The sequence below is a fragment of the Anopheles marshallii genome, chromosome X, assembly GCF_943734725.1.
Source record: "Anopheles marshallii chromosome X, idAnoMarsDA_429_01, whole genome shotgun sequence".
Lineage (NCBI taxonomy): Eukaryota > Metazoa > Arthropoda > Insecta > Diptera > Culicidae > Anopheles > Anopheles marshallii.
The window spans coordinates 14,418,139-14,552,370 of NC_071325.1; the positions used below are offsets into that span (position 1 = coordinate 14,418,139).

The 134,232-nt window shown below is 44.6% G+C and overlaps 9 protein-coding genes across 9 annotated transcripts in view; 6 read left to right on the forward strand and 3 right to left on the reverse strand.

Annotated features, from left to right (window-relative positions):
* LOC128710414 (uncharacterized) overlaps nt 1–10,131 on the reverse strand; it is a 14,804-nt gene extending 4,673 nt beyond the window's left edge. Inside the window, exon 1 of the mRNA XM_053805471.1 lies at nt 8,649–10,131. Coding sequence (XP_053661446.1) covers nt 8,649–10,131 — 1,483 coding nt within the window. The remainder of the gene's footprint in view (nt 1–8,648) is intronic.
* A 26,667-nt stretch (nt 10,132–36,798) lies between these two features.
* LOC128707516 (CKLF-like MARVEL transmembrane domain-containing protein 4) lies at nt 36,799–45,599 on the forward strand. The gene is made up of 4 exons (XM_053802475.1): nt 36,799–36,972; nt 45,086–45,253; nt 45,324–45,437; nt 45,519–45,599. The coding sequence occupies exons 1-4, from the start codon at nt 36,799–36,801 to the stop codon at nt 45,597–45,599; spliced, it is 537 nt and encodes a 178-aa protein (XP_053658450.1).
* Nucleotides 45,600–53,464: 7,865 nt separating this feature from the next.
* On the forward strand, nt 53,465–54,129 carry LOC128710425 (uncharacterized). Its single transcript, XM_053805482.1, has 2 exons — nt 53,465–53,680; nt 53,752–54,129. Exons 1-2 carry the CDS (start codon nt 53,465–53,467, stop codon nt 54,127–54,129), a joined length of 594 nt encoding a protein of 197 aa, XP_053661457.1.
* Nucleotides 54,130–58,074: 3,945 nt separating this feature from the next.
* LOC128709921 (uncharacterized) lies at nt 58,075–58,852 on the forward strand. Its single transcript, XM_053804961.1, has 3 exons — nt 58,075–58,191; nt 58,384–58,692; nt 58,778–58,852. The coding sequence occupies exons 1-3, from the start codon at nt 58,075–58,077 to the stop codon at nt 58,850–58,852; spliced, it is 501 nt and encodes a 166-aa protein (XP_053660936.1).
* A 2,427-nt stretch (nt 58,853–61,279) lies between these two features.
* On the forward strand, nt 61,280–62,184 carry LOC128709219 (protein singles bar). Its single transcript, XM_053804205.1, has 3 exons — nt 61,280–61,630; nt 61,700–61,852; nt 62,107–62,184. Exons 1-3 carry the CDS (start codon nt 61,280–61,282, stop codon nt 62,182–62,184), a joined length of 582 nt encoding a protein of 193 aa, XP_053660180.1.
* Nucleotides 62,185–63,820: 1,636 nt separating this feature from the next.
* On the forward strand, nt 63,821–72,870 carry LOC128713647 (uncharacterized). Its single transcript, XM_053808513.1, has 3 exons — nt 63,821–63,923; nt 72,509–72,635; nt 72,711–72,870. Exons 1-3 carry the CDS (start codon nt 63,821–63,823, stop codon nt 72,868–72,870), a joined length of 390 nt encoding a protein of 129 aa, XP_053664488.1.
* Nucleotides 72,871–73,399: 529 nt separating this feature from the next.
* LOC128713626 (CAD protein) lies at nt 73,400–91,783 on the reverse strand. The gene is made up of 6 exons (XM_053808491.1): nt 91,291–91,783; nt 87,645–91,213; nt 87,472–87,576; nt 74,118–76,172; nt 73,662–74,045; nt 73,400–73,597 (listed from the first exon to the last, which is right to left on the reverse strand). The coding sequence occupies exons 1-6, from the start codon at nt 91,775–91,777 to the stop codon at nt 73,400–73,402; spliced, it is 6,798 nt and encodes a 2,265-aa protein (XP_053664466.1). The 5' UTR covers nt 91,778–91,783.
* LOC128713637 (uncharacterized) lies at nt 80,884–87,038 on the forward strand. The gene is made up of 4 exons (XM_053808502.1): nt 80,884–81,308; nt 83,953–84,090; nt 84,176–86,201; nt 86,292–87,038. The coding sequence occupies exons 1-4, from the start codon at nt 80,884–80,886 to the stop codon at nt 87,036–87,038; spliced, it is 3,336 nt and encodes a 1,111-aa protein (XP_053664477.1).
* Nucleotides 91,784–97,872: 6,089 nt separating the features above from the next.
* On the reverse strand, nt 97,873–110,739 carry LOC128710436 (uncharacterized). The gene is made up of 7 exons (XM_053805492.1): nt 110,416–110,739; nt 102,588–103,257; nt 100,796–101,009; nt 99,887–100,722; nt 99,050–99,519; nt 98,860–98,985; nt 97,873–98,784 (listed from the first exon to the last, which is right to left on the reverse strand). The coding sequence occupies exons 1-7, from the start codon at nt 110,737–110,739 to the stop codon at nt 97,873–97,875; spliced, it is 3,552 nt and encodes a 1,183-aa protein (XP_053661467.1).
* Nucleotides 110,740–134,232: the final 23,493 nt, after the last annotated feature.

The following is a 134,232-nucleotide window of genomic DNA, read 5'->3' on the forward strand; positions in this document are numbered from 1 at the left end:
GCAGCGTGCTGGTGAGTAGCTGAGTTTATTTTGAACGGTCACACAAATTTCGCTGATTTCTTTGGATTTGCGAATTTTTGTGGCTAGCAAACGAAGAACAAACGAATCCAATTTTAAGAATTAAGGGCGTGGGATGAAACTAAGACCACAATTAGGGTGTGCAGGGTTGCTATGGTGTGATATTTGAACGATTTGTAATGTTCAAACGACTTTAAGCCATACTGCCACTGCATCAGAGGTTCCGATTCCACAGCAGAGTGTTTCATTTGAAAGTAACAAAAAAACGAAACAAACCAAACAAAAAAACCACTCATTACAACTTGCAACTGCACAAATGCATACAGATGAAGTATTCTTTACATTGGAACGTTTTCAAGTGTTGGGTGGTACAACCACTCTAAAAAAACACAGAATTGAAAAGGTGACATTAATGAAATTATGACAATTCTGTCATTAAAAACAACAGAGCTCATTAAAATACAATCCCTAGAAATAGCATAAAACGTATGGGGGTAAAAAATAAAATGGAGGGCAAAATCGTGACAAAATGTATCGTATTCACCAGGAGGAGGTTTTAACTTTCAATTACAGTATACGGAAAAATAAGATCCATTTGGAAGTGTAAAAATAACTCTACGTTTTTGTATAACTGTGTGTAAACTATGAGACTACGGGCTATGGGAAACATCTGAAATAATGTGGCAATTCATTTTTTTAAGACAAATCATTCATATGAATCTTTAATGAGGAGTCACCCAAATCGGGAATTAACTCTCAAAAGATACATGAATTCATAGAGCATGGTGAATCATATTCAGTTCAAAAATTCATTTAGATTTATGAATCTGAATCAGATTCACACAATAGAAATCTGAACAATTTATTCCAAGTATTTTTTTTTTTCTTGACGGAACGACCTACTAGGTCATGCCTGCCATATCTGGTTTTCTGGGTTTATTTTAACACGTAGCCGGATAATCGGTCCTAGATGCTATATTAAGTGTATGAAGAAGGTTTCAGCGGTGAGGCACTTCGTTTCCATCACATATAACCTATTTGGCGTCAATAATATCATTTTCCCATCTGGAGTGCCAAATAAAAGTGATGTGCTGGAGTTCTACGAGCAACTCGTAAAGAGTAACAGAACCTAAAGATTAAGATCGAGGAAAAAGTGGTCTCTTCGTTCCTTCTGAACTCAGAAACATTGAAGAAGTACCTGGATAAGATGTATTAAATTAGTGCCGAGTCTAGTATCTTTCGAGCAGCAAAAAAATGTTCAAGAAGAAGTTGCTGTAGATCATGATGCAATTGTTTAACGAAAAATTGAGAATAACGATGTATTTACTAAGCGTTTTCGAGAAATGCTCAAAAGAAGGATTCACACGGAAAAGCTAAAACACGTGCTAAAATGTTTAATTTGTGTGGTATTTACTAAGGTTCTGACCAACTGGCGTAAGTCATTGTGATTTAGTGATGATGCATTTTTACTGAAAGTTTATTACATTTATTTAAGTGATGAGCTTCTTTGCTTCATGCGTTAGTCTTTTTTTTTACCTTTTTTTTATCTTTATTTTCCAATAACTGAAATGTTAGATATGACTTGTAGGCAGTGGTGTTGCAACTCAAAGATTCTTTGGAATCGATTACGGATCAAATTCAAATTTGAAACTACCAAACCGGCGTCGAACATACCTACTGCCGGTTAACGCTTTGCGACGCTCAACTAACGACCGGTACATAGTTCATGGGCAATGGAGTACATCAGATCAGATCGGTACCGTCTGGAGCACTGGAGTTGCCTCCAGAATTTCATTAATAGCCCAGCTCTAGAATTCAATACTGTAGAACTGCAGGAAGTGACTGCACTATTGTTTTTAAAACACTTTTTTCTACAATATCTGACTTTGAAGAAAACTACACAAATATACTGAAAACTAAATTCGGTCTGTTCGTAGAGCTTGCCAATAGATATGGATATGTTACTTGCAACAATATATTTGACTTATCAAAAAAAATGTGCAAAGGTATATTAACCCATTACAGCTCAGGAGTACGAAATTTTAATCCAAACGGTATGTAACTTTCTATTCCTTCTAGAAATGACCCGTAATTGGGGGCATAGGACATTATTTTCTTTTGGCCTTCTCGAACTTGATATATTATATTATTTATTTATTTCATATAATTATAACGACACTTCGCCGTATTATCAGTCCTATATTGACTGCGGAGAGTACAAATTCCTCAAGACATTTCCTCCTTGTCTATTCCCTTATCACAAAATGCAGTCAAAAAAAATATCTTTAATTTTTCAAAGACAATTTTAACTTGTTCTTTCTTTTCTTCGAATATTGTTTTGAATTAAATTCTAAAGCTTGTCTATTATTATTTCATCACAAATTTAATCAATTCATAATATGTTGAATCACAAATTATTGATATTTCAGATGATTATTTCTTCGACTGCATTCTTCCCTAATTTTGGACACAACAATACACTACTTGATGATTCAAAAATAATTTAAGAGACTCTAAAATTAACATCTGATACCATTTTAAAATAAAATTGGGCTATTCATTTTGATTAACACAGCTGTTAAAAAAGAATATTTTTGCGTATGAAAATTCATACACTAGGACATAGTGGTTACTGACGTAATTTTCCAATCTTTCAATATTCGCAAAGCGAAACTGTTTCATTCATTCTTAACAAAACATGTCACTGTTTATTCTCACGTTTCAGTTGTTGTGCTCACTTACTGCACCAGTTGCACTTGTTTATTCCGCTACTGTAAATAACAGTTGCCATATTCAATGGCATATTTTTCAACGATTTTTGTTGTGCATTCTCCACCCGCAAGTTGTGTTTGAAAAAATGACTCAACCCGGGACAGAAAAAATTGCGTTCCAATAAACAAAAATTATATAATGCAAAACTGGCGAATGGAGGGCGGAAAAAAACAACCTACCGCACAGAAGCTTCATTTACTCTACAGATTAGCCCGGTGTGTAGTGGCTGCGAGCGGAAGTGATGATGACAAATCGGTCACACAGGTGTGTATGAGCGCGCGCGCGCGTGTGTTTGTATTAAGTTGCAAGGTTTTGCGGGAAAATTATGGCAAAATAGTATCAAATTTCGCTGCGTCAAACTCGTCTATAGGGTGCGTGGGGCGATTGACGGTAAGCTGGAAGGTGGAATGGTGGTGGGCAACCGAATAGGTGGGAGTAATTTCGAAATTAGCTATTTCGATTGCATCAAACGTCCCACCCAGTAGGTGCATGCGAGATGGATGGGTGCTGACAGTGCAAAGCGACACGGGTGGATAACATGACAAAAAAAGGCCCACCCCGTGAAGGTTTTATGCGGTTGATTATAAACTGAACTCAGTGGATAGTTTTGCATGATACGGTTTCGTACGAGTTGATCCACCAACAACGGTAAGCAAACATTAAATGAGGGAAGGTGTTTCCACCAGGGAACGGACAAAACCCTTTATTTTCTCTCTAGTCGTCTCTAGAACATGGAAAAAATATTTTACAACCGTTTGAAATCGTTTTGTGGAATACAAACAAAGCCGGTTAGAATTCGTTACCACCCAATGATGGAAAGATTTTTAATTACTGCTTTGCTGTTTGTAGCTTACTGTTACTGACATTAAATCGTTTTATTTAATTTGAATCAACATGATCATCATACAATCAACGGTTAAAATAACTTATTTGTATTATTTTAGGTCTCAATATTATTATTTCGTGATGAAATAGTTTTTAAACAAATAATGACTTTGAACAAACCATCGCCAATACAATATTTGATGACGTGTCTGAAACATTCAAAGTTCACACCACCCCGGCAAGAGGAAGAATGTAACACTAACACAAATTACATCTTCCCGCACGGTAGGTACTGGTGCAGAGTGGGTGAGGAATGTAATTGATATTTAAATTACATGTCATTTTTGCAGCGCCACATCCAATCAGCACTGTTGTTCGGCTACGTTCTTCGGCAGGCAGAACGTATTTTACCTCCCGCACACAGTAGCAGAGTGAATAGCCTACAGGTATTGGCAATTCTGCAATGATTTTATTTAAAAACTGTCAAACTAAAGCTAAAGCCGATTAAAAGGTTCTTACTTGGCTGACAGCTGAGATGGAAAGTCCCCCAAACCCACCAATCATCAAGCGGGAAAGGAATGTTCAAGTACAATTCGAGCGTATTGATAAGTGTAATTTAAATCGATTAAAATGTAAATAAGGTACATAATTCGCAATTGGAAAACCGTAGCAACGACACTACCCAGTGACGATAAGGTTGCCCAAGCTGAGGAAATGTCACGGATGCAGTAAATTTAAAACATACGGATAGCTACCTCACTTATCTTGAGATGACACCCGCAGCTGTTTAATGCAGCGCAAGTTTGATGGTCGCTCCGGGACAGATAGCACAACGATGCGTATGTGTTTGCTAGATGCTGTTTGATGGACGAGTGGCAACGTTCTACATGCGGCCCAGAGTCTGTGGTTGATGACTGTGTGTTTTCATTTCTTTCGAACGCGTACCCATTAATTAATGCTCAATAGCAAGTCACACGCACTTTTGGAGATTTGCAATTAGCGCTTCTTCATTAGCGGCAGACCCGCACTCTGTTTAGAGAACGACACGCAAACAAACAAACAAACAAATCGAATCGCCAAGCGGCACGACACGGCGATCACACATTAGCGAGCGGGTGCGCTCTGGCAGAATCCGATCAGATCAACCTGAGGTGATAGCCTGCGGATGATAACCGCATGCGTGACAGATAACGCACACCTGACCGGCAGATGACTCTAAGACGCATACACGGCTAACAATAATCATTTATTTGCATGCATCGATGTATTTGCCTGCTGGACGTTACTAAAGATACACTCTTTATCACTCACTCACCCACACACAACATACGCAGAATCGCTCAGAAACACCTTTGGACACAGAAATGCGTCTACCCCACGTACACGTCGCCACTTCACAGTTGTCGGCGGCACAAAATGGCACACGCAATTTTTTTTTTTCACTCGTTCTCTTGCTTTCCCACTAGAAAGTCGTCTAGAACGCGTACGATTCGGAACGCCCGTACCGGAAGCCCTGCCCGACGGGAGCGACCGGAACAGCCCGAAAATGCGGCACCTAACGCTAGAAACAAACTGACGCTTCACGCCGTCTGCTGAGCCCAATCGAGCGGTTGTCTGGCTCGTGCGTTGTTAACACATTCGTACACACACAGCCACAAACGGCCAAAGCGAACGATGAGCCGAACCGTCTCGTCCACGACGACCACGAGGCTACCCGTACAGCGTTCCAGTCTGTGTGCGCGCGAGCGAGACAGGTAGATGCTATCCCTCTGTAGCATGTGGGTGACACAGAACCGTTTCCCCGCTTTTGCGCACCTTTCCGCACACCGCGCGGTTCCTGATGCACTGGCTTTAGATCACATTCAGGCCGATTTTAGACGCATTTCGCAGCAGTCACGGTGGAGGAAACCTTTCCTGCCAGTGCGCCGGCGTCCGAATACCCGGTCGGCGTTACCCGTTTGAACCGTGACCGAGCCCAACGAATGGTAGAATCAAAACAAAACGGCTCGATAAACAATCGCTACCGTTTTACTGCAGGGTGTTATGCGCTAGCGGTTCTACGCCCCACCGGCAATATCCAACCTTCGCCGCTACATTGTTTTGTACTGAACAGGTTCCCGGCTGCCAATGAACCACACGCAAATGTTGGAATTTACCACTACTCACGTCATTGCATTTATGGCGTTTTCATTTAAAAAAAAACGTTACTCTTGCCTTCCCTGTTGCTGCCACCTGTTCCGGAAATGGGAATGACTCGTACATCAGCACGATGAAGACCGGACGCACCTTATTCCTTGACTAGTGTTTTGTCATGGGTTGCTGAGCACACTCAGCTCGTCCGAAGTGAGAAAGTGAACGAAAGGTATAAACCTTCAAATGCCATAATTCACAAGATCTACCAGAGAGCTAGATCACTTATTGCGGGTTGCTATTTCAGGGATTTATATTAACCCCTAACAACATTAAGAATACATTCCTGTATGCATACAAGTTATGTAATGTTTGGTATATAACCAAATATACATGATATATAGATAAATTGTGTTCCATTTTGACAACACCAGGACATACACGTCTAAAAACCGAGTTCGGAAGTTTTAATTTATTTTTTTAATGCATCCACCATATAGTCCAGACCTGCAATCTTTCGATTACTATCCTTTTCTTGCGTTAATTAACTTTATGTAAAATAAAATTTGAAATCAAGAAAAACAAAGATTAGGAGAAAGAAAAGAATACTCGGGAAAACTCAATCACTAAAATTTTTCTCAGTAACGATCAAAACTTCTACGGAGAGGCGTTATGAATCTACTTTTAAATTATACATCAAACCCTATGACTATTCGTCCCAAATCGGACAATCTGTAGCACTTGAGATAGGGCGACAAATTATGTCCTAATATTAGATGTATTTTCCTCAATTCGCTTCTTTCTTCACTCTTTAAAATCTCCACCATATTCCACCATACCTCCATATTAAGTAACGCTTTTGCGTTGACAATTTTTGACCCGTTTTCTCTCTATTGTCACAAAACGATACACTGGAAGCAAACTCCATCTATTGGTAAACATTTGATAACTTTTACATTAAATGGTACTGATGACACGTATAATTTATCAATATAGAACCAATGTAGAATTTAATTTTATAAGAAAATTGTTGTAAGGGGAGATCAATTCTCTGAAACTACTGAGTCAATTTCAATGTACCTGTTCGAACTCTAAGATGCCTGATAAGCCTGAAAAGCTGATCAAAACAGAAGTGCGTATAGTGACAATGATCCTATGACGGCAATGGCTTCTAGGTTAAATAAAAAGTATGACTGCTTCGATTGGGACTAGTGTTAAATTAAGTAATTGGTACTGCGTTGTTCTTGTTTCTGTTCTGTTTTTTCAAGCCTCTTAAGTTCGTTCTATAAGTGACAAGGCCGTCTGTTGACCATTCACGACGGTTTAAATATACAAATTTGATTGTCGTAGTACGGACCAGGTTAACTAAACCCAGGTCAAGTTCTTGTTTTTGAGAGTAAAGTTCGTCTTCTTAAGGAAGACACTTCGTACTCATGTCCGCAAAGACCAGAGGCCCTAATCGAAATTGAGGAATTGAAGTAAAGGACTGATAAAGGATTGAAGTAATATACTTGATATATCCACTTGATACATCCAAAGGTCCTGTAACATGCCTAGTACCAGCAGGGATTCCTCATTGGTATTTCTTGATGTTCTTTGAGCGCGATTCGCGCCACTATTTATTTCACGACTATTCTTTCAGAGAACGAGGCATAGCAACCACACACACTGCGGGCTGAAGGCAGAAGATTGTTCCTTCGGTCACCGACCGAAGAAGCCACCTTAACGTCAGGTCGTTAAGAGGCAGCTTAAACTCCAGGCGCTAAAGATACGTTGTGGCTGGAAACAGCCGGACGATATCTGACTAGGCAGATAGACTAAAGTGGACTTTAGTAGGCAACTCTAAAGGGTTACCTAACTGGGTCTACACACCCGATGGCTAAATCCTTCACAAGTAAGGCCCTCAGAGAGGAGAGCAAGCCTAATGGTTGAAGCGATTCTATGTAAACAGAGGAGATGTCTTAAATACTCTACACAGTGGTGATAAAAAAAACAAACGCGTAGATGATTTTCAGCAATGTTTGGAGTTGTTACAAGCACAATATCTTTTGCGTTGGTTGTACCTGAACACACCTGAATCTAAAAAATCATCATCTTAGTAGGCGGCAGCAGTTGTCTGTATCTGGTATCTTTGAGATTAATATCAAGAAGTAGATAGATAACAAGGAACTCATATCTAAATCCTTATCATTACTGAATTGTCCATGAACATCTTAATTCTGACACCAAAAGAGCATTCTAGATAACAAGTAGTACTCCTTCTCGTGGACTCATTCTCATGTAGTTTAATCGGAGTTTTTGTTCTATGTTGTAAATGGTGAATGTTAGCAGATAAAGGATACTTTTATACTAAAATACATTGCCAACTAATCTAACATCAAAGCAACAAACTCGTGAGTTCGTGAGCCTTCTTAGCACCGTGTAAAACTACGCTCGCTTAGCTCACCCCAGTGAGCTATTTGACAAAACACTTGCGATATGACGCTCAGCACAAACCGCACAATATGGCAACGCTTCCGCTATCATGCTGCTGTTTGTAACGGGAGGCCTTTCACGCTTGGGTGATCAACCGTACTGCATCAAGCGTCATTCTGAGAGGTGAACAAAATACCGATTTCCATTTCATCCGCTTGGCTGGATATACACTAGCACACGTATATCCAGCCCTTGTCATACATTTGCGCGATTGCCAGAAGTCTAACAATATATTCCCAATTCCCCTTCGGGTAGGATCCATCTGTTACAGTTTTAATTACCCTTTCCTCAATTTCCCAGAACACAGCGTATTCACATCCCACCAAAAAGCTTTATTACAGCGCACATTAGTCACGACACGAGCCATCCAAGAGGTATGCTACATATATGTACAATTGACAACTCAAGTCGTACGGCGGTACACTTACCGTTACTGATCGCTGCACGTGGGTTGTTTTCTGGAGTGTCGCCCGGCTGTCCACCACGATGCCGCGTCCGGCCACGGCGCTTCTGCGAGCCGGATCTAGATGAGCTTCCGGTGCGCTGTTCGTCCCTTCTAGGATCCGTCTCCGTGTCCGACGTGGAGGAACTGGATGCAGACCGTCGCCCATTACGTTGCGCGTATCGGTACGCATTTATCGGTGAATTGTTACGCCCGGAAGATAGCGATCGACGATGCGTTGAGTGAACGCTACCCCCAACGCTTGCACTGCGCCTTGAGCGTCGCTTTCGATGGGATGTTCCGTTCTGGTGTGGAGAGGATCCGTTCACCGTCGTACCTGCTTCCGGTGGTTCCGATATCCGTATGCCCGGTGCGTCCTGGCGATCCTCCTCCGTTTGCAGATCGTGCGAAAGCATAACCCTCGAAAGGAGTCCATCGATTCGGGTTATTTCACGCTCGTATTTAAAACGCTCCACTTCCCCGTTGTCCATCGGTCGTGGTCGATCCGTCTGTTCGTCTAACTCCACCAAACGATCCGTGTCCTGGACGGTTGACGGAAGCTCGCCGTTTTCTCGCTGCCGTCGCCTTAAACTGCGCTGGGTATGAAAGCTTTCTTCGCGTACCATCAGCGTACCGATGTTGCTGCGCACTAGCTTGTAGATTTTGGGACGCGGTTTGATTGGAGTGGTTGATGGATCGGGTGGAATCTCTTCGATGGTGACACCAGCTGTATCTGGCTGCGGCGGCGAGTTATCTCTTGCTGGGGGCAGTACGAGCTGTGGAAGGGGTGGTACTCCCAGCTGCAAGTCTTTTCCTTCTTCCTCCTCGGTGGAGCTACGACCGTAGAACTCGCTGATCCGCTCCAAAATTGAACTGGAGCGGCTTGCCAACGAGCGGCGGGATCTCCGCCGAACGATAAGTGGATCTTCCGGCATACCGATAGCATTAGCAGACTTGCTCTTCTGCAGAGATCCCCGTCCGTCTTCCGTGTTTCCGTTGATCAGTTTGTACTGTGACCCGCTTGTGGACAGCTTGTGTCCGAGCCCCTTGTTTTGCAACTGATTAAAGATGTCTACCAGCGAGTCACCGGACGTAGATAGCTTCTCCTTTACCAAAGACGTACGGGAACGTCGATATCGTCCTTGGCGCGAGTCGAGTTCTCTAGAGCTGCTACTACTCTGCAATAGCGCAGATTTCTCGGTGGGTACAGCATCGGGGCAGTCCGAACGGATGACACAATCCGGCCGATCAACTTCCACCATCAGCTCCCCGTTCACACCATCGTAGAGCTGTATTTTTGGAAAGTTTATGTTCGGGGAGGAGCTGGACGTGGTGAGTTCCCACTTCCAGTTCTTGGGCCTCTTGAGCGCTAACCTTAGCAAATTGTCTGCGCTTAGCAGATTGTTATTGTTTACATCGCAAGACCCCTCTTCACTAGCCGTGGTAGCAATGCTGTGTCGGTACGACATCATTGCGGCAGCAAATCTTTAATATCCACCGAATTAAAGTGTCTTCCGGTCGCGAAGTGTTCCATAAACCGCGTCACTGTGGTGGTAAATGCATCACCAGCACATCCTGCGCTAAAGGGCGAAAATAAAACGCTACGACATTACGCTCGGTTCCCGGACGCGGGCATAATGCATACGCTAGAGATACTGCCGTTCGGAATCTGTCTTCGTCTGTGTCGATCGTGTCAAGACCTAGGTGGCATCCACTGCATCGTGACTGCACTGAAGATACCACCCAGCGTGAGTTGTCTAATTGTTTATAGCAACGCTCAGCGAAGCCTGCGTGCAACATGATCCTCCGTTATAGGTCGTTATACTTTTACGAGCGCACCGATCACAATCAAATGCACCAGCTGGTTGCTACAGGTTGCTTTGTCTATTGCAAACATACCGTTCACGCTATTTGTGCGACCCGCTTGTGCGAAGACACTGCCTAAATATAGCATGACCGCGTGGCTTACGAATGTGGTGCGACGAAAGCGAGAGTGACGTACGACGGTCAGTGTGCCGCATGACGTCGTCACAAGATGGCAAGTATTGGTGAGGTAGGCGAAAAGCGTACGCATGGTGCGGTTGAAGATTCCACATCTCGTCTCGTTGCAAATCGGGAACATCAAAGCAAGCTCGCACGTGTATTCCTGTTCGTATGTCGTACGTATGTCTGTCGTACGTGTCGTACCTATGTCTAAACCTCTGGGCAAGGTCGAAAATCAGCCGGATGGTGATTATTGATTATTATTGTTAACACCACACATCCCATACCATAATGAAATGTAGCAATAATTCGAGGGTGCAAAAAATTGTGTGCGACCTGTTTGGACTAAACATGTCAACAGCCATCAATCGTAACAAATGCCACTCTGCAGACGTCAGTGAGGATGTGAAAGGTAGTATATATATCGATGTCAGATAAACGTCTAGAAGCGCCGTTACCGCTTAAAGTAAACAATACCAGCAGCGCGAGAAGGCCAACTCGGTACGCAACGCATATTCTAATCGGACAAAGCATACAAAAAAAACACACGCATACACACCTTCAAATGGCATGTCTGTATGTGGCAAAACGACACATCTCTCAAAAACTGACATCTTCCCAAGGTCGTTCATATTTCTACCAGGTCCTGTACCTATGCATTGGCATTCGCGAGGCCATCACCTTGCCGTACAGGGTCGTCACTACGTGTGTCAACCGTACCCATCGCCGGTTCCGTCACCTGGACCGGTGAGGACCAAAAATAAACTACCAAAATTATTATTTTAAAACCCATCTTCAAGCGGTGTTCGCGTTCTGACACAGTCGACGTACTTTATGTACTGTCGTCATTTGCTCAGGTAACGTTGGGACAGTATGGCGCAGGCATATCTTACGCCACGGTAATCCGTTAGCAACAGCAACTTCCTGCCACATTTCATTCATCTTCGGACGAGTGCGCCCCATACGGCGTGCTGTTGTTGCTGTTTGCATGTGCTGGCTGTGCATGTGCTGTGGGTAACAATTTAAATTTGTTATCGCGTCCTATTTCGTCAGCTCGCACGTCCCCTGTATCTGCCTGCAGACGCTGGTTGGGGGCAACTATTTTTACCCCCAAAACAACATTAAAAACTCAGACCACTGTACGCTTGACCGGATCACCGGACGCATCATTGGGCACATTTGCATTGCACGAGGTACCCTTCGCATGCGATGTTTTTCGATGTGTTGCTTAGTGTAGACTGCTCCAACTCGGTTTGCTTTCGATATGATCGCTGACATGGAAAGTAGACGAGGTCGTCTATCTCGGTCAGATGATGGTCACGTCAACACCGAGACGAAACAGATTCCGAACGTATCCACTCTAGGGTCTAGGGCCACACCGTTGCGACACCGTTTTGATTTGGTTCACGGTTCAGCAACACCACTATCAACAAACGTCTGGTTCGTACCAGGCACTGAGTCCACCGCGCCACCGAAAGCCTCACAGCACACCTGGATAGCGCGCAACCAACCGCGTCCGGGACCGTGCAGAACGGGACGGGCTTTTCACCGTACACGGCACGCTCGATTTTACGACTGAGCCCCCGATACCGACGACGCGCGGTACGCGAAAAAATCGCCCCAGGTCAGGTTGAAGCAAGATCGCGCGATCGATGTGAAGCGCTAGACAGGGACAGGCCATGCGGGATGCGCGAGCTGCGCAAGAGCTGCGTGACGTGCAAGCCGGGACATAACAATGTGGCCGGCTGCGGATAAATAAGCAAATTCCTTTTCGGAAACTCCCACACAAATACACACATGTGTGTCTGCAAAGGGCAATATAAGCGCGCAGGATCCAGAAAAGACAGTACGGTGGTGGAGGCGAACGTAAGGAGAAGGAGCACACCGAAGGACAAGGTAAGCGAAGGTACAGTGTGCATGTTCTGTCCTCATCCCATCCTTGACGGTCAATGTGAAGAGCATGCGGTATGTGGTTTCATGCAACGTACATTCGCGCATGGCGCGTGCATATTTATTATTATTGGACGACTACTCCTCCTCATTCCTCAACTCCCGACAACTCCAACGTGCATACAAACCATATCGGTGGGATGGTTTTGAAGTCAGACCTTACGCAGCAGCAAAGGAATGTCTGCAAATCTTTGTGACGTACGCGAATCTGACGAACAATGGGTTCTAGGCCACATGTTTGAGCGTTCTTCAGGTATTCTTCAAATTTTACAAGAATACATTAATCAAAGCATATTACGGCTAGAGGTACTATTTGGATCAATTGGGAAGAACGTGTATGAATTGCAATTTTTGGGGTAAAGATATCTCGCTTTTAGGCATAAAAGTGTCATTAAAGGAAGAGTTGCAATAAGACTAATATTTTCAAGTAGCGAACACTTTGACGATCTAAAGTGTCTAAACTAGAGTTGGATCACATGATCTAAACCTGTACAGTTCGATCAGTTATTTAAAATGATCGAGCTCGTCAAACTATGTTATTTGCAGGTCGTTTATATTCCCCAGGTTGAACTATCTACATAGAGGGGTTGGGTGAATTATGCGTTGAATCTAGATGTTATTAAACGAGCTGTGAGCAGGTTGAATGACGCACGCTGGTAACGCACGTTGAACTGACCGTAACGCAGGTTGAACGACTTATAACGTAGGTTGAACGGAATGTAACGTGGGTGGAGCGACCTGGAATGACAGGTTGAATAAACTATACGAATGAAATAAAGCATGATAGACATATTGTTTTATATGTTTTATAGACAAAAGAACGAAAGATCAATACAGTTCGTTCAATTCTTCACAAAAAGAACAAACCGGTTCACTCAAATTCATACAAAACTAACGATTGCGACGCCACAAGCTTAGTGCAAACGCTTTTCACCGCAGTTAACTTAGGCCCATTTTGAAGTTCGTTTGGTACCCTGAGGTCCAGACATCAGTGAATGGTTTAAAGACATTAAAAAAATGCTGTTGTCCAAACTACAGGATTACAGTCATTGGAACTAAAATTTGAGCCTTAGTCCATCGGAATATGACAAGATCAATTTCTCACCTTGAGGTACTGTATCACACAAAATCAAGGATTTCGTCATGAGACTAGACATACTCACGACACGATTCAACGAATGTATAAGTCACTTTGACTTCAATCTGAGTCATCTATAAGTCTCGAAATTCTTGGAAAAGTCTAGAGTTTTGGAACTTTTAGAATAAGATTAATTAACAATTATCAATGATATATGGTAAAAACAAAATAGAATATATGGTGCTATTGGTATAATAAATTGTTTTGGTAATCAAATATAAATGATAAGCTTCACACACTTATTTGCAACGGAGCACATAGTCGTAGTTAATAGGCTTCATTTTTTAATCCATGTCGTTTATTAAGGTTAGTTAGCTTCTGATGCTGCACCAACAGCAAATGTAGTCGTTTTTATGCACGGCATTCCACGCCGTAAAATCATTCTCTAATGTCTAATGGACGCAAACACACCTACACTTCCCAAATGAATATACACACACACACACAGCATCTCCATCCAAAAGCAAGCAGCAAAGCGAGAGTGATGGCGCAAGATCTGTTTAATTACGCCACTGTTCTGCCAACTGTTGTACTTGCACGCTCAGCTCAAACTCCACACCGTATCCGGTCCGGGGAGGGAATCTTGACAGCAAAATGTGTAACAGCTGTACCAAAGCAACTCTGGGATTACCCGCCATTCTCTGGATCTTTGGATGTGTGTGTAGTTGGCTGTATAAACCAAGGATAATGTAAGCCATCGCCAACGCATCGACATCCAACAATGGGCACAGGAAGTTTGTCGAACAGCAGCACAAGAATGCAAAGAATAGACATACACAGAGAAGTTAAACCAGACGAAAAAATAGCACATCCAGAGATAAGAGAAAAAAAAACTAGCAAACTTCCTTCTAACAAGTCTAATTAAAATCGCACAACTTGCTAGGGCGTTCCTAGGGCGGTGGTCGGGCATTCCTTCTGGATCTTGCCAACCAGTAACGCATTAGGGTTTGAAAAAAAAAACAGATGTGGAAAATACTCCACTGTCGCTACCTCCAATCCACGCGTTGCTCACATTCTCCGCAATGTCTAGCCGGGTTTCTTTACTATCAAAAGGAGAATCAGCAACGAATAGCGAAAGGGCTTAAGTAATCTGCTACTTTTCCTCCTTTTCTTTACGAGCTATCGCACCAGTCTTTTCTATTGTTTTGCTTCACATCCTGCTGCGTAAAGTAGTGAATGTGAGTGTTACCCACAGTAAAGCTGCCCGGAAGATAACCAGGGAACGAATCTCCGTCGCTTTTACTACTAGTTATCACCGCACACCATACAACGTACTAGGGTGGGTTACAAACAAACTTATTATGTTTACAAGATATCCGAGGGAAATATGGCGATCCCCACGGGCAATGAAAACAAATGGGTCTTTACTATTTAAAATAAATTCATATCCAATTAAAATGGGAAAGTTTCTTTCGCAAGTAAATCCAAACATTCATAGAAGAGGTGCCGTTACGACCTTTTCTGACGGGATCACACATTAAGACTTCCTGTAAACATCCGTGCCGGTTGTGATTAATCACATGTACGGTACCGAGTAAAAGATTGATACTGTTTGCTGCAAGGTAAGTCGTTACATCCAGTGCCTTGCCTGAGACACTTCCAACCGGAAGTGCACGTGCAAACAAACAGCACGGCCACGAACACCGTACCGAACGGGTAAAGTGGCACTTGTTCTTGCTTGATCCCGGTTGCAAGGCAACCATTCCTTCTTGGCACAACTGAACAAAAAGAAAGACGGAACTGCAAAACAAACCCAGGGAAGAAACAAAGCATCTCGTTACTTCCGGTTATCTAAACTTTCCTTTCTCTTTTTGCACCGGGAAACCGAGAAAACAAGATTTAAATGGGAAAAAAAATCCACCCAGTGGCAGAATGATGATAACACACACGACTCACTCGACGGTGGCGGTAGCAACAACATAGTGCGCTCAAGGTAAACAACTTCCCCGTGGCCAAGTTGCTCGTTTTCCGAGGCGCTAACTTTATCAAACGATTGCTAGTGCTACTTCCTGGTAGCGGATCGTCCATCTTGAAGTACCTTGCGTATGGTCATTTCTCATAGCCTACATTTAGGCGCTAGCGCGAATGGAAAGCAAAGCAGAAACGTCAAGCAAGATGTTTTCGAAACGATTTGTATCAAAAACAAACCCATCGTTGGGCTTGAAATTGAATTTAGGGCAAAGAATTCGTCAGAAGTAAACAAACTTTGCAATACCATCCGTACATTTCCTCCCAGTTTTGGGATTCCAATAAAAAAAAAAGAAAGGACAAGCCGAGTACGTCCAATGTGACTTCTCGGATCTTTTTTTCTTGTTGGAACCATTAAATGAAAACGTACATCGAGATTGTGCGATGGCACGTAGAAATTAATTAAATCCGCTTGCCTTGCACCCCCTTTCCTTCCTTGCCCCGTGAAACGTCGATAGACGACAATGGGTAAGCGCAAAACTTGACATTGGCGAACACTTTACCCGGCGTAATCGATGAAGACTTACGGTTCGGATTAGAAGCGTGCTTGTCTTGCGAGTATGTGGTACGATGAGCATACGCTTAAGGAAGGATACTGAGGGCAATAATGTGCGGGACTGTGTCGAATCGAGACTGACAAATGACGGCCTATACCCGCCGCTAAATCAATCAACGGAACGCGTAGGAGGTGAGATTCCAGCGGGTAATATGCTTAGGGTTGGCAAGTAGTCGGCATCCTGACATATCAACAACCAGCAACCCACTGGGGAGTCGGCGAATTACCAACGGTGTCCTCCGTGTGCGGCGTGCACCATGTACAACCAGTGCGCCGACTCGGCAAAAGCAGCTGATCGAATAAAACAGGACAATGGGACAACACGAAGTATGGGATGCGAAAGTGATCTAAAACCGGCACGATTCGGTCCGGATTTAGATACAAACGCTTAGGGCACTAAGCAGCAAATCCCGAGTTCCAATGAAAGATTACGTGAAGCAAATCACATCCGGATGTTGTGAGGTACCGCCAGTGACTTACCTGTTCCAAATTAAGTCCACTTCGCGTGACTGCTCCGCAGCAGTGTTCGATAGCTAATCCAGGTCAGATTATACCTAACTGCTGCCCCGTCTGCATTCGCCGATCTGTATTACCGAACCACCGGCACTTCTAATCCGCCCATTTTGGACCATTAACTTCATCACTGCATCTTCCCCACGCAGCAGCTTCCGTTGGGCAAACTTCGCCCAAGTTCATCAGCATCATCGACCTCCGAAATACCCCGGCGAGCTTGGCGTGTGGAACGCGCTACATCAGCTAATTGAAAGCAGCTTTTCGATGTTGCCAGCTCATTACCTGATCTGCCTCGCACACTAGCTCCAGTGGAGTGTACTCGTTGGTTTTTAGGGACGTGAGCGTTTACATCAGGGCGAGAGTTATTTCTGGTACCAATCGAGCAACAGGTGGGTTTTTGCATCTTTAACCAACCAACTCCAGGCACGTCTCGGAAGTCGTGACATAGTTGACGGATTGATTGGTAGAACGCCTAACGGATTTGGTAACCTTTTTTGGCCCACCATCGTAACATCCCTAATCGGGTAGTGTCGGTGGTTTCAATGAGTTACGGCGTGATTTCACCAACGGACGTCATAGGTTTGCGTCCTGCGGGAAAAGTACCCACATACCGCCGACCGTACACGAGGAACAAGGATGTGGCTGGAACGGTTGGCTGGGGAACGCGGGTTGCAAACTTTCACCAACAGGTCACCAAGTTTGTCGAAGAGGCCCACAAATCGCTCGCAGGATGGGAAAGCAGGGGGTTTGACAATGGAGGGCTGAATGATTTATCATCTGCGCCTTCTCCGATTGCTCAATCTGTGAAGTTTGGTGCGTGATGGGACGTGCGAATGCGGTAAGCGGTAAGATCCCATTTTAATGACACTTTGCAACCTCAGTTCTCAGAGGTCGTCACAAGGGACTTACGCTTTCCCGGGCAGTGAGAACAGCCGATGGACATTGAATTGGAGCACACAAATACACGCACGCACACCGACAGAATCACTCACAAAAAACTTACTCCATCCCATCAAAGCCATTTTCTGCAGTACGAATGATAAATTGGGACCGAACCACGACGCGCAGGCACTTTCACGGAGCAGCCGGGACATAAAGCACCGAATCGCTTGTGAGGCGGCTTGCAAAAGGGATCTCAGCAGCGAACATTGGAAGAAATACCCGATTCGACCACAAATGGGAAAATCGTTTGCCGTGGTGGGTGGGGTTGGGTTGAGGGCTAAACAGTAATCCAAACAATTGCCCACCCGCAATCACCGTGGTAGGATAATAGGCTATAAAGACCGGTTCGGCGCATGGGGCCATTGGTGGATTTATAAATACCCACCCTTTTTCTTCCTGGGATATGAAATATGTGCCACCCTCACAACCCTCGCACCATTCGACTGGGATTTTCACGCGTTGCGGCTATTCAAAAACTGCAACCAAATAGAAAATTGCGTGGGTCGAGAGGGAGGATTCTGGTGGGGATGAACCAAAAACAAAAAAAAATGAATGCGGATCCTGCGGAGGTGAAAATGAGCTTCCCAATTATGGCTTATTATTTCCACCCCGGTGGTTTTGCAGCTTTAGCTCTATATATATAATTTTTTTTTTTGCCTGGGTTTCCTTCGACCACCCATCGGCGAACCCTCCCCGTTTGGTGATTTTTCTTTCCGTGGAAATTGATACACAAAAGGGATGAACGGGAACGATCGAAGAGACGGGCTGAATACAATAAAACTCTTCGCTGGCAGTTCGAGTTGGGTGTGTGGCGAAATAAATTTGATTGAAGACCGTACTGGGACGGGAGGTTTTCCATTTTTTTTTGTGCTTTTTGGGCACGATGAGTGAAATGAGCCCAGCAGCGTTGGGAGATTGGGATGGTCCGATGGTCGTGTGATCAATGGACGAAGCAAAAGTACTTCTTTTTAATCATTTTATATACTGCAGCATGCTGTAGGTGGTTTCGATGGTCTTCGTGGACCACCGAAAACACACACACACACAATATTTCCTTCATCAGTACTGCAGCAATTCATTTCCATCCTTCCGCTCCTAGTTGGAGAGGGGGGGCTTTCTTTCTTCCATTTTGATGATTAGCTGTCAGCCGAATAAATGTTCGTCATCTAGAAAAAGTGACGCTCCTGGTGGTGTGCACAGCAATTGAAATGTGTCTTAGTAAAAATTTACTTCACTTTTAGAAACATTTTGCTCAACTTAAATCATCGCTTTTAATAATTAATCCACCCTGCAGAAGGTTTTCCATCGGTCGCGCTATTCTTATTTCCTTTCTTCATGCAATTCTTTTATGACCTTTCCGTTTTAATTAAAAGTGATTGAAACTGCGCTAAGGATGTGGCCCAAAAGTGAAATAATGACAAAATGATAGCGGCCCGGGCATACAAAAAAAACGTGGTGCACGAAGAAAAACATGAAGATACTCGCTGGGGGCACAGGACGCGTGATTAATGGTTCTGGCCGTTTCAGCTGCGTCCCGAGTGCCACGCATACCACTAACACTTACAACTTATCCACAAGCACGGGCCACTCTCTGCGACGTCACTGGACGCTCACTGGAGTCGGTGAAAAGTTGCGTTTCAGTGGCAAAAAAGCATTAAAGGGGCGTAAAATTTCAGCCAATGCACCACAAATGCCTGAATTCGGACAACGTTGTTAATCCATTCCCTTTTTTTTTTTTTGGCGGAACAGGGAAAAACGAGTTAGAGTAAAAGTTTCGCATCCCTTTCAAAGAAAACTCGTCCACCCAAGACAAGTATGTGTCTGGTGTTTTCTTTGCTAAATAGCTTTGACAGTTGAAGAATCCTTATTCCTTGCATGTGTTTTCGTTACAACTTCTGTGACACAGAGAGAAAAAGAAAGAGCGAGTGCGTGAGAGAGAGAAACAAAATAGAAAATGGTGCGGAACCCACCAGATAGTGGCGAATGCGATGATGACTAGCGACTTTTCCGTTTTCCGCCGGTAATCAATGATCTTATTTTTTAAAATCGACCAAAACAATTTTCGATTTCCGGTCGGTGTGGGAGGAGAGGACGATGACAAAAAAGAAAGGCAAGGAAAGGGACCCATTCCGGACTTTACAGGACCCCGGGGGAAAGGTACAACAAAATGAAACTTGAAGCACTGAGTACGTTTGACGTGCGATGGGTAAATAGAAACGATAAACTGTTACCAACAAACGGACGGCATGATGATGTCCAAACTCTAAACTCCAACTTGCTACGAACGAGGACGAAGAGGGAGGAAAAACCTGTAGAAGCCTTTCTCCCTTGGGGAGCTGCCTAAAATGTCGGAGATGAGTCGCAATTTTCGGTCGTCGCGCAATTTGCGGAACAAATGACTGTCACGCAGCGTAGCCACGGCAATGAATTGAACCATTTTTTTTTATTAAGACGAGTGGCAGATTGTGAAACAGTGATGCCGAGGTAGGGGATGGAGTGGCGTCGAGGAGGAAGATTAAGATAGGAAGCGAGGATGAGGAAAACTTTTCCGTTCAAACTTTGGCCGGAGGTTCGGGACCGGGTGTACGCAAGGAATATTGACGCCTTATCGCGCGTGGGACGTGATTATGATGAGATGAACAATTTTCAGCGCAAAAAACACACACCCTGAGCCTTGGTGAAAAACCTTTACGCCACTCCTTTGGGGATCGCTCAGCTTCCCCGCGGTCGGTAGCGCAAAACTTCCAAAACAGCTTACCAGCAAAGCCCTATCTATAATTTTATTTATGTCATTTTAATCGTCTCGTCACTGTTTGCTACCGTTTCCCGGTGCTGTTCTTCCTAATCTCTTTATACTGTCGTGCTTCCTGTCGCATGTCCACCCCCACCTTACGCCGTCCCTTCCCTAGCAAACGTATTCGATTATGTGCTTTATTTACCGTCATGTACCAGCAAACGTCCGGCCCTAAACATGGCCACTTACAGGGTAAATTAAATATCACCCCAAATCGGTTTTCGTCACCGTGCCTTTGCTTGTCAAAAGGGGAAAAATACCTTCTGAGTATCTACCTTGCATTCTATTTTTGGTTCCCAAAAGCAGAAGGAAGATTTGGAAACGAAGCAGAAGCAATCATTGTGTATCAGGATGGACACTTTTACTTTCTCCGCTGGAGACAAATTTAACGGGTAGCTTTAGCAGTTTCCGGCAGGTGAACAATTACAGTAAAGTTATGCGGGAGAGCGCCTTAACTTCCCACCTTACTATTTTGAAACAGTACATATCTATGGGTATTCTTCAATTCCCATGAGTGCAAAAACTTGATCAGGGACCTAGGAGTGCTCCTTGATGAAAAGTAGAGCTTCCATGACCAGTTTGAGCACATTGTGACAATCTGCTGAATGAACTGCTAAAGCGACTGGCTCGCGACCTTAATGATGCTTTGGCTGGTAAGATGTTATACTTGGTTTGATAGTACGATCAGTACTGCAATATGCTACTGTGGTGTGGTGGCCATCAGCGGAACGTTCCCTGACGCGACTGGAGACCATCCAGCGGAAGGTCACTCGCTTTGCTCTTCGTTCCTGGAGATGCCAGGAGAATTATGACGGACGCTGCGCGTTATTTGGCCTGGAATCGTTTAACCAACGTAATTGTAACGCGTAGAGGTAATTTATTGCTGGACTCTCTGACAATCGGATCAACTCGCCTCTGCTACTCTCTGGACTCAACCTGTATGTCCCGGCAGGATCACTACGTGCGAGAATGCTATTTGTCGTAAAGGAATGCCGAACTTGATTTGGTTCCTCTAACCCGTTTCTAAGGAATTCAATGTCGTTTGTGATCGTTATTAACCAAATCTATGGCGTTCCGCGAGTTTAAATTGTATACGTTCTGTGCGGCCGAACTACAAAATAAAAGGCTTATCTATATTAACTTTCTTACTCAGTTTTGCTTTGTTAACATAGAGGTGTTTTTTTTTTGCTAAAATTAACATTACAACTACACATTAAAAGTTGAACGATAAAATAAAAATACACAGATACCTTAATGCAGCACACCGGTCGGGAGCAGAGAGTCTGTTTCTAGCAACTCTGCCTTTGACGTAGAATGTCAAAAGGGAGAGCTTGACAGTTGCGCTTCGCAAAGCGTTATACCAACACTGCGTTATCAGGCACTACAACCGCTTCTTGGTCTCGGTCGTCGCTTTGTTTCGTCACTTCCTGTTGAATTTGTTTCGACACGTATAACTGCCCGCTTAACGACTTCGAAACCCCTTTTTCAACCTGGCAACAGGTTCCCTAAACGCTCGTCTGTCAATCTATTAAACCGACCTATTTGACGGATACGCCGTCACTCCTTCTCAATTTGGGTCTACCACATCCACATCTGTCCATGTGGATAACTTAGAAGTACTTCAAGGGCTGGGTCGTCCGGTGTCATTCTCGTGACGAGACTTGCCTCCCAGAGCTTGGTGATTCTAATCCCACTGTGCGACAGTGAGTCCAACGCACAACTCATAGAGTTCGTAACAGTTCCGCTATCGTCCTACCACGCAAACGGGGTCAAGTATCAATTTGAGCATCTTCCTCTCAAACGCGGTTAAATGAGTTTCGTCTGAAAAAGTATCTATCTGTGTATGTTCTAAAGGCGTAACTGGTACTGAATAAGTTCTTTAAATCCCAGTTTTATTGTCGTGACAGGTGTTTTGGAAAATAGAAGTTTCCTCAGACTGTAGAAAGATCGGTTCACAGCCAGTACCTTAGCGCATTTCTTAACATAAATATTGTTGTCGGTGCTGTTTTCTGACCCAAGGTAGATTAAATTTTCTATAAAATCGAATGTGCGCTCTATTATGTGTACGACATCCCTGCGTAACTCAGGATTTGTTCGAAGCACCGTTGATTTTGCCTCCATCAATTTGGTTTGTATCTCGTAAATCTCCATCCTGAAGTATTCCGCCGTCAGCTCAACCCTTTGGTAAGCATCTGCTACGTAGGAGAGCCGTAAACCAATGAATGACATATACATCAGCGTATCCCAAGATCTGGATTGACTTACAGAAGATGGTCCCCGAAGTTTCCACCTACGAGTAGCGGATGGCCCTCGGTAGCGCTAGGGTGAAGTGTAGACAAGTTAGCCCATCACCAAGGCGCCGACTCTTGGGGGTTTCAGAGAGCACTGAGAGTTTTCCACCCACCTTCAGCTTGGTGGTGGCTTTGGTAATTGTGATTCGTCGTATGTCCCAAAAGAGCTCATTGCGTCGAAAAGTTTTACCTTGACTATGCTATCATATACGACCTTGAAGGCAATGAAGAGATGGCAAGAGCGGAACTGCTGCTCCGCCATTTTCCCTAAGATATGCCGAATAATGTCGTCTGCTTGTGTATGTATTGTTTAGAGTGTATGAAAATTTAGAGAGATTTTGAAACGTTGGAGTTTCTATCATCTCTGGAGAAAAAATAATAATAAAAATATTAGTGAAAAATATGGAAGAGAAACAAATAAGAAACGTAAAAAAAAGAAATAAAAAATTCCAAAAAATTAAAAGAAACGGAGAAAGATGTAAAAAGGATACGGAGTGGGATGATGCAGCTGGCGCAATCCTGCTCCACCACTCATGAATATCAGAAATCTCGTGCGGACCGTGACGTTCTGTGCCACATGCCTTACTCTAGCGTAAGACCTGTGCCAACACCCGCCGGGTCCCACATAAAGATCCCGACCATTGGCGCGACAAAGCTGCATACAATAAAACCGCACCAACAGTTGTAAAAACAGGGATGGAGGGATAGAGTAGACCTTTGGGGAACAGATGGCTACACAAATGTCTACTTATTAAGTTGTAAGGTAACTCAGGCCTATTAACCTGTCTAAAGTAGACTACCGTGAGATTAGTCAAATCATGCACAAGATGTTTTTCTTTCCTCTGAAATTTATTATAAGAGTGTTAGAAAATTGTGATTATTTATATTTGCTTATCTAGTTTGGTTTTGCGTAGCAATTTTAGTAGTTTGTTTTGAGAATTTGGATCCGGAGAAAGTCTCAATACTTTCTTAATATTATTATCTAATTATCTAATAAGCATTGCGTTGTTTCAGCATTCAATGCTAATCAGTCGGTAAGAGCATGTCTCACTGTGTTTTTAACGCCACATATTTGACATGTTGGAGGAGGATCTTTGCCTAATCGTCAGCCATTTTCCATACCCATTATGCACGGAAACATGTTGCTACTCCTGTGATGAAATTGTTTGGAAAATATTATTTGTTTATTTGTTTATTTATTTATAACAGCGATACAGCAATTTTACGATAATTAGCTTCCTTTGTACAGGCAGTCTCCGAGATACGCTATTATAGCCGACCGCTATAACCCGGGAAAAATACGCGCGTCTCGGATTTCCGTGTAAGTCGAATCCAGGAGTAAAATCGTTTATATTTCAAAGTTGGATAGTTGACTTCCTTCTCTGCGCTTAATTTAATCAACAAACCAGGTTACTTTTTGATAGAATACATTGAAATAAACTAAACACATGTTTTTTTATAACACAGGAATCTATTTTAGAACAATTTTACACCTTTTTGCTTATATTTTGGTCTATAAACTAACTCAGCTGTCAAATATCCAAAAACCGCGTTCCTCCGAATCCACGTATAAGGGTAACCGCGTATCTCAGAGACTTTCTGTATACTAAAATACGTGGCTTTTTTTCGAGACCATCACAGATTTACTAGATACGTTTCTTTGTGTTTCAAAGAATATGTTATAGCCAGATAATTTTAAATTGAAATAATTAACTTTTTTTTTCGATTTTCTTTTCACTATCTCCGCAACTTTACTACACGTTCGTCGTCCTGGACGGTTCCAGATTGGGTCAACGCTCAACTGTCATTTGACGTTACCCGCTGTCTGTTCACCTACAATGTTTTGTCTGAAACTCTATATTTACTAAAAGATTGAGGAGAATATTAAGTTTCTGGTGGAACTGTCAAAAACTGTGATCGAATTACATTAGTATCTTCAAGTTATGAATAAAACACACTGAAACTTTGCTATACCAACATAACCTCATGGTTGGTAATTATACGTATTTCTTACTGCCAAAAAAGGTACTTATGTCACTTCTTATCAAAGCCATAATATTCAATAAGTATATTAAATAAGCAATTCAATTAAATAATAAGCCTTATTCAAGCTATAATAAAAATCCTTTGTGGAACGCATGGCATACCTTCTAGGCGCTAGGCCATAAAGATGACTCGACACAAGGCGTGTTAAGAAATTAAACCCCTGCACCGCAAATTGTCGACAGAAATCTTACTTAGAGCTTGTTTTATTCATACGCTCAATCCGATGGCAAGCGAGATGCGAAAGTGGATGGGAGGGTAAGGTGAAGAAGGGGGTTGTTTAACTTTCCCGTGCGCTGCACGCGAAGACAACACACTCGTGCAAGGCAGCACCGGCCGAACACCCACGACGAAAGCATCGATGTAAAAGATAAACTATGTTTGCGCCTCCCAAAACTAATAAAAAAAATACACACCGGAAACAATACCATATGCAAAACAAATTGCATGCGAAAAACAGCTGCAAGGCGGAAATTTCCCGCATTCTGGAACGGGCCGTCCGTCGTAAAGGGTTGCCATGCGGAAGCACGCGCAATAGTGTGGCATAATGGCGTTGGTTTCGTTTTCAACATCATCATCCTCATTATTGCTATTAGAACTACCCCCGGAAGAGTCGCTCGTTTTTATTTCTTCCCCCTCCCTCAATTCCCGCCCACTCCCTTCGTTGCTTCTCCTTCCTTTTACGCGTTCTGGATTGCAATTTTGAGCAGAAGTTTAAATAATCTTTCCCGCCCGGTATCCATGCTGGTTGGTGCTTCCGGGTGAGGCACACTGGCTGGTGATTCCCGCTCGTACATCAACCATCCTTTCGTTTGCGCATAATTTCATCGTCTGTTTTTTTCTTGCCCACCGTTGGCGTTCTTTTCATATTTTCCATCGAAGCGTAACGTCCCGGTGGTGAAAAGAAAAGCGAAGGCTTACTACGGGTTGGTTCCATTTGCTGCAAGCTGGAACGTTCGGTGATAGGAACGGGAAGAGAGGGAGCTGGCGGGGAAAAAATAGAGAAAACTCCCTAAGAATCCACATGCCGCATGTCGGCACCGGAAGAAAGGTATTCAATTAAAAGTTTTACTTTTCTTCCCCCATTCTCCTGGGACCGCTTGGCTGCAGCGCTGGGGTCCTAGTTAACTCGTTACTTACGGCGTGGTTCGCGGCCTGCGCCCGACTTACTGCAGCTCGATCTAGGCCAGCTACGGTCCCCCATCCTTACCGGCGCCCGCCTCACTGCTCGAGCCCGAGCTGGTACACTTTGGAGCAAATCGGTGGTTCGTGTCTAGTTAATCTTGGACGTTTTGGGCAAAACGGGCGGAAGCGCCACAGCAACAAACAAACACAAAAACCACAGACTTTGGACTTACGGTTTCATCAGTTTTGTAGTAAGCAGACAACAGCGAAACCGAAAGGCCGCCCGCGACATCGTCCGTCCGGTGGATGCGACGTAATGGAGATCTGGGATGTACGGCCCAAGCGCACAACTTCGAACGGCAGCATGAAAGTTTAAAAAGCCGCAAGTCGCACGGAAAGCGAATGGACACAACCACGGTCACTTGCAAGCCGCCAGTAATTGGATTGATCCAATATTCATATGCCCAAGAACCAGGCGAAGGCTGCGCCCGCCGAATGCAACTGGTCGACGTTTCTTCGTCCGTAGGTCGGCGAGCGTGGGGATGGGCAAGGTACAAGACACAGCAACAATGGTGGATGTTGCTCTCCACCATCCGACAACGATGGATTTGGCAAAAGCGTATAACTGAGACGGCAGCAACACCAACCGCCAGCATCGTATCAACATCGGGTAGAGTTTAAAAATCTTCATGCATAAACGATGAGGATTCGTCGAGATCGCTGATGTTGTGAGATACCTGCAAAGTTACGGCAAGTTACGGTCGGCCATGTTCGGGTCATGCCCTATTGACAACAGCAGGTGGTAATATGTTGCTCTTTTCACGCATCCCAGGCACATTGCCAGATGGATCGATCCGTTTGAGATGGAATTCAAGTTTAGGCTGTTTTGAAAGAATTTTAAGACACTTTTTTATGAAATTGCCTCCCTTGTGACACATTCCATGCGTATTGCATAACTGCTGGGCGAATGTGTTGAAATGCGTTAGGAGGGTCGCCTAAAAGCATGCAATTCACTTCACAAAACCGTCCTAGCAACGATTTTATCAGCCAAACATTTGCTGGCTGCTAATGGAAGTAACCGTATCAACCACCGCAACAATCCAGTTCGCAATTAATTCTATTAACTGCAGTAGTAATCGTTTCCATTACCCAGTAGCTGCTCGTATCACAAAATAATTGTCGCTACCCGGGACAACCATACAAATTGAGGTTGGGGATGGAAAAAATGAAGAACTGATTACTAACTGTGGGCTGTACCCCCACGCGGTATTGTTTCCACTCGTCCGGCTCTATCGCCCTTATTGGGACGAAATTTAATGACAGCAAAAAATACGCGCACGCACACACGCGTACACACTTCTAGCTTCAAGCGCGAAGGTGAAGAGGTGTCACGCTATCAGCTGCCGGGCGTTTGTATGTAAATTTCATACGCCATGTCGCTCCATCCCGGGCGTTTCGTGAAGCTTTTCAACTTGTTAGCTCGTTTCACCAGCCGCTTCAACGTCACAGCGCGCATCGGAATTCGATATTGGTCGGTGATGGAATTTAATTGAAATTTCCCTGTCAACCTTTATACACCCCTACCCGTCCAGCTCCCTACGAACCCCAAATTTCCACGGCACGGTGCCCCATTTTTCCAAACGGTTCTAGTGACGGGTTGGCCACGGTACACTTGTTTTGCACGACGATGCAATTCTAACAAGTGCGTTCTATCGCCGCTCACTTTGTAGCAAATAATATTCTCTCTTTCTCCCTCTCTCCCTCACATATACACACCCACACACACACTTCCATTTCTCTTTGTTTCGCTTACTCCCCACCTTCCTATCTCAACCACACCCCTTGGTGATGATTCGAACCACCCTCCAACTCCCGCTCCCAACCCATCCCCTCCATCTCCATCCCCTCTCCCCTCTCCACCCCCTATCATTTCAGATTTTCATTTTCATATGCATTTTCAACTACTCCTCACGCGCCCACTTCACACATTGGCGATAAATCGAAAATGAGCTACCGACCCCCAAAACACCTTTCGCTTCTCCTCCCTTCTCAGCCCCACTACCACCTTGCAATGGGTGGTAGCGGGAGTATGGGCGTGTTAGTAAGTGTGTGTGTGTGTGAATTGATATAGCAAGGATGTCGCCGATCCAGGTCAAAATTCGTGCTCGTGCCTATTTATTATGCCGGGCAGATATTTTCATCAAAATCGCATAATAAATTCATACTCAACCAAACGCCTGTACAGCGTTCCCGTTTTGCATGGCACACCCGCCATATTGCTACCTTCCATACCTGTGCCTGTGTGCCAGGACGTTCCGAGCGGGAAAGCAACATTATGCCACTTCACCTGGGTGTACCATATTTGAACTTTTTTTTCATACAACTTTTTTGTTGTATTACTTCTTTTCTCCAATTCCTTGAACCTCACCTTTGAGAAATAAAAAAAATAATCTCCCATCATTCTTTTTTTACACGTTTCAACATCATTTTCCACCAATACGTTCTGCGAATAATGTGAGTAGTAATTTTCAGTTTTCTAATACATGTTAAATAAGTCCATGTATTTCAACTATGCTTTATTGTAATTTACAAGTCATGTCACCAAGTCCAATCAAGTCATGACGCCATTCTTCACACGACAGGACCGGTCCAAAATCCCATCCGGACCAATCCCCCGTAGCAATGACTGACTATCCGGCTACGCGATTAAATTAAGTCCAGCAAGACAGCAATGGCAGACATGACCTTGAAGGTTGTTTCAACAGGAAGAGAGGGAGGGAGAGTTGTCAAAAATATTATTTCTGCTAATTCAAAAGGGAAGTGGAACAAAAATCCATGTTAGGTATGAGCTTAACTCAGGGCAGTGTATTAGCTAAAAACAAAGAAAGTTTTAACACTGAGTTTACTCTGAAACTCACACTTTTAAGATTCATAATACGCGAGTGAGTTGCTAATTACGGCGTTGAGATAAATCTCAATTCTATGTTGTTTAACTCACTCATGAAGGATTTATAACATGTATAACAGGTTTTATCACAGTTTAATAACATGAGAAGAACCTGAAGTCCTCAATGAAAACTACTCTGAGTGATGTGAATAGCCTCTTATAGGAAAACTCTTTGTTAAGATGCAAATTAACTCACTCACTTCCATACAACTTCCTCATTCATTTGATTAATTGTTCTCTTTTTTTTCTTGGGTCGTTTAGAGTTAAGCACATCATGATGAATGAGCCCGGACATCAAGAAAACTCGGACCATCACTAATATCCTCTTCCCCCAGCTCCTGTGGAGTTGAATTGATCCAACCCACGAACTCTTTGTGTCAAACAGGTCGCTGACGAACATTTTCCCGGTATGGCATGATTTCGGTATCTGTTACACGTGCCACATCCATCATATCCATCGATGTCTAGATGTCAGTTCCGATCAGATAACTCTTAATTCATTATCCTTCTCTACACGTCTACCACCAGTATCGTCCAACACTAATGAACTAGAAGAAGACTACCGAATCTTTGTGGGTCCGAGACCGAAGACTTTTGGAATGCACGAGTATGTGGAGATCGTAGCACCCCTACATTCCCCACAACAATGCATCTCAAAACTTCGCTGCTTAAGCTATTATTAGAAGCTACGATCGCACCAAGGTAGAAGAACAACTGAACTTCTCCGAGATCATCGGCGTTGACTGATACTCTGCTCCACAGCCGGACACTATTACGGTAGGTTCTTTGGTACGGTAGGTACGGAAAAAGGTACTTTGTCCTTGACGGCTTTGTCCTTGAAAGGCAACAAGACATTTAGCTCTTGCCACATTGATCCTTAATGCAAAACCTTAAGACCACGCGTTTTAGACGGGTGTACGTCCACCGATGTCGATGCCATTCCGGAAGCTAATGCACAGTGAATGCAGTCCATACAAAGGCCGGGATAAAAACATGATGTCATAAAATCTTCCTATTTCTCTTCCCAAAATGGTTTTATATCACCGTGTAACTAGACGGTAACTTTTTCGATGAAATGCGATGAAAAATCCATGTATAAAAAAGGGCTTCTCCTTTATATCGCGTAACTCTATTTTGGCTGCTGTCATTTGTTCATAAATACAAGTTATATCCACAAAAACAAGCCATTTCAACCTGAAAATAAAATTCATTTTAACTACATAAATAAAAAAATAAACACCCACAAGTGGCTTGTAAACAAACAAATGAGCGCAGAAATTTCTCGGAGAAACGTATTTTTTTGAGCTACTTCAGAAAGTCTCGGAGAAAAAGTCTCTGAGACAATTGTCACCGTCTAATTGCACAACAATCATTTTTTGGTGTTTGTTTTCATTACATCAGAGTTAAAACGATAATCCAATCATATATCACCCTGAATTTTTATGGTTTTTGTTTAAATTTTATTATTTTTCTCTGAACAATGTTATTTTCACTACATTGCTATGTTTTTACCTTTTTAATAAATTGAAACCGATTTTTTCCTATTTTCTTATTTATATTTTTCTTTATCTGATTATAGTCTGCCTTCAGAAAGATTGTTTTCTTTTTGGTTTAGCTAGCGCGTTACGTTATTCTTTGAACAAATATTAACAACGAAGAAAACTGTAACTTTTATAGTAGAAAACAGTATTACTTTATTTTTGAATAAATGATGCATAAGCAACTATTTTTAAACTTATATTACAAGAGACTATGCAAATGTACAAAAATCTTTCGATTTCCGCATGTCAAAGATTTTTCATTTGAAGTTTCTTTCATTTCATAAATTTCACGGGTCGGGTCTTGTTTTATTTTGATAATTCCGAAAGTACAGGGTTTGAAGACCTCAGTTTGTTGGCCTTCTTAATCTATAAGTATTTACTTTGCTTTAAAAAAACTGCAGGTACCGACATCTAAAAACTAATCACGGTTCGCGTCTACTGTGCAATGAATTGGAGAGAACGGGTGAAATGTTGCTTCAGTATGCACCATCACTAATCCTTGCGCGATAGCCATAGTGTACTAAAAAACCACACGTTCATACCTTTTCACTGGCCCTATTCAATTTTTTAAAAAATCACAACAACAAAACGTTCCCCAATCTAGAGCGGACAATCGTTGGGTAGAATCGATCGAAATGTATCCTTTTATTATTTATGGCAAACAATATATCAAGCCTATGATTTCTATCTATTTTTAATTTTTTTACGCGACTTTGAACCAATGTGTAATTTTTGGTTTTGTTCGGAAGATTATTATTGCTATTTCTACTAAGACTCATCTTTAATTCACTGTTTAGCCATGTTTAATTTTCTCTCATTTAATTGGAATGGTTTTTCCTCCCTTCGCACTTTCTTGTCCTTCGTTGCCATGGTTGAAATTATTTTTATTCAATCCACCATACTGTTGTCATTGCGGCAAGCAGAACTCTTCGTGGCCTTCAGTACTTTGTTGCATCGTTGCACCATGGTACTTAAATATTCAAAGCACTTATGCAACCGTCGCTCTACCACAACTAAAACCCAAAGTGCTCAAGTGCGGACGAAAAAAAAGACCTTTTCTTCTTGCTCGTTCAATACCAACCAATCGAGGTCGGTAGCGAAGTGCCGAAGCGAAAAAAAATGTAATAATCATGAACCATGCTCGCCCTGTTTCAAACCGGCTCGTTAGAATAAAACAATGCTTTTTGCCAGTGAGCCGAGGTGGCAAGGAACCAGACGGACCGGGTGGAAAAGCGTAGAATGAAGAAAATTTGACCCATAGTTGACTTTCACAGCCAGCCTTTCCTCGCTTATTCGCTGTTTACTTTAAGCGCAAGGGAAGAAACTTTTTCCCACTACACCTGCACTTGTTTCTTTTACCTTTAGCTAAAGTGCGTTTGCTTTGAACAGGGTTTCTCATACAACTTTTTTGGTTGACTTTTTTTAGGCTTTTTAATTAGTTATAACAGTTTAAAAATATTGAAGTTGAATGTAATGTAAAAAGCACAATAACTATTTGCCCGGGTAAACTTTAAAAGTACGGAAGTCATACGACAATTCATAACATGCCGTAATACACATTCAACTTATTAACCTTTTTCTAAAAAGAAAATTTTAAAGGATCATCATATTTTTTTTTTATTTTCAAGGATTGGTAGAAGTTTCAACTTAGATATAAACTTGATGTTGTCTAAACAGGCACATGTTATGCAAGTTTTTGACGTTATCTGTCAATTAGTATGACTTTGACACAAAATTGTATCGGTAATTATCTGTTGTCATTGACAATTTTTGCAATGGAAAAAAATATTGAACAAATTGTTTTTCTGAAATTGTGTGTTTGTTTGAACGGAATTTCGTGAACATTATTATTATAAATGCTACAAAAAGCTTGTTGTGAGAATGTTTTGTCTTAAACTTGACCTTACGAGTGGTAAAAAGTATTTGCAGATGGTCGAAGCCGTCATGATATATTTTTTTCTATTATCGCGGAATTGTACACTAGGTGGTCGTTCCAAGTGGTAATACAGTAAATAAGGAGTACTATTTGCAAAATATGCAACGTTTGAGAGAGAAAGTGCGTAAAAAAACGGTCTGGTTTGTGGAACTTCTTATGCATCTTGCAATCATGACATCGCACCTTCTCAGAAGGCTCCTAATTCAATCGCTTTTTAGAACAAATATAACACAAATATCATCGACACACTACCATATTTACCGGACTTAGCCCCTTGTGATCGATTTGGAATGAAATTACCAATTGAGGAGATCAAGAAGAATTCGCTGAAGAAAGTGAAGGTGTTCTTTTCAAGCGCCTACAAAAAATGTATCGTTGACAGGGAAAAAATGACCTATCTGTATGTCTTATAAAGTGCGACCTTTTTAAAGGCGACAAAATTAATATCCATAATTGTTTGCTTATTAATTAATTCAAATGTGACGGCTTATCAACGTATTCTCAACGTATTATCAACATCGCAGAATTGAATTTTGAAAGTTTGAATAGTTGAATCTTGTACAAATCTTGCAAGGCATTTTCTCCTTGCAAGTTTTTTTGCAATGCAATACTTGAAAATTATAAAATCTTGTTAATTTTCAACAAATAATATATCCAGCATTTTGAGTGACTTTTCGAAAGAACGCATGTACTAAATTTGAAAAAAGTGATAGCATCGAATTTCAAGTTGCTGCTAAAGTTGCTAAAATTTGAAAAGAAATTTGCGCTAACTCAACTATCATAAGTCTAAATCCGTGTATATCAGGTACCGTGTATCTCGGGGAATGCGTGGGGTTTTTTTTTTATTTTTGATAATCAAGAACGGTCATCATTGTATTGCTATCCTTTCACTATTCAAAAACTTTTAAAATTATGTTTTTTTTTATTTTACAAACTAAGCAATTAAAATTTGAGACTCATTGATGGGAAAACTGCAGAGTAACCCTGCACAACATTATCGCTCGTTCGTATTGAACGGGAGTTTTATCATTAGACCAGGAGTATACCATCGATTGCGTGAAAAGGTACAATTTTAAGTGGTATCGACATCAGCAACGAAAAACCTTTAGACACACACAAACTTTGCCGCTGTTTATTCCGTTTTATGTGTCACGATAGTTTTTGTGTTACATTTCTCTTTTTCCTTTTATCCATTTTTGCAACTTCCTTTTTCACGTCTACACTGCACGCCGTCTGATCGTCATTACGCGTAGAACAAACAGCGCTGCTATAAAAAAAACTCCTCTTTACATACATTATGTCCGATCCGCCTGCTACACTTGTGACAACTTGTCGCGACCGCTTTACAATTGCAACAAAATTGCTTTCGTAGTGTACTTTGCTTCTTAGTCGGTAAGCTTCCCTGCGGCACAGTTTCATCTAGCCTCCCGTACCAGTCGCTTGAGTGAGGCAAAAGCTTCCCAAACGGATAAGCACTTCTAGAAGGAGACCAACAGATGAACGAACAAAAAAAAAACCTTCCCACAGATGGATATGCATAAATGTGAACACTTCGGTAAAATCATAACATCGGATCGGGAGAAAAACTCGTGGAAATGAAAATCAACACGATGAAATTGTTTAGTGTTTGTTTTTTTTTCTTTTTCGCCGAATTTGCGTCCTCGCCGGAAAAGTTTCACGTGAAAATGTCACGTCCTTGACTATTTCTTGTAATACTTATCGTGGGAAAGTTGTTCGACAAGTTTTAGTGACATCGGAAGACACGGAACGGAACCCGAGATCTAGCGATTGTTTTTTTGCACTCTACGTAGCTTAACGATTTACTTTGGTAATGTTTGTTGGCCGTTTTGGCTTACTAAACTTTTGTTTATTGGGTAGTGAAACTGTTAGTTTACGATAATGTCCAAATATATAATAAATAATGCATTATGATTATGATATTAATTAACACAGCTCTCTTCACAAGCTCAATATAGATGGCGCTAGTATGATAGGAACAAAGAAAAAGCTCCTAACTGCTTCATTACGGTTTGTTTCCCAGTATACCAGCATTTTTTATTTACAGTATAGTTTCATATTCAATCTGTCAGCTTGCTCGTATCTCAAAACAATTTCTTTACTCACATAAATTGAAATGTCATTAATTTGTTCTCTCTGAGGCCTTCTAAAGGAGTCCTATAGATTAATTCGTTCAGCCTCCTAAAAATACAAACAAAGATAACCTCCTCCATTTCTTCTTTTGAATCTCAACATTATCTTTATTCTCTTTTATTTTATTCAAATAGAACAACCGAGTTGCATAACTTACTTTATATCGTGTTTAGATTACTTATATCGTTAATGAAAAATTACTTTATATCGTGTTTAGATATTCTCCGCCGTCTCTGGCTCCTTTTCAAAACTAATTTGCGAATATAGATCGTATAACTCTTCGGTTGTCAGCTTCTGAACCTGTTCTAGGATGAGTTATTTCACATCTGCATCGCCCTCCCATGAATTTTCCTAAAGAAAAATCCCCTCTAGTACTGATATTTCTTGACCAAATCCTTTGAAAGCCCTTTCAGTTGCAATCTCGAGGCCACTATCTTCCAAGCAGTGGTTAAGATCCAAGTAGTAATACCCAGCCTTTAGTCTCTAATAATGTTTAGGGCAAATTAAAATATTCATATACCAGTTTACAGATTTCACGATACAAGAAGAAAACATAACAAAAACGTGAACAAATTTACACAATTATTACATCAAACACATCAGAAATTGCATTGATTTCAGCAGAAATTCGAAGCATTGGATCGAACCGACCAGCACTGGAACGAGGTTAGGCTAATCGCAGAAAATCCCAAGTCCTGAGAGGTCGAGGTGTTGCGTAGATGAAAAATATGGGACTACACAAACGGCGAAGTAATGATGTGGTTCAATAGGCCAGCTATTTATTAACTGTTTTATAGAAAAAGTGCGTTACAGAGCATGAAAATATGCAATCGGTAGGCGCGCGAAAGGCGTTAAATAATATAAAATATATTAGTTTGTTTTATATTAATCAACTCCTGTCTTAGCTTGTTATGCAGCTTTTAACCAGGTTGTCCCATGGGTCATGCGAATGGAAGCTCTGTTTGTCAAAGCTTTTAATCTTGTGGCTGCGTACGTTTCCATAAGGGTACGCAGCCACTTACTCTACACAAAGCTTTGCTCATTATAAGGTGGCCGTTAGTGTGCGTAAGATCACTTTCGGACACAAAATATGCGTGAGAGAGCTAACGCTGAGCGGCTTAAACGATTGCGCTGAACACATTCGTTAATAGAATAAGGAAAACAAGAAAAGCCAGGGGTCACCAAACAAATTTTCAAGTCTTTAATATTATTTATTAGATTATTAATTTCTTCCGTTCAACATTTTGCAGTAGTTTCTTCTTTAGAAAGGCCTTAAATATATTAGATTTTAGGTTTAGTTAACAAATTATATAGCCTACCGTTCTCCATAAAATAAAAAAGACGTTACTTGTTCTAGATAGTGTAATAAGGTTTCATCAAGTTGTTGTAAATTCATTCAAATTTTGATATATTAAACCCCTTTTTCGTATCTCTTATTATACAATTGTTCTATTTGTACGTGGAACAACATCTGTGGTGAACGTATCGCGCATTGCTCACCACTGAAGTTCAAATAACTGAGAGCAATGGAGAGAGTAAACGTACACCCTGCCCGCATAATGCAGAGAGCGAGTAGAGCTACCACCGGTCCTTCAACGACCCTTATTTCAACCCCTCAAGTCTTGGCGAACAGTTGTGTTTGCGTTCACAGCTGCAGTGTTGGTGCACCTTCGCTCGGAAATTTGAAATTGCAACGGATACGGGAACGTGGTAGGATCACGTCGTTAATTTAGCGTTGCTGACTGCGGTGTACGATCGCCTTAAAACCACCGAATCTGCAATCACCCGAGTCAGCTGCGACGAGTGTATCTCTGGGCCATTTGGGCGGTGCCTTCAATCAGTCTCAGCCCATCAACAACGGTCGGTGGTTGCCACCGTTGCCGGAAGCGGAAGATTCCTCGAAACATCGTGTGCAGTGTGATTTATTTTGTTTTCGGCAATACGATTGGTGTACGTAGTGGGTTGCGCGGGGAACGTGTGCTGCTGTTTGTGGTGATCGAGTCCCACAAACTTTCACCGGCGTGGGCTATTAATCCATATTGCTTTGCGCGACAGTTTTGTTTTTTTTTTGTTTTTGGTTTTTGGGCCGTCAGCAGTGCAGGCAAGGCGGTTGAGGAGCCAACTGCGTGAAAAGTGTGCGTCAAAAATAGAAACCTGCTGTTGCCTCGTTGTTAACAAGGGTGGTCCCAGTGAGCGACCAGGCCAACCTCAACCGACAGTGCGGAAGCGGCTAGCGTAATCGAAACCAGCCCGACAAAATGATGGCCGAAACGGTAGTGACGGTGGAGACGCCGAACCGCAACGCTGGTACACCGGCGGCGACACCAGCGGCGGGCCAGGCTCAGGCCAAGCCGGAATCCAATCTCAACTGGCTGAAGTTCAACACACAGTACTTCATCACCATCCCGGGTATATTGAAGATCGTGCAGGTGGTAAGTACTCCCTTGATGTCACCTTGCCGAACGTTGTCTCCTCCGTCCAAGCAATACCGACCACTCGACCGGTTCGTAATGAATCGCCGGAGAAGATTTTCGACGGTGCGGTGGAAAGCTCAGCGACCCGGACGATAAGATTAGATAAAAAGGGAACCCACCATTGCGAATGGGAACGTTCGGGAAGTCGATTTTTCGGTTGAATCATTTGGTGGAGGTGTGCATGTGTGAGTTTGCGGTTTTGCGGTTTTACGCAATACGATGGGCGATTTTGATTATACCTTCGCAGGTTCTTCGCTTCGCCCAACCAACTACCACCACAGCTACCACAGCTCTGCTCATTTCGTGGCACTGGTAATGGCAATTCCAACACCCTTGGAAGGAACAGCCTGTTTGCTGTCTGTTCCCTCGGTGGGCACCCACACTTGCTGTATCTAATTGTGCCACATTGCAACCGACCGTCAGCCGGCCTCCGCATCGTATAGTGCCCGTGTGCTCGTAGGCTCACCCAGCACCGGCAGTGCGACTGTTTGACAACCCTTTCCATTTCGCCCCCTGAGTACGTTAGTCCGATTACGCAAAATTACCTGGCTGCTACCGTTCGAACCACGCCGAAGGTTAGCAATGTGCAAACTGCACCCTCTCGTTTAGCAGGTTGCTGGACAAGAATTCGAGTTTTGGGTGATTTTAGACTGGGTGCGCAATGGAATGCTGTCACCGGCAGCATTCTTGCACGACTGGATTCACAGGCTGCGATAATCTCAGATGTTGGATTAGATCGAGGCAGTCGTGTAGCAACTGAGCAAAGGTGTACACAGCCTTGCCGTAGTACATTCTCTTCCAATAAGAGTACTTTGATTTTAAATCTGAAATAGCCCCCTTTTATACGACACCTGACTGATCCAAACGAAGTCTTAAACAAACAGCTCAGTACTTGAAGATAGTCGTGACGTTAAATTTTCGATAACCCAGCTGATATCGATACACGCACAACCGGAAGATGTTGATGTTATGTTGACCTGCACTACGGCTTATCGCAACTCTTCAAACTAACTATTACTGTTTGATAATAAGAGACGATCGAAGCATTCCTCTACCACTCTCAAGCAGAGGTAGCTAGAAACAACACCACATCCATAAACTGTCACATCCATTCTAATTGATGTGTTTCGCTGACAGCAGACAACTCTCCACACCTATAAAGTGGTACGTCATTACCCTTCCCAGTGAAGTCCCCTCGCGTAACTGCAAACATTCCAAGTTTGTAGAATGAACAATCGACGTCAGGTCACAAGTGTTCCCAGCTCGGGCTACCTACCGGTAAGTGAGCTGGTAAGTCGTAGCTCACGTTACGCGTGCTAACATAGAATAACTTTTATGCTCAAAAAACTGGAGAGCAATCAATAATATACGTACGTGAAGACGTAGAAGTAATTCCAAATATCAAATTGACACTTAGAGATTCAGAACAGATGGTGAGAAGTTAAGAATATTTTCCACGTTATCCGACCTTCTCACTGTAGCGATCTATATACTATGTTCGATTCTAGTGAGATACTAATAGCCAGTTGTAGAGGAACACTCCTATTGATAACGGAAAGAAAAGGAATAGTTCATGAAAAACTTCATGTCAAGACTCATGAAATGAAACCAAAATTAATGAGTTATTCGACCAAAAACATGAAGAATCACCTTTCGAGATGAGTCATTCATAGGAATCTTAATGATTGGACGTGGAGTCATACAAATCAAGAATCGACTTTCAAAAAATTCATTAATCCTCAAATCGGTGGTGCGTCAAGCCCTTTGGAAGCAAAATGGTAGTTTGGTAACCGGGAGAGATATCCATAGTGTGCAAGCTTCTTGGAGATTATTAATTTTGGAATTATTTCATGAGTCTTAGTGGATTCTTGATTCTTTGGAATGGAAATTCATTTTTTAGTTCAAAGATTCTTTCAGAACCCTGACTCTGGTTCAGATTTACCCAAGACTAGTGATATCATGATGGTAGCGGCGCTGGTCTCCACACAAACAGGCCGGATCAAAAATCCCATCCGGACCAATTGCCCGAACGCAGGATTGACTATCCAGCTACGTGCAAATAAAGTCACAGAAAGCCAGCCGTGACAGGTCTCTAGACCTCTTGAGATTGTTGCTGGAGATAAAGAAGAAGTAGAAGTGATATCTCCTTCCAATGATCCTCTTTTGGTGTCATAATTCATTAAAAGGGTTCTAAACCCACTGAGTTTTCAACGAATTCGATAGATATAACGAATTCTTCTACTGATATACACATTATCCTCTATTCAGTTTTGTTTTAAAGTAACAATTATTTCTTATTTTTGCTTAAAACACTGTCATGCGCCATCTAGCGTATAACGAAGTCATTTGTTAGCTCAATTATAGTTCTATAGTTCTGCAAATACTCTTCAGAATGCACTTCGTTAGGTTAGGTAGATCGCCACAATGAACAAATTCATTCACTCAGCTACTCCGAATGAGCTATTACACACCACAGTACTCTGGAGTTTGCATTCGCACTAGGAACTTTGAGAAATTCCACAAAATCCAGAAGAAAATCAGCATTGCGTACACGACCTCAAGATTCTGACATCGCTCAATAACCGCACCGAGAGAAAGATCCACACAAACGAGGTAAAAGACAGTGGCTACCGCTAGTACTAGTGGACATGGCTTCCAGCTATCTAAAACCCATTAACCTCATACCTGGCTTCGCGTGTACCCCATTCCCTAAACTGGTCATGCAACATTCTGTCCCATACACAACCAGGGCCATGGTGCTCTTGCCTTTGCGCTCACCCGTGTAATCGGACATTCGGATCGGTTTGCTGCTTGCCTTTCGTTTCGATCCGATCGATACGGGCGACGATACGACGTATCACGTCTGATCGCTTTTCTCCGGAGATAAATCTCGCTGAGTCTGAGACTGAGTCCTCGATTTGTGGGACGTGTGGTTTGCGACGGTGCGCAGGGACGCTTAACGAATAGCATCGATCGCTTCTTCATCTCTACGGGTGAAATCTCTTCTACTACCATACCCATCCCTGCACAGCATCTCTGCAGTGCATACGGTGGGACTTCTTGCGATAAATTATCCCATTCACCACTAACCGTAACAGACACACACACATGCCACCCCATTTCCATTGAATGGTGGCTTTCTCTTCGTGCTCTCTGTTTTGAGCCTTTTTTGTTTTGATTTCGATCTTCGCTTGCGGTCATTTGCAGTGCCCTTTGTACCCTTCCCTGCCTGGACCCTTCGCCAGGTATGACATCCACTGCTGGCACGAAAGAACGGATGCTTCACGAGAGTTCCAGCTGCTGAACGCTAGGAATGTTACGACCAGTGTTTGTGTTTCGCTGTTTCGCCTTTTGGAATTCTGGACGTAGAATGAAGCACAGCTGCATGTCGTCCACCGAATGCAGCGTTGGAATGGACGGCACTCCCTGTGCGCTTTTTTTTTACTCTCCGATTCCATCCAACCGCTTCCATCAACTCATCAATATTTGCAGTGCGTAATGCGCAGCGTTACAAAAACAGCCGCGAAAGCATCCGGAGCCGGCGTGCAGTTAAAACCCAACGTTCCAAAATCCCACTCCCACACCGGAATGGTGCCAAGTCGGGAATATTGGTTTGAAATCGCAGATGTTCTAATGCTGTCGCCTGCTCGCCGTTGGACCGAGCACGAAACGTGCTGCGGAGGTTGAGTGGCCTTGTTCGGGCTATAGACTCGCGCAGCGACCATCACGCTGCCGATCCGTTCCGCTCCATAAACCAAACACTCGGTGATGTTTTGTTTTTTTCCTGCAATTCTTGTAAATGTGGTGATCGTGTTGCCGACTCCTACAGCAACAAAGTTTCCTACAGTTCTGGGCATCTTTCTTGCCGGAACACTTCTTCTGTGTGCGGATGTAAACTTTCGGTTTGGGAGTTGGCGAGTTCCAGCACATGCTGGAGGCATGTAAGATCGTTCGCGGTATCTTGGCATCACTAATAAACACGCAACAGTGTAAAGGCGAATTGAGAGTGGAATTCTAAAGTTACTCATAATATCATAATTTCATGGGTACTGGATCTTATTAGTGACTTTTTAACTTGTACATCAAAAGTTAATCACATAACTGCTGTACAGTGTGTTGAGACACTCAACACCCACGGCCAACCAGCCTTGATGCAACGCGTTCTGTCTCCGCACTTGTCGCATGCCATATTTTGTCTAACGCATCTCGCCAGCTATTTCTGTACGGCAAACTCAACGGCAAGAAATGGCTTTTACCGGTGTGTTGGAGTAGTCGTAACGGGACCGGGTAATAGACCCGAGGTGACCCTATTCCAGACCAGACCGAAGCCCTCTCGGAACCGGGTGGTAGACTGCTGGAACACCCATATACCAGAAGACCCCGGAGGAACTGATGGAATTGAGAGCAAGAATCGCCACCCGATGAAGGAGGGAAAAAAAGGCACGCACACACTGCCAGGCTTGAAACAGGTTTCCAGTTGTCCTCTATCTTTCTCGCACCCAATAACTCGGGGGTTCGTTAGCCTTTTCTAATGGTTCTTTTTTCCTTTGCTGTTGGTGTATTTTTGAGTGTCACACGGGTTAGGGATTTCGATTCTGGGTGCTGATGGGAGAAATTATGGTATGCTACGCAGCTATCCCAGTTCCTCGCTGCCCAATCCTCGCCTCGCGGTCGTCACCGTCGAGCTCACTGTGCGACATTCGGTGTGTCGCGCAAGGGAAATCGTGTACCCGACGCATAAGAAAATAACACTGGAACGACGCATATGAGGTTTCTCTATGGTAATCAGTCGTGCGTGCTAGCTTCGGGGCCGTTGCCTTTCTTCTGCCTCCCACACCCTTTGCCGAGGCAGTGTGTATGTGTGTGTGTGTGTGTGTGTGTGTGTGTGTGTGTGTGTGTGGAAACATGCACATATTTTTATTATTATCATTTATCTATTCCCAACCCTTTCTCAGGCGATTCATTTGTGCGCTTACACCCGGCCTTATCGCAGTTTGTCACACAGGTGTGACTACGAGCCCTTCCCGTTTACCCATTGATGCACCCACTTTCTTCATGTCAGGCATCGTTGCATACATTTGCAAAAGAAAATGGTGGAGAACGAATGCAAGAAACCATCCAAACAAAACCATGTGCACCACACGCACAAACGCACCGGTTGACGAGATGGAAACGTGTCAAATAATTTTTCCCTCTTCGTCCCCAACACCCTCCCCCCCCCCCTCCTCTTTCCCCTCCCTCGGGGAAGGTAGGAAGGAGGTGGGAGTTGTTGTCTTAAATCCATCGCCACCAAACGTCTTTATGTTTGTGTGGACCTTTTTTTTAAACTTTCCTTACCACCCAAAACCATGTCCCGGGACCGTTCGGGGGTTTCTTTTTATTATTGTATCAACCCCCCCTTTGCCTAAAGCATCCCATTTGCCCATTGCATGAATCGGTAAGAAAGTGGGCTAAACGGTTTTTTTGCGGGACCGAGGGCTTCCCAAAAGGGGGAACCAGGTCGGTGTACAGGGAAGGCCCAGCGGGGTGAAGCATGCTGCACGACACAAAGCACGGCGGGAAGGGAAAACTTTCACCCTGTTCCCCATCTGCACGGGGTTCAGCACCTCGCCCCGCGGTTGGTACGCAGCTGATGAGCGCGACAAGATTGTGCCGTCGGTTTGCTGAAGGGAACTAAAAACCCACCCGCCGGGTGGTACCGTAAGGCGTCCCAATTGCTGCATCTTCTGGACAGTTGAGCTGCATCGTTGAGCGACGGACGGACGGACGGGGTAAACGTGGCGGATGGTTCCTCAAATTCTTTTCTCACGTACAAAACTGCCATCACTTTGCAAGTCGGAGACACTCGGATGTGATCGATCAGATAGGGACAGGTCAGTTGATATGGGGTTGCAAAAAAAAAAGAAGGTTTACTGATAATAGCGCACTGCACCATACCATGCTGCATGCTCAATGACTCTTTTAATAATGCTTGTACAGATACCGGAGAGCAACTCTTTTATTTCTGACGATAACCCACCAGAGACATCAATTGCTTGTATATTCTTAGAGATATTCATGTACTTAGACTGTTGCACAACAGTCTTGCACTAAAAGTCAGCTACAAGCTACATAAATTTATTCCTGTATGTAATATTACACGCAGAATTTCGTAATACAGCACTGAAAACCGAGTGTACTACGAAAGTTTAACTCTGCTATTTAAAAACTCTATAAACAAACTAGCTTAAAGCAGAATTCTTTGTATTCTAGATTTTTAGATTTCTCCACAACAAGCTACAGCTTAAAGATATATCACGCAATTAATCATCCGCGAGGGACTATGACTTCTAATTAACGCACTTCAAATGAATATTCCAACCCGATTTAAAGCAGAAAATTGGTCAGTTAATTAACAGAACAAGCACGTGCCCAAACAGTCAAACGTTTAATAACTTCTGAAATTCCAATGCTTGAAGCAACAAAGAACGCAACCTCAACATGCGGCCCAAGCACGAACGCACCGTTGTCGAGTACAAAACCATCGTGAGAAAACCTTCCACGCTGAATGAGCAATCGGCGTAGTTAGTCATCCCGTTGCGCAACCGCGTCCAGTCAGAGCGCACGCAATTTCCCCCCCCCCCCCCCCCCCCCCCCCCCCCCACCGTTCGGTTGCAAAACAGACCTTATTGTCCAACTGCATTTCATGTGGGTGGGTTTGTCGACTCTTATGTGTGTGAGTGTGTGTGTTCTCGTGGCCACAAAAAAAAACGACGTAAAGCGTTGCAGTGGTGCGGTTGAAATAATAAATTCTACTCCCAAATGTAGTCACTCGAGTCCTATTTCTATCCCGCTTAAAAACGTCCCGTGTCAGCCTGACGTATGCATGCAGTTGCACACCGTAATGGTGTGCGAGATCCACCTGTCACAAAGGGTGTGTGGTTCGTCGTCGCATTTGTACCACATTTTTACGAGTGCAGTCACTCACATAAAACCGTGTGATTGATCCGCCTGCTTTTAGGGGTGGAGTGTGGTGCTCGCGCTGCGGCAGGATGTTTGACACCCCTGTTTTCCTGGAACTGTTATCAACTGATCCCAAATTCGGTCAAAGCTCCGATTTGGTAATGCGCGACACGTCAGGCATGACGCTTCAAAACGAAGACGTCAACGTCTACGAACCATGGTTGGTCCAGGTGCTCGCCACGGTACCGGCTAGTTTGGACGTCGGCATAGTTAGCACCTAGTTGGCAACTCTCGCCGTCAGTTCCAGTGTGCCCTGCCTGTTAATTAGACGCTACACACACACACTCCCATTCGACACAAGCACCAAACACCTTCCGGCGTAGCAGAACAGAAAGGCGATAATTTATGTCCCTATTTGTTACGGCTTCGACATGCGGTTTGGTGGACAGAATGACTAACCTTCCTTGCCTCCAAAACATTTAGGTGTGACGGATCGCACACGATGCAGAATGCAAAATACAGACAGGCAGGGGTGACCATCGTACGCGGAATCCACAGCGGTAGTGAGTGATGGTTTGCTCCAAAGAGCAACATCATTTGCATTATTGAGCCAGATACAGCTCTTCCTCATACCGGTGCGGATGCATTGCAGGTGGAGGTTGCACGGTGATCTTAGCGTCTTCTTTCTATGGAGTGCTCAGCCACCCTGTCGCAACGCACGAAAGCAATCGGTGATCGCCGTAGGTAGATCTGACGCCACCCTCCATTTGTGGTGGCTAGTAAACCCGCACAAGCGTGGAGGTTGAGCTGACACATGTGAGCGCTGACTTCATCGGACTCAATTAGTGCCGTAACGATGCAACGCTAGTGGAGGAATTTGGAAAACACACAAAACGCTTCGTTTAAAACAGGGAGCACCGTGGTAATTGACTTTTGGTGACATTTGCGATGTGAAGCATTGGAACGACTGTGTGCAACCTGACTAACGAATAGGGTCAAGAGGAATAAGGCCTTCACCTTGATGCTCGTTGTAAAGCAATGCGTTATTGAAATGATATCCCGATGTACATCTTATGGAGCAACTCGTACACCTTCTATACCTTCACATCTCTCCAATTATTTCCTGTAGGTCTTTGGTATCATCTGTATGGCGTGCGCATCGCCAGCATTAATTGGTGGGACACACTTCTTCCTGTTTGCTGTCGTCACCTTCTTCATCGCCACCCTGCTCTGGACGTTCGTGTACCTGCTCGGCATACGCGAGGTTCTGAATCTGCCCATCAACTGGATACTGACGGTGAGTCCGCTCGTCTACACTGTTACGACATCCAAGGATTTATGTTCGGTACTGTAATTCTTTGCCACAGGAGTTGATCAATACGGCGATCGCGACACTGCTGTACTTCATCGCCTTCATCGTCCAGCTGGCCTCCTGGTCGAACCTGTACGGACGTGGCCGCGGCTCGAACATTGCCGCTGGTGTAAGTACCTTCCTTTTGGGGGGGGAAAAGAGACTCATCCAGAGACTTCCAGATATCTCATACATCCCGATTTTCTCTCAGGTGTTTGGTTTATTCAACTTCCTCGCATACGCAGCCGGCACGTACTTCCTGTACGTTGAGCACCGGTCCGCCGGTGTGTAAAACCACCCCCGTTCCCTTTGGTCGGTTGTCATCGTGACGCGATCATCGTACGGAACACACGCAGATGACACTTGTTTGCTGCGCTTCACACATATGCACACCGGTCACAACCCGGATCGAGACTAGGACCGGATCGAGATAGGTAGATTGTTCTGGTGCTTCGCCTTGTGAGGCTCGCTGGAAGAGGGTCGCGTTAGCGGCATCACGGTAGAGAGATAGGAGAACAAAAACCACACAAGAAAGCAAACAAACGAAATAACGCCAATGGAGAGTTTGAGACCCAGTCACCGAAACTGTGCGCGTATATCTATATATATATAAATATAAATACATATATTTTTAGTACTTTTTGTGTGTAAGATGTACTTGTAAACGGACCACCCGGGACGCATGAGTCGGTAGCGAAGAATTACAGTGTTGCGAGTAGAAACCAACGGCAGAAGGGTGGGATTTCTTTTATGATAAACAAGATTTAGACGCACACTTACACGAGACAGCAAGGAAAACAGTTGCCCAACATCCCGGGCCGAGCATAACAAAGCGGAACGTACCGGAGATGCAAAAGGGAAAGCTTCCGGAAAGCGGAAAAGCCGTAAAGTCGACAGTATAAACAGTCAACAGGCACGGGCGATACGCGTGTTGTTTTGTTTCACTTTCATTTAACACTTCGAATCGCAGTTTTTGGCTGTACGCTTTGCTTTTCTTACTCCAAAAAATGTCGGTTAAGGTTCGCCTTTGGACCCTCCCCATGCACGCACACACGCGTTAATTGTTTTATTTCCATTTCTTTTCACCAGTTTCTTGTGCCGTCTAGAGGGGAGGATTTGTTACAAGCTCACATTTCCTGCGTTGCGTTCGTTCCATTGTCTGTGTATGCATTTATCTTCGAGTTTTTATTTATTAAAATTGAAAAACATAAAAAGATTTCCTTTGTTTCATACTGCCGATCACACCTTGATGGGTGTGTGTCAGGGTGCGTTTGGGAAAATTAAGCGTCATATAAAACCATCGACCAGTGACGGAAAGTTAGTAAGAAAATCCCCTCCAAGATACGCATGTGGCCGTCAAAATAGAAATAATACTTTAACAGCAACAAGCACCCATTACACAGCGTGAATGATGTTTTTGTTTATGGTTTCGTTTAGTTGTTAGGGAAAAATATTTCCCCAACATCCAAGTGCAGCGGTGCGGCATGAATGATCATGATTGCATTTCTCGTAGCACTGTCTGTCGTTAATTTGTTAATTTTCTCCCCTTAGTCCGTTGAGTTTCTTCCTGCCAATTTAAGGCTATTTATCTTTCCACTCGTTTTGTTGTACGTCTTGTAGTAGGCAGATAGATAATGTACCACCAACAGTGGACACAATTATGCACTCCCTAATGCTGCTCTGCCTTCTGCTAAATATTCCCCACAATATAATGGACAAAAAAAGGTAACATTAGTCGAAAGCCCGCAAATGTAAACCCGATGGTCACTCTTAGCACCAACAAAAACAATACCAATACCACACAAACAAAACACAAACATTGCATTTGAAAATAGACTAACATTAATACGGCGAATGATTGTCTGGCTGTGTGTATGTAACAGGGGTCGCGGGTTCCGTTTCCAGCCTCCGGGTGTGAAATCGTTTGTTAGCTGATGCCCGCTTCCGGGCACGGCCCAATTTAAACGGCGGAAGCGGATGCGGATAAATCGAAAGCGGGACGGACAAATGAAAGTACTCGATCAAACACAAAACACAACAAAGGAAAGAAAGATATCTCCCGGCTGGAGGGCTTATTTAATCGACGCAAAACGGAGCGCCGTTTTCGATTTATCGTTTAACCTTCCCGCAAAGCCCACACAGTCGCAGCGACAGACATTCGGCTTGAGTGAAAATAATATAATGATCCATTAGTTATAAAAGACCCGCTTTTGACCACACCAATCCGGTCTCTTTTTAACGTATTGTGGGATATTATTTTTAATATTCCTTTTTCTTTGCATAGAATTTTTACAGAGCTTTGGTTTTTCACATACATCACGTAAAAAAAAAATACAACATCACTTAGGAAGACAGTGGCGCGAAGGGAGAAATAGAATTACAAATTTTCTTGATGTTTTGCACCTAAGCGGGAAGAATTTAGAGTTTAGAGCGCGTCCTCCTTGTAAGGGTTTTTTTAAGATGAATTGGTTCAAATTTAACAATTTCTTGATTCTTTTCAAGTTAATTTTGGAACATGTTGCGATAGTGGTGGATCTTTCCCATTTTACTGGAGCTTTTGCTCCAGAAAAGTCAATTCAGCATAACATTCTCATTAAAGCCATTAACCAATGTTAGATGAATCAAATAAGAATCGTTTTGAGCTTTATGGTAGTATGACAAACAGGAAGCAATCCAGTTCCACTTCTACTTGAAGAGACTCAAGCAATTGTACTTGACATTGAAAAACCCTGCAATTTTTGTAAATCTTATTCTGCATCGGCCAAAACGGTAATGGAACATAGGACAGGGAGAAAAAGCAGAGGGATTGAAAACAATCTTACACTAAGCGTACATGGCACTATTTAATTAACAATTTTTATTGTGCGAAGGAAGATGAATTCGTCCGAAGTGCAGTGGAAAGTGAAAATGGAAGAAAACACGCACACCCGGCCGATATACAAAAGTAAGGAAAAGTCGATCATCAACATCCGCTCGGCGACGATGAAAAGAAACATTAAAAGTAACGACACACCTTCAATCTATAGTACGGGAGCGTACGATAGCTATTTTTTTTATCGGCAAAAGTGGTTATGTTTCTTCATCGAGCGGTTACATCGAAACAAGTGAGACGGAAGGCAGACGACGCGTTACGCTGTATGGTATATGTGTGTGCGTGTTGTGTGTATCTGCACAGTCAATAATAATTTTATGTTACAGTGTTTGGACTTCTATTTATTTTATAACTACTTTATTACACTTACACCGAAATGTTGCTTTCAATTGCAGGGTTCCTCAAATGTCGATATCTCCAGCAATGAGCAAAGTTTGAGCTTTTCTCCGTCTGTTAGCAAGTAGTCAGTTTCTATTGCTAATCTAACTTTTCCAAAAGTCGTGATAATCCGACTCCAGCACATTCCAAAGTCAACGCCGGATCAACTCCGGAACTTTCCTTTAGTTGGATAGTCGGTTCGCGTACGATTGATTGGTCCAGATACTCTTAGCTGACTAAAAGAACATTAATGAATCTTATAAAATAATTACTGCGCTAACAACCCATTAACGAGGGTGGAAAAACAAGGCTTTACTGGGATAAAAATCCCTCATAAAACTTAGGATAACACCAAGAAAATAGTGCAGGAATACCAATGGAAAATTATTAGAATCAACTAGGAAATTCCCAAAATTAAATTCAAGTACTGTGGAAACCCCTATTACCATAACAGTAAAATAGTAAAGCAAATTCCTCAAGAATTTGTGAAAAATTCTTTGAAAAGCTTTGCAAAAGTCGATGAAAAAATGCCACACAACCTTTGGGAAACTAATAGAAATCTTATAGAAAAATGATAAATTGATTCCGTAATACTCCTTAGTTAACACCGGCGTCGACTCTGCAGTAATCTTAAGACAGCTGTAGATTTTGTTCGGAGTTGAACCTGGGATTTCACTTCATGATTTCATACTCAACGAATCATCGAATTTGGTGGTAGTAATGGATATAAGACTTAGAGTCCCATTTCCAAGTCGACTAATCTCGTCATAATGTTGTGTATAACACCATTTATTGTGCAACACGAAAGGTGTTGGTCCGAGATTACTCCCCTCAGACACGCTAGATAGTACAGTTGAGTGGATTCGTGATGACTTGATCAAATATTACAGCTTAAAGTACTGTTTATTTAGAATTCTGTCACTCGGTTTTATAAACAGTAGCGCCACCAGTGGCGCTTTATACATCTTTCTTCTGACAGTTATGTGAAGATATTGGAGCACTCTTCCTAGTGATGCAACAGTTTTTGCATTCTCGTGCTTGTTTCAGTTGTGATTTACGATGGAACTGCAACGTAGAAAATTAATTTTGCACAAACACTTGGAAAATCCATCTTGATCCGGGAGAAATATTGCTAAAGTCCTCAAAATCGCGCCTTCTACTGTTGGATATGTGTTGAAAACGAAACCGAGAACGTGAAGAGATCACTAGAAAGGTTCAACAAAATCGTCGTTCAGGGACAGTTGATCGTCAGCTGAACTGGAAGGTGTTGAGAACGTTCAAAGCCAATCCTGGACTTTCAGATGGGGATGTGGCAAAAAATACGGCGCAAACATAAGTACCGGTAGAAGAATACAATTGAATACTGTTTTCGTGCCTCATAGCAATCTAACAGAACCCTGAAGCAAAACTTCATCGCCAAAACACGCGCCCGAAAATTGAATGACGAGGTTCTGACATGGTACACGGGTTGCATTCTTATGGATGACGAAACATACATAAAAATGGATTTTAAGCAAGTTCCTGGCCAGAAATTTTATGTTTCTACTTCACGGGGCAATGTCCACAACCAATATAAGTTCGTTTTTCATGATAAATTTGCCCGCAAACTGATGATATGGCAAGCCATCTGCAGCTGTGGGCTCAAAACAAGGGTTTTTTTTATTACAAACAGAACTATTAACTCAACAGTTTATAAAGAGCACTGTTTGGAAAAGTGTGTTTAGCCTTTTATCAAGGCTCATAAAAGCCTAATAAACTTCTGGCCAGATTTAGCATGCTGCCAATAATAATGTGGACAACAACTCGCATACTGTTGGAAAAAATAGCTACTTAAGTCGATAAATCGGATGTGCGGCGTCAGATGGGAGGAATCAAATGAAATGTCAGTGATTTTATCCGTACATCAAAATTATATTTTTTTGTTTTTGTTAGTTAAAGAACAACAATAAACCTTTCGTTTGATGTAAAAATTATATTTCTATATTAAACAATGCTCCTTTTACAGCTTGTGATGAGTGACCGAATTCTAAATGAACAGCGCTTAATGCGCGGACTAATGAATACGATCATAATTATACAAGGATACTTCATTACTAATCAAAAGTTTTTTTTAGGTATGCTAACTTTATATATAAATCGTTAGAGATACTGTCGAACGCAGCTTTCAGTTCTGTGTAAACACATTCTATATGTATATCCATGCAGCCCAAGCATTTCCATGCTAATTCAATCAAACAGTTTACACATAAACACGTATTGTTGAATTTAGTACTTTGCTTTAACGCTTTATTTCCAGCAGTTTGGATTAGAAGCGCATTAACGATAACGCAGGAAAACTCGTACCTAGTTTAGGGTCGTCCTTCTTGCATAATAGTGTCCACTAGTTCTTCCAGATTGCGGGAAGAATACGAAATTCCAGGCCAGATAAGGTGCAATGTAGTTACATATCTTCTTCAAACTGCTGATAAACACAACGATTAGAAATAATTTTCAAAAAAAAAAGTAATACGCCATCTTATCAAAACTCGAATTCTTATCGTCATTCTCTCTGATATCCTACAGCTGATGAAAGTTCATATCCATTTCCAGCAGAAATAATCATTTCTAACGTTTTGCCAGTTTTTTTTTATCTTTCTTCATTGTCATGCTGCTAACCTAAGCTTAAAATCGTCACGTTGAGATATTACAATAGCACCACCGGTCTTTAGCTGTCGATCCGCACCAATTGGACGTTGGAACCCATCCTCAACACATTATTCCACAGCTGCAAAAGGAACCCAACCCAATGTGGGGATAAAAACAAACTTTTTCAATAAAAAACGTACATACCGTACCACCGAACAAGGGAAGACATTCCGCCACGCTAGATGAGCATTGCAATGAGCGCTGGTTCTGGATGCATGTGGTCCAATCCAGCTCTCCCTGGTACCCAACCCCAAAAAACTTTCACGGCCATATGAGCTTGGCTCACCCTGCCCAGGGGACGGTCGAACGTGAACGTATTCGGAATGCAGCTGCACCGTTTCAAGTGCACTTTTATTTTGTTGTCACTGTAGTGCGCCGGATGCGGGCACGGTTGGTGGCCGTGGCATAATGCGGGGGAGGGTGAATATTACACAAATGACCCGCGATAAACACGGGGCATCACCGCAACGCTGCCAAGGGACAGAGCCGCCGCTCACGATGATGGTAGTGGTGCGTGATCACGCTTTCATCGATGTTCACGCCGGAGTACACAAACCTCCACAATTTGTTTATCGATTTCCATATCGAGGTTTCATGTGTCTCGTTCGTGGTGCTCCTTTCTCTACTGTAGTAATATCCACAGAGGTACGGTTAAGAGTGCAGCTACTGCAACATTGCACTCGACCACTTCGCGCGCGTACGAAGACAGTGAAGGGTGCAAAGGTATAAATAAAAAACAACAACACGAAACCAACAAAATAATCAAACCAAATGAGTATGAACATACGCTCGAACAGGACACTCGATGGAGGGTGTTGCATCGTGCTGAGCTGGTGGATTTGATGCTCATCCATGTTTAATTCGTCTCCACGTCAATAATAAACGATATCAAACGATTGCACAATACCCACACCAGGGTTCGAACTTCGTTCGCGCAAACTGGAGTTAAAGTATTATTAAAGGTGAACCGACGGGCGACACATCGGACCGAACCTGTAATATCTCAATCTCGCCATTAGTGTTATCTTTAAAATTATTACTTCCTGACGAAACGAACGATTTGGCACCGAACGAAAACACGAATAAAAAAATCCCCTTTTTAACAGTAATGATCACGAATCGTACACATGCAGTTGAAGTTGAGTTTTCAACGTGATTACTATTTTCTTCATTAATTTTCCACATGTTCACAAATTTTTCACGGAGTATGATTTTTTTGTTTTCTTTTGCGGTGCATTAATCAGCGGCACAGATCTTATCACGACGAGACCGGGCTAAAATCCCACACGAAACCCCCCCACCCTCGCAGGACTGAATATCCATCTACTGGTACATAAACAATGGAGGGAAAATTACATAAACTGGAAGGGCAATGGAGCAGTCCCCACAATGACGAGCTCTTCAAGCAGTAGTACCAACTGACTGTGCTACTGCTGAATTGGTAAGGTCTATTAAGGCTATCCACATGCTCAAAGAGATGATAGACCCGTACCAAAACAAATTGTATCCACCAAAAGACACGAGATATTGGATTGGATTGGTGGACGACACCTTTCTACCTTGAGCGCTGCAGATGAGTCCTGCAACCTACTGGTAATAACAACATATAGCAATGTTATACTCTTTTCTTGACTATTTATTTACCAATTAAATATCTTGTTCAGTACTCGACCTCCAATTACAACAAAAAATGAATGGTAATTTAAGTTGATTTCACATGTACAACAATTCATTGCAATTACTTACAAATTACTAAATAAATTCAATTAACATCCTTTACTAAAAAATATTCCACAGCATGATGCATACTTTTAAATGCTATTTGCACGCAAATTCTTCTTATACCTACCTAAACGCTGTTAACTACTGCTGTGCAAGATTTAAACTACTACTGACGCATTGGCCATACAAAGTGCATTCTTTGAGGCGTATTGAACCGGAAAATTTAAAAATTATTTCTGTTCAAAATCACTTTAATTATCTACAATAACATTTGATATTAAATCGCTCTGTACGAGATCGTGCATATTTTCCGGTACGCACTGTAACGCTAGAGCCGAACGGGAAGAATACAGCAATTACGAGCCAAGCAGTCGGCATCGCATTACATCCTACACGCGATTCGGGTGTTGCGTCGTTTCCCAAAGCGTTAGTACTGGTTCAACCGCGTGCACAACTAGCACACTAAAACACACCACACACAGTCGGTCGTTCAGTGCGGGATGACGGGAATTTTTGCACATCTTTCGCCCGGGTTGGAGACGGGTCCAGCGGAAAAGCCGCCACCACCAGATGCGAATGTGGTGGACGTACCGGTACTCGGTTCGACGGAGAGAACCAGCGCCCCGGGTCGCTCTAACTGTTTGCGTGCGGCCTATACGGATCTGCGCAATATGAACCGTGGTGCCATCCGGAACCGCTTGCGGCTGGTGCAGCTGGTAAGAAGCTTCTTGTGCGGGAGGGAATTAAACCGTCCACTTACTGATGCTGATTTTGTCGCTCGGAACAGCTACTGTCGATCGGTGCGTTGAGCCTAATCCGGCCGCAGTACAACGATGTGTTCCAGTGGACGACTCTGATTGTGCTGTGCCACTCGTTCGTGATTTCGTTCGTGCTGTTCTGGGACCGGCGGTGCAGCGGAACCATTGTCCGCAACCTGCTGCCACTGCTTAACTGGCGCCGGCTGGAACTGCAATATACCGCCGGTGTGACGCTGGTGCTGTACGTGCTCTCGTACACACTCATATTTGCCCACAAAGGCTACCGTGGGACCGTGGCGTGCAACTGGATATCCACCGTACTGTCAATGTTGACCGCGCTGGTGTACGGTGGCGAAACCTGGGTACAGCTCCGTGACATCTACGATGGCCGCTCTAATCTACCATAGATTCGGTGCTACGCCATTAATCACTTTGCTACTGGTAAGAGCAACAGAAACAAAACGTCAACAAAGAAGGGAACCGCAACCATTACACACCAATACACAAAAGCCAGCGTTTCGATGGGGTTACACCAGTTGCTTCGAATGTGTACGTTTAACTTTCACGCGAAGCTTGCATTAACTTTACCATCATACCGCCATCTAGCGGTAAACTATATGTACTTTGCTGTTCCGTACGCACACGCGTGCTAAAATGCAATAAATATTCTTATTCGTTGTTTGTGTTATAAACCTATTTTAGTTGTTGTTGTTTATTGTTTTTATATAGACTTTAAGCTGGGCAGCTTCGCCTCTTTAAACCTATTTTAGTTCTCTTTTTGTTTTGTTACAGCAATTACAAAATATTGAAGTATTGATTGAAGTTTGCTGTAACATGGTTGTATTGTGTGAAAAAAAAACAAACTCAAGTTATATGAAAACCAAGTTTGCATAAACCAGACCAGATGTCTAAGATATATATGTGGTCTTCGCCCCTCATAAGCACCTTCATAAATCTCCGAACTACTGGTGCCAGCATACCGACTACGATCGAAGTTAAATTTAACTTCCAGCAAACAACGAGCGACGTCTCCGCCCGCTCAGCACAAACTAAAACGCAGCGCCGCCCGAATGTGGGTGAGAATGTGGAATGCATTTGCATTTGCGTGCTACAAATCGCACCTACTTCCGAAGAAGCAGTACTAAAATCGGAGACCACCAAATCGGAGCAAGCGTACAATCGTATTACAATCTAGCGGGAACGGTTTTATTACTTCGACTGTAAACTTCCGGAAGCGCGTTAAAAGGGTAGGGAAGGAAACAGGTTCGGTGAAGGAGTTAGACTAGACGGCGCGACAGCCTGTTGCCGGGAATTTCCCGATGGTGAGCACAGGAGAAGAAATGTCTCCCCTTCACACACTGGACGCAGAACTGTACCAGCGTTCTTGGTCATCGCACCTTCCGCCCCATGCTCACACACCAATCTCGAAGGCAGTCTAATGGGCAGCGACCGTGACGGTGGAACATTGGGTGAAGCGTAACTGTGAGGACGCACCTTTACGGCACACCTTCGGTCAACTGCCAAACTGCCCTTGAGAATCTCATTCCGGTGGGTGTCGGAACACCCCGATCGCAAGAAAGCGAATTTGAATTATCCCCTCGTTAGTATCGCTGTGCTGCCCGGTTGCTCGTCAATTACCGAATCCGATAGGAATGTACACGGCAGGTTCTTCGCAGACGCGTCATCGATTGCCTTGCATCATGGGTCTGAAACCGCGCATGATATCACTCTCGAGTGGTTTTGTGCATTTTCGCCTGAACTCGGGATGTTAATCAGTTAATCAGTACTTCAACAAACCGTGGTGTGCGCGTTTAAAGAGTTGCTGGACGAACTTTGAATGACATCATCATGCAACAAAGAGCATTTGCGTGACGATGAAGAAGAAAGTGCATCGGAACAATAAATTCCGTTGTTTTGCAAAGGAACCCCATTCGATTCATATGGCCCCGGTCATAACCCCAAACAAGCGTCTTAAAATACAACAAGTTGTTTCTACGGGGTTTCGTTTGGTCCTCCAATGTGTCCTGCCATTACCATCACATCCAGCATAAAGAAAACATATTGGTAAACATTGCTCAACTCTCCTTTCCAGCCCTTAATTATTTATTTTTTGTTGCGATCACATCAGGTTCACTCATGGTGCAGGCGAGAAGACCAGCGAGTCTTACAAGAGGAATGACCAATTTCACTCTCGTTTCAATGCTCCCGCCACACAATACTCACACAAACACGCAACCGCAAAGCGACGGAACGGTCCGGCTGAATGTATGCGACTTCATCCAGACGGTCGCTGGTCTCGCAGGTCTCTCAGTCGTCATTGTACACTTCGCACGTGTGGAACGTTTGGACACTGTTGTTTCCGATAGTTCGTGTCTGCTGCCGGTGTTTTTTTTTTTATTAGTGCGTACAGTCCAGTCGCGTCGATTTTGTACAGTGTGTGCCGCTGATAGAACGTGTTCACATTTCCCATCCATCAACTCCGGTAGCGTATCAATCAAAAATACCAGCCCCAGCTAACTGCATTGAACAAGTAGATCAGGTTGTACATTATTGTTAGATTATTTTTGGGTTTGTTGAGTATTTGCAAGAAACAACCTGTTGAACGTACACCAACACCATCGGTCTGTAGGATATTGAGTTTAATGGAGTCCTCAAGAGTCCTCAAATCAATCGCATGTCTGCAAACAAATATGGTAGTGATCGTGCCTTTAAAATAGTAGGGTCTCCGGTATGGAAAGTTTCTAGACCACCAACCAACAACCTCCTGACCCTCCAGTGAAGGTGAAAATAAAGTTCTTCAACACGCGAGCAACCACCACAACACGCTGCTGTACAGAATATTGTTTGTTCTTTTCCCTCTCTTTCATACCGATGATGTCAGCACTGGGTGTTGGAGTTTTATTTTTAAACTCCGCGTGATCCGCCCGAGACCTGCATCATGACGGGTTGAGGTTTTTATACTTCCCTCCCGCTTGAAGGCAACCGAACGATACACGGTGGTCCAAAAAACTGGGGCGTTGTTTTTTTTTCAGGGATTCATTTTAGAATCTTTCAGCTGTGTTGATGTGCAAACGCCTGCCGGTGGCAAAGAAAGTATTCAATGCAACAGATTGTGTCCGCAATGATACGACACGTGCAGTGCCATTGTTGACGAGTAGCTACGAATCCTTGACACGATTTTCCTTAAAAGGAGATCTGTTCGTGCGTTCACGCTATATATTCTCCTCACCACGACGCCTTCGTTCCCTCGTGGGCCGGTACCTACATTCCTGATACAGCGTACCATCATCACTCCATACTCCTTCAGCGGAAAAGTTTTGAAGGACTACCACTTTGAAGAGACCTTTGTGAGGTCTTCACGTCTATACGATCAACCTTCAGCTAGGCGGTTTGTTTTCCGGTCGTCTGACATCATACCATGCGTCATCGATGCATCAGAAATTCAATTCAATCTCAACGGGTGTGTACTGTGTGCTCTTCCAGTTTTATCGCAATGACTGCAAATCTTATCATAGCAGGTTGCAAAGAATCTTGTGTCTACGTTGGAAATACAATGTTCAGTGCAACTGCAAGACGTTTACATTTCCATCCGCAGCTGTCACACAAAAATATCGCTACAACGTTTACTCCGCTGAGTGTGTTCTTGCGATCGGGAGAAGGATTTTGGGGTGTGTTTGTCTTGTTTGACCTAAATAGCTCTTACCCCTCATGAAACGCATCACGAATCGGCAAAACGATGCCCCATGCATATGGATTGTTACTGAATTTCGTTTACTGCTGTGCTCCCTACCACGGTCTCCATGATCATGGGGCTAGTGGGTGAAGCGAGGTACCAGTGACACGGCTTGCCCATTTGGTTCTACTCGAAATACATCATCGTGGTTGTTGTTTTTTTTTTTACGCGCGCATCGCAACGCCCACACGCGCATCCATTCATACGGCCTGTGAGCTGCCTGTTGAGTGCAGTCGCTTGTTTGTTGTGTTACTACTCTTCTACACGCAGCGCAGTATAGAAATTATGTCAGATATATGTATTTCTTCCTCACCTACAGCACAGTTTTATTGTTCCACTGGACCGCGGATATATTGCGGTATGAACGTTTGTTTATTCCACAGGGTTGCAGTAATCAGATAGACGTATAGTCAAGATTGGTTATTTAAATTAAAAGGTGTATGATACAGTTAATTTAAAATAGCTTTTATAATTCACTTAATTCCCCCCGCTTAACTATAAGAGTACAATTTAAAACAAGCCTATTTTCTGCACGTTGAATGTTTACAGCTTTTAAGCGCCTAACAGTTAGTTAGCGAAGACATACACCACACCGCGAAGGAACAGCGTTTGCCGCAAGATGTCGCACTCCGTCGTTATAACACGTACAACCACCACCACCACCAGCACATCACATGTTGTGCTCAACACAGGCTATCTCCGTACAACGCCCGGCCTTCTAAAGCTTGCCCAATTGGTATGTGTATTCTCGTATTCGTTCGTATTTTCCTCCAAAAACACCTTTGTTTTTCTCTCTACCTGGAAGAGTCTCGGTCGAGATTTTACCCCAGGACGAGCGGTGTTGTCCAACCACGGGTTTACCATGTGCGCTGTAGTGGTCAACACGATAAGCACCCGTTAATATGAACTCCATTTGTACGCTTCACAGATTATTGGTGCAGTGAATGTCGGTCTGGTTGCGTACTACATTCGGCGCTACCCGACCTCGAGTCTTCCAGCAAGTGCTGAGTTCTTCTTCCTGCTCATGGCGGTCGCTTTCCTGATCGGGACGTTCTGTCTGCTGGCATCCTGTCTCGTATCACTCAGCACCGGCGGTATCATCTCGAAGACCATCTATGAGCTAGTCTATCACACGATCGCTTTTCTGCTGTACCTCATCGCCTCGATTATGCTGCTGGTTGACGTCACTAACGGGCGATACTATCACACCATCAAAGATGCGTACATGGCCGCCGCGGTAAGCCCAATCACCTTTCAATACAGGGATGAAACCATTATCCCCACTGTGTCTCACTGTGATTTTGTTTTGTTGTATTCTACAGATCCTTGGACTGATCGTGTCCGCACTCTACCTCTTCAGCGCACTCCTCGCTCAACGTTCCTACCGGGGTATCTAAGGATGTGGGCATCTCTCGTACAGTCTTCCATCCAACGTTCAACTTCGCATCGCATCCCACACTCGCAAAATGAATGAACATCAAGGAAGGATGTAAAATTCCTTTAGTGACTATTCAAACGGGACAGCGGATTGGTGCTTTTGTACAAGTGTTCGATGCGATAGACTTCCTTGTTCCGTGTGCGAATTCCGTGTGTGTATTCCGTTTTGCCCTCTTCCCCTTCCATCCACAACTTCCTTCCCACTGCATCACTGTGTTTCTAACCAAGGTCGCATTTCGCGCCGAAGAAGGCGTTTTGTTGTTTAATTACTCGCTCTAATCTCATAACAGCTTGAAGGCTTTTACGCCAGTGTCGCAATGCTCGTGTATAATTGTATCGGTGTGTGCGTTCCTGTGTGTGTATGTGTGTGTGTGTGTGTGTGTGTGTGTTTGTGTAAAACGGAAACTAAATTCACTCCATGTTTATCGCACGCTGCTGAACGCAATGTACTTAGGGTATGAGAAAAGAGCACCCTTCGAAGCGCCTAAACAACACAGGCCAACACAGGTAACAGGAAACAATGTTATAGTCTTGATGCTAGCAGCAGTATTAAACATTTTATGGAAGTTAGTGCTGACATTTTCACCTCATTATCATTCAATTCTTTCATAGAATTTTTACACACATTATGAACAAAAATACGTTTACAGAACAATCAGGGGACTATTACTCATACCCAAATGCAGCGGCCTTTAACTGTATGTTTCCAGTGTGACGCTCTTACTTTATCAGCTAGGAATTGTTGAATCCGTCTGAAATATTATTATATCTCATAATGTTTGTTCTCAAACTGTACTCGTTTGTTCATCCAGTCCAGGAATATTTGTGTTTGTTTGTTTTTTTTTAATATAACCAATAGGAGTTTTGTATGTGTACGTCCGATATGGCAGCAGATCAAATAAAGATGGTTTTTATTATTAAACACAAAGCGTGCTATTTCTGTCCGGTAAAACATCTTTCTCTTTTTGCTTCCGTTTCATTCTGCAAATGCATTCCCCACTTTGTATCACCTTGTAAATCATCTTCCTGTTTTTTTTTTCGCCTATTTATAAGCAAAATATGATCCCGATGACACATCCGATCGTACTAGAGATGGGAATAATAACTGTTTTTGGTGAGTTGACTGAGGGTGAATGAGTGAACCACTATTTGACGAAATACTTGAACACAGCTGCAAGTTTTCTAGACTATTTAGGAGTGGTAATATGATTTGATATTGTATTTGATAAAGTTGGAATTGCACATTAATATGCAATGTGACGTCACATATTACTTGAACAAACAAATCTCTGACTTTATTTCAGAATAAAAATGTATGAAAATATTTAACAAATTACTCACCGCGGTAGCTAGCTAACGCACATGAGAATGTAAAACAAAAAAGAGTCATTAAAACCCCCCGTGGCGAGTGAATGCAACTCCTTCACTAGTACGTTTCAACCCGTTTTGGGTGATTGTGATTCAGAATCCCAAATGTGAATGACTCTTCGAACTGTATTAATGGATGTGAATCTCTATTTCAAAGGTTCATTAATCCTCTAAGATACAGGAATCATCTAAATTTTTAAACCAATTTTGTAAATAAAAAAATTCCCCCCAGCTACCATTCCGCTTGAGGCCTCTAAAGGACATGATCCGCCACTGCTCGGAAGATTCCTGAATCTTTTGAGGGTCGATTCTTCAATTGAATCACTCCTCACTAACGATTCATATGAATGACTCTTTTCAAAAGAGTCATTAAGTACGACACTAGTTCCTACTCACTCACTCACTCATCTTCGCTATGCACATCTCTAGGCTGGGAGTTTGTTGACTTTCATCCCCTTGTCTGGTTAGGGTTTAGTAGCGACCGGAAAGAAGCAAGCAACAAAATAAAAACTCTAGATATAAATAAACACCATTGCACCCTGTGCGCAAGCGGTACGCTAGACGACCCAATAAAAACAACTTCCTTCCGTATCCCTCAGGATCGACTTTGTTTGTAGGATAAAAAGAAACAACGGAAAAATCTCTGCGTGTTTTTGTGTGTGAGAAGGACAGAGAGATGTCGCACATATGTTGCCTTAGACAGATCGTAGACATCACATCTGTGCTCAGCAGCAACGCAAATAGGGTGACGCGCACGCACGCACAATCTGTGTGCGGTATGCGCCTGCGCTGGCTTCCCCGCCCACCGCGTCCGCATTCACACCGTTGAGTTCTATTTTTGCTCCACACTCCGCATCGACCGTAGCAGCCCAACGCGTTGTCGCGTACGAAGATATGCGGGATACGTCGCAGGAGGTCCTGCCCGTTTGGGTTTGGGCAGACGACAACACTTTTGGCCCCTAACGCACTGCTCAGTTGGTGCACGATCGACACCGAGGACGGTTCTGCTTGATTCACCCATGCCCTCGACAGTGCTACGAATGCCGGTTACCGGTGGAGGGCGAGGTGGTGGCCAGCTGCAGGAACAGCGGAACCGTGGCTTCCGTCTCGGATGCTGCCGGGTGTGCACGTGCGTAAATCTCGAGTTCTTCGTCTCCAAGAACGGAATCCTGAAGTGTTTCGAACTGGTACTGGGCTGGTTCTGTCAAACGATGTTGGTCCAGTTCGGCATGGACAGCGCGAAGGATATTGGGGAAGCGTTCTGGGGCTTCCTAACGACCTGCTCGGCATGTTTGCTTACCACCACCATACTGTTGCTGTGCTACACGATATCGTCTCGCACCTTCCATTTGGTGAGACAGTCTATCTTTGTAAGTATCAAGCCAGTGATGATAGGCCCCGTGCATTGCCACTATTAGCATCTCCATCACCTTCCACAGGAAGTGGTCTATAATGGATTGGCGTGCGCAATGTATCTCAGTGCGTCCTCTTACCTCGGGGTTGCAGTGAACGTGTTTCTGTACCCAAAGTTCCTGCTGTTCAAAACTACCGGCGGTATCCACAGTGCCTATCCAGCGATGACGGCAGTATACGTGAGTGTTTCCCAACATTTGTTGCAATTGCCACACTTCAGTGCAAAAAAAAAAATAATCCAATGACTCAACTTCATTCCCATTCCATTTATTTCCCAAACCCTGCTTGGTGTTCGATACGCAAATTTTCACAATATTCTAAAAATAATACTCTCGCGTTTCGTTTCTTAAAAATGAAACTTCCATAAAAAAACACCATCCTCCTATTTCTTGAACACCTTTTGCTCCTATTTTTTGTACATACACTTCTGAAGTACATGGGAGGTATCTTGGGACTAGTGTACGGTGTCGACACCTTTGTCGCGTACCGTCATCTGAAAGGATTTTCGTGATCCCTACTCCAGCATCCGCTGGCGGCTTGCGTGTATGCAACGTCGTGCTGTTGCCGTAACGTCCAATTGCAGCGCAACAGGCGCAATACGTATTTTAGCTCGACTGCTTATTTCCATATTGCATTTAATATTACGCACCAACCGGTGATGGTACATTAGACTGGAGGACTACTATTATACTGCAGCAAAAGCGTGACTATCGCTGTAGGCGTTTAAAGAAACCCTAGAGCCATAAGATGATGTATTTTATTGAATAAACTTTATTATCAATTCCCGTCACATGCAAGCGGTCGGTTGCGGTTTAGGCGTCCGAAGGGATCGCTTCTTACGGAAGATGCAGTCCCTCCCCTCCCTTCCAAACCACCCATTTCCTTCCCTCTACTCTCGCTTCAATTTCTTCCTCACTGCACAACAGGTCAGAATGCGGGGCGAAAGCGTTACACCCAGCACAGGACAAACGATGTGACGCACCGCATGAGAGAAACACGCACGCGAGTAACGCCGTAACCGCGGATCGTACCGTTGTAACGTTGGAGAAGGACAGCGTGCACCGCATATTTCAGCCGGCATCGCACCGAACAACAACTCAGTCGACCGACAGACTGCACCGGATGCTGATCGTGCGCGCGATCGTACTGCCGCGAGTGGCGCAAACCGTACATGTACATCAAAAGCTGTTGACCAACAACCGCTAGCATCAGTTAAGTATCGGGTAAACAAACAGCTGAATGTGTGTGTCAGGATTAAGTGACTGCGAAAAGTTTTTGCTGTTTGTTTGTGAAAAAGCGGTGCGAATTTTAGAACGGAATAGGAAAATTCAAACAGTGAAGTCAGCGAAAATTTCAAAATTGGCAGATTGTTCTCGCTTGGTGTGTGACGTCCTGGAAGGAGCTTTTCCCCCATCCCTGCTGGGAAATCATCCTGCATGAGTTTAACCCTCGCACAGCAATCAAACCGTACAGTTTTTCCGCGCCATCAACACATCCACGAAGAAAACGTTCGGACGGTAACCGATCAACAAAAGGCACAAACGACGCAAAATACGGCGACCGAGATTCGTCGCTCCTGGTGGCCAGTGACATTTCTATAAATAACGAACCCTTCTACCCCATTGCACGGCCACGACCCCGTTAGGGGACGGTTATTTCGTGATACCATAACAAAACGTGTGCAGGTTAACGAAACCCAATCAGAGCAACGTGTGTGTGTGTTCGGTGGTACTTTCTGACGTGCGTACGCAACAACGACACTCTTCGCTTAGCCACCGACGGCGATCGGGCAGGATCAAACCATCCGAGAATTCCCCCCTCAAAAACCCGTCAACGAAGCATCGGACGTGCGAGTTTTGGATTTTCCCGCCCCAAGCTAGCCTTGGCAGGGTTCGCCGAAGCAAAACCCGTCGATAAATCCCACGGTTTCGGGGCCATCGTACTTGGTTTGCGCCAGGTCAAACCTTGGGGACATTGGGTGCCACCAACCCCAAAAAAACACGCTCACCTTCAGTGGCATCGGGTGGGTAATACTCCAATTCTCCGGCCTCGTCGAAAAGCAGGTGGGTGTAGCGCTGCGGTTGGTGACCCCCAGGGAGTCCACCGTATTCTACCCGGTAGTGCGCCCGCACCCATTGGCAGCCGTGATGGAGCTGAACGAGCACAGCCTGCCGGAGATGACCGAATCGGACCTGAACATGGTACAGGCGGCGGCCTACACCGCCAAGCTGATCGGGCGTGAGAGCGAAGGTAAGTGGCGTGTAATGACAATACTATTAAGCGGGAGAACAGAGTGCGCGCGCGCGCACCAACAGGTGAAAGCGACCTTGCCAATGGAGCGAGAGTAGCTCGGCAGTAGATCAAACGCCCTCAAGGTGACGCACTCCGCCACGTTGTGGCGCTCTACGTACACCACGACGAGGTGTTGTTGTTTTTCACCCAATTTTTCCACGCAACACCCACTGGAGACATTTGCATAGCGAATGGTCGCCGCGTCGTGCTCATTCTACGCGCGCGTTCTATTCGCGCGTGCCTCACGTTGCGCGCGGTGAAAGTGATGTACCGTTTCGAGATCGGACACGCGAACCTTTTCGGGGACACCATCGGAGATGGGGTGGCTGAGGAGGGAGATAATGAGTGGTGGAGAAGTGGGAGGGCAATTATTATCATTATCAAACGCAGCTCGCTCTAGAACGTGCAAATATGCTTGCCTCCGGGAGGGTGATACCGATTATTCTACCAGCTCTCCTTGTTGGCTGTCGATCGCATACCGTTCCCTTCAGCCCACCGCGACTCGCCTGCTCGCGCACCGGCTGCTGGCGTTAAACGGCGAAAAGGCCAACCAGCTGATCAGACCATTGGGGGAGTAAGCGACTGTCAGGCTGAGGCGCATTGTTATGCCCCACCAAGAATGCCATTATCGTTCGAAGCGACTCGCGATGCCCTTTCCCTGGCATTGTTTTGCTGCAATTTAGATATTTGCGTCCAACAGCACGAATTAGTTTGTTAAAAATATATTTGCACAACCAAACAACACAACGCTCCTAGCAATACAGTGACCAGGGGATGCATCTGACTTCCAGCAATATCTGCTTCAAATAGCTCCTCATATGCAAGCGTTCGCTCGATACTTCCATTCTGTCAACGATGATTAATTGGTGTGTTTTATTTCCTTTTGGCATTTAAATCTCTTACGAGGAATCGTTAATGTTCATTCGTTTCGTGGTTTGGAAATACCCAGTGAGTCCCGCTACACACCGGTTTCACATGATGCAGGAGTGTGAATCTCGCAGGGTTAGGGGTTGTAAATGCTGGAAATGGGTGTTATAAGGTTATAACTGCCACTTAGCTGATAATTTTGCATACTATTATCCGACTGCATTTGTGCTTTACATTTACACCTGAAAACCACAACCCCCCAAGCATAAGCAAACAGCCGGAAGGGATTTCCCGCACCGGACACGTGTTGTTTCCGAAAAAAACCGAGTTTAATAAACACACCGTGCAAATTGCTCTTTCTATAGCTTTGTCTGTTTTGCTACACATTTTCCCCGCACTGGTGACAGTGTGTCACTGTGGGACGAATTTCACCACCAATGTTTGAATCAGCTGTTGAGGGACGAGTATGAGATGTAAATAAAATAAAAACAGTCATCCATTGTTCCACTGGTAATTCGAATGGAACGTATGGCAGGGAAGAAGGGGGTGAGTTTTCATTTTTTTTTTTTTATAAAAGCTCACAACCCCTTCATGGCTGGATGGAATAGAAAAGTAAATAAAAAGAGGTGACTGCGTGAAATAGCGAATGTTCAACCAGGGTTGCAAATTTGACCGGTTTTTTTTTTTTTTTTGTTATTTTTTGGTTTGTTTGAATTCGAGCACAATCGTCTGAGGTGGGTGATGAACACCAACTGGGTTGAGATTACGAACTGATAATGATGCTACTATGCCGTGGAGACAGAGCCGTGCAATTGTGCATACGCAACAGCATTAAAGCACACCAGAGATACCATGCATGTAATTGCCGCATTAGACTGATCCCATCTGAAGAAGAGAGAGAGAGGAATGAGAGAGAAAGACAGGAGTAGGAAGAGCGTTGGCCCCAAAACTTCAAGCTGGTCATAGCGTGAAGACACGAAACACCTCATAAAGAGCTAAATGTTCCAATGCATGGTTATGTTATCCTGGTCATTGAGTACCTCTTGCCTAATAGTTACTTGCAAAACGTAATCAAGTTCTGTTCATGTTCACATTAAAAACTATACCACGTTAAGACCATCTCTTATGACTTATATGAGGATCTTACATCTTCAAGTATCAAATGACTTGCAGCAGGTGAATTGTATTGAAACAACAAGTGTTTTCTTAATGGGAATTCGCGGGCGCATAGCGAGTTCTCAGTAAATTGATGAAGTCTCTCTCTCTCTCTTCTTGGCGTAACGACCTACTAGGTCATGCCTGCCATTCCTGGCTTACTAGACTTGTAGGATAGTCAGTCCTTTCTACGGCGGATTGGTCCGAAAGGGATTTTGGACCGGTCCTGCCGTGGGAAGACCGACGCCTCTATCAATACACCACCAAGTTCTGTTCCCTCAGAGTATCGTTGAGATATCATTGAGGTATTAATATATCTACGTCGACATCATTTATCAACACAATTATTTAATTATTTAATAGCTAATTTATCTGCCTTACAGACTAAATCGATATGCTCAGAATAGCAATCTTGAATATTTATAATAGTTGGCAGCAAAGAAAAACAATTGATGATTTGAACAAGATTATGCTTTGCCATGCCATGTTGTAGAAGTATATCAACAACACATATACTGGATTAGAAATTAATACGAGCGAATAGCGAGCGTTCAACCAACCTCTTCTTTTTTACGAATGACAATGATCAACGTCACATGCCAGGTGATGGTGGATGGAAAGCTCTCAGGGCCCTTTGCTACCACCAAGAGTCTGCGCCAAGCAGATTGGCTAGCTTGTCTACTCTTCAACCTAGCACTAGAGAGGGCCATCCGCGACTCGGAGGTGGAAACTTCGGGGACCATCTTCTATATGTCAACCCAGATCCTACGTCATACTACAGTCTGAGGAAACTTCGCCACTCAAAACACCTGTCGCGACGAACGATGCTGGGACTATATAGAACTTGTACCCACTAACCCCTCTGACACATGGTCTTTGTCCAAAACTGACTAAACCTTCTTAGTCTTGTGCGAGAGGAAGATGTTCACAAGGTATTTTGGCCCTATATGTGTGACAGTACAATGGAGGAGCCGGATGGCGAATTCTACGAGCCGTACGATCTACTGTAGGATTAGACTCGCAAGGCTCCGGATGGCTGTTCACGTCATAAGAATGCCACCGGATGACGCAGTCCGTAGAATCTTTTTCGATCGTCCACTTCGACAGAGGAGGCATGGAAGGCCCAAATTGAGATGGAGTGATGACGTTGATGCGTTGAAGAAAGGCCGGGATAGGCAGACGACGGCACTCGACCGTGAGTGGTTTAGAGGTCTCGTGGAGTAGACTTTTAATGTGAATGTACTTTACTTACTTCGAATACTTGGAAGTTTACATGTATTAGCATAGGAATAGCAAGTTCGTAAAACTTGCCTCTTGAAGATATTTCTAGTCAAGTGTTCGCTGCAGATTACATTCAAGTCATTAGTATCTTTATAATTCCACGCTACTAGTACGACTTCAGGAAATAGTTGGGATTCCATTAGAGTTTTAGTTTATCCAAGTCAACAACATACAACACAACTCTATTAAAGAGCTTAGAATATCAATCTTGGTGGTTTGAAATAGCTGGCAACAAAAAAAAGGTGGTAATTTAAACAAGATTCCGCAACAACACATTCCCAAGTTGTAGAAATACAGCAACAACACACATTAGGGTATCTGAGCAAAAATTGAACACACAAACTTCTTCAAGGGTTAGAATTCTTGTCACGTGATCTTACGCTACTGGAAAATTCCATTTGGAAGTTATTTCTCTTTTTTTAAATATATTTACCTCTACAACATATAAGACAATTCCATCGATATGCTCAGAATTGGAGATCTTGGAGGTTTTAAATAGTTGGCAGCACAAAGAGGTGTAAATTTAAAGATGGTCCAATGTAGAACATTCAGTCCACGAATTACGGGCAAAGAAAATTTTATCAGCGAATAGTTCCAATTCTTCCAGTTTAATTCCCAATCAAAAGCAACTGTTTGCTCTTAAACAGTACCGCCCAAAGGAGAGTGATCATACGCGATCGTACCGACGCAACTGTCAGTTTGTTTGCAGTGCGTTGATGGGCACGGTCATAGACAAAGTTTTAATAGGCAGGTTGCGATTCTCGTGCACCGTTCCATAGTGTACCGTGGCTCTGTATACACCCATTACCCAACCAGCTTGCATGAGTGGGAGACATCACAAAACTCGCCACAGTACAAAATAAAAAAAAAACGACTTCGCTTTTGGCGATATGGCGACGTGATCACGTGTTTGAAGGCGATGTTCGCTGTGGTGATCCCGGGTTAGCGGGACGGTTATCACAACCCCATCCCGATCGTTATCGAAACATCCAGAGACCGATAATCAGTCGGTAAGATTCCGGCCCCCGAAATGAACGACATCATGGCGCCCGGTAATTCAACGCAGCGGTGATGCGGTGGTACGGGTGGGATTTATCATCTGCCGCCCATCTGTACCGGCCGTACGATGTGTTTATATTTTTGCTAGTGCCGGGATGACGAATGAACAATGGCACATTTAGCGAGCACGCGGATCCGAAACATCATGACGTCTGGAGCGCATCCCGAGTCCCCGGGCACCGTTGACGTGCGATACACCGTGACTTATAAATCAGCTAATCGAATTCGCATGCGGTCCCCCGCAACGCCACGTCGCGTACCGAAGACTTAGGGAGCACGGAGAACGAAGGTTGGAAGTTTCCGCCTGGAGTGGAAAACAAGAGTCAGCATAACTGACACGAGCCGCTGGCTGAGGTGCGTCAGTGTAAAAATTGTACATAACGCGGAGGGGGGGGGGGGGGGGGAGGCAACAAACAAAATCTCCACTCACCCTCAATCATTTGCTTCCCAACGCGGGCTTAACCATCGCGTTCTTGAACCACTTTCGACGGCGTTCGAGAAGATTCCAACATTTAGGCATTCGAAAACGAACGTCAGCCAACCCGAACGTTAGATCGGCTGGTCGGATTTGGCGGTAAGCGATCAATTATGGGGTGCCTTCTGGAAGAATCCGTTGGGCAACCGTTGCCGGCAAGCGCTTAACACGATGATTGCCGTTGTGGTGAAATCACAGCAGCAGATTAACCGCACAGGAAGTCGCGATGCACTTGACGACTGATCGACCCCGCTCCCCGTACGATGACGGGTCGGGCGAAGCATACCCCGAATGTGAAAGACGGTTACGCACCGGGCGCAATGCTGCAAACGGCGGGTATGCCATTAACGGCTGTGATTTGCCTGATACGCGGGGCATCGTTAGCTTGCACTTAGCAAACACCTCCAGCAGCAGCTGAACCGACACTCACCGGGAAGTAGTGCATGACGAGCCGCCCAAGTCCGCACTACTTGTGCGCAATCTAGATCGAGACGGATCGGATCGGATGTTGAACATCGACGTTTCGCGCACCCTGCCCTAATGAAGCTGTCAGGTGCATTAGCGAAAACACACACATTCGCACTTTAGCGAGACAGTCTTGCGGCCTGGTACAACCTTGAACCCGGCTGCGTGCGGCGGTAGCACTTCCAAAACCGGGCAACCGGTTCAGCCTCAACCATCGATGTTGCCTCGCTCAAGGATGTTTGCCTCCTTAGAATGATAAATTCGAGCAATCGTTTAAGCGGATCAAAACAAACCCCCCTCCCCCACCTCCACCCCCTTTTCTTCACCCTGGTTCGCCGGGTTTGGTCCAGTTTGGGAGGGGAATTCAGCGGTTCAGTGACTGTCGGGACCGTGCCACCCCCTTCCGGGGATGGCAAATGGCTACCAATTCCGCACCGCCATCTTATATCGTCAATCGGTGCCCTTCAAATGTACGCCAAGAAACGCTTATTTGCTGCACGCGTGTGACTTCTGCGTGTCAACGTAATGAGTGCATATTTAACGGTTGGTAGACGCACCGCCTTCAGCACCCCAACATTGCACCTCCGGCCGGGGCGTTGCCATTTTACCGACAACTGCGCCTCCAATATCCGATCCAAGGATTGCCATCAATCATGCTGGGGTGCCGTCGAACCGGGGAACGGGGTGAATTGCTGCTCCACGCACGGTTGGATACATCATCGGTTGATCCCACCGTAACCTTTCCGTGAGATTAATTTCGCTTCGCTTGCACCGCCGGACCGCAAAATTCGTAAGGATTCCGTCACGAACGAAACAAAAAGTTTGCAACAAGCAAACAAACAAAACCAACATTAAACCTCAAATGTCGTCCGGAACGGCATTACGATAGAGCACCTGTACGGCCCTGGGGTGTCCCTAAGTGGCGAATGGGGCTTCCTACTGGCGAGACGGTGCTACACCATTACGACACGAACCGAAGCCGTGCCGAAGAGCGACACCTACGGTGGGAAAACCACCACACCACCGAAGGTCTTCTCGCTTAATGCACCTCATGTTAACTTCATCCGCCGTGACAGTAGCACTCTGCACGCATGCATCGTGTTCCGTTCCGAAAACTGCAACGCGTCCATCAGCTCTGTTACGTTTGCGGGAGATGTGTGGGCTAACTCGTCCAGTCAGAACTGGTACGAGATCATGCGTTACGGTGGAAGATAATGCTAACACTGTTGTGGCAAACGGCTCACTACGAGTGGCTCTTTTTACCATGAAGAGACAAAACTATCCTGGGCAACCAGTGAAAATATACCCTCTTAATTTATTTTCATTTCCTGTAATTAATTAATGTAATTTCCTTGTAATTAATTTCACGTCTGCCCATTCTGAAGAAAATAAGAAAAGTATAGTCAAATACATGTTTCTTGATGTTCCAATTTGAACCGGCGATGAGAAAAAAGTATTTGTCTCTTGCATGTTATTCGCGCCTAGAGCCACTACTATCAGGAACATGTTTGCTTAAATGTGGAAAAACAACATCACCTTCAAGATGTGCTCCCTTCGTTGAGGATTTCTATCATCTTTTCCTGCAGAATCTTTTTCCTTGGCTCCCTGACTTCCCAACTTATTTACATTTTTGGCGATTGCTACGCGTCCTTGTTATGCTGCGGTCACCCAACTTTTCTGGTTAACGCATCAACGCCATCACTCCATCTCAATTGCAGCCTACCAAGCCTCCTCTGTGCATGTGGACGATCTAAAAAGACTTTACTGGCTGGGTCGTCCGGTGTCATTTTCATGACGTGACCAGCCCAACGGAGTCTGATTCTCTGCATGGTAGTGAGTTTATCCTTGTCGTGCCTCTATAAAAAATAGGAAAGTAAGGAAAAGAACTTCCGAGTAAATCCATAACTTACGGGATGAGTCCTGTTTCTGTTTTAATCTGTTTTAAAGGATGAAACCTCTAAGATTCATAAATCAGCCAACATTTTCTTTTCCATAATGTATCACCCCCCTACAAACAAAAATAAGAGCTCAAAATATTTTAAATGCTCGTTATGTGAGATTGCTGTTCGTTATGCGAAAAACTTGTTGCTAGTGGGTTGATTGTAATAGCTTATAATAAATTGTTGAATTTATAGCTACCGATTATAATTACGCCACAATGAATATTGTACGAGTTGCGTGTCAAACCGCTAGTAGACCCTGGCAAAATGTATACGCCTAAATGTATGCAACTAGTTGCAGAAACACGTGGTAGGCGCTTGTAACTGTTTTATCTGCTTATTATAATTCCAACTCAAACAATTAGTTGAAATTCAAACATAATCTTCCTTAATCTCGATTGAAGGGTAATCCTTTTGAAAAACGGTGCCTTTGTGTCAATTCTGATACCAAGCGCTAATATCTACCATAGTAGTAATGCACAGTACCAGATTTATGAAATTGTATACATGCACTTGATATAAAGCAATAGTAAATAAAAGTGTATCTCAATGAGTATAATATTCCTTTTAAGCATAAAATATTGTGATTTGCATACATTCACAATATATTGTAATATTTCGTACAGCTAGCATCCTATAGATGGCGCTAGTTGCAGATACTTTGTTTTCCTAAATGACATGTAGATGGCGCTCGTGTCTTTTTTTTTAAATTTTTTAACATATTTGGAACATACATTGCAGTAAAAAAAACGGTAAAAATAGACAAATAGGCCTCAATAATATTACAGCTAAGTGCTTTCCAGACCACCCATCTACAAACAGGCCGATTATTATTTAATTATTTTGCTGTCAGTGTCACTGCCAACCAAAATAAAGGCACTTAACAGTGGAATAACTTTTTAATGCGCAATCCGATGTCGATGCAGTATGGGGATGAAAATTAACTAGACTCTTTTAGTTTCCACTACTTCTGATAATCAGCCTAAACTCATGATCGTTTTCATGTTATGGCTTTTCAAAATTGACATGATGTTTTATACGTCAAAAATTATTATTCAAGTTTTCAAAAAATCAATTCAAATTTTCATATGTTTACCACTGCACTTTATCGAATTCTTCCAACAATAGTAATTTTAAAAAATGTTTTCACATAATAAGCCATTACCGTAAACAATAGATCTAATATTACTGGCACTCACGATGAACGAATGGCAATAAAATAAATATCTCGGAAAGCTGCTACATTTAGGTTAAGATACTTACAATGGTTCTAAGAATTCTTATATTTCCTCAACCAACAGTACCGATGGTGTCGATGGATGGCGAGGCCCACCCAAACATGACTCTGGCCGCTGTTGGACTCGGTGTACTTGTAGCACTGATCATTCTCCTCACGCTGATCGCCTTCATAACACGCCGTGAGCGAAGGTAAGCACCGCTCAACGCGATTATCCAGTCTATTAACTGCCGCACTTCACTGCTGTTTCACCCCCTCGCAAACAGTTCGCAAGCAAAAGACCCGCAGCAAGACAGTGCCGTAAACACAACCGCTACCGGAAGGACGAAACCGGTTGAGGCGATCGCACAGAAAACACCGGCCGGACCGCGCAGCGTAACGTTTGCGAACGATTTGGAGCTGGTGGACGTCGTTACTCGCATGTGATGGGGTTGTGGGGGTTGCATCCCCAACAAAGGAAAGGAACTGAACATAAGGCAGAACCCTCACAACCGTAACGAGCCTTTGCTGTTTTATAGTCAACACCCACACGCAACCGTGTTGTTTTATTGTATAAATCTCTAACAGATATATGTAACTGTAAGTAAGGAAAGTTGGAATTGTGGTACCACCACAACTGTGGCAAGATAGTGGCGTTGCAGCAAAAGCATGTTGCAAGCCACTCTTTAGGATTGGTTCCGCATTTAGGATTAACTTCATATTTAGATGTACCAGCCCACCTATCCATTGCAAAGATACTTCGTATCGGAATAAACACTTCGAAAACTGGCACTAAATGACCATTCGTATTGATTTGTACCATCACCATTTTTAGGATTGATTTCGTATTTAGGATCAACTTCATGTTTGCAAGCAGCAGCTCACCGCTCCAATGTAAAGATACTTCGTATCGGAATAACCACTTCCAGCACTCACGTTCGCTGGGCATTTGCATTGATTTGTGAACAATTATTTCTCAGCTGCGTCCCAGCACCATCGCCAACAGTGCCATGCGCACGTACATGCCATATTCCGCCTGCCGGAAGTATGCCGCCCTGGGGTCACTGTCAATCTCCACGCTGATCTCGAAGACGCGCGGCAACGGATGCATTACAATCATACGGCGCTTGGCCAACGTCATTATTTGGGGCGTTAGGATCAGCTGGCCGCAACACTGCAGGAAGAAATGAAATGAAAGCGACCGTGCGAACAGTGCAACGCAGACACCGGTTACATACCATCTCGTACTCCTGCTCACTCAAAAACCGCTCGCGCTGGATGCGCGTCATGTACAGCACATCCGTATCGATGATGGCCGTCTCGAGCGTGTCGTACTGGCGCTGCGAGATGCCCTTCTTGTCGACGTACTGCTTGATGTGGCTGGGCATCTCGAGCCCTGCCGGGCAAACGTAGCGCAAGTTCACGTTGTACATCGTCAGCAGACGTGCCAGCGAATGGACGGTACGTCCATGCTTCAGATCACCCACCATCGTGATCGTGAGACCGTTCACCGTGCCGATCTCCTCGCGGATGGTGAATATGTCCAGCAGCGCCTGTGTCGGATGCTCTCCGACACCATCGCCCGCATTGATTAGCGGCTTGCGGCAGTGCTGGGCAGCGCGCTAAAATTGTTGCAACACACCGATTAGCGCACCGCTCGATCCATCAAAAACACAACCACAACGAACACTTACCGTAACCGCGCCGGGCAATGGGTGTCGCAGCACCACCACATCCGCGTACCCGGCAATCACCTGGATGCTGTCCTCGAGCGTTTCGCCCTTCACGGCCGACGAGGACGTTTCGTCGACGTGGACCACGCGACCACCGAGCCGTTGCATCGCCGCCGCAAAGCTGCAGCTCGTGCGTGTGCTCGCCTCGTAAAAGATGGACGCCATCACCTTGCCGCGCAGCAGATCGTCCAGCAGCCGCTCCTTGGCCACGCGGCCCTTCATCGTTTGCGCCAGGTGGAAGATTTCGTTCAGATGCTCCTTGGTGAACATGTCCACCGTAAGGACGTGGCGGCCGGCGAGCTGCCGCTCGCGAACCCCTCCGAGCCCGGTGCTGATGCTGATCGGTTCGAGCTTACCGATCACCGACTGGTTCCCGGTCGAGTCACACCGTATCCTCGGTGGGAGCGGCGAGGCGGGACGCAGTGCCGCCTGCTCACCGGCAAAGTGCACACCGAGCTGCTTCACGTGTGCGTTAGTACCGTCCGGTGAGAGCAGCTGGAAGAACGCTTCGTTCGTTTGCAGGTCCGGTTCGAGGTCTGCCGTCCGCAGGCCCACACCCGAGCCGGAACCGATCGAGTGGTTCAGCACATCGATCCGCTCGATGGAAGCGGCCCCAACCATCGGTGGTTTACCACCGTGCCATTCGCGCACGTTCTGACCATAGCCCGCGTTTACCAGCACCAACCCATCGACGTACGCCGTCTCGCCGCGCAGCACCACGCGATGCACGCAGCCCTTCACGCGCATGCCCGAAAACGGTGTCCAGTGGGCCTTGGAGTGCTGCGGACGGTCCGGTATGGTCCACTCCTCGCTCAGGTCGATCTCGACGTACGTGTTCGGTTGCTCCGGTAGGTTGAAGATGCGGCGCGGATTGTTATGGAACTTGTTCACCAGCTCGTCCATCGTGAGCCGCCCTTCGGTGACGGCCGTCAACAGCAGCGGCAGTATCGTCTCCAACCCGGGGAAGCCCGGCGGCGGGTGGTCCGATTCCTTCTCCTCCCGGGCATGCGGAGCGTGATCCGTTGCAAACACATCCACCACGTCCAGATTATCCCAGAGCGCCTGCTGATCCTCCGGGCTGCACAACACCGGCCGCACCTCGCCACGCCCTGCCCCGATCCGGTCGAGATCGGCCGTGGAGAGGAAGAGATGATGCGGACACACCTCGCACGTCACCTGCAGGCCACGCTCCTTTGCCGCCTTGATCAGCAGTATCTCCTCCTTGCGCGCCACGTGGCACACGTGGATCGGTCGGTCGGTGAGTGAGGCGAGCAGCAGCACCGCCGCCATCGTTTCTCGCTCCGCGTGCACACACAGCGGTGCCCGCTTGGGCCAGTTAGCGAGGTGCGCCTGCCACACGGAAATGCCATTCAGCCGCAGCGTCGTGAACGTTTCGTTCAGATAGAGCTTCAAGCCCGCCGCTTGGGACGCTAGCTCGTGCACGGTTCCGAAGTTGGTGGAGGACGCCCCAACGTACAGTGCGTAGTCACACCGTGCACCCTTCTGCGCTAACTCGGACGCTTGCTGGAACGCACCCCGATCAACTATCGCCGGTTGGGTGTTGGGCATCGCCAACACCATCGTTATCCCCCCAGCTAGTGCCGCTGCCGTACCCGTGGCGAAGGTTTCCTTATGTGGTGCTCCCGGTTCCCGCAGATGCACATGCACGTCGATAAAGCCGGGCAGCTTTACCATCAACCGGGACGACATGCAGTCGATATGCGTCTTCATAGACGGCGCACCGCCGATGCGTTGGATTGCCGCCACCAACATCTTCGCACACTTCACGTCCGTCACGAGCGGGATGGAGTAGTCCACGGCCAAGCGACGGGTCCGATAACCGTGCGTCATGAAGCAGGACACCCGACGAGCACCACCACCGCTCATCGGTGGGTTGATGACCAGATCAAACTGCTTGTTGGCCAGATATTCCGCCAAATGGCGCAACTCACTCCCAGCACCGTTACCATTGTCCTCCGCTGCTAGCGCGTCAAACGTCCACTGTACGCTCTCAACCTGCGTGGTATATAAGAAATATTGTTATTATAAGGTAATTTTAGTATTAATAATGTATTAAGCTATGTTTTTCATACAAGCATTACGTTGATATACATGACTAACTAGACATAGAAGAACTAGACTAGACACTAACTAGAACTATCGAGTCTTTTCAGAAGAGTCCTTTATATGAATCTTTATGGAGTGAGGAGTCATTCAAATCAGAAATCGACTCCTAATTCATTAATCCTTAGGGCAGTGGTGGATCAAGTCCTTGAAGGCCTGAAGCGAAATGGCAGTTGAAGCACATTTTAAGAAACTGATGACCGTAAACATGGTCCCATGGAAGTCATAAGTCTAGAATGATTCATGAACCTTTGATTATTAGCTTGGAAATAGAGATTCATATTCATGAATCTTAAACAGATTAACCTAACTCAAAACTACACTGCTCTGGCATACGAGGATATACAAGTCAATGAACGTCAGAAATTGCAGTTCAAGATCTTCGAGTGCCAGCAAGAAGAAGAAACCCCCTGTTGATGTCATTCCGTCCTGTGATGTGGTTATCAATGAGGAAGTAGTTGTTTCGGCTATTTCTAAATTAAAACTCTCGTTCTCTCCCGGTGCCGATAGTATCCCCTCCTCTGTAATTAAGAAGTGTAAGCATGTGTTTGCTCCGCTTCTGTATCGTATTTTTAAACACTCGTTCCTGTTAGATTCCTTTACTGCTATTTAGAAATCTACATGGCTGGTTCTTGTGCATTAGTAGGGAGATAGAGGAGATGCTCGTAACTATTGTGGTGTCTCCCTGCTTTGTGCTCCATTCAGGATTTTCGATTACGTTATACTTTCCTCAGTCCTTCCTTGTGTGTCTAATTACAATTCTCCTCATCAGCATGGCCTTATGCCGTAACGATCCTCCTCGTCTTTGACCTCATGTCCCTTGTCGCGTCAGTGTTTGAGAACATTTCCATTGACCATCAAGTAGGCACTGTCTACACTGACTTTAAAGCAGCATTTGACAGCATTCCGATTGATCTTTTACTTGCCAAACTAAATAAACTTGATCTCGGGAGTCCTGTACTGACCTGGTTAAGTTCCTATCTTCATGGTAGAACTTACAAAGTTAGCATTCAGGACTCCTTTTCTGACTTATTCGTCGGTTCGTCCGGCGTTCTTCAGAACAGTGTACTGAGTCCCCTGCTCTTCCTGGTGTTTGTCAATGACTATGTTAAAGAGCTTCCCTCGGGTGGTGTTCTTACGTAAGCTGATGATCTCAAAATATTCCTCCCTGTAACTTTCTGTCTTCTGATTGTCGTCTTCTTCAAAATTTCCTTGATTCCTTTTCCGCTTGGTGCTGTGCAAATTGTTTAATACTCTGTCCACAAAAATGTTACGCTATCTCGTTTGGTCGTTCTGCCAACATGTTCTTTTGGCGATATACAATTTGTAGAATCGACATAAATCGTGTTACTTCCATCAAGGATCTCGCTGTGTGGCTTGACACGAAACTAACGTTTAACGATCATTCGGAATTTATTCTTGGCAAAGCTTATCGTTTGTTGGGGCTCATTAATCGCTTTTCGTCAAATGTCCGTGATCGTTTATTTTGCGTTCATTTAGCGCAAATTCACGCGTTTTGCCACTTGTCGGTTCTATTCGAGCTACCAGTCTGCGAAAATTCACTCTCATCCTTATCGCTGTCGCTTATTCGGTCTTGAAACTCTACAATCCCACCATTCCCATTCCCACATTAGCTTCATCGATGGACTTTTGTCCAGCACTATTGATGCTCCTTTCCTTCTTTGACGTATTTCTTTAAATGCATCTTCCCATTACCTGTGTGTTAGACCTCTGAACAGACTGATTCTTTTCTCAGAGCACAAGTTGCATTTAACAACTCTTAGCACCTATTTGACTTTCATGTCCTGTTATCAATTTTTCGTACCCGTCTTCGTGATCCCTCTTCCTTATTCTTCCCTTAATGTTAGTTATTTAGTCACATTGTTCAGCCCTTAAGGCAGACTTATGTTATTATTAAATAAATTAATTAATTAATATTCTTTATGAAAAAGCAAAACAAGCTTTTTCATAAAACAACTTTTCAAACAACTTTTTGAACTCCAAAACTCAACTGTCCAAAAAATAATATTAGCTTAAAACACCTGTCGCGACGATTATAAAGAACTTAAAAAGACCAGCTTAATTACACGAACCTCTGAGATATTGACCACGATCAAAGTTGACGTGAACTTGTTAGAAGAATTCGAAGAATTAGAAGTCCCAAAATCCCATCCGGACCAATCCCCCGTACGCACGACTGACTATCCAGATACGGGTAAATAAAGTCACAGAAAGTCAGAAATAGCAGCCCTAGACCTCTTGAGCACCGTATGTGTGGAAGTGCATTGGAGGAGCCGCTAAAATGACGAGCTCTATGAGCTGTATGGCGAACTTACTGTCGTACAGCGGATTATACTCGCTCGTTAGAGGCTCCAATGGGCTGGTCACGTCAAGAGAATGACACTGGACGACCCACCCCGTAAAGTCCTTTTGTGGTCGTCCACATGGACAGGGGAAGCTTGGTAGGTCCAAACTGAGATGGAGAGATGGCGTTGATGTGTCTGCCAGGATGTCCGGAATAATGGATTCGCTGATGAAGGCGCTCGACCTTGAGCGGTTTAGAGGACTCCTGCAGCAGACCAAGACCGCGAAGCAGTTGTAGTGCCGGATAAGTAAATAAGTAAAACCTCTTGATGTTGTCTGTCAGGACTGTATATTCGACTACGAGTAAATAAAGTCACAGAAAGCCAGATATGACAGGCCTAGACGACCTCTTGAGGTTGTTATGCCGGTAAAGAAGAAGAGACTAACACTGGGTGTCTCCTCCTAAAATGAAGACCTCGCTAAATGGTACAATGAGCTCACCATCGTCCAATGACATCATTAGAATAACGTCATTAGACATATCAAGTCACGTCATTAGAATAACACCGTACATTCGAAACAGATTTTTCACGAGATCCTCTTGGACAAAGGAGGTGTAGAAGATCGAAAACGAGTAGTAGACTCTCCAGATCTTTGGCAGATGACAGCACTCGACTATGAGGGATTGAACGGAATTCTGCAGCATACGGGTAGCGCCTGATAAGTCAGTAAGTAGAGAACAACTGTAATACAACACAAACAGCACGTGACAGTCGTAACTTTCCACAGAGTTGTGGCCAAACCTGTTTGCTCCCATAATTAACGACCCTCTTTTAAAAGGTTCAATACCGCAAAAAGGTCTCTCAAACGGTTCGCTACACGGGGCTTCTAATTAAGTAGCGGCAAAACAAGAAAAGATGTACGGAAACCCTTCTCCGGATGCCTTTTTCAACCGGGTCGTATAGTTGATATTAGCCCTGCGTACCGTCTTCACATTCCCATAGCTTGTTTCAGTGTTCCCGGTATTAAAGGTTCGCACCCAAGAACAAACGCGGCAGTGTGCGCGGTTCTCGAACCACGTACCCGTGGCATCGTGACCAGTTGTCTAATCCCGTGAATCAATTTTCTTAAGTGCCGCATGCGGAACTGGCCCCGCTGGACAAGCGGGGACACTCACCGCTTATCGAGCCGTGCAATCGCACCCGAACAATCTTCTTCATTGACAATGTTTGAGTTGCGGGTGATGGGTCTCCCCGTCAGCGGACCACCCGCTTCCCAGCTTTTCGGGGCCCGAACCGCATTGACGTTGCGGTTCAATCACCGTAATTAAATTGGCAGTACCGATGCGGAAAAACACATTTCGGCGTGGACCAGAGCGTGTGCATATAGCGCAAGCGTGTGTCTGTGGACGGTGCGCGCATACAGAACCGTCGACACCGGCGGCAATCGTCCACGGTGTTGGCCCCTGGGGGATGTGGCCCGGTCACTGAGCTACGTCAGATTCTCCCGAACAGGCAGATGGAAGCCGATGGTAGCAAAGTACGGGAAAGAGACCGAGCAACACCCCGTACACTCCGGGTGCGTTGAGGCATTGAAAATAAAAGTGACTGCGATTGCGAGGTCGCCGATGGTCGGCCGGAAAGGCGCGGGTGGGTACTCGAGTGGGTGCTATCTGCCCCGGTCGATAAGGAGACAAACAAATTTCTCTCATGCTCTTATGCGTACGCAGACTCACAAACCATCAGGCACGCTCACCAACCCAGGGCTGGTTGAGGTTTGCTGGCGCTGATAAGCGCAAGCGTTCCTGCGCGTCTACCTGCCGGCGGTCAGGCGGACAGGAAGAGGCACGCATCCGATCAGACTACGGGGTACGGTCACCACGTATTCAGAACCGAGCCCTTCAGTTTTACCTTGGACTCTCGCGTGTGCTGTAGTGCATAGTGTGCCCCGTGTGAGCCAGCGCGTACGTTCGCCTCTAGAGGCTGCCGCTGCGTTCTACCGAACATCCGTTCGTATTCTGACGACTCGCGCGTTGTCACTGAGGCGCTTCTTATCGTACCTCGCTGCAGTTTCTTCCGGTCGCGCGTGCGTCTTGCCGGGTTTTGCCAGAACCAGCGCCTTGCCAACTATCACCGAGCACCTCACCAGTTTTCCTCCCCACATCTCGTCCCCACCCTACCCGCCACAGAAAAAAAAACGCTCCTTGTTTTACCATGTGGTAACCGACAAAGATCACCTTTCTCTCTCACTCTTCCATCGCGTGCCCACGGTCCACACCGTAGCTCCTTGGCAGTGCAGCATGGGCCGCTCGCAGTCGAAGGAGCAACCGGGCAGCAATAATCCGTTCGAGGCGGAAATTGCCCGGAAGCAGCGCCGCGAGCAGACGGTCCGGGAGCTGACCCAGGAGCGGCGGGAGCAGGAACGGCGTGCCCTTAAGGCGCGCCAGCGCGCCGAAAAGGAGGCGAAAAAGCAGCAGAAAAAGAAGAAAAAATCCACACGGAAGAGTGGTGGTGCGGGCGGGAAGAAGCAACGGAAGTCGAAGTTGGACGAGCTGCGCGACACGGAACCGCCACCGATCGTGCGCAAGTCCAAGGCCAAGCTCGAGGAAAGTGATTATGATTCGGAGGCGAAGCGCCGAATGCAGCACCAGCTCGCATTCAACAGTGATATCTTCGTGCTCAACCAGCTAGTGCTCGGCGTACAGTTCTACGGTAACTTTGAAAGGTAAATCACCCCACTAATAGACAACCATCGATTGACAGTATAACAACCAAAGGCAGCTACAATCGGGCCAAATCTTACGCTTTTCTTCCGAGGAACTGCTCTTCTGGCAACCAAACACTAGCAACCAACCAAACCCTTACCACCTTTCAACCACCGAGTGCCCGTGCTTGATCCAGCCAATATCCGGCTGTGGTTTGATTGCACTGCCAACACGTCGGTTTTGCACCGCTGTGGTCATCTACGGCACTACGTCTCCGTGTGCGTATCGAGTTCATCTCGTGTAGGTACCGTACGCTTATCTCGTGGAAATGGCATTGCATACGCGTCAAGAATGCGCAGCAGAAGCAGCGACAAAACATTCCATTCCAAAATTCGCCACCCACCCAACGTTCGTCCAAGCACCCAGCGACTCACGACGAAGGTCGCATGCGTTGGACGAATCGTCTCCCCAGGTCCAAACAAGTCGCGACCATCGCCAACCAATTACCAAAATTTCGTTGGGAATCGTCAGATCTCGCTCGCTTTCCATTCGGCTGGTAGCGATGTTGATAAGCAACCGTTCTTCGGACCATCAGCAGCACACTGCTGCTACCCAAACGGTCACATCAATTCTGAACCCGACGCTCGAACCTCGTTCGTCCAATGTGCGGACGAAGGTGTATTGCGTGTTGGATATTTTTTTTTCCTTTCTTCTTGCCCAGCAGACGAACTCTGCTTACGCCGAATGCCTCACCAGTGAGATGATTGCTTTGATGTCACCACCGTTTGGGTCACTTATTCTAATTGATAACAGTGGAAATAGCGACGAGTTGCTGCTGCTGGACGATATCGCACAGTTAGTACACGACACGACACTCTGGATGTTGAGATGTAGGCGAGGGTTAGTTGGCCTTCTAAAGGACCTCTTGAAGCAGTAAGATCTCAGCGAGAATTAAAAAAAACAACCATTATCCGTATAGGTGCACCTAGAAGCAAACAGAACACTTCAACAGATAGGACGATTGGGTCCAATTTGACACTGTACCGCGTCAAAGTAATCCCCCAAAGGGTAATCCCTGGGAGATAGTTGACAGATAGTGCAGGTAATTGTAGCACTCCGATCGTTCGATTGTTCGTTACAAATTGAACATTATCGAGTTGGACATACTTTTCAAGAGATCGTGCCGTGCAACATGTTTGACCTGATAAGAAGGCTAGCCGGGGGCTCAAACACATGTTTCCTTTCTGCGAAGCGAAGGATTCGCGTTCGGCCGAACGCGTTGACCAGGTCATGAATTCGTGCCGGGATTTCCGGGCCCATTTCGCGAACGGTGAATGAATTGTTCGCCATGTTCGCTACGCTGTACCGAATCAGGCACCATGTTCTGACTCATACGGCACCTGTCAGCATCGGCAAAACATCACGGTACGGCGTGCCGTCTCATAAATCATTCTACGCATCACGCATTACTGACAGCTCCGAATGTTCAACAAACTGTTCGCCGTGCCGCCTATTTGCCGAGGTGCTCCGTTGAAGAACCGCAATCGGGCGGGATACTGAGTGCCCGGTGGAGGTAGTACTTACGAAAGCCGATACACGAAACAGCGCACGTTACAATGTAATGGATGTGGTTTTGATTGGAACTGGTCGACTGTTTGACGCTTTGGCACACGACAATATAGCTACAGCCGCGATGCCTCCGTAAGGTTCCAGGTTTATCGCCCATCAAAGATCAGATGTCGTGATGTCATGCGGACACTCAATGTCGTGCGCTCATGCTGTTACGCAGAGTAATCGGTTCAGTTGCAATATGTTCCCGGCGGGTCTAGAATCCGGGGAGTTACAAATGTATCCTGTTCTTACACATAAACAAAGGGGTCTTCCCCCTTCTTCATTAAAAAGAAAAAGACACTTTAATGCCTCGCAATAATGCCCATTTGCAAGGTTGGATGGTGATAGCGGGCTGGAGCGGAGCTGCAGTTTCATTGAACAATGTTCCGCATTTTGATACAAGGCTAAAAATACGCCATTGAGAAAGATTCGTCATATTCGTCATCAGAGTCAACACTTTAGACATGTGCCCTCAGCAAGATTGCAATAGGTTTCGTGCGATCTACCCGCTGTTCGGCGCTAGGGCAGTGGGAACCATGCCGCTAGAACAACGACCATGTGGAATGTGAGAACTGAGTGCAGAGATAACGTTGCCCAGCGTCAGGCCCAGGCCTTACTGGCGCCGGCAAATGCGACATTTTGGTTATCTTTTGCTCAAGAATGACGTTTGACCGACATCCGATTGCAGCACGTTCTAAAGGTTTGGCGATGAGCAGCGCCTATACAGCGCCGTGTATGCAAACGATTCTCACCGGCAAAATAACAAATCACCGATTACACACATCAAATCGAACCGTCTCGAGTAATTAGCACCACGGTCCGAGTGATTGATTGAGCCCCCGCGCACTGATCGAACGGTGACTGATTGCGAGGCGCGTTATCGGCGGAGTGCATCGCCGTGTACCCGTCGCCCGTCTGCCGAACGGTCCAGCGCATTTGGAACATATTTATTACGTCATTGTGGCAGTGATTCGCGTTCAATTAGCTGTAATAAAGATCTGAATCACAACCGGCCAGTTCTCACGACCATTTCTGTGAAATCTTCTCTTCCAGGGAAATGTGGGAAGCGGTCGAGCGTAATCGTAACGAGGAAAACCGGCGCAACGGCAAGACGTCACGCCACTGCAAAACAGTCATCCTGCCCGATCGTCTGCTGGAAGCAGTGGATATGCGTGTTAAATTCTATGCAAAGTAAGTGCTTCCATTGAGATCTCATGCATCTCGCACCGTCGCATATCTTACACCTTTGATTTCTTACCTACCTCCGGGAAAACAGACACGGGCCATACAAAAACCGGCTGCTGCCTTTGCATACGCAGACCTGCTACGTCGTGCATGACAACATCGAAATCACGAACCCCGGTGATAGTTCGGTCTATAGCATTCTTACCGATGCACCTATCTACAAGCTAGAAATCGAAGATTCACTCGACGACAAGCTGAAGCAGGCGGTTGATGGCGCTGTACGAAAACGGCGCAGTAACTGCCATCACGGTTACATCAAGCTGAAAAGTGTTGAGTTTATCAAACCGAACAATCCAACGCTGGACAGGATGACGGCAGCACAGCGCCTAATGTCCTACGGCACCGAACCAGGCCCGAGCGGGCTCAGGCAGAAGATCGGCACCGCAAACGGCATGTCGAAGGTGAACAGTCTCAGTGAAAGTGATACTCTCGAGGAGGAGGACGATGACGACGACGATGAGGATGATGATAACGATGACGAGGAGGAGGACAATGTACGGGGAGGGAATCGGTTTACCAAGCTCAAGTATCGGGACAGCATCATGGTGAAGTACCCGAAGGTAGGGAACGGCGTGTACGGCAAGAAGCAATCAGAGCTACTACTCGCAAATGCTGGAGTTCCGTCGACCTCGACCAGTTCCACATCTCCGCCCAGCAGTGAGTACGATTATGCGTACATTACTGCGATCAACACACATCAACCGTTGAGTGTGATGCGATCGGCCGGTGGTGATGAAGCACCAGTCAGCACGACCGTCCTACCCGACTACTGTATCACAACGATCAGCTGCCCGATAGAGGTGAACGAAGGTTACTACAGTGACGACGAGTCGGAAGGCACGGACAAGCTGAGCACAATGTACCTAGTCAAGGCAAACGGTACCGGTGGGACCGGTGGGCAGGGTGGCTCGAGAGGGAAGATGAACCACCTGCACCATCATCCCCACCATAGCAATCCGGAATATACAACCGAGCGGAGACAATATCTCAACTCCAAGGGTTTCCTCGCGTACTTCGTCAACCTGTTCCAGGACACGCTTGCCGCCGAACTGGACATCCCGGCCGAGGATCTGCGTACCGCTACCTGGAAGGGTGCCGTCGTGTACAGCGGCCAGTGGGAAATCATACCCGCCATCCTGTGCCCGTGGCCACGCGAAGCCATCGAATGGGTGCACCGGAAGCGCGACGTCAAGATCAATCCCTTGACGCGCCAGAAGTTCCAATGGCCAACGCAGCCAATGATCCAGAAGGTGAAATCGTTCGGCTGCCACGTCATACCGATCGGGTACGCACCGAAACAGGGCCAGAACCGGTACCGCCAGCTCGAGTGGAAGATCGTCTTTCCCGAGGCGGAACGCTACCTGGAAAGCTGTCTCACCGGTACGCAGATCAAAATCTACATGATCACGGTGCTGCTGCTGAAAACGTTCGTCGAACCTAACCTGACGCCCGGCATGAGCATGTTCGGCATGGAACACCTCCGGGCGCATCTGTTCTGGCAGTGCGAAACGAACTACGCCGCCTGGCCGGAAGATTACCTCGGCGAGGCACTGTTACGCTTTCTGAACGCACTGCTCGATCGCATCAAGACGCACACGCTGCCCGACTACTTTCTGCCGAGCCGGAACCTCTTTGAAAACGTGCCGGAACGGGTACTGGTGGAGCTGCACAAGCGTATCTTTCGCATCACAGAGAACCCGGTGATGCATATGCTGATTGCGCTGCGCAATCTAAAGCTACCGAGCGCCCGGTTAACGTTCTATCCGAAGATACGTATCAAGCGGCTCTACTCGTACCTGGTGATCGACAACCCGCTCAAGATCGTCAACCCGATGCTGCGCGATGAGGATGAGAACCTAGCGGCGGAGGACTCGGACGAGAACGAGGCAAACGAACGTGAGATTGCCGTCGGTTCGATGGCATACTACAATCAGCAGGAGGTGGAGTCGCGTCGAAAACGGACCCGCATCGTGCGCTTCCTGGTGGCGGAACAGCTCAAGAAGGAACTGGCGGTGCAACCGGAGCGTCGCCAGTCGGTAGAATCGATCGATTTGACGGTAAGTAGGGGAAAGCTGGAAGCATTATAAATAGGGTACACCACCTGTCACTTTCCATCCACGCAGCTAGGAGATCGTTGATTCGAGTAGTTTGTCTTCAACTTTCAGTTTCTACCGCTCAAACACATGGAAAACCTGCGCCGACAGCTAATCTACGGTCTGTTCGTGGAGCATTTCATAGAGATGGCTCGGGTGTCCTGTGGCTTTCGCACCCTCAACCAGGCGTTGATATATCTGCGCCAGGCGGAGCGACTCTGCAACCTACTCGCCGATGACGAGGGCATTGAGGAGGCCCGCCAGTACCTTAACCAGATATACGGCTTACGCCAGGACCTGGCAAAGGCTAACGCGAAGGGTGCGGATCGGCCGGCACTGCCGAAGCGCACCAGCACCAGCGAGCAGCGTCCGGTCGTTGGCCGAAAAGTTTCGATAACCCGTCGCAGCAGCAAACGGACCACCTACACCAACGTTCGCCAACCGTCTACAAAACGTCAACAGCAGCAGCAGCAACCACGCTTCTTCTCACCCGACAACGAAGACGACGACGACGAGGAGGAATGGGAAGATATCGAGCGGAAGGAGGTCGAAATGGGCGGAGGACGGGGCCAACGGCGAACATCCCGACCACATTCGTCACAACCTGCTGGCGGGTTAAGGCGAATACCGTCCCAGCAGCAACACCAGCAGCAGCAGCAAATTAGTGTTCAGATTCACGCACCAAAGTCACCGGCCGGCCCACGGAGATCCAATGGACCGCGTCGCTCGTCCGACGACATTGACGACATCTCTCAGCTACTAGGGAACGTTACGGTCGCACCGAGACAGGGTTACCGATAGTTACCAGCAGATATAAAGAGAATTAGACAAAGTGAGAAAGCAAGATGTAGAGAGTGTGTGTGTGAGAAAGAGAAAGAAAAGGAGATGGAGAGAGAGAAAGATAGTTGGATGGAGAACAAATTAGGACGCGTTCGAGGTTAGGAAAAAAAAAACCCTTTCTGTGATAAAATGGTACCGGGATCTGTGACAGGGGCCGCTGATGCCTAAATGCTGGGATGTTGCAGACAACAGCTGCTTCGGTGAACTTATTGTAAAACCACTACAATGTAATACGGAAAGATACTACTATAAACGACCTCTAAAATACTTCCAAAACACGCTTAATTCGATACGGTTTTAGCATTATGTGTTAAGCAACAACATGCCATTTGTAAAAAGTGTCCATCTTGTGATTTACCTTCATTTGGCTGAAATAATAACGAAAGCAACTCACCTCAACGCCGTGTTCGTTGTAAAAATCACCGGTGCCCATTGACGCATACAGTTTGTAGCCCATCTTCTCCAGGATACGGATCGAGGGTAAGAGTTCCATTTTGTGCTGTGTGTGGAAAAAAGTAGCATTTAGACAACAATTTGTTAGTGAAGCCACCGTTTCCACTTTCCTACCTTGTAACTTCCAATACTGAGCAGTATAGACTTCTTCGGTATCTGGAATCCGGTCGACATCATAGCCTTAAGATAGGCTTCAAAGCGATTCTCACCAAAACAGGCAACCTCACCGGTTGATGCCATTTCCACGCCCAACATCACGTCGGCACCAGCCAGTCGGGAGAAGCTAAACTGTGGCACCTTCACACCGACCAACCCGCGACCATACATGACCTCCACGGGCTCAATGTCCGTATGTCCCACGATGACCCGCGTAGCGAGTGCCACAAAATCGAAATCAAGCGTCTTGGAAACGAACGGAAACGAGCGCGACACACGTACATTGCACTCGATCACCTTCAGCTCATTATTTTTCGCGATCAGCTGCATGTTGAACGGTCCCGACACATCCAGCAGGTCGGCAATGTCGCGGGCTATCTCCTTGATGCGCTCCAGCGTCTCCCGGTTGATGTCTTGCGGTGGTGTGACGAGTGTCGCATCGCCCGAATGTACACCGGCGTTCTCCACGTGTTCCGACACGGCCATGCACAGAATCACACCGTCCGCTGCCACTGCATCCACATCGATTTCCTTTGCCTCGACCAAAAACTTTGAGATCACCACCGGATGTTCTTTGCTGACGTCCGACGCGTGCTTCAGGTACGTCTTTAGGTCCTGATTCGAATAGGCAACGTTCATAGCGGCTCCGGACAGCACATAGGAAGGGCGTACCAGGCACGGATAGCCGACCTCCTCACAAAACTCGATTGCCGATTCCAGATTCGTCAATTCCTTCCAGCGTGGCTGCAAAATCCCCTTACGGTCCAGCTTGCGCGAAAACTTGAACCGATTCTCGGCACTATCGACCGATTCGGGTGACGTACCTAAAATGCGTGCCTGCTGCCGATGCAGATCCATCGCGATGTTGTTCGGTAGCTGACCACCCATCGAAAGAATTATCCCCGTTGGCTGCTCCGCATCGTAGATATCCATCACAACCTCGAACGAAATTTCCTCGAAATACAGTCGATCGCACATATCGTAGTCGGTGCTGACCGTTTCCGGATTGTAGTTTACCATGATGGTTTTATGGTTTAACCGGCGCAGCTCCTTTAAACACCCGACGGCACACCAATCGAACTCGACCGAGCTGCCGATACGATACACACCCGAACCGATCACCATCGTGTACTGGCCCGGAAAATCAACATCGTTTTCGATGGCACTGTACGTCAGGTAGAGATAGTTGGTCGATGCAGGCCACTCGCCCGCCACTGTATCGATCTGCTTCACGAACGGCACTACGCCCAGTTCCTTGCGCTGCATCCGTACCGCCAGCTCGGTACTTTTAACGCACTGCGCAATCATGCGATCGGAAAAGCCAAGTCGCTTTGCTTCACGTAACATTGCTGCCTCCGGTACGCAGCCGTGCTCGAGCGCCTCCAGCTGATCGGTAAAGTCAATGATGCCCTTCAGCTTGCGCAAGAACCAACGGTCAATCTTGGTCAGTTCGTAAATCTGTTCCACCGTGTAGCCGTCCTTCAGGGCAGCAGCCAACACGAACATACGCTTATCAGTTGGTTGTTCCAGCTCCTGCTCGTTCACTGGCTTCAGGTAAGGATCAAACCCGTTCACGCTGTCCACCATCCGCAGCGCCTTCTGGAACGCTTCCTCGAACGTACGCCCAATCGCCATCACCTCGCCGACACTCTTCATCGAGCTGCCAATGTTCTTGCTAACGCGTGCAAATTTCGCCAAATCCCAGCGCGGCATCTTCACCACGCAGTAATCGAGGCTCGGCTCGAAGCACGCCGTCGTCACACCCGTCACCGAGTTGCGGATGTCCGGCAGCGGTATGGCCAGTGCCAGCTTTGCCGCCACGTACGCCAACGGATATCCGGTGGCCTTGCTGGCCAACGCAGAGCTTCGCGATAAACGTGCATTCACCTCGATGATGAAGTACTCCTCCGATTCCGGGTTCAACGCGTACTGGATGTTACACTCACCCACGACCCCAAAGTGTCGTATGACGCGAATTGCCGTGGAGCGCAATAAGTTGTACTCGCGGTTCGACAATGTCTGGGACGGTGCCACCACGATACTCTCGCCCGTGTGTATACCAAGCGGATCGACATTCTCCATGTTGCACACGGTGATACAGTTATCGTACGCATCGCGCACCACCTCGTACTCCACCTCCTTCCAACCCTTGAGTGACTTGTCGATGATGAGCTGATTGGAGTGGGCCAACGCCTGGTTTGCTAGCGCCCTCAGTTCGTCAGCGTTGCTCGCAAAACCCGAACCAAGCCCACCGAGCGAAAATGCGGCCCGCGCCATGACTGGATATCCGATCATATCGGCCGCATCAAGTGCCTCCTGTATCGACACTACTGCTGCAGACGGTGCCACCTTTTCGCCAATCTCAGCCACCCGCTCGGCGAACAGCTTTCGGTCCTCGGTTTCAATGATCGAACTGATCGGTGTGCCCATGATCTTTACACCGTAGCGACTAAACAATCCGGCACGTTCCATCTCAACGCCAACGTTAAGGGCGGTCTGGCCTCCAAACGTTAGCAGTACGCCGCCGGGCCGTTCCGCCTTAATTACCTTCTCGACGTAGTAGCGGGTTAACGGCAGAAAGTACACCTTATCCGCCAGACCCTTGGATGTCTGCACCGTTGCAATGTTCGGGTTTATCAGTACCGTCTGGATACGTTCCTCCTTCAACGCTTTGATCGCCTGCGATCCGGAGTAATCAAACTCTCCTGCCTGGCCAATCGACAGTCCTCCCGAACCCAAAATTAACACCTTCTTCGGACGCTCCAAATCGATCGGTGCCGGTGGTACATACTGCAGTCGTTCGTTTAAACGATCCTTTACCGACACGTGCAGCTTCTTCGGATCACGCTTGTACTCATCCACCACCTCTAGAAATACATCGAACAGCACCTCCAAATCGGTCGGTCCAGCCGTATGTTCCGGGTGGAACTGGACGCTAAAGTACGGTTTGCTCTTGTGCACAATACCTTCGTTTGTGCCATCGTTCAGATTCGTAAACAGCTCTTCCCATCCCACCGGCATCTGATTGGAATCAACCGCAAAGCCATGATTCTGCGACGTCATATAGCAGCGTCTGGTACCAAGGTGCATACAGGGCAAATTATGGCCCCGATTACCGTACCGCATCTTAAACGTACGACACCCAGCCGCCGTCGATAGAATCTGATGACCGAGGCAGATGCCAAAAATGGGCTTGGCCGTCGTCATGGCAAGCAGACCACGCAGATTTTCCACCACCTCGCGGCACATCTCCGGATCACCTGGTCCGTTCGACAGAAACAACCCATCGTACTCGGCCGGGTTCGGTCGTGCATTCCACGGTACCACGTCTAACCGTGCACCACGGCTAACAAAGCAACGCACCTGATTCAGCTTCAGCCCGCAATCGATAGCCAAAATTCTCGGCGAACCAGATTCATTGTAGGTGCGTGGCTGTGCCAGTGATACCTCCGCCACCAGGTTTCGTAGATTTTGATTACTAAAGTTGAGTCCGGCAATTGACAAGACACGTGATTGAACAATCTTGCCTACAACAAAAAGGGTTTTTTGTTAAAAAATCATGAAGGTTTTACCGAGTAGAATAAAACGAAAATCACAATCATACCTAAAATAGTGCCATTCTCACGTATCTTTTTCGTCAGTGCGCGCGTATCCACACCACTAATGCCAGGAACGCCATGCTTCGCCATCCAGTTGGAGAGCGTGAGTTTACTGCGCCAATGGGACGGTTCGTCACATATTTCGCTCACCACCAGTCCGGATGTCCAGATACGATTGTTTGACTCGAAGTGCCGCATTAGACCGCACTCGTCCAGATCGGCGTCCGGTATACCGTAGTTGCCAATCAAAGGGTACGTTAGCACCAGTATCTGGCCGTGATACGAAGGGTCGGTCATTGACTCCGGGTAGCCTACCATGCCCGTCTGAAAAACGACCTCACCATCTACGCTAGCATTCGCGCCGAACCGGTGCCCGGGCATGATTGTCCCATCCTCCAGCACAAGGTAAGCCGTTGGTGGTCTATATTCACTTATCTCCTGCATCGTTTCCTCACTCGGTACAACAGCTGTAGCTTCCTCATTCGGCAGCATGGTTATCTCTGCAAACGGATGATACCATTTGTTTAATTTTCGTACAGACAATATCGAACCGTTACAATTTTCCACAACAATTTACTACATATACCATATCGCGATATCGATTACGTTACAGTGTCACAAATATCTTTGCTTTGATAAAAGAGGATGAATAAACAAAATTCTTACAGCTACTTCAACAGAACGCTTTTCTGGCACGGCCTACAGCAAAACGTGCAGTGCACCAACTAACCTCAACATTTGCAGGTCACCAGCCAGATGTGCGTCGGGACTACAACCCGAAAATAATTTCTGGCAAAAGAAAAAGGACAAAACATCCATCATCATAGCCCAAACTGCACTAGAGCTGTTCAAAACTAGAATTTCAAACAGGTTTTTATCGTTCTGTGTATGCCGTGCGTATGGTTGTGTGATACGTTTAAAGCATGATGTTTATGTGCTATGATGTTCTATCCTAGAACGAGGTCACATATCTCACACCATTCCATTTCCCCCAAATTTGCTTTATGATTTGTCGTCTTTTTTTCACAAACACGCACGCATGCTTGATTTGTCAAGCTGTTGTGGCTATATTTTCACACATACAAACGCAAAATTAAATTATTAGTTTATGCCGATTGGTTAGCCCAAATTAACAAATGTTGTGTTCTACTTGACACACAAACTTCAGACCATCTTGTATCGATCTATACATTGACAATGTAGCTTACAATCTAAAACAGTACAAAATCGGTAGTATTCAGATTGAACCTGTTCGAAAACTATTCAGCGTATTCACATGTGGTTCACTTTCGAAATGCTTTCAATTCGATTGGTTTTAAATGGTACAAATGGTACATAAGAGCTATCCATATTGAAAACATACACTACGTTCGATCACATGTGGAGCGGTGCGCAATTACATAGATATAGTGAAAATCTTGGTTCTGTATGCGAACAGCCCTGTGCGGATTGATAGGTGAGAAATTAATAGTTGGTCACGACGCATTCTGAGCCTGCGGATGCCCCAGCAAGGACCTATTCCTAAAGATATGGATGGGTATATAACTCTTCCAGTATTCAAACCAATAATTGTTACCACCGGCAGCAATGACTTACAAAACAACAGCCGTAGCTAGCTCAGCTAAAAAACGAATGAATGTGTATCAGTTCGCTTCTATCTCGCAAACGTACCTTTTTGAATGAGTATACACACGTTTTTTAGAATACGACGTAAAAAAATTAACCAAACAAAAACGAGGACAGTAAAAAAAATATAATACTCAAATATCTTTTATCCCTATCTGGTACTGTTTGTCTTCGACCGCGTGCAACCAGAAGCTGACATAACTCGCTTTTTTTTTATTTTTCATATTTAACGAAACCTTGAAAGCCTTGACAGCCTACCATGGTCTACCAGCCAGCCATGAAATAAGGGTTTTTCATTCTATTTCCCTCATAATCGTTTCACAAGTTCACATCGTTTCCAACATTTCGTAGAACTGCGTAAAATAAGCTAAGCTGCCTGACTATATTGACATTATTTTAAAATTAACTTCATCACTTTCATCTTAAATTCATACCATGCAGTGTGAACTGTTACAATGTAGTTGTTTCAAAGTGTTGCGCTCCTCAGTTTGTTTTTTGTTTTCATTCTTGATCTTGATTCTTGATTACGAGGTAACCCCTTACATCCCACATGCTTTGGATTATAATTTTGCAATAACAGCAATAAGTAGCAAACGAAGTATTTTTTTCTTCTCTTTTAATAGCCATTTTACGAGTAAGGAAAAAGAAAATTGTTTAAACAAAACCATGACTCCGATCTAATTATTCGTAATTTCTAAATATGTAGAATATAAAATCCTTTGTAAAATTTGTAGAAAAAAAACGTAATGCTTTTAGCCATTTTAATTCCTTTTTTGGACTATATTCTACCTGAATAATCTGTAATCAACCTACTTTTTCGAGTTCTATACGGCATTCTGTATCTCTTTTGCCTTTATCATATTTACACAAGTGGACGAGTACTTCAAGAAACACTGTAAATATTATTTTGTTAATATTGATTGTCTAGTAAGCGAAGCCATAGCAAATTGCCGATAAGCAGTGGTGCTATAAAGATTCCCAATGCAACGAGGCGAACTGTTGCACAGTTGTGGCATCGGATCCGTACAGTGATGCCTTTCAGTTCGGAATAGCTGAGCAAAAGGGCTGAACAAAAATGTCTAGCGTCGAACGTGTGAGTTACCAGCATTTGTGAGTTGTGAGTTGTGAGAAAGCAGAGAACACCGCTCGGGAAAATAAGCGTTACGTTATTCTATATTGTTAATAAACCTTCCTTTCTAATACGCTAAGTAAGGTAAGAATATCGCCACCATGTACAAAAACCACAGCGTCAAACAACTAATATCGAAATACCCTTATCGATTTCAGTAGGAAGTTCACATTTCGGACCATTTCAAGAAGTTGCACACCAACGGAACATGTGTTCCGGTTCACTGTTTCATTCATTCATTCTGTTTTTCCTTCTCTTTTGCTCTCTCGTTCTCTCTCACTCTTTCTTTCAAACACACTCCTTTCTTGTTCCTTTAACTCCTGGTTCCAACACTACATTTTAGTTGATTATGCCCTGGTTTTTGAAAATCATTTTCGTTTCAAATACCAATATTGTAAAAACTGAGCGGTATGAGGTTCTGCTACGATATTAAAGAAGAACTTAGTGAAATTTACGTATTTGTAATATTTCCCAAGCTGACCAAAGCTGATGGTTTAAGTCTCTTTTTCAGAAATAACCGGTACATAATTCTTCAATTCACATATCTTAAGCGGCGGGTGATAATTATGAACTCAACGATGAGGGTCCAACCCTCGTTTACCAATAGCATAATTCCAAGAGTCACAGCTTTAATTTAACTAAAACCTGGTTTTCAAACATACTGGTCCTGTTTTACCTATCTACATATCAGGAAGATGTATTTTCCGCATCATTTCCACACATCTTATCTTATTCTACACATCTGTTCTATTTATTATACGTATCATATGCAATGGAAGATCTACATATCTGAGTTTAAAGCTATTGGTCGTCACTGATCGCACTCGTCAACAAGCGGTTCTAAAAAACGATCAAGCGATCAATCTAATTTCGTATTTGTAATTGTTGGAAGTATATCAAGCAGAATACACCAAAAGAAGAATATGGAAAATGATATCACGAATTATCGAAGTAATTCAAATCAACAGCTCTACAATGAACTCAATAATTCATTTGTATTAGTTTTTTTGTTAGAGTAATATAAAAAATCATTTATTTTCAGCACACATCTCCAGATATATCTAACATTCTCTTTTTTATCGGCTCAATAACCTCAAGAGGTATAGGCCTGCCATATCTGGCCTTATGTTTACCCGTTGCTGGAGAGTCCTTACATCCAGTTGGTCTTACATGCTTACATTCTAACTTATAATTTTATCTTTTTTGTAATAATGACCAAAAAACCACAGAGCTTGAAGTGTTGAATAACCATAAATTTCTTAATTTTTCTTAATTTTTTTTAGAAACCAAGGATCAGTGAAAACAGATGTAATCTTGAGTACGACTCTCAAAGTCCTCAACGCTTTCCCACGTATTTCGTTCATCTGAAAATTAAGCAAGAGCTTAGCATCATTATAAATCCTAGAATCATGGACTAAAGACGTAAATTGACCAATTGAAATTGATCTAACGTTAAAATTGTTGTTGTTGTTTGTATTTTTATCGAGTTTTTCATCTCCAAATCTAAAGCTTAAGTGGTGTTGTAATAAGGTATTTACTGTTATAGGTACATCTATACAGCATGTAATACATTTGCGTTTAACACACATCAGTTTGCGCGCAGAATAGACATACGATTACACGTTTACTGATGTGAAAACGTTCGTATGATTTCTGCTTAGTGTCTATCAAACAGATAATCGTTCGATCAACCAGGTGCGAACTCCTAGAAGAAGAGGTTCCGCTTACTGGAGGCGTTAGAGACATTGAGGCATTACACTGGGGAAGAAGAACAAACATAGTTTATTGCGACGCTCACATACATTGTGTCACCTGTGAGCTAGTTTGCTGCGCGTGTATCGTAGTATCGATTACTGTCTTGATGTATTTGCAAAACTGCACTATGGTTTATTACTGGATATGATGTGGTTAAAACTTTGCTACTTCGAAATAAGGATGTACCACAGGTATGCTATAGTTTTTTTAACAGGGGTTTCGATCTTATCTGGTGAAATCAAAGTTTTTGTTGCATTCTTTAAAATAAAAAGATAACTCTATGCAATGCTTTCTCGACAAAAACATATTAAAAGTGTTGCAAATGTGTAATTGCAATTTTTAGCTCAAACCAGAAAGAACGAAAGCTTCCCGATCTAGCTCGGCTAGGTCTTGTTCAACTTGAACCGAATCCAGAAAAGACTCCGACTTTACCAGACATGATCAGCAATCCTGTTTTTCGCTTGAGACTTTGAAAATATTGTCCAAAAACTTGGTCGTCCCTTAAAACTAAACAATTTACCTATCACTATAAACTCTCGCAAAAAAGCAAGGTGCGTGTTTAACTTATTAACAACTTTACGGTTTGTCTTACGGACATTTCGGATCATAAGTCAACAAAACCATTGGCATCGTGCGGCCCGGACCGATCGTTAACAAGCATATAAAGAGATGATTTATTGTGCAAACAGGTTCCTCAACAGTACGTTTCCCGTCATTACACGATGCTTGATTATAACAAATAAACCGAACACTAGTTTGGCAACACGCAGTACGAAGCCGGACGCATCTTAATAATAACTCATCTTACCATCTGTCGTTGGCATTCAGTGCGGCATGCCATTGCCAGAGTACGCAAAGCAATTGTCCATAGTCACCTCTATATATGAGTATGATAGATTTCTACACTTATAAATACTAGATTCGTACATACACGTCCGACACGCACATACATACTTGCTATCGCTTAGCTTACCTGTATCGCGTTCGTTTATTTCTTCACATGTCTATTGCGATTGTGATGACGGTTTAAGGATAATAAAGTAAAACAAGAATAGTTCGTTCAAAAAAAAAAACAACGCGCAAGACCTGCTCCAGTGAACCCACCGAAAACTGTACACACCTACAACTAGGTGAACCTTCGTTATACGCACGCTTGGTTTATCGCATCTGCTGCACACAATACATCTGCTACCTCTGCCTTTACTCGTCGCTCACTAAAACTGCTTTGGTCATACGCTGGGTGATGTGAATATTTCACAATAATACACACACAATTGCTTTACGCTATACCACCGTGCACTAATTTACACTCCGCACAAAAGAAAAGCTAGCTCGCTGGGGTAAGCACGCTAGGCAAGCATCACTGATAAACGTGTTACTGACCGGGTCGGCAGCATCCAGCGAATTTTCGCTATCTAACTAAATGTGACGCAAAACGAGCGACTCAACGGATGCGCTGTATCATGCAAATCTTAGCATACGCAAAAGAGAGAGAGGCGTTAGCGTTACAGGGCTCTCGAGTGCAAGTGGTAAAGCACGAATCTTTACTGAATTTTTCTAGTTGAACTGAAACGTGTGAAGGTAGATCTGGGATCATACCACCTTACTTGTGCTTTTGCACACAGCTGACATCGATTCTATGTAATGCCTTCTCAACAGTCACATCCATCATATCGGAAAGCTTTACAAGTGTGTGAGTTGAGGGAGCGTTGCACAGAATTGGTTTCAACCCTGCAAAAGCTCAAAAAAGGCGGATAGATTCAGCATATTCCAGCTCGACTAGAAAAGCATCCAAAACTAGCTCCAGCTTTATCGCTTTTAGTTGAAAGCTCTGCATCATGTATGGCAAATAGCAGCACTTGAGAGCAGTGAGAGCAGTTGCTGACTCATAGTAGTAGATCGTTGCCGCTCATCAAGCATGTCTACTATACCACACACATCTTATTACCACGTCAGCCAGTATAACAATGTAACGAAGATGAGTTACAGTCGCTCCGCTCTACACTCCGACTGTTATCACTATATTTCTCTACTAGCTAATGTGCGCCTGTAGGCTGTGATTGTGCGGCCTATCGCCTCACGTCACCGTTGCGGAAATAGTGTCCCGGATCCAAGGCGTATTCGGTATGACTTTGTCGTACATTCGTGGTCGCTCGATACCATTTGGTGCACAGGCAATACGCCACGAGCTTATACCGACCAGCGCCCATCGTCGGTCGCTCGGCAGCAAACAGATGACCGGGCTGCCGGCAAACTCTTCCTCGCTGCAGTCTTGCTTGTGGTATGCCGACTCCGCACACATGCTGTTTACCGTGGCGATCGAGATATTTTCACATGGCGACATGTCGATCAGCTTCAGCTGTACCCGCTGCAGATGATCGCGCTGGCGTGACCAACCGAGCGTATTGCAGTTCGTCCACTGACTCTGTTTGCCGAGCTTTGTCGGTTGCTGGAAGCCGACACCACCGGCACCGACGTTCGCTACACCGCCCGAGCTGATGTAGTTGAGCGCGGAGATGTAGTTGTTGGTTTGGGGCGAGTTGGCGGGCAGCGGGTAGGCTGACGGCCCGCCAGGAACGCTACCAGGGACGGAGGAAACCGTCGTACGACCGTGTGTCACACCGACCGCTGCTTCCGCCTTTGGAATGTGATACTGCTCATCGGTAAAGTCGGCACTGTACTGGTTAACGTATTTGGCCGCCTCGTTCAGATCGCCATACTCATCGGCCGCTAGCTCATCATCGCCAGGCATTTCGAAGTACTGGCGATATTCCTTCAACTTACGGCCGCTCACCTTGCCACCCTTGCTGGTGGAGTACTTTTCCGCGTGTGGGGTCGGTGTCACGTTGTTGTCACTGCGGTCGATGGTTTCCTTCAGCGGTATATCCGGCAGACAGATGGGTCGAACAAAATCCGAATAGATGACCGGTGTTTCCAGACGTACCATTGCTGCTGTGCTGCCCTCTACGGGTGATTTCACCATACCGATCTAAAACAGCGTGTAAGTGCCGATTAGTTGATACGAACGCAAATACAGTATGACAGAGTAAAGAAGTAAACTTACTATGCGACGCCGTTGCGTCCAAGGCGCATTTGAAGAGAGCCGCACGGCTCCAAACACTGCCATCCATGTTGCTTTTGCCTGTCCTTGAAAGCATGACTCGGTCGTGAGCACCCAATCCTTGGAGACCTGTTGGAAAGTGCAAATGGTTACGTCAATGGTTTTCAATAACACAACGCCAACTCCCACATACCAACGTGCCATCGCAGACATGCGTATCTGCTCTCAGAAGCGCAACGTGCCACGGCCAATCACCCGGTGTCGCCATCTTAGACAGCCCGATGCTTTGCGTCGCGGGCAGTGTAGACTGTACGCCGCACTCCAGATGACTGCAGGCAACGTACAGTGACTGTTTACTCTGGCACTGTGTGCGTACGAACGAGATCTCGGATGCACGGGGATCCAGCACTCGCACGTAGCTCGTGTTCGGCTCCGTGTCGTTGCGGATCTCCGAATAATCGACACGCTCATATCCGAGCGCCTTGCATAGGGACTCGGCAACGGTATTGCGCACGTACTCGTTCCCTTCCATGCCAACCGAGCACAGCTTACCGGTGGTGCCCTTCTCCGAAAACACGGCATATCCTTCCGAGTAGAACCGTGGCCGGAACGGTACAATTGGAGGTGGAAATGTGAGGAAGCTTACTTGGGGTGAAATGGAAACTGAAAGCAAAAAAGGCATGGTATTAGATATTAGGTATTCTAAGATTACCAGCGATGGATTTGATGAATCTTTAGAGAAGAGTCTATTTATGCATCTTAAGTCAAGTCTCAAGCTATTTAAGGGTCCTCATAGATTCATGAATGCTCAAAGATTATGCAAAGAGGAGTTATCTCAAACATTCAAGAATGTTTTTGGTTTCTTAAAGAAAAGTTCAAGCTGGTTCAGGTTTCTCAAATAAAACATGATTTCACGCATTCTTTTGAAATATCTTAAGCTTTTGAAATGAGAGTTTCATAATTTTGAAGAAGAATTATGTCCGGATCCAGGTTTGAATCATCCGAATAGAGATTCAGAGTCAATACTTACGGCAATCCTTCTCATCGCTACCATCGGGGCAGTCAAGCTTCCCGTCACACCGTGCGTTCCTTGCGTAACACGCTCGGCTTCTTCCGCACGAAATCGCCCCGTAGGCGCAGAACGTACAGGTATTCTCATCGGATAGATCAGCACAGTCGGCTACACCGTCACAAAGTCGCGACGACAGCGCATTGGCCTGCAGTTCCCCGGTGCAGCCTGGTTTGCTGTGACACGACTGCACACCGGTTGATTCGGGGAAGCGCTCGCAGTCGAGATAGCGGCGCAGCCGTTCCGGCAATCGTTCTCCACAACCGGCCCAAAATGCCTGACAGTACTGCCGACAGACCGTACCGGGTGTCGGTTCCTCGATGGTGCGGTACTCGCAGGGTGGCTGCAACAGTCGGCAGATAAAGTCGAACGCCTGACGGAAGCATTCCGCATCGACGAGCTCCCGGAACGAGATCAGATCCGCTTCGACCTCCTCGAGTGAGCCGTGGCCGAAAAAGTTCGGATAGGTCGTCACATTGTATCCGACTGAGCGGCAGTAGCCGAGCCGGAGCGGCTCACACTTCCGTGGTGGGCGGGCGGTCGTCACGATCTCCACCGTTACCTCATCCTTGCCACCGAGCGGCGAGGAGGACGTACCGACGATATCATCCCCCGTACCCGATACCTCCTTGATGACCAGACTGTTGGGGTCGATCGTCAGGTTGCGAAAGTACTTCCGCTCCTGGCCGGTAATCTCCTCCAGCAGGATGGAGCGCAAATCTGCCACCGATACCAGCTCAGCGTACGGATCGAAGTAGAGCGCAAAATGAAGCGTCAGGTCGCCCGGCTCCTCGTTCCTGTCGGGGTAATGTCGGTATAGCATTATTAGCTAACGCTCTGCAATGACTCAGCCGCCATCTTGGTACGTACCCGTCCAGTGCGAGAATTTCACTGCCCTCGAATGGTTCGCGCAGATCCGAACGCCGCATGATGAGATTGATGCGCTCCCGGTAGTCCCGTGCGCGATGCTGAAACCGCAGCGTATTCTGATCCGCCAGCTCCGGCGTCCACCGGTCACCCTCGATCACGCGCAAGCGTGCACGAAATATCCGGTCGGGTAATGGCTCCGGCCGTAGATAGGTATCTGAGGGGTGGGCAAAGATAAATCTGTAAGTTGCAAAATAAAAACCATCCCCCAACGACGTCTTCCGAGGGGCCTTGAAATGTCCGCAATTAAGTTTCCTCCGCCCGGGTGAAAGTGAAAGAGCCTTCAAATATTCATTTCACACACATGCCCGCTAATCTAAAGCATATCCGCCCGGAATCCGGTGCGTGGCAATCTGGCACTGCCTTTATTATTGCTCGCCGTGTGATGTGAGCTACCCGTCTTCTTCGGGACCGAACCAGTCTAGTGTGGTACCATTATTTGTCGGAAGCGAAAGTGAAAATGGCCGCAAAAATGACTCCCGTGTGGCGTTTGACTAACTCCAATCGCATCAAATGCGCCGCACGCTCACATTTAGCGTCATTCACTTAAGGTGCGCGAAAGTGATTTAGGATCCATCAGTCAAGATCTCAGTCTTCTGTCACCTTTTGCCCCCTCCCCGATACACCGTCATTTGTTTTGGGCATTCTGCTACTTTATTGCACCCAAAATTCATCCCCAAAAACAGAAGAAGCAACTACAATCAATCTTCTTCAAGACAACAGCTCATCAGCAGCCGCTGAGGGCTAGAGGCGTGGAGGGCAATTGCCACTCCATCTCCGGCAGGTTATCGACCTGCCGTCTTACCGGTCTCATGATGCAACCTGTGTCCCACCGATCCCGGCGGAGGCACACCGTGCATCCCGCTGGAAATGGAAAGTAACTTTTCATTTTCTTCCAACCCGCGCTGATGGCGACTTTTCCCGTACAACACACGCATCCCAATTAGGAAACGCAAATAAAATATGAGGCAAGCATTGATAAAACACAAACGTAAGCGCATTGTTACCGTTGCCGGGTGTGGTACGGTATTCTCACCAGTTTCGCGTCATTGTCGCGAGCCTTTTTTTTTGCTTCGCATTGCTGCAAGTTTTCCACCGGGTGTGTGCGTGCACATCTTGCTCACCAGACGCACGCCTCCAGTGCCGCTGGAAACCTTTTTACGTAAACGGCCGGGTACGGTTCATGTCCGTACAATAAATTATGCCTGCAGACAGGCACCGTGGTGGTGAGTATTTGGAGAAAATCCATACTGCATGCCCACACGGTCGACGAAAATGTACGGTCGGGGTGAAACGCAGCCACCAGTCAGTGCGCGAGCCCTAAAACCGCACCGTTTCTTAATCGCTCTCTCGCACAACGTGCAAACACACAAACAATCGCTTTAATTGAAAGCTTGGGTGCTTTGGGTGTTGTTGTTTGCCTCTTCTTTCTCACATTCCGGTGGTACACTTACTTTCTTCCAGCTTTTTGTTGGCACCAGGCGAAAGAGCCAGCGCACTGTGCAGCGCGAAGAATGTGCGACTCCAACCAACAACAATGAGGCGGTTTGTTTGGGTTACCTTCTGCAAAGCCCGCCCAGATCGAAACGTTCTCAGCTCGTCGCGAACGACATGGTGCATAACTTTTTTGCCCGACTAACGCTCGCGATTCGCAACAACGGCAGCGGTGTGGTGTGTTGCAAAAATCTGAAAGATGCACCGACGCGCGCATCGACCAATCCGGCAACATACTTACATCCAACGTAGACGATCGCACCCGCGCACAGCAGAATTAGCAGAAAGCCGGCGATGAGCGCACAGCCACATTTCTGATTGTCACCGAGCTTGCGGCGGGTAAACCGGATGTCCGAATCGCTTGACAGGACCGATTCTGCCCGGCTACTCTTCGGGTGCATCGCCGACCGGCTGTGATGATGGTGATGGTGGTGGTGATGATGATGGCCGTGTCCTCCATTCGCCGCCTTGCCGCCCCCAACCAACCCCCCGTTCTTGTGCTTTCCACCACCACCTCCACCGGCGCTGGTGGCGTTGGAGCTGTCCGAGTTGGAGCGCAGCTTTCGGTCCTTCTTGAGGCTCGCGTCCAGATCGGAATCGAGCGCTGGGGGTGGCGTCCCGGTTGCAAAATGGTGACGGTGTGCCGCTGAAAGCTGCTGCTGCGCCGCTAGATGCATCCCGTTGTGATTCGCCTGCACTAGATGGGCCAGGTGCTGTTGTTGTTGCTGCTGCTGCTGTTGCTGCTGCTGCTGTTGTTGTTGCTGCTGGTGTAGTTGGTGATGGTGGTGATGGTGGTGATGGTGACCGTGTGAAAGCCGATCGTCATCATCAAAATAGGAATCGTCGTCCGGTGGTGGAGGTGGCGGCAGGGAATCGCAGTCGTCCGACTCGGGATACTTTATGCCGGGTTTCTGTAAGGAGAAGAACACACAAAAACATACGCAAACAACGCGTTAGTGTTGGGTGGGTAATGGCAGCAAAGTGCAAGCGGCTTGAGCATGCAGGCCCCATCAGCAGGTCATTCATTCCTTGTGCTCAGTCAACGATCCAGAACGGCGCAAGAGCGAGCACATTAAAAGGCACTGGTAGGCCCTCTCAAGAATGTCGCACCTGACTGATTTTGCCAGTCTGCTACCACTGCTTCGACGATGGGTTCTCATGAAAAACTGCCAAACCAAAACGATTTGCAGATAGTGAAATTAAGGCTGTTTTGCTTAGAAATAGTACGTAGAAAAAGTTGAGGTTATGACACATTCAATCTTAGTATGGACAGGTATTAATACTAATGAATATTTGAAGAGGTAATGTCTATTTTCAAGGTCTTGTTCGCCAAACAACATATCTGTCGGGACGCTCGTTAGTGAGGTTATCAAGAACCACAATCAGTACACCGCTGGGGTATGGACTCTGACCAAAAGATGATGCTGTGAAGAATGTTTGATCTCTCTAATATACCGTCTATATGTATTAAATCAACATGAGTTAAATGATACATCTTCTTCTTCTTCTTCTTTTCGTTCTTCTTCTTCTTCTTCTTGGTATAACGACTTACTAAACCTCATGCCTGCCATACCTGACTTACTAGACTTATTTTATCATGTAGCCGAATAGACAGTCCAGCGTACAGAAGATTGGTTGAGATGGGATTCTGCAAACAATCCTGTCGTATGAAGACTGGCGCCACTACCAATACACCACCGGACCGCCCCTCGGTTACACGATTTATGAGAGGTACTGTAGGATCCAATAAGCTGGTCATATCATGAGAAAGACACCGGATGAAAGAGAGCCTGTGAAGTCCTTTTAGACGTGGCAGACACAAATTGAGATGGAGTGATAAAGGCCGGTAAATGCCATTCTGGAAACGCTTCAGAAGACTTCTAAAGTAGGACAAGGCTATGACGATACTATAATGATCTAAGACACTTCATAAATACATAAGTTCTAGCTTAGTAAAAGCCACATGTTGGAATATCTGTATCGCTTAAATAATATCTGAATAAGAGTGAATATCTTGAACGTTCCATAGACGCACACCTTGCACTCGAATCAACTTTCTCCCTCTAACGATTCCATCTATCAGCAGCCGTGGAATTACACCCTGGAATGTTGCTAAAGCTCGGTGTACCTCACAATTCTAATTAGCTGCTGACAGAGCCGAACAGTTGTTGGCTGGCAGCTGGAACCTGTGCGACCACACCGTGCGTACCGAAACAAGCGGACCAAAGATACGCCTCCGTGCGTGCGCTAATCGATGGTGTTCGCGATAATGAGGCAAGACAGAAATCGAATCATACGCCGATGTGTAGCCATTAGCGCAACCGCCAATTCGACAGCTGATGTATGCGCGAAGGGATAAGGCTAGCCACATCGAACATAAACCGACCCCACCCCAACAGTGAACCCCCAAAAGAGAGTCACCCTTTTCTTCTGTCTTGCCCACCAACCTCAAATGCCAACCTTTCAAGGCGACCTTTGTTTTCCATATGGTAAACGCTTAAGTTTTTCCTTTGAATTGGCCGTAACCTTTGCGAACCGCCAAAGAAAGCTATCAGGCGCGGTTTTTGACCGTGAATGGTGGTAACATCTCTACATCAACTTCGGTTCCGGAATCGGCCAAACGCACATTACGCTAACGATCCTCGGAAATTGCCATATTTTAGATTGTACGGACACGGTGTTTGTGTCTCTCTATTTCCCAAACACGGCTACGCCTCTAATGGTCTCGATTGCGCGTTTCGCACACAAAACTACAAGAATAAAGAAGACAACGAGTAAAAGCGCGCATTAAGGGGTGGCGAAGTTATTTCATCGAATTTATTTGCTTTCCTTTCTTTTTGCGTCGCTGTTTCGGCAGCACAGAGACATTCGGAGAAACCGCTTTCGATATGCAAATATCGCCGAACAAATGTCCAAGCGGGTGAAAACGAAAACCGATACCACACCAAAACGGAAGCATGATGATACTTCTTCTGTTCACCTTTGTTTTTTTTTTGTTATCATTCAATTCCCTAATATCTGACCACCATTTCCCTGGGGATTTCAGCATCACCCTTCAGCGCTAATGTTATTATACAAACCTTATCTGACATCTTATTGGTCACAAAAAAATCGAACAACTTTGTCACCTTCTGGCGCTTATTCTTCTGGCCTAAAGAGAGCTGTTAATGGGCCCTGCATCGACACGATGACTTAAGATCATTAACAAAGCGAAAGTTGGGTTCGTCGCCTGAAGGAAGGACGTCTTTTGTCGGTATTCGATGCGCTAATAAAGATCGGTATAATTTCTCACGTCCGCGCTTTCTTCCGATCCAGGCAGCACGTTCAGTGGAGATTATGTTAATATAAGGGTGAAATAGTTTTGTTTTGTAACGTTTCGTTTGTAATTCTAGGTTTCGCGTGATATATTAACACATTAAATCGCACCCTTTTTTAAAGAGGTTTGTATGGGGCACTCACTCGGAAGCTCGTACCTTGCCTAATTCGAAAACATTTAAACTACCTAACCACCAAACCAAAACCTTAATTGTGTTTGACTTTTCCAAACACACACACACAGGTAAACATATTCACACCAACCAAATAAGCACCGAAAAATGAAACAACCCCGCGGGTCTCTACCGGTCTACCGGATAAGTCGCTCTCGAACTCTGCTAAGCGAAAATTCATCGGTTAATCGATAGCTCATTAACCTTTCCCCGAAAGTGCAACTGGTTTTGCGTTAAGCGGGAGCTGAATATGTTTTGACGCCCCTTTTTTTTTATTTTGGTGTGTATTATTATTTTTCCTGCGCAATGGAATTTGCTGTATGCTAGCCGGTACGCTGGTAAAAATACGCGTTTCGTTTGAGATTTCAAAACAGATCGATTTTCAACACCCTTCTTCTTTGGCGTTTCGTTCGCTCCCGCAACGCTTATCCCCCCTCATTTTCACGGGGGTTGAAACATTTGAGGCAAAATTCGAAACACAATAATTACATAAAAATATGACTCTTTGATGGTGATTAGGTCGACTTTCTTCTACTCCATTCCCTTTGTTTTCTTTTTTGTTTTCTTTCTCGTTCGTTTTCACCGGCAGCATCGACGCACACACGCTGGCAAGCGAGGGGGGGGAAAAGAAAACACAAAATCATCTGCAAATGGAAAACGAGAGATTATTGCTTTTAGTTTCCATTTTTCGTCCGATGCAACGGGCACGACGGTGCGTAACGCTTGGTGCTGGCAAACAACCGAGGACGTTGCTAATTTTTTTTCTCTCGACCAGAAATTAATATACTTCATCAGCCGGGAACGCTGCTTACGGTTGCGCGCACGATCAAACGACCGTAGGAAAAGCGGCCGGAAAATCGAACGTTTCCTTCGCCACTGGTAAATAAAATTGTGTAAGTCGAAGATAAAAACATTCAATCAGAAACGCTTACGCAACGTGCCGGTGAGATGGCAAAATGAGCAACGGCACCACAGCAGCACGAGTGTCGCTTAATAAGCACGCCGAAGCGAACTGTTAAGTTCGACACACCCGAATAAATTAATTGCTGCGCAGCCGTTACAAGACGCTTCTGGGCAGGACCTAAACAAAGCACATTAACGCACATTAAGAGCAAAACGAAAAGAAAACACAATACAACCCACACAGACACACCCTTAAACGGCGTATACGATTCGCAGTCCGAGAGCCATAATCCTTAGCATGCATACGTTGTTCGTACGCAGCAGCTGCTAATTAAGGCGCTTTTGCTGCTGTTACGGTCGGGATTTAATTGTTGACTGCATTTCATCTCCTTGCTTCCAGCTACACGAACGTAAGCAGAACAGTGCCGGGTGGCTGTACCGGTGTTTTGTATCACTTTGCCAGCCCCGTCTTCCTATTTGCCAACCGAACCGCAACTTGCGGCCGCATTTTCTGGTCGCCGGAATGGTTTTTTTCACAATGTTTTTTTTTTTGCAGGCGGAGAAAGTTTCCTTCCGTCGTTCGCACACGTCGCTAGTTGGTTAAGAATTATACACGCATTTACGATTTTGTCTGTATCCTGAACCTTTAGCAAAAGATCGCCAATAAAGCTGCGGCAGTGAAAAAAATATGGCACAAACTAAAACAAAGAACCAAATAAGAACTAAATAATTTTTTTACTACTATTCAAATGGCGCTAAATAATGCCATAAAATGGTTAAAGTTATAAAAATAACCAAAATTATAAATGAAAAATTAATGTATTTTTTAAAACAACTTGTTGCTGACTGTTTAACAAAACTAACTTAAATTACAAACTAACCAAAACTTTAACAAAAACTAATTATTTACATTTTTAACCAAGCGCTAAAACAGACGTGATCGCTATGTTTTGCCAATACAAAACAAAAGACTTCAACGCTGCAGGCATGGTAAGCGACGAACGCAAAATTTTAATTTGCTGCTATAAAGAAGCGGCAATCAAAACAGGATTATAATAGTCAAATAACTGCACTTGCTGTCCCTTCCCGTATGCTGCACAGCAAAGCAACACGTCAATGATGTTTTTTTGGATTTCTTTTTTTGTTCCATGGGAGTTACATTCCTTCCCGGACACAACGCTTGTAGCGCGGCGTAAGAACGCGTACGATGAGATAGTTCAAATTTTCCGTTGCTTTAATGACCCATCTCGGTTGACGTTCTCGGCTGTACCAAAGCCCATTTCGGTACAATGACACGCGCATTGCACCATTTTTTTCTTATTTTCACACAAATCAGACGGTCAGATTTATGATTGTCCCGCATCGTCCGACCGTCTCCAGTTGTTTTGGTCGTGTTTCGTCAGACCGCGGGTGTCATCATACCGCGCATATACTCTAAGGGTGGGGAAACCCCCGATGAGAAAATGCTCCTCTTCCGTTAAACCTCGTACGGTGTGATGTCAACAGGAAAGTGTCGGCCGGAGAGTGAAAAACAACGGAGTTTCAAAGAAAACTGTTTTTTTGTGTTCAGCGCGGGCTTCATGTATGATACAATTCTTTGATAGTGTTTTCTTCTCCCAACAAGACAAACAAACGAAAAAAACACCCATTGCCTTATTAACGAGTACTTCGCCAGCAGTTCGTTTCCGCTTGTGTGAAGTGGTGCACAAGCGTATTGGAGTATTGAAACAGAAAGTTCAGGCACAACAACGCGCAAATTAATTAACTAATTAGTTAATTAATTTACGAACAATTGCTGCCGTGTGGAAGGACAACTGTCGGTCGGAATCAGCCAGTTCCGTAGTTTTCTTCTCACGGTACGGAGTTAATCGGGCCCATCGTTTGGGTGCACATACCAACCATCGCACATGTTTGATTGCGCTTATATACTACCGCATCGGCCCATCGACTGCTAAAAGTGAAAGCCAAATCAATCAGCAAAGGTTCGAAATCGCATCATCGATACCTTTAAACAAGGAAGCTCTTCTATTCTTCCATTAGTCCTCCTTGTAGCCCTTCTCTCAAAGAGCGCTTCCAAAAATAAAAACCACCCCGTCGCTTCGTAATTAAATCAAACCACAACGAATCTCACGAAAGCCGGTCAAATCAATTGGCACTGCAAACAAAACCTTTGCTGCTTGTTTGCAATTTCGCACAGCTTCAGCGATTTGGCCCGCCATTATTGTGGCCTAGAATTCCCGCGAAAATCGAACCTACGCGAGCATTCAATCAAAGATGGAAAAACAGACGATTTTACTTCGCTCTATTTCGCTCTTTTCCTCTCTGTTTGCGATGGTCCATTCTTCGTATTCCGTTCTTTTTTGCATATTCTACACGCAAACCGCTTTTGAAAGTCTGGCATCCGATACGAAACCGCACTGAAAGGCTGCTTCGCTTAATCTATCGGTAATCGGTGCACGTGATTGTAAACGAACAGCTGCAGCACGAGCAAGCAGCATCTTGCGGAAAATTCGTCGCGGAATGGTAGGTAACGCTAGTCTTGTCTGGCTGTTCCCTCGGGAGGTAAACTTCGTACCAGCTCGAAGTAGGAAAGTGGTTTTTGCAGGCAGTAGGAAAAAAAACATGCTACGGAAGGTGGGAGAAATGGGAGGCACCGTGAACGTTTTTCCACTCTCACAAATAAGCCGTCAATTTCAGAGCTTTTCCTCGGCTGAGCTGAAATTATCTGATTTTGAGCGAGACCAGACCGGCCCGGGTATCGCCTTCTCGCTTGCAATCGCTTTCGTCCGTCCACCGTGGGTGCGGTGAGGGCCAACGGAACCGAACCCAGCCAGTTGCAGATCAATAACAGTATCGTGGATTTAATTTCGCCCGCACCATTTTCATCATGCCGGTACCGCTTCGACTGTTGCCTTTTTTTCCAAACCCAGATACGATGATTAGATGCTGCATTGGGCTAGAGGATGGAGCGGAGAAGGAGGGACAGGGAGAGAGTGAGAGAAAGCGATAGAGCGAACGCGAGAAAGGTGAATTACCGTTCGCTTCCACCAAACCTGGCAGCTGCCACGAGTAGCACCGCATCGATTTGGTAATTTTGCATCAGTCCCGTCGGCTAACGGCGGACCAAAACTATCCAATCGCACCAGCTGGTCAGCTGAACCGATCATCATCATCACACCTATAGCATCTGACTTCACTCCCCCCGTGAAGACGAAGGGGCTTGCTTTTCGGTGGATGCAACGAAACTCCAAACGCAAGTATCGCTTCCCTTTTTTTGTTCCTTTACACTCGAACAGAAAGAGAGAGAGTGAGAGTGAGAGGGCAGAAAAGTAGGAGAGAATGAGAGAGGGCAACAACAAACACACAACGAATTGAGCTACGGACTGTGCTAAATTCCAAAACAAATCAGCTCACCCCTATTTACTGTAGCTTTTTTGCTTTTGTCTCAAACTTTTCGAGCAAAATAAAACGAAAGACTCTAGGAGACGAACCCCCTTCTTCTCGCTGCAGGGCCGAACGTAGAATAGTGCGATGACAATTGTAACCGATATACACTGGTCGCGTTTGTACCAAAAGGTTCTCTCGTTAGAGTCATTCCCTTCATCTCTTTGTCTCTCGACTGCTCTCCTTCCCCCAAACCCAACACCCTCGAATTCCCACCCCAAACAACCAACTCACCTTAAAACCACCCCATTCCCGCTCGTTTGTTCGTTCTTTAGCGCTCCAGACGGGTTCTTCCCGTTGCTGTTGCTGCTGTTGCTGAAATGGGTACTGCCAATCGTCGGGTTCGTCACCTTTCGTTGGCTTCGCGCGCCCTTTACCTACGATGGCACCGATTTTCGACACTGCCTGTTCGCCAGCTGGCGGATTCTTGGCCTCACCAGCCCGTTGCTGTTGGCGCTGATTTTGCGACCGCCTGTGGTGGTGATGGTGGTGTCGCTGTTGCTGCTGCTGCTGCGGATCGTCCACACGTCTTAACTGATTGTCGTTCGCAGTACCCATACTATGTGGGTTTGCCTCGTTCTTTCCACTAGCTGTTTGATGTCTGCCACAAAATCGTTTCACAAACTCTGACCGTGCTATCTTCACGTGCAATAGTGTGCGAATACTAAATCTAATCGCCCGGTAGAGTAACATCAAACACGTCCTACTCGTTTGCGGTAAATCCGCACAAATTTTATACTCATACTTTCACTCTTTCTCTCTCTTATATCTTTCTATATGTCACAATAGACGTGTGTGTGTGTTCGTTTGTAATTGTGGTCGTCACTGCTAATGTTTAGGTGTGGCTGTAAAGTCAGTAGGCCAGTGATTAGTAGTCTCCTTGGTGGAGTTAATTGTCAAACAATATGCGACGCAACGCACTATCACAAATGCATATCACTTTCTCATCCTGGTCACGGCACCAAAAGAATGCTGCATGCGCCGTAGTTAAGGTCGTCTCGGCGCTAGGCGCTAGTCGTTCGTCGTCGGACTGTCCGAGTATGTGGTCCGAGTATTACCGTTGCCGTCATTCAACGGAAGGATCGCTACGGAAAAGGTGGAAAGGAGGGATCGTGTCAGGTAACAGCAATTGGTTAGCAAAACGTTATTAGTGGTGCCGGTTTGTTGTGTGCAGGAGGGCAAACATGTGCGCAAACAGTGCGTGGATTCCTCCCCATTTCCCCCGGTTGGTTGGTGTTCTTATGTTTGGTGTTGTTTCGTTCAAATGTCAGCTAATGTAAGCTACAACTAAATTGCATTAGAAGTATTTATCGAATCATTAAAATTCTTCTGCCATGACAGGCTTCTCAGATTTATGTTTTGCAAATCGTTAATGCCTCCATGATGTAATTTAAACTCCAATAAACCATCAAACCTAGCTCTCTTTATCACACTATCTCTATATAAATCATTCTTCTTACGTTACATGCAATGCCATTAGAACTTGTCCAGGGAGATAAAATCTCACAAACAAAAAATTTACCGATTCACTACAATGCAAACACATTAAATAATGATAAATATCATATACTAAAATACTCAAAGAACAGATAATATTGTTGAAAGTGTATATACAACATTTTTTAATTATTTTCCATTATGACGGCCAAAGGCCATATGGTCATGTATATTAAATAAGTGATTATTTAAAACATTTATAATTGTTTTATAAAACGATATGTATATATAGCTTTTGAGAAAGTAAATGTTAGTATATACAGCGTTTCTATTATTCATCCTCTAGTAACAACCTCTCACAAATCAGATCAATTAAACCGTACCAAACATGATATCCATCAGCTTCAATGAAACAGTGGTGACATCGAAGTACACATTGTTGAAAATATGGATGCGATTATAAGTAAATGTCAAGTATGTGTTAACATTGAAAGCGACGCTGTTGAAATTAACGGTGACAAAGTTAACTCGAACCGAGAAACGCTGTATTCAATTGTTTTTTTTTTTGTCAATGTCCCTGTTAAACGTTTCAGATGCTGTATGAAATAGTTGTATTAGATGTTGTAAAACGGACATATTTAGGAGAAAATGTACAATAATATGTCTGGCTGGTACATTATGATCTTGCGCATTAGACGGTGAAAACATCAATACTAGCAAAACAAGCACAAGCTAATACTATTCCCGTATTCTCGTCTTCTGACGTCTAACCTTCCTTCCTAGTCTTCTCTGCATTTCTGTGCCTGCTGTAAGTTTACAATAATTTATAGTTTTAGTAATCACTGTTTAGCCTAAAAGGCGAACTTTTGAGTAATTAAATGTTAAATGTTAAATAAATGACATGTCTTCAACCTTGCTAAGATATTGAAAATTATATGCATCAACTGTTTTGTTTTTTTGTTAATTTTTGTCATATTGTACTGTTTGTGACTCTGACACGCGTCTTAATCAACCACTGTCTCTATTGTTGACTGATGTCGGGCTGGTCTCAACATCGACTAGTGCTATTTGCCACCTGGATATTTGATTTGAGTTCATCAAACCCATATGGACGGAGAAATCGAGCCCCGAAACCCGGACAGTGAGGTTTTCACGGGGTACCGAAGACACAAAGGCTCCTCCAGTTCGCGTGCCCATTGTCGGGAAACATTATTTGCTCGTGAGCTGTCTCACATCCCGGGTGCTTCGCTTTCATCTGCTTACATTAACCGCCGTTTGCTGTTTCGTCTCCTCCCATTTGGATGCTTCCCATATGGGTGACGAAAATTTCACCCGCTCTGTAACCTGCACGAGAGGGTAGGCTATCGCACATCTTGGAAAGACAAAAAGGCAAACTAATTCCAATCACGTCCATACGCATCGCGTCCCCGTGATGGACGTACGTGCACAGTGATAGTGTTCCCATTTATCCCCCTGGGAGCAACCGCATCGATGGGAGAAATTCTGTCGAAAAATATGTTGACTTTATTTATTAAGTACTCTTCTTCATTGGCCTGCTTGAAGGTGCACGTCTGCTTGAGCTCGCTTTTTGCGGTCAGCTCAGAACTGTGTCAACACGTGTTTAACAGTTTAACTTGTTTGCTGCCTTCTTCACCGCTTCACCCATTCGGCAGATATCTCAGCACTGCGAAGTCTCACCTCTTGCAGGTTTTACCAGCAGTGACGTAAATGAAGAAAAAAAAAACAACAGCAACAAAGCGTACGCAAACAAAATTACCATACAATCGATGCGCCAAATGCTCACGCTGGCATAGGGTGGTGTTGCAACCATCACGGTTGGATGTGTGTCACCTTGCACAAAGCTGCATCGAGGTGCCCGAATGCAGAATGCGACACTGACCGAGCAATCGATACCGGGGTCCGGCCCGGTGGCGGTTTGGTTGCGTACCGCAGTCTGGCGCAAGCACACACGGAGAACGGGATCAAGTTTGGTTCTCCATTAGAGGACGGGGGGAGTTGAACACTATGACCCACCCCGGATGCGTCAACCGAGCAGGTGCAGCAGGCACCCAGACGGGTCGGTTTTGCGAAAGCGATCGAAACGCAAATCGATCGACAAGTCCACGTCTTTCGCAACAGAACACCCACTGTTCGCCCTCTACCGTTTTGCTCGGCTTTACGATGTGCTAAAGGTGAAGCGATTAATTGGTTAATGTTTCATACTAAAGCACCTTTACGGCACATTCTGTCCGGTTGCTCCTAAAGCTATCTTGCATTTTAACATTCTCTAGAAGTGCGCAACATCGAACCAGCTCACACACGCACGTCCTACCGCTGGCTAGCCTTCTTACCCACTTGGCATTGAACTGCAATATCTGCTGTATCGGACCAGTTCCGAAAACTAATACCTCTGACCGAAACGACCCACATGATAATGGTCGATCGCAGTTTCCCTTCTCTTCGATCGCTTATCGGCAGCGTGCAACCAATGCTGGGAAGGAACACACAAACAACAACAAACACGTGGCGTGCAGCGTATCTGTCCGCACAGCGCTGTGATACACGCGCGGAGAGAAAGGAAACAAGAAAGAAAAAATCGTGATCGAAGTACGCTCATGGAGAAAAACCCGAAACGAGTTCGATTCGAAAGTGAACGCATATGTGTACCATATGTGTACGGTGCGTGTAAAAGTATCACCCCGGCGTCCTCTTGAAGGTTTGCCCGATGCTTCACGGTGCGAACCTACCCTTCATGCAGCGTACCGAGCATCGGAGGTCAACGAAAGACTTCAACACCCCAAAAATACTCTCAAACCAATGAATGAAAGCGCACAATGGAGAAGGAAAACATTATCCAAGAAAAGTTTATAACTTCAACACCACAGATAAGTTCACTTCGAACATGAAGCGTGCGGCTATGGGAAATAAAGGGAGCAGCTAATTTCCTTTCCGACGGCAAGCGACGAACCTCTACCACCCGCTGTATTTTTTTTTATTTTGAAAAGAAAAAAGGCTAACAAATACTACGCTTTTGCACGGTACTTCTAGGTTAGGGCTTATCAGGTCGACTACACTTCGCTCTGGAGCGTCCATTAAACACACACACATTCGCAAAATGGGAGAGATTTTCCGGTTTTGCTTGAAAGTGAAGTGGCGGGCAAAAAGTGTAGTTTGTTTTTCCGGTTTTTTTATTCCAATCGGTCACTTACGGTTTACTTTCGCCCGCTGACGTTGCTGATCGGGAGGAAGCTACATACTGCAAGCAGGTCAACAGGTTTAAAGCGAAGACATTCGCCGTTGCAGGAAGGTGATAGAGGGAGGAGTAGCGATAGAAGAAACTATCCTCGGCAAACTTAAAGCGCGACACGATAAATCCCGATAGTTCCCACGCGGAAAAGTTTCTTCGACGAATAAAGCCTTTACTACCATCGTGCGTTACTGGAATCTTTCAACCAAACCATATCTGTAGTGCAAAACTCTATCATAAAGATACATAAATCCAAGAGCTTTTATATACCTCAGAAAACTAATTGATTCTTTAATGATCTCTGAAGGCGCTTATTTCGGTACGCAGGACTATCATACTACGCGTAAATAAAGTCATAGGAAGCCAGAAATGGCAGGCCTAGCCCTCTTGAGGTTGTTGTTTCATTGAAGAAGAAGACGCTTATTTATTTTTGACCTTTTATAATAAAACTTTAACTAGCGGAAGATGAGGCAAGAAATAAAGATATTTCTAGTAATCATAAATGTTCTCTAAACTTCTACAATCCGTTTGAAACACAATTGGACTTATTCTGTGGCAAACCAACTTTTTCAATAAGATACTTTTCTGTTTCTGTGTCTGTTTTCTTTTAAGAACATTCTTATACAGGCCATTGAAGAATGAAGAAATAAGTGTCTGAAGTATACGGAGTCAAGACTAAGTATTTACTCTATATTTTTTAAGAAACAATTTTACACTCTTACTGTAAGAGTATATTTCCCGGGGTACATGTTCTCCATGCATTTGACTCATCTAATATTGCGGGTAGTATGACCTGCTGGTAAACAATTAGTTTATTCTCCATTGTTGGTCTTCTCAAATGATTTGACTCAAATGTTAAATTCCTTAAGATTCCTTAAAGAAAGATTATCCGAAGAAAGATTAAGATTATAAAAGGTCCTTATGATTCCTTCGTCATCTTTCATTAAGTTAACAAATGACAAGAAAATTATAAAAATCATGAAATCTGCACGATTAGGCTAAAAAATAATTACTTTAGGCACAATCACGATCTTAGAGATAAATTAAATTATTTTTTTTATGTATTTGGAAGTGTTTATCAGAGACTCATCAATGCTCAAAGATGATACTTTAGAAATGCATTAAACTTTTGATAATCGATTAATAATTCAAATGACTCTCATCAAAAAGATTCATTAAGCATTACACTTCAATTTCCCCTTGCAATGAAAACCTTTGCACATGGTATTTTTCACTGCTGCTAACTCTCTACCGCGCGTAGTTGGGTTACCCGAATACCCTAAGGAATGCGTTTTTAGACCACCAATCACTTAACATCCCCACGAGACCAAAGAAAGCGAGTTGCAAATTTTTACGTACCGACCCCAAAAAATGTGGTTGGGTCGTTCTACTTTTGTGAAGTGTGAAGATTTGCAGCACCACAATTCAATCACACTGCGTCATCCCTTTCCTGCATTCCGCAATCGACCCTCGCCCTGCTGGCTCTCTCTTCTTCCACCACCTGCTGACTGCTTTCTAATTCTGTTGGTGGAACAGGAAGTCTTCGATATTGAACTGATTAGTCACGGCACCGTCAGAACGCTGGAAACGAATTACTAACGTAGGAAAGCGAAATTAGACACTTTGCTCACCGCTGATGTCACAAAACCCAGAAGTACTTCAAACATTTTGCCCACGGGTTGTAGCTCAATCTCTTTCTGGACGAGTGTATTATCATCGGTTGGAATTGCACTTGTCAGCGTGTCTTCTACCTAACCTTCACGGTAACGGTCGCTATTGCCACTGTTACGTTCTCTTCCTTCTACAGCATCCCCCACCCACCAGAACATGATTCGACATGAGCCGAGCCCTAGTTTTTTTATTTTTATTTTGCTGTGTTCCCCTCAAGAATTCGATCACCGAAGCGACAGTGGTGGTGGTGGAATTCCGAGGTTTCTTGTACCGCTATGCCAAAACCTTTTCGCCGTTCCTTTCAGCGCCGCACTCGATCTGGCGGCGGCATTTAAACACGGCTAAAGATCAACAAGCCACGAACAAGCCTATCCCCTTTCCGTTTCGCACCCGTCCACCCCATGCCATAGATGCCCTACCGGGTCTAAACTTCAAGTGTTGGCTGTTGGTGCGCACCCATTCGTGTTGTTGTTTTGTGAACGTATTTGTTGCGATTTCTTTTCGGAATTTTTGTGTCTGTGTAGACCAATCTACACTGACAGCTACTATTAGCAAGAGGAGGGGGAAGCAAAAATGGCTTTACGAATCAAAAAAGGGCATCGAATATCTATTCGAGTGGAAATTGGAGCAACGGCACAATACTGAATTGTTGGACGTGGTTCGGGTAACAGGTGTATTTTGTGACGTATTTTTTTTTAAGCTAACATTCATCCGCTTCTTGTTCGTCTTTCATCACACCACTGGTACGTGCACGGACCCTTTTCCTGAATTGTCGGCCTCATTTTCACCTCAATTTCTTACAATTTTTCCACCGGGATGTGCGATCACCGGTGACGGCTTTCGAACGTCAAAGTTCAGCGAGATGCGATGTTAATAGCAATTGCTGCAAGCCCTTTTATCCGCCCTCAGCCTCCCCACACTGTGAAGAAAACCCTTTTTTTGCAGCCAGACCTCTCTTTGCTGCTTATCGGTCGTTTCCACTGGTCCAAGTCGCCGAGCATACGAGGGCCAATGGAGGGAAAAAATCAGTCAAAGAGGAAAGTATGCCCCCATGGCATCAGTAGCTGTTCGTTAGGGCAATCCTAACGATCGGTCGTTCGGTGAAGGAAGGAAAAGTGAAATCAACCGAATCTTGCAGCAAACACGAGACGGATGGAGGGCTGCAAACAACAAAAATGTAACAACTTCCCAAGTCAGTCACTTGTCATCGAGCTCGTGGGTTCGAAACTAAATGAAGTAAAAACATGGTGTGCTTCTGTTTCGGTTCATGGTTCATAGTTTCCGATTATAAGCGTGGACGTACATACGGTAAAAGCAACCACACACTAACCAAAAAAAAAACATAACATGTAACGGAGAAACAGAGGCGTAAATGTACTTTAAATTACAATTCCATCCTACTATTCGGCTGAAGTAACCATGACGACCTCGATGGAGGTCAATCTCACGAGCGAAGCAAGAAACACAACGAACGACGGCAACGAAATGACAAAAACAAAGTACAACCGAAGTAGATTCTTGAAAATAAACGATATTTATACTTGTATCGCCAAGTGCATTTGCACAAAGAAAGAAATCAATCAACAATTAGCACCGCAATTATTTGTTGTAACCTCTCGGGATAAATCGAGCGTAACATTTTCCTTGACTGTGAAAATTTGTTCAATTTTCTATCGGTTTTTAACATTTCATGCTGGCGTGGAATAGGTACATAACCCTGCACAGAGCTCAGAGAAAGTATTAAGCCGAATTGGGCGAATTTTGTAAACGTCGAAACCCATATTGTTGTTATTTAAGCTTTTTTTTGACGTCTAATACGTTTCATTCAATATGAATCTTTAGTACAGAGTCATGCGAAACATGAGAGGACTCAGAAAATAATTATGTAGTGTTTGGTGAATCTATTTTATACGAATATTTTATTAATTTGAATGAAGCTTTAAGCTGCCATAATGAATTTCAATAACTATTCCAAACGAATCCTCAAAGATTCATGAATCATTCAAGATTTATTATGTCCAAGGAGCACGTCCGTCTTTACGGTTATCAGTGGCCGTAAATAGGTCCTAACTACCATCTCCCTTAAAGCCTGAAGGGACTTGATCACCCAGTGCTCTGATTTGCGAATCTTCCAGGAGTCTATTCTTGATTTGAATGACTCCTCACTTAAGTTTCATATGGATGGCTTTTCAAAAGATTCGTTAAACACAACACTAGAGTCATGCATCTATCAAGCTTCGTACTGAAGTTACTTGGACGTTGGAAGATTTCTGGATCTCTGAAGATTCATAAAACATCCAAGATTTCTTAATCCGCTTAATCCGCTCCGAAGAGCACATCACTATTTATATTAGTGAAAATATTTAAAAAAATATTATAACTGGAATCCTTGGATTGCATACATAGATTCTGCTGAAACGATTTACTTTTTAGGCAACTCTCTACATATTTTGGGATATAGTCCAAAAGGCAGCTAAATGCAACAACTGCAATCAAAATAATCTTTACAGATTCATGATTCTTTTTTTTTGGTTCTGCTTTGAATATTCACTATCAATTTTCAAGAATTCAGGATTGTTTATAGGAGAGATTCAGAGTGACTCATTTGGCTTAATGTTTTAATGTTATGCAATGACCTTCTCCGGTAGACCACGCATTGGATTCATTCCGCTAGTCGCTCTTTATCCAAACCGTGGGTATATCTTTATTGGGAAGCTGTGTTATACTGTCTCCACATTTGAACAATTCATAAAGTACGAAAGATTCCAAAACTATGTACCATGCTGGATCAAACTATGGACAAATTCCGGAGAGTTTTCACGAGTTACCAGAATAATTTCATACCTATAACCACACTGCTTATTAATTTTGCACGATTGTCATGATATACTTGAGCCAATTTATAAAGTAACTGGCATCTTCGGCTTCTAGGCCCAATTTAATTTCCACTATGACGACTTTTACCGTATTTTCAACACCGCTTGTGTTGAGTGTAATACAAATGGTACTAGGCATTTCCTACTTGCAATTTGCCTTATCCCGGGCATGCTCGGTTGATCTTTCAGGTCCTAATTATGGAATACATAAATGTTGTCCAGCTGTCGATACCTCTCACTTCATCACTGTAGGCTAGCTTAGCAATTTTGCTTGCAAATCGACTCCAATTTAAATCCATTATTAATGCCCTTTACTCTGGTCTAGTTGCATCTGAGTTCCTCAGATTCGATTCTTGCGAAAATGTATAAATGATATAAATGTTGCGGGTTATCATTTTACTCCCTCAATTCCACAAAAATCCTTTTTAATTTTGTTCACAATCCTAATCACGAATTATTTGCTATTTTTTTATTCAGAACTACGAAGTAAATTGTAACTATATACAGACTTACAGAAGAAAACCACAATAGTAGGCGTAGGAATGTCACCGCGAGGGGTTTTGCTTTGTTTGCAAGATTGAACTACTTTCCAGAAGTAAGAATGTGACCAAAATCGCACACAAGCATGTCTATTAAGTCTATTTAAACGATGATGAGTTACAAACTATATAGTTGTGCTTTTAGCATAGAAAGTGTGATTTTTGAAGTAGCTTCGATACTGTCCGAAATCATAAATCGTAAATCAAATCGACCGTAACATAAAATATAGCGTCATAAGTATCCATACTTCGAATTAAAATAGCGTTGCAACTTCGAGATTTTTTTTAAACATTTCGAATTATTTTATACGAAATTCTTGTTTGTTTTTTTACTTCAAATGAGGTTTTGCTCTATTAAACCGGAATGTGGTGTGATCAATTTAATTTGTATTTACTACATATCATACTACATACTACACATCTGCAAAAGATGCGTTAAATGTACGTAATTTGATCGAAACGATATTCCGCTATTCTTCTACTCTTCAAAACAGAGTTCATAATTGGCGACTACTACACCAGTTAAACCTCAATACACTGTAATGGGGAAATGATTCGAAGACTTAAATTGAAAACATTAATTTATCCTAGTCTAGTTCCAATGTGCAATTCGATATGAGGTTTTTTCTTTTATTTCATTATTTACAATTTCCAAATCGTTACTCGAGCCGCTGTTTTCCTTACGACACATGAAGCTGTTATAATTCGTCCATCGTGAAGAGCTGTTATTTGCTCAGCCATTGTGCCCTTTTGTTTTCATTTCAAGTTTAATTTTCGTACATAAAATCGCACCGTCAGCATTTCTGTGCCAGCCGTTCAGGTGTTATTTTATCAAATAAACAAACAGCGCACGGGTTACGTTATTGGGCGTTTACGTCGACGATTGCGCTAAACCGATCCAGGAAAACCAAACACCCCGGTAAGAACCACAAATATTCAACCAAAATGAAAACTTCGTAGGATGGCACACCGGGTAACAACAAAGGGGCCACATACGACCCACTGTTTGTTGTGTATCTTTCCTTGCCTTTCTCTCCTCCCTGCCGTCCCCTCACCGTCCGTCCTACTGTTGATTTGCTCCACTTCCAGGAGTAGTTTCCAACGACTTGACGCTCGCTGCACTCGCTGCAATTACCACAATGACACAGGCCACAGACACAGGCCACAGACACAGCCGCACACTTCCACGGCAGCTGTTTTTCTCCTTCTTGTCGGGCGGCAAAACGAAGTGAAATGAAAACGCACCAACCGAAGCGCATCCCGATCCGTTCGCGGTTTCCATTTCATCGCCTTTACCAAACATTAGCCGTACGATGCAAGGGGTTTTCGGTTTTATTTTTTCGCTAGGAAAAACTCTTGCACTCCCACGCTACGAACGGATCGGACCGGTTCAACATATGGCGTGCACAGCCAGATAAGCTGAATCTCCGTACCGTTGCGGAGACACTTTTCCTTCCCAAGCGCACGGAAAGAAAGGTGGTTAAATGGCGCACACATACATACGTTTGGTATCGGTGTAAAATGAAATGGAAAATGGTGGAAATAAAAAAATTATCTGCTGTTAGCATTATCTTGATTTTCGGCCATTTGTGCAGATTTGAAAGTATGTTGCACGGAATTCGCAGGGGATGTAAAGGAATCCGGTGAGTCGGGACGTGACAGGGGGAAGGGAGGTGACGCTAATAGAGAGAAGAAACACCACCTACGCGTCGTCGAGTTTCGTGCCGATTTTCCCGACCATTTGCTGATTGTGTAAATGGGTGGGGAAAAAAACAAAAAGGTAAAACGGACGTTAAACCCATCTGAATAGGAAAAAAACGAGGAAATGAAAGATTTTGCAGCGCAAAAAGAAACCCACCCGAAACGAAAAACTAACCATCACGCACCCAGGAAATATAAGACATACCCAGAAACGTGGGTTGGTCGTGGCAGTTGTGGCGACCGTAAATAAAGCGGGGCAACGCAGTATGGATAAAACAGCACTATCGTCATCGAGATCATCTTCATCTGGTGGAGTGGCCTTTGGCCGAAAAATGACACCACGTAATAAAATCATTTCCGAACAGGAAATGCGTGCGTGTGTACACTATCTGACGGTTGGCGATCTGTTGCCGAGTACTGCTTCCCTAACGATTGTTGTGCATTTACTATGCCACCTACCAGCATGGGCTCCCAGCGCTATAGCCGCCAATGTGCGGGTGTTCGAATTTTTTGGGCACTTTTCTTTTATTGCATTTCGTACCTTATCTTTAGTACCGTGTGAAATACAACAGCCCTGCCGAGGTGTTCCTTTGTTGCCAATTCCACATCCATTACGAACCAAACTAACGCCCCTCGGGAAGGAGTGGAACATACACAAAAAAAAACCGAAAACATTGTTGAAATAGTACGCGTTTCTTCGGCTTATCAAAAACGATCAATCGATTTCGCTAGGAATTAAGCGACGAACCTTACCTGGGAATAAAATGTTGTTTTTGTTTTATTACCTTTGTTTTATACACCCATTTATGCATGACATACCGCTTTAAGCATTATTATTTTAAGAGAAGAATGTATACCCGACCCTCCACCAGGACGGGGTGTCCCTTGTATACACCCAGCACTAGTAAACCTATTTAAAAGCTAGTAATTTTACCAAAAAAAATGTGTAAATGATAATTTCTCCGGCCCGGTAACAATGGGCGCTTGCTATTTTTGGTTCTAACCAATTGCAGCTCGTCGACGAGCCTCTTTGGAATTCTTACAAAACCGTCATACCCGTGGGAACATGAAAATATTTATACACTTTAGAGAAAAAAAAAACCGAAATCAACATCAAGAAAGCAAAAATAAAAAAAAAACAGAAAACATTCGTTCCTCCCAGCGATACAAATTTATTCCATCTTTTCCACGCGACCATTTGGTGCAATTCATTCATGGATTATTATTTTCCGGATGGATTCTTGTTTCTTCTTCTTCTGCTTCTTATTCTTCTTCTTCTTCTTTTTATTTTGCTCTCTATCACTCCAGTTCTTTTGCTCGAACCCGAAGGCGTGAAAATGTCGTACTGCTGCTGCAAAGATACGACACTGATTAAATTCTATGAAGTAATTAGCTTGACCTGGAAATTAGACGATAAACGACGCGCTAAAAGACGGAAGGTGTCAGTGGTCTCTTTTCTGTCCCCGAGGTGGAGGTTTTTTTTTCTCACCCCCATGGCGCTGCATCAAGTAGTAGCTCATTTGTTGCGCTGGACCAGGAATGGAAAAGACGTATCGTAAAAGATGGCCAAACGAAAAATGACAATAACTTAAATATAAAAAATACCCGCAACATGATGCCCTGTACGAAACGGACTGGATCGACCTGGCCAGAGTGGTTTCTCTGTGCTTAACAAGCACTCAGCACGTTGTCCGATTGCACATCGCGGGAAATGCGCGGGAAGTTTTCGGCGGTGCACTAATTGATTCGGTTTGTGGCCTAGGTTTTTTTAATGATAACTGGGGTCATGTTTTACGTTGTTTCAGCGAGATCGATTTGCAACACGGTTCTTCGGTCAGTTGCATCACTCAACAAAATCTAGTCTAAACTTGAATTGAAACATTTGTTTTCCTGATTTGTGCAAAAATGTTTTAAATCCACTGCTGCTCGTGGAGCTCATAATACATCACGCCAAAAACCGATCCCACCGGTCAATCAACTAATTTGACGTTGATTAAATGAGCAAGAATGTTTAGAAACTATTTCTTCCCGCAGCGCTCCTAATAGACGACGTCAAAACCTACCCCACCGGCGATTTAAGAAAGCCTTCGCCGAAAATCATACGAAATCTCCCGTACGGTGCGTTACACTTCCTCACTGACCTACTCTGGAGGCATGGGAAGCATTTGTTAGTGCACACACATTTTTTTATTATTTTTTTTTCGTCGTTGAGAAATTGGACAACGGTCTACCGCAGGCCACCAAAGGGCCGACAAGTGTCCCGGGGTGAGGGGAAAAAACCCTTACCGGGCCGATATAAATGAAGAAATGCCACTCGATTCCGTTGCTCCAAATGGCACAGACACCGTACTGCAATCGTGATAATTGTGGTCGAATAACGAAACAGAAGAGAAAAAATCATAACAGTTGGAAGGGGATAGCGAGCGAGAGTGAAAGAGAGCGGGAGCGTAAATTCGACGGGGTAGGAGACAAAACTGTTTTACCGTTTTGGAAGCGAGTCGCCTTCCCAATTCACAAAAAAAAAATACGCCGCGTACCGAGTTGATCAACCGGGTTGCGATCATGGGCGACGGAAATCTTACAGCCCCCCCTTCATACCATACCCCATTCCACCCTTCTTCTCTTTCCCTTCGCTCCCAATGGACTTCCATCATAATTAACTAATTAAGACGAAAATGATTGCGCGATATGAAAAATCCCTTTTATTTTTTGACCGTTTCTCTCAGTTGCTTCGTTTTCGTCTAATCATTCTAAAAACGTGCCCATCATTAAGCGCAGCGCTTCTGCACGGGAAGGAAAAATGGGAAAAATTCTACAAACTGGGGAAAATTTAGCCATTTTCCCCCTTCCCGTACCAGTTCTATGGAAGCGAAAGGAGACGACGCACAATTATGCACGCGCGCGCAAAAAAAACAACGGAAGAGAATTCGGCTACTGCTCATTAACCGATGCTTATATTCTCACGATAAATTGTTTACGCGGGATGTTTTTTTTTGTGTTTGGTGATGTTTTGTGTTGACTCTACGATTGTTTCAGATGTCATTAAAAAGAGGCAGATAAAAATTATTAAACAAAATATAGTTATGTTTAACTGCCGCCTCAAGGTACCTCAATGAAATATCTACGTAGGAACACGAGAGGCTCAGCGCATGGATAAAGATGCGAGTTTTTAAAGGGAATGATTTTGTATTATTCTTATGGTTAGTGTTAAAAATCCAATATTATTAAAGGAAAACATGAACTACTGCATCACATCTAATAAAAATATTTTTTGGTTAAACAGCTTCTATTTTACATTGCAATAGTGTAATGCTAAATGAATCATTTAAGAAGAGTCATTCATGTAACCCTCTAGTGAGGAGTCTTTCAAAAAGTCATCAGGAGTCATAAACGATTCATGACTCTTTAAATACACACGACGCCTCAAAGCCCCATGAATCCTCAGAGATTCAGTTATACCAACAGAAATATGATTTTGGGCTTTTTTAATCTTTTTCCTCTTAAAATAAGATTTTTGTTATACAGATGAAATGAGTATTACATTAGCACTACTAGCATTCGATTGTGTCAACCGTTCGATCTGACTTTATTTCAAATAACTATTTCTGTTTGGATCGGGTTGGTCGCATATTTTGAAAGCTGCACCGTTTTCACACAATAGGACCGGCCCAAAATCTCAATCCCAATCTGAACCAACCCGCAGCTACGGTACATAAAGTCTCCTTCTTCTTCTTCTTTTGCGAAACAGAAAAAATCCTTCTATACAGGGGAAGTATTTGGTTTTTACCACAAAATCAAAGGCTTGCTGTTTCCTTTTTCAGCTTTCGACTGAGTCTTGCGACTACTCTTTAGTTATCTGCCTTCACCTGGCGACTTGGTAAATAAAGTCAGAAATGGCAAGCTTAAACCTTACTTGAAGTTGTTATGTCACTAAAGAAGAAAAAGATGTCACCTTGCCGTTATCCCGTATGTAAACATCGCTCTAGTGCTTTTTTAGTCTATAAACATTTAATGAACAATAATAAAGAAATTTAAATAGAATTTTGCGTACAATGTATGTACATACTGTATATGTACAGTTTGGCCCAAAAAAATGCGAAAATCGGTACACCATTTTATAAGATCTTTTTGTCGTGGTTAAATCAAGAAAAACATAAAATTAATTAATGACCACGTTTATTCAACCATTCTACTCTATATTATTTTATATGGCAACGGTTGTTTGCCATTACTTTCTCTAGACGTCCAGGAAATCGGATGCATACCCTCTAAGCATAAACCATACATCGAGTCCTATACTTCTGTGATGGAAGCTTTCAAAGCATCGACACTTGGGTGAAATTCTTCACAGGCTTTTACATGAACATTCGCCCATTCGGAGTAATCGAAGGATCATTCAGGTTCATGTCTGGAGGCCAGACATCGTTAGGTAAAAAAGTTATAATATCCTTCAGTCGCTTTGACTCCTTTTCGAGGCATAATATGGAAAAAGACCTGCTGATGCACAGCAAAGTTCTCTTTGACCATAAGCAAGACGTCCTCCATCAAAATGTCCAAAAAGATATTGGTATTCACCTTCAAACCAACTTTGATGAAAACCGGAGTCTGTGAATCCTAAAGATCACATACATATCTGTTAAGAGGGAAAATATCGCTGTTACATGGCCAAAAACAAAACTTGAATATTTGTCGCATTTTTTATGCTTTCTTAATTCATGATTTGTTTCAAAAGAAAATCAGAATCATTTAACCAGTTCAAAGACTCATCTAGATTCATAAATCCTAATGAGATTCACCCAACGCTGCTTTGTAGATTATGCAGGCAAATATGCCAAGTCGCTCTCATTAGACTCTCGTTTCCAAGCAGCACGGATAATCGGACACCCGGATAAACGATATTTCGGTGTACTTATGTACTCAAAGTTTCTACAAAGTGTTCATTCAAACTGTAGGAAATGAACTATCTCATTTATTCAATCTGTTCATCTTATCTTCTTTATCTCTTACTACCAACAGTCTGTTTCGTTGCTCGCCGTAGCACCTTTCTAGCTACAACTAACATTGTTTTGATGTCACTAGCGAAGCAATAGAGCATCTTTAACGTTTATTTTTTGTTTTGTATCGCACGCTCGTCGCTTCACAAGCCACCCATTGTATAATTATACAACCGATAATGCGAAACCATGTATATCATGTAACGCATGCAGGAAATCGTATTATCGCTCATGGACAGATACAAAATCATACACCGAAAACCTTTCGGGCGGCATACCAGCATACCATCGCAACGATGTGAGTTCTGCTTGGGAATGATTCTCCAGCAAAATACACATACCCATAAAATTATGCTCCCAACGCATGCTCGCTGCTGTCATTGTGGCGATCATTTATCTAACGAATTGCACCGCATAACTCTCCGCATCTTCCATTTCTTCCTTTCCATTGTTGACACGGGAAAAAGGCACCAAAGCAGGGAAAACAAACAGTAAAACGTGCACACACGAATTTATGCTTTGCCACCCGGCACGCGCTCGCAAAACACCACAAGCGTATGGGAAAATTATTACAGAAGAAAAAACCACGATATTTGTTTTTCCTTTCGCTAGCTATTTTCATCCCTCACTTTTTGGACGCCGGGCGCGAAGAATGCAGACACACGGCACAAACGGAAAGCACACACGGGAGTCTAATGAGGATGCCGCTCCATTTGTCCGAAAATCATTCAGGCATCGCTTCTCATCATCATCATCATCATCGCCATGCTTCTTCCTTTCCTCGGACAGCAGGTGAACTCAAAATAGTATCTTTCCGCAAGTTAAAACAGAACCACTGCAACCTAGAAAGCTAACTGTTTACAGCTTTTATTATAACAATTCTAATTATGCTCGGTCAGTTAGCTGAAAAATGGATCGGGAGTGCTACGCTCATCCAAGCTAATAGGGCCAGCGAGAACCATTCAAATCTCCGTGGAGTCCATGGACCAATGTTTGAATAATGGCCACCCGGTACAACCACCCGCACCATTTTTTTTTTTTACTTTTTTCCCTCCTCTTGACATGATTCTGCTCGTTTGCAAGATAGTTTGAGCAAGGGTTTGTGCATTTTATTTCCTTTTCTTTTGTGCTAACAACAACAGAACAAGCAAACCCATTTGTTTCCCATTGTGCTCGCTCCTTTTCGGTTGAAAAAACCGGCCAATTCAGTTTAAGCTCTTATTGTTGATTAGTTTATCATTTTTTAAAATAAAATTATCTTAAGCTTCCTTAATAAAACACAATAAATAATAACTTAATTTAATAAAAATAAAAAAAATGTACGTTCTACGAAGCTTCAAAGCTCAAACCGTTAAATAATCGCCTTTACGGCGTGAAGAAATATTTTTAAAACTAATATCATTATTATCTGACAGCAAAACGGAATGGCCGTACCACTCGAATAAAAAAAAAACAATATTATCTGACAAATTTCTATTAAAGATCGATCAGTCCTTATTGATCATTATCTTATAATTCTAATCATAACAATATATTCGTACATGTTTTTAAATATTTTACAGTCAATAAACCCATAGCCTCTCCAAAATTAATTGCAAATTTACACATTTTAGAAATGCATGTTTCGAGGATCATGACTCTTTCGCGACTTTTATTATGTATAACAAAAAAAAATATATATATAAAGAAAATATCCTCAACAACTTTTATTTACCTCATTAATTATTCTAAATTATTGTACTATCAGGCAGTCCCCGAGATACGCTATTGGCCACTGTAATACGGTAAATTATCTCGAATAACTCGAGTAACTCAAATTTTCATCATTTGTTTATAATTCGAAGTTACATAGTTGACTTCTTTATCTACACTTTATTTATGTAACGAAACAGGAGAGTTTTAGAGAAAACACTTTAACATACATTAAAATTAAATGTTTTATTAGACAAAGTAAGATGTTTTCGATCAATATCACCTTTACTTAAATTTTGAGCAATAATTACTCCAAATTTACAAAACCGCGTATATCCAAAAACCGAATCTGCGTATAGGAGGAACCGCATTTCTCTGAGACTGCCTACATTCTAAAAAAAATATGAATAGCCTTTTATTTTTGCTATACACTGTACAATGGTTACGCTATTCGGTGTATTTCTCATGACGAGTCAGAGATTTTGTTAGATTTTTTTCTCTCTTCTTGGTGAATCTACTTTTGTTAGCACCATCGTTTCGTTCAATCGCGCAACCTTCTGCTCGGTGTCTTATGTGAATGCTTTTTGTTTGTTTATTTGTTTAAAAGAAAATAACGATCCATAAGCCCTTCTCTCATACTGACTGCATAATCGGGCTGTCGATTGCTTTTTACTTGTTTTTTTTTTTTTGCCAATGAAGATGCACAGGTGGCCCGTTAGATTGCTTACGATGCTGCGCTTACCTCGACTGCGCTGCTCTGCGTGATTAGCACGAGTGAGCAGAGAAGAGAACCATATAAAGACAATAAATTACGTGATAGCAAGGAAGTAATGTAGTAATTCCTTTTTTTTCGCATACTTTTCCAGTGAAAGTTTGTTAATTAATGTTTTGTAAAGGTAATCAAAAATGCACGCAAAAAAAACGTTTAACGCTGGCGGATGTTTCTTGTTCACCTGCCAGTAAAATTTGAAAGGCTTCGAAAAAGGGTTTTTAGGTTTTATTTGAGCGGGAGAATGGCCTGGCTGTATATTTCAGCGGGATAAATGTTTCACCAGTAAATGCCATTTTCATTCGTAACTATTAGACGCTCATGTGGAAGCGTTAATTGCTACCCCTGAATGACCATATCGCAAAGAAGATCATTGGAATGATCGATGTCTTGTCTTGCTGATGTGCTATAGAAGAGAAAAAATATATCTATTGCCATTTTCCGCACAATTTTCCGGTGTTGACAAATTTCCCTCGAGATAACAGGCTTCTTCGTCTGTCTTCCTGCTCGAAGCAAGCGAACCACTTTTTTCCTCCCAACCCTAAAGCTTTTCCTTTCCTAATGAGAAATGTCTTGCTTTCCCTTCCTTAGCCCGGTTCGCCATCGATTCCTTTTCCACAAAATCAACGCAGAAACGCACGGAAGCTTCGTCACCATCATTGCTGCTGCATTTTTTTTCTCTCGGCTACGGTTCGGCATCCGGACGTCCGGTTACGGGTTGGGTGCGTCCACCGGCCCAAGAGGAAAAACTGGACCAACTTTCCATCCGTACCGATGCGTTTTGACCGTTTTTGTCATTTTCTGCTTTTCCCGCCCGGTGTTTGGTTTGCGGGGCGTTGCAGGGCCATTTTCCCTGGAGGTTTCTTCTCCAACCCAGAAGGGAAAGTGCACGAAAAAAAAGCGCAAACGGACAAGGGGGAGGGAAACAAAGTGCCACAGACAGACCCCTGCCTATGATTCGCAAAACAAGGAAACATCGACATTCTTGCACCGGCTAGCGGAATGTTGTCGCAGAAAAAGGGGTTTTGCTGATGGTGGTCGATTTTCCTCATATTACATTTCATTAGCGTGGCTTCCGTGAATGTTTTCTCTCGTGCTGCGAGTTTTGTGTCGAAAAATAAAATAGAAACATGTACAAGCAAAACTGTCGTGCCGCGGAAGAGAGATGCCAATGGAAAACCCTGCCTGGTTGTGGTGGTGCAGCGTTAAGAATGTGTTAAGTAAACAAACAGTTGGTGCGTTGTATGTTGAAAAGCGAGAATTTTTGGCTACCGCTAGCAAAACAAAGCATGCTGATGTGAGGCTTAAACATCATTTTTTCCCCCATTCCAAATAAAATGTTTTCTTTCCTTTATCTCAACGGATTTAGCTGTAGCAGTTGGTGACTGTTTCCCGTTCTGTTTGTGCACCTGAGGTTTGTGAAGTACGCGTTCTCACTTATTCCTTGTACCCTTCCGCACCACTGCACGGAACCGCTCCGTTCGATCCCATTGTGCAGTGTAGCTTGGCTGACCTACTAAAGCCTCCAAGCCTCCAACGTGCCAACGTTGCGCAGCTGAACAGCTACCGCAAACGGACACAGAAGACGTACCCGTGCGCTTATGCGCATGAAATGCAAACATCCTCCAGCTTATTCGCCACGAAAGCAACTTAATAAATTCATCCATTTCCTCAACCACACTCGGCATTCGCGTCCCTTTCAGTGCCGTCCGTAAATCAATGGAATCAAAAGGTTCGTCGCTTTTGTACGATGAAGTTGTTTGTTTCGCTGGCATTACTATTGGAGGGTGAAATTTGATTTATTTATAGACAGCGCGGTTGCGACCGTGCGTCGAGGTATCGATCGAAAGTTGATTTACAAAAGCCTAATTAATCTCATACTTCCAAATCCATCACGCGGATCGATCGCAACCCGATTGCGGGGACACGCATCAGTTCTGCGTTTTCACTTCGATGATGTAACACGCGACGTGTTCGGTTAGACGTGGACATATATGGTGCACGGACGCGGGTGCATCCCACCCGGGACGGGACCAGCATCCGATGGCTTCTGGTATGGGCGGTTTTTGCTACTACTGCAGCGGAGCTACCTCATCCAACGCAACGTCCGTGAAGCTGTTGCTTCTCCAAGCCCGTACAAGGGAAAACAGTGGCGTTTGCCATCCTCCCGTCATGTGCTGCGTTGTATTTAGAAGGGACTTGCCACTCCTTACGGGTTTGGTGACAACGTCGGGCTTCAATTACTAGCGTTTAGTTGTCCCCAACGCATGACATTTACTTCACCGCCCAAGCACGCAGCCAGGCTGCTCGGCGGCAGGGGAGTTCGAAACATAAAGACACATTTTTTTCAAAATGGAAATATGGAAACACAACAGTGAATCAATTTCCATAGAAAATAGAACAATTTTTGAACAAATACAACAACAATAATTGAACAATTTCAATTTTTGAAGTAGTAGAAGTAAAGACTGCTCGAAAATAAGCCAAACTTTTATTAAAAGTTATATTTTTTAATTGTTATGAAATACTTCCGCAACTAACCGAAAAGTAATAGATGGATAACTTCTGTCAAATATCGCACTTTGAAACATTAGTACAAAATCCCTAAAAACTACAATGTTTGTCAACGGGATTGTGTTAGACATTTGTTACCAAAACTCATTATCCGATTATCCTTGCATATTGGGACTCGAATGTTGCCGGATTTTAGGATAAGATGAATAACGTGTTGATAACGTGAATTTTTCGTATATAATATGGGATGGGTTCTCCGGAACTACATTTACATTTAATCTCGCAAATATGTATGCGTTTAAATTTTGATTAAGGTGCTTCAATATATGTTTAATTACTTTTAATCACTAATTAAAGTACTTATTTTAAGATGTTTATTGTTCCTGTTGCTACGTCGCAACTAAAAGTTTCAGTGTTCAAAATGCTTAAATACTTGTTTAATAACTTATATAAATAATTGTTTTAAGTTTTTTATTGTCTGTTGCAATATTCGTAATGAAAAAAAAAATGGAGTCAAACGACACTCGAGAACCCCTGCAATAAGATGAAATCTCCGCAAAAGTGCGCGTGCTTGGTGTGATCGATCGGTTTCCAAGGTTTCCTTACCAAATACCTCCCCATCTTTATATTGACCGCCTACAATACCCCTTCCCTTGCATTGCCCACTTCCTCTAATTTCCTCATCATATCAGCTCGAGCTTAATCGTCACCAGCCTTTTTTTCTGTGTTGCTTTTGCTCTTTCTGCACTGTTGTGTTATTTTTTATTTTGGAAGTTTGGCCTGCTTTGTAGCACAACCCGATTTCTACCACTGCCTATAGATCGTTTTCATTCATGTTGGTCTATTTTTTTCCGAAGGGTGGCTTCATTATTTTGGACAACCCGCAAAGCCTGACAACTGGCTGACTCATCCGGGGCACAGCCGACGTCACTACCGATCGTGAGATCGACCTTCACCAGTTCGGGCAACGATCGAATTGTGTTTTGGTTTTGGTTTTTTCTTTTCTTTTTTGTACACTCCGTATACTTTCAAATAGTGGCATAAGCATGGACGACCGTGGGAGACAGTACATCACCCAAAATGAGCCCTTTTAAATCGATTGGCAAACATGGCGAAGGTGTTACAAAGGGAGCTTTTTTATTGGACACTTTCAACTACTAGCAAGAGTGGAAAATTTGAAACATTGAACCCCGACCGACACCGGGATTAAAGTCTTCCCGCCCCAGAGAACCAACCGTTGGTGGATCGTGGTTCGTGGTCCCCATCCAAAAGGGAAGCTAACGCAGTGCGGCTAACTGTCACATTTTCTGCTCGTGTGTTGCAGATTTTTCTTCTTTTTCTTCTTCTTCTTTTTCGTCTTCCACCCCTTAAGCTTTCGTGGACTTTCCCTTTTTTTTGTTGTTGTCGTTTTTTTGCGCTTCTTGCCGGGCTCCCATTTCTACTCCTGCTGGTGCGCCCTTGCAGATGTGACACACTTCCCGGTTGGTTTCGCTTCCAGAAGAACCGGTTCCGGAAGCACGGCACAAGAACCGAAGTGTAAGTGAACATTTTCCTTCCAGTCTCCAGCCGTTTGCTGTTAATAATCAGCTTTTTCCCAGGCTGTGCGTGAAGCTCACGATGTACGGCCGCGCGCAACGAAGGAAAGTGGCATCGCATGATTAATTCCGTATCGATACAATCGCTTTATTTTTGCTGTCTTTTTTTCCTAACTCTTAAAAACTCCTGCCTGTATGTAGTGGACATTGAGTAGGATTTAAAAATTCAGGTCAAATCATAGCAGCGTTTCAATATGCTTTGGCCATATCGAGTCTCGCTAACAGCCAACGAATCATCGAAGTCGCTCAGCTGACTAAAACAGACAGAACAGTCATCTAAATGTTGCGCAAATATGTACGCAAATGATGTAAAAGCCGAGGAACCTCTTTTCTGATGTCTATTTGCATTAACCTCAACATCTTCCCACACCGGATTCGGATACAGACCGCTGTGGAGGGGCCCTTTTGGGGTGTTCTTTTATATCCGTAGGATGAGAACAATTGAGCAGTGCTGCTTTGAGTCATTCACGATAATCTTATGGAGTATGCCATTTTGTTCGCCAATTTTAAACTCCATTTTCAATCCAAACTTCAATTCCCAGTCTAACGTCATAAAAATTTACTCGATATCTTCAAACTGCTGCACAGCCACTCGACAGAATTAAGCAACCGTCAGGATTTGTTGGATTACAGACCCAAAAACCCAGACCCACCCTCTCCCGCGCTGTCTTTTTCCCGAAACAAAACTTAAAAGGAGTTCATGGTCGCGGAGTGCCCTACCCAAATCTCCAATAATGCAAAAAAAACAGCATTATCAACCTTTTGTGGCCAAATCTAGAGCATCCAACTTCTGGGAAGGGTCACTATGATATGATTACCGTCCCGGGGAGGTTTTTTTTTGTAGTGCCCTTCCCTTGCTGGCGCACTGTGGAAAAAGGGCACGCAGCAGCAGAAAAAGGGCGACCAGCATTAATCATAACGTTCGTGGTGAGGAACGGGTTCGTACGGGTAACGTCGTTTCTCGCGCTGTTTTTGTGTCTTATTTTTGGTGATGGCGAGGGGGATCCTCATCACCG

Excerpts from the sequence above, each read along its gene's own strand:
- LOC128707516 (XM_053802475.1), top strand. The coding sequence starts at position 36,799 with ATGATGGCCGAAACGGTAGTGACGGTGGAGACGCCGAACCGCAACGCT. Across the intron at positions 36,973-45,085 it reads TATTGAAGATCGTGCAGGTG|GTCTTTGGTATCATCTGTAT; the intron begins GTAAGTACTCCC and ends TATTTCCTGTAG. Across the intron at positions 45,438-45,518 it reads GCTCGAACATTGCCGCTGGT|GTGTTTGGTTTATTCAACTT; the intron begins GTAAGTACCTTC and ends ATTTTCTCTCAG.
- LOC128710425 (XM_053805482.1), top strand. The coding sequence starts at position 53,465 with ATGACGGGAATTTTTGCACATCTTTCGCCCGGGTTGGAGACGGGTCCA. Across the intron at positions 53,681-53,751 it reads GCTTGCGGCTGGTGCAGCTG|CTACTGTCGATCGGTGCGTT; the intron begins GTAAGAAGCTTC and ends CGCTCGGAACAG.
- LOC128709921 (XM_053804961.1), top strand. The coding sequence starts at position 58,075 with ATGTCGCACTCCGTCGTTATAACACGTACAACCACCACCACCACCAGC. Across the intron at positions 58,192-58,383 it reads TTCTAAAGCTTGCCCAATTG|ATTATTGGTGCAGTGAATGT; the intron begins GTATGTGTATTC and ends TACGCTTCACAG. Across the intron at positions 58,693-58,777 it reads ATGCGTACATGGCCGCCGCG|ATCCTTGGACTGATCGTGTC; the intron begins GTAAGCCCAATC and ends TGTATTCTACAG.
- LOC128709219 (XM_053804205.1), top strand. The coding sequence starts at position 61,280 with ATGCCCTCGACAGTGCTACGAATGCCGGTTACCGGTGGAGGGCGAGGT. Across the intron at positions 61,631-61,699 it reads TGGTGAGACAGTCTATCTTT|GAAGTGGTCTATAATGGATT; the intron begins GTAAGTATCAAG and ends CACCTTCCACAG. Across the intron at positions 61,853-62,106 it reads CAGCGATGACGGCAGTATAC|TACATGGGAGGTATCTTGGG; the intron begins GTGAGTGTTTCC and ends ACACTTCTGAAG.
- LOC128713647 (XM_053808513.1), top strand. The coding sequence starts at position 63,821 with ATGGAGCTGAACGAGCACAGCCTGCCGGAGATGACCGAATCGGACCTG. Across the intron at positions 63,924-72,508 it reads GATCGGGCGTGAGAGCGAAG|TACCGATGGTGTCGATGGAT; the intron begins GTAAGTGGCGTG and ends CTCAACCAACAG. Across the intron at positions 72,636-72,710 it reads ATAACACGCCGTGAGCGAAG|TTCGCAAGCAAAAGACCCGC; the intron begins GTAAGCACCGCT and ends CCTCGCAAACAG.
- LOC128713637 (XM_053808502.1), top strand. The coding sequence starts at position 80,884 with ATGGGCCGCTCGCAGTCGAAGGAGCAACCGGGCAGCAATAATCCGTTC. Across the intron at positions 81,309-83,952 it reads TTCTACGGTAACTTTGAAAG|GGAAATGTGGGAAGCGGTCG; the intron begins GTAAATCACCCC and ends CTTCTCTTCCAG. Across the intron at positions 84,091-84,175 it reads CGTGTTAAATTCTATGCAAA|ACACGGGCCATACAAAAACC; the intron begins GTAAGTGCTTCC and ends CCGGGAAAACAG.
- LOC128713626 (XM_053808491.1), bottom strand. The coding sequence starts at position 91,777 with ATGCTGCCGAATGAGGAAGCTACAGCTGTTGTACCGAGTGAGGAAACG. Across the intron at positions 74,046-74,117 it reads CATTGCCCGGCGCGGTTACG|CGCGCTGCCCAGCACTGCCG; the intron begins GTAAGTGTTCGT and ends CAACAATTTTAG. Across the intron at positions 73,598-73,661 it reads GTGAGCAGGAGTACGAGATG|TGTTGCGGCCAGCTGATCCT; the intron begins GTATGTAACCGG and ends TTCTTCCTGCAG.
- LOC128710436 (XM_053805492.1), bottom strand. The coding sequence starts at position 110,739 with ATGGGTACTGCGAACGACAATCAGTTAAGACGTGTGGACGATCCGCAG. Across the intron at positions 99,520-99,886 it reads TAGCGATGAGAAGGATTGCC|TTTCCATTTCACCCCAAGTA; the intron begins GTAAGTATTGAC and ends TTTTGCTTTCAG. Across the intron at positions 98,986-99,049 it reads ATGTCTGCGATGGCACGTTG|GTCTCCAAGGATTGGGTGCT; the intron begins GTATGTGGGAGT and ends ACTTTCCAACAG.